This window comes from Zingiber officinale, chromosome 11A (assembly GCF_018446385.1).
Source record: "Zingiber officinale cultivar Zhangliang chromosome 11A, Zo_v1.1, whole genome shotgun sequence".
NCBI classification, from domain to species: domain Eukaryota; kingdom Viridiplantae; phylum Streptophyta; class Magnoliopsida; order Zingiberales; family Zingiberaceae; genus Zingiber; species Zingiber officinale.
In genome coordinates this window covers 15,672,078-15,816,256 of record NC_056006.1, presented here as the reverse complement: position 1 = coordinate 15,816,256, position 144,179 = coordinate 15,672,078, and the positions used below count along the sequence as shown (strand labels likewise).

Sequence of the window (144,179 nt, the reverse complement as noted above, 5' to 3'; positions counted from 1 at the left end):
TAATAATAATAATAATAATAACTGATATATGCTGTGTAAATTTGCCGTAGTTGAAAATCGAATTGCGGGTACAATCATACCAGCACTAATGCGTCGAAAGCCGAGGAATAATAGATCAAAATAGTGAAGGTCTTATGGGGGAATCAGTTGATGGGGGGAGCTACCTAGGAAATTGAACTGGATATGCGCAACCGCTACCTCGAATTAATAGGTACGTCAAATTTTGAGGACGAAATTTTCATAAGGGAGGTAAATTGTAAGGTCTCACTCGCGTTGATTAAGGAATTTATTTATTAAATAAATAAAGGTCTCACTCACTTTTGTGGATCCAGTTTGGTACTGTGTGGCTTTGTTCTTTGATTAGTACGGTTTTGGTGAGGATTTTAAGTTGGAGTGATGATGTTATGCCCTCGTAGTTCCTAATGTTGGTGGAACGTGTTTTGGTTTTATTGTGGATGCACTTGCTTGGTACTCGGGTTAACCGTAGATTTTGGGCAACAGTAGTAATTAAGATGTACTAAGTTTCCAATGCGGTTTTATTCCTTGTGAAGTTTTGGATTTCTTCTGCTACTGTAAGGTGAGTTCTTTCCTTCGGATTCTATTTGTGGCAATGGTTCTTTAACAGGGTCTATGTTTTCCATGCTAGATTTAGTTCTTGTGGTCTGTCCACTATTTCATTATGCATGTTCTTATTCGTTAGTATTCATATATTTAAACATGATTTTGACTGAAGAAGGGTTCTTATGAATTGTTGTGTATACAGAAAGGATAGAATGTGCTATTGATATAGGTATAGGTATATTGTAGACAGATTGTGTTTTCTTATGTAGCTAATTGAATGAGTATGAACATATATGGTGACAATACGGGTTGGGTGACCCGGGATGAACTTCGAGGAGGGCTCTTCCAAACATGACTGAAACTGTAATTTATGACTGATACTGTAATTTATTGTTAGCTTCGGCTATATGACTGCATGTTCTCTAGGAGGTACCTCTAGGTTCATGGGACTGTTGACTGACTCTAATTGTGGTTACCGGATATGTGACATATTCACCTTATTAGCCATGTAGGATCATTGTGCATGGTTTATCTTTCTTTGTTATACCATAATTGGGTTATGTTTTCTTATGATTTGGTCTCTAGTTGTTATTTCTATTACCTCATGGATGTCCTTTTATTCATAATGGATTGTGCTTGCTAGGCCGTAGACTCATGATGTCTACATTACATGTGAGGATGATTCTCAGGATATGACGGAAGGCCATCGGGCAGAGTAGACGAAGAAGCGAGATAGAGGCGCGACACACTGTCTAAGCGGTTAATTTGGAGTGCTGAGTCTTTTATTGTACGAGGAGTTGTATTGGTGTGTCCTCCTTTCATTAATGTTTTGTTAGTAACGATATTGGTTACATTGGATATGATAGTTCTTCGTGATGGATTTTCTATTATGAATATATTGCTCTAAAGGTTTAGAGGAATGCCCTTAGTTGCTTATGGATATATATATATATATAAATAAAAACTTGAGAGTAAACTTGGGATGTTTCAATGGGATTAGCCTAACTTAAAGGTATTGTCAAAAATCAAAAAGTGAGAGATTGTTGATGCAATATTCCCTAGGTCAAGGTTGACCTGTTTGACTAAGATTGAGATGACTCAAGCTTGAGTCTTGATGTTTGGGTTTCGATGTTTGACAATACATGGAGACTTAAAATACATGGAGATTGCAGGTACAATCGTTCATTTGGAGAGATTGTTGGTATAATTCTCCTCTAGTCAAGATTGGCCAGTTAGATGTGAAGAAGAGTCAAGTAGGTCAAGACTGACTGGGTACTTGACTGAGAAGTCTTGATGAGTGAAACTAGACAGTTGGAAAATCCTGATAAGTGAAGCAAGGTGAAAAACCTAGTGGGTGAAGCTAGGCAGAGGAGAAGTCCTGGTGAGTGAAGCCAGTTAGTTGGAAAATCCTGGTGAGTGAAGTCAGGTGAAAGACCTAGTGAGTGAAACTAGGTAGAGGAGAAGTCCTGGTGAGTGAAGCCAGACAGTTGGGAAATCCTGGTGAGTGAAGCCAAGTGAAAGACCTAGTGAGTGAAGATAGGCAGTATGAAAACTCTAGTGAGTGAAGCTAGGTAAAAGTCCTGGTGAGTGAAGCCAGGCAGATGGGAAGTCCTAGTGAGTGAAGCTAGGCAAAAGGGAAGTCCAGGTGAGTGAAGTCAGGCACGTGAAAATCCAGGTGGGTCAAGGTTGACTGGACACTTGGTGAGGAAGTCCTAGCAGGTCGAGGGTGACCGGATGTTAAGCATGATGTCCCAATAGGTCATGGTTGACCATATGTTGAGTTTTAGGGGCTTGGGACTTGATTAGGTCAAATCAAGTTGATTCAATCGATCAATCGATCGATTGGCTCATGCCCAATCGATCAGTTGATCGATTAGGTGTGTCCCGCGATAAACTCTCCTCCCAATCGATCAGTGGATCTATTGGGAAGCCCTCCCAATTGATCACCCGATCGATTGGAAGCCTCCAATCGATCGAGTGATCGATTGAGAGGCAGGAAATCGTGCGAGAACCCTAAATCGATTGGGCAATCGATTCAAGCGATTTCCAGAGAGCACAGAGGCGCTCTGGATCGATCGACCGATCGATCCAAAACCTCCCCAATCGATTGGGAGCAATCCAATCAATTGAGATCCGACCGTTGGCGCTGGATAAAGTCATTGCGAGTGTTTTCTTCAGCACTTCTTCGCCCGATTCATCTCCAACACACACAGCGATTTCTCCACAGCTCACGGTCAGTTCTTGGAGACTCTTAGAAACAAGTGTTGGTGCACTTCCAAGGTTCAAGAGGCAACAACAAGCAAGAAAAAAAGGCAAGCTAGGGTTTCTACCGTGTAAATCTTGCAAGGTTTACTGTTTATCAGCTTATAGTTTGTTCTTCTTGTGTATCTTTGTGTGTGAGTCCTATACAGGCTTCTCCGCCTTCGGTAGTTACCGTAGAAGAGTATTTTCATAGTGGAGAGTGTGTGTGGATCCTTGGATGAGTCACCTCTTCTTGAGGTGGATACCAAGTAAATCCTTGTGTTAGCATTGTAATTGTGTTTCTTGTATTTTTCGCTGCATATCATCACCAAGAAGCAAGCAACGACGAGCTATTCACTCCCCCCCCCCCCCCCCACCCTCTAGCATATTTCAACCCTAATACCATCAACTCCTACCCACTTGGTAAAGTAATTAGCCCACAAGACACTCTAACTTTAATCCCCTTGTCATTCATAAACATGATTTAGATTATTAGTGCAAATTGCACCAACAATTTCTCTCTTTTTGATGCAATGACAATCTGGGTTAAAGTTAGAGGAAAAAATAATATTGAGAGACAATATTAAAAATGTAAGCAAATGATCTAAGTTAGTTTTCTATTTTGTTATTTTTCTACATTAACCCTTTACCCCTCCCCCTTTAACATTCATAAAAAAACTACGGTAAAGTAAATACAAGTATAAGACAGGTAATGTCAGACAGTAAAATAGAACATAGGTGAAAGAAAATACTGTGTATATCTCAAACTTAAGGAGAGGTTTGGACCAAAAGTTCAGAGTCAATATTTTTTTAAAAAAAATTGAAGGAAACTGAAAATATTTGAGTAGACTTTTTCAAAAATGTGTAAGTAAAGTTCTGAGAAAATTTCTAAACATTTCTAAGAAAATTTTTATCAAATATTTTTGAGAAAACTTTTTAAAGAATTTCTAAGTAAAGTTTTCCAAAAATTTTAGTGAACTTTTTCAAAAGTTTCTAAGTAAACTTCAAAAATTCCTAAGTAGACTTTTTCAAAAACTTCTAAGAAAACTTATTCAAAAATTTCTGATTAAATTTCTAAGTAAATCTTTGCAAAGTAATTTCAAAGGAAAAAAAATTCTAGGTAAATATTTTCAAAGGAACATTATAAATATTTTCTAACAATTATCTAGTAAAGATTTTCAAAATAGTGTTAAGAAGAAAGTTTTCTAATTGAGATCTTAAAAAAAACTTGTACAAAAAAATTTCTATGTAAGATTTAAAAAGAAATAAGAAATTTTTAAGAAAAATTTCACAAGTACTTTTATATATATATAATTTGTTTTTTAATTGGATCCTCTTCTGAACCTGATATTGGTATTGAATCCAATGCATACAAACAAACTGAGGTAAATGATAGCAAGTATAATATGATACAAATATAATCAAGTCACACAACTAGCTAAAGTAATAGAAAACATCTAGTAACCAAAATGAAGATCAAATCATCAAGTCAGAAAAATGTAGTAGAAAAATAAACTACTTAAATAAAAATATATAAAGTGAATACCAAATAACATCAGTCTGAAATGGAACTACTGAGAAGACGAGGAAGAGGAGACAGAACCCCAAGATTGTAACATGTCCATCAACTCAGTATGATGAGTCTGGTCCGCCTCTCGAAGATTGAAAATATCCTGTCGAAGACTGGAGACCTCTTGTCGAAGACTCATCATGGATGCCTCAAGCCTAGTAACTCTGTCGTCTAAAGTACGAGGGATTGAAGGTGAGGGCAGTCCAAAGAGCTCAGCCATCATATCAGGTGACTCTGTCTCCTCTCTTGGAGCTGGAACAGGTTGGGGTTATGTTGCAGGGTCAGCCTGGTGCTAGGCCTCTCTCCTCCAAGATAAGATATCATCATCATTTATATGTACACCAGTTAAGGACATGTTCCTAGCACCCACTATATCAAACTCATTTAGGACTCTAACATCACCCATGGTGACATTAATATCCAATGATATTATGTAGGCAGTCAGAATATGACAATAAGGCGTATGAACCCGCCGACTAGTGGTAATACTATCTGAATATATGATGGTATGAAATATATACAAAACTAATTTCTATGTCTAACTTATGACATAATGCATAAAATAGAAATGGATGTATCATCACTACATCGCAGATAGTCAAAGACAAAATGCATGTGACTAAGACCCTATAGAGGGCATAGTCCTGGACCCTAAGGGTGGCTGATCTAAATAGGGTGACAGTCGACACACGTTGATCCCCTAAAAAATATAAATAGATCGTATCGAGCGTGATATACGAGTAGGGATCACCAAATGGTGGATCCCATGGGGGGTAACACTGGAAAGGACATGCAGATGCTCGTAATCCTAAAATGTCTCGAATGATAGTAGGGAATAGCGTAACATCCATACAAGAAACCTTAGTGGAGTAGGTAATATCATCAACTCTAACAAAGTTGTTATACAATTCAGCACACAGATCTATATTTAGTGAACTAGAACAATACACTAACTTCTGTAGCCTATAGTAATTAATAATCTCTACACTAAGAATACATGATCTCATGAAGAAACTTCGATCTAAATACCTAGAAAGCAACGGAACATATATAGTGGAAGAGAATCTAATCCTAAGTTCATCAATAGGAAACCAAAGGTTCGTACTAGCAGTTGAGGAAGTAGCACCAAGATGCTACCTTTTCTGAATTAATAATAAAACATCCTAAAAATGAAATTGTAATTGAAATAAATCAAATAAAGTTTAGGATTAAAATATTATCGACGCAACGTGAATATTTATAATAGAATTGACTGTGTCCAAGCGCCTAGTCTAGGATGTAGGGCAAGGCGCACAGAGCCAGTTGTTAGGGGTGCCCGCCCCTGGTTTGGTTTTTGCTGTGGCACCTTTTTTTTAGTTGAAAAAAATTAATTAAATTTAAAATTTTAATTAAGTTATTAAAAATTTTAATTAAGTTGATAAAAATTAATTTAAGTTAGGAATATTAATTAAGTTAAAAGTTAATTCAAGTTAAAAATTAAGTTGTTTAAAAATCAATTTTAGTTAGGAAATTAATTAAGTTAAAAATTAATTCAAGTTAAAAATCAAGTTGTTGAAAAATTAATGTAAGTTAAAAATTGATTATTGAAGAATGAAGTTAAGTTAAAATTATTTGTGTTAAAAAATAATTTAAGTTTAAGTTGAGAAAGAAATTAATTTAGTTGTTGAAAAACTAATTTAAGTTAAAAATTGATTCTTGAAGAATTAATTTAAGTTAAAATTAATTAATTTGTGTTAAAAATTAATTTAAGTTTAAGTTAAGAAAGAAATTAATTTAGTTGTTGAAAATTTAATTAAATTAAATTAAGGGATTAATTCAAGTTCAAAACTAAGTTATTTTAAAAAAAAAATAGTTAAATTGTTTAAAAATTAATTTAAGTTAAGAACTTAATTTGAGTTAAAAATTAATTAGGTTGAAAGTTAATTAAGTTGTTAAAAAATTAATTTAAATTTTTAACTATGTAAAATTTAATTAAAAATAATTTAATGTACAAAAAAAAACTTAGTTTAAAAGTATTCATCTAAAATTAGTCGTTAAATGTCTAACCTTTAGTTACTAAATGACTATCATAAGATAGTAGTGCTCACCTAGTTAGTCAAGTTACGTATTAATGTCCAGTTAGAATTTGTTGAAAAATGACTGGTTAACTTGATTATTGTACGATTATATTTTTCGCTCAGATTTATGTTGATGCATTAATATAAGCATCTGAAGTCCAGGCAAGAAGCATATGCATCTCACACTATTCTATGTTTTTTAATACACAATCAAGATAAACCTAGTGTGTTTATGAGATACTCGATTCCTAGATCTATAGGATCATGCTTTCTCTGGGTAGATCTAGACTAAGGCCAAAATAATTTTTGCAAAACTAGAGAAATGGTAAGTGTTTAGAAAAAGTAAATAGTTTTACTAGAATTTGAAAATTAACCGTATGAATATCCCCCTCCTTCATCTAAGGTTTAATTTTCATGTGTAAGCAATATCTTTGCAAATAAGTTCAAGGAATTAATTATTAAATTTTATATTAATAATTTAGAATTAATCATAATTTAATTTTACTTTATTTTGATTTAATTTAACCGTATTCATCTCACCCATCTAAATTTTCAGATAAAGGGATCCTATAATTTTGTGAGATGAGTTAAGTTGAATTTCAGGGTTTAGTTGAACTTGTGTTAAATTTAAGTTTAGCTTTGAGTTCAACAAACAAGTATTTTTTGGATAAACTTCTAAGTTATGGTCAGTCACTGGAAATCATTAGAGTAACCACGCCTTTGAAAATTTTCAAATAGTCCTATACACTGAACTTAATAATAAAACATTGGTCTAACTAAATAGGATTGGTAAGGGGTAGCTTCAGTTAGTTCCACTAAGTCAAATGCACTAAGTCGAAGTCATATCTTCCTAGACATGCATAGACATAGTTTCCCTAACCTACTACATACAAAATGTTTTCAGTGTTATTTTTCAAATTAAACTTTTGTCTCCATTTAAGCTAGTCTTAATTACCCTGCCGAGTAAACTATTATTTTGGATGTGCCAACTAATTTAGAGTCTCCCCCTAAATTATTAAATTTTAGGTTTAAGTTTTAGGTTTATGTTGATTATTTTTATAGTTATAATAAACTTGATGGTAATTTGAATTTAAACTATTTTTTTAATTATTTGATTTAAATTTATTTTTTTATTTGAATTTGGTTTGTTTGATTTCATTTTAAATTTTGGGTTTGGGTTAATAGGTTTGGATGGATGTGATTTTAGATAATGAATTTTATTTTTAGGTACATAAAATTGATTGAGTCCTACTTGCGATGTTAGGAATGCTTTTGGAACCCAAACTTTGGTTAGTTTCTTGTTTTGACTTATTAAGGAGATAAAAGTTTTATTTATAGAGTTAGATTTGTACCCGAGTCTCGACTTATTGTACACAGCTCTTTGGGTTTTAAGAATTAGGTCTAAGTTTTTTGATCTAGTGGTGAAAGTTTCTAATAATCCTTTAAGTTTAATAATTTCACCTTTTTTAAAATTGTATTTTCCTCCTCAAGTTTAATATCTTGATTTGGATTTCTACTTTCGATTTGTTCCTTGAGGTGTTGATTTCCTCAAGAAGTGTTTCAGTTTTTTTTTAGATTTAATTAATTTTTTATTCAAATATATAATTATTCTAAAAAATTTAGAGGTTAAGATAGATGATGCCTCGTTAGAACCTTCAGAAATGAGTGCAGACTCATGGCTTGATTCGTCTTTGGATTCGTCATCTTATTCCGTCTCATTTTCGGATTCTGGTCCGGATGCTATCAGCGCAAGGTAGTTGTGATGCTTCTAATCTTAGACATTTGATTATTTTGAAGGCAATTCATCTCATGTCGCCTTGAGTGCCTTCTTTCTTCTAGTTGTTTTGGGTTTGTCGTCTTTCATTTTTTGACACTTGTGTCTATAGTGTCCTTTCTTGTTATACATGTAGTATGTGATCTTTGCCTTTGTGTCATTTGATTTGATCACCTTTTGTAGGTCCTTCAAGAAATTGTTCTTCCTTCTTGTGAACATTTTTATGACCATGTTCACAAGTTGTTCTTCTCCGTCTTCTAAGTTAGATTTAGATTTTGGCTCTAGTTTTTTCTTATTCTTGGCTTCTTTTGAGGAACCTACAAAAAGTGCAATACCTTTCTCGACCTACTTTGAGTTAGTCTATTCGTGGAGTTTAAGGTCACAAAATAGTTCATCTAGTTTTAATTTATTTAAGTTCCTCAAAAATTTATAGGCGTCTACTATAGATGCCCACAATGCATTTCGAAAAAAGGAGTTCAAGGCATACCTGATTACATCTATGTTCTCCAGTTGGTGACCGATTAGGTGTAGCCCATTCAGAATGTCTTTGCTTCTAACGTGTAGCTAAGTAGTTGTTTCTCCATCCTGTGTTTTAATGTTAAGCAGATTATTTAATAACAAGTCACGCTTCGTTACCTTTACATCGCTTGTGCCTTCGTGTAGTTCGATCAGTTTGTCCTAGAGCTCCTTGGCATTCTCGAATAGGTCGATGCAGTTTAATTCTTCCTTAGTAAGATTGCATTGGATTGTATTCATTGCCTTCGAGTTGATTTGGTACTTTTTCTTGTCTTTCGGATTCCATCTTTTTGGTCGACTGGTACTTTTGTTACTTCGTCAATCAACGCCTTGTACCCTCATCGGATAGTGAACCATCAATCGATATTAGTCTTCAGGTACACCTCCATCAGCTTCTTCCAATATGGAAAGTCATCCCCGTTGAAGAGCGGGGGATGAACGGTGTTGCATCCTTCAGATTGGGTCATTTAGAGAAATGAAACCTTGCACACAAGAAGAGGGAGGAGAGAAATCCTAAGACTAGGTCTTGGATTATCAGTGTGGGAGATAAAAAAAAATTAAAACTCGATTGGTGTTGCACCAATTCAAGAGTATTTTGTAACGGAAAAAATAATCCAAAGAGATAACCATACCAATTTGGATTCTATCTAAAAAAACTCAAAACCGAAAACGAAATATTAAAAGCAAATTTTAAAATCACCCCTTGCCTGATTGATGGTTGCACCAATTCAGAGCGACCTCGCTCTGATACCACTTGTAGGATCATAAGTATGCTAGAGGGGAGGGGGTGAATAATGTTTTTTGAAAACTTGAGAATTAAAGCGAATTATGCAGTGGAAATAAAAAAATAGAAACTAGAAGGAAGAAGACAAGCACATGCTAACATAAATAATTTTTTACTTAGTTCAAAAAATTCGACGACTGCTACTCCAAGGCTCGCACTCATCGAGTGCTTTCATTGGGCAATCCACTATTAGTTCGAAAAGATAAAATTGAAGTACAAGAACTATATATGAAAGTTTACTGACTACAAGGAAAATTGAGTAAAACTTGATGTCCAGTTGTCAGTGGAGCGTTACAGCATTGTCGAAGCCTTTTTAAAGTAGCGCGGGAAGGAAAGTCGTAGTAGTTGATGTTCTGAAGCAGTTGGTTGAAGGCCTTTATATAGGCACATTCTGAGTGTCTAGAACCCCTTTGGGTGCCTAGACCTCTGTTGACGTGGCGAGCTCTCATTGAAACTTCATCCATAAAGTTTATCCACTTACGGGCACCTGGACTGTTGACGTGGTTTTGACCAGTCAACGTGCTCCAACTTAGCATCTGGATCACTTTTCTGGTCCGGGCGCCTAGATGCCTAGGTGCCTGCAGCACTCGCTCAGGCAACACTGGTCCGGGTGCCCGGACCAGCTCTGAGCGCCCCAACTCCGAGCGTCCGGATCCTTTCCAAGTTCTTGGACCCTCTTTTTTCAACAATCTCTTCCTTACAAAAAAGAGTTAGTCCAGACAACAAAAAAAATATATTTTTCCTGCAAAACAAAGTTAGTCTAATACAATAAAATAAGAGTAGTAATTAAATCATGTCTCCCGATACCAGGATTTAGTCAAGGTCTCAACTTAGGTTTCCCAAATTGACCTAAGCTAGATCGATGCCTACAGTTCCCTCAACCGAAAATGCGTCCTCACTGGATCTCTCCTCCAGTTGCTTACCTTCACTTATGTCTTGCAGTCGCTTGACTTGTCTTTGACCCACCAGGTCTTCTCGGCAGTTGTCAAGTCCGCAAACCCAACTGGACTTCGGCTATTGTCTAGTCCCGCAGACCCGACTAGACTTCTCGCTAGATATCGAGTCTCATGGACCTATCTGGACTTCACACCAGCTATCGAATCCCGTGGACCTAGCTAAATTTCACACCAACTATCTGGTCCTGTGGACCTAGCTAGATTCTAACCTAGTGTTAGGTCCTTCAAACCTGTCAACTCCTACATGTTGTAAAGCTTTTTGGATGTTAGGCAAAGGGGGAGAAGTAAGGTTTAGTTGGGAAAACCTAAAAATGCCTTTGCGTAGGGGGAGCCTTGGGATAGGTTCTTAAAAAGTCCTATGGGAAAATCCTAGCTCAATGGGGAGCATAGCGATAGGAGGAGCCTTGGGATAGGTTTTTAAAAAGCCCTGTAGAAAAATCCTAGCTCAATGGGGAGCATAGGTGTAGGGGGAGCCTTGGAATAGGTTCTTAAAAAGCCCTGTGAGAAAATCCTAGCTCAATGGGGAGCATAGGTGTAGGGGGAGCTTTGGGATAGGTTCCAATGCTTATCGTAAGTCCATTCGGCGGTGTAAGTCCAAGTGTGTAGCTTTGGCAACGTAAGTCCATTTGTTTTAGCATGTTTATTTGCTATTATGTTTTCCTCAACTTAAACGTATTGCCAAACATCAAAAAAGGGGAGATTGTTGGAGCAATCCCAATGGTCCGCGGGACTATGTGTTTTGGTGTTTGGGCAAAGGGTTTAAGTTAGGTTTCCCCTTGTATTTGATATGTGTACTTGAGTTGTGCAGGACTGCAGGATACACATGTGACTCAGGTTGATGGCTTCGGGTCTGGTGAAGGATGGAGCATCCGAGGGACCATGGACAAGGCAGCGAGGACAAGGGCCGAGGGAAGCGACTTCGAGACATACGCGAAGGATGACATTGGGAACGAGCCACGGGCTTGTATGCATCTGAGGGACGAGAGCCAAAGGAAGTAGGCTTAAAGGCAAAAGGTCAAGGTTGCAAAGAAGTGTCAAGTTAGTCGTAAGGGTGAGGGTCCGAGTGCTGAGAGAATGTACTCGGGTACCAGTCGACTGCTGGTTTCACCAATCGACTGGTGCAGTCGACTGGTAGCGAACAGAATGTTTCTGTTCGCTCGGTCAGTGTGGAGCAATCGACTGCTAGTTTTAACAGTCGACTGGTATCGAGCCGTTGGGATGTAATGGTCGAATTTCCATAGAGGGCAGTCGACTACATGTTTTGGCAGTCGATTGGTAGGCGGTGTTTCCAACCCGCGACCTATATAACTAAGGCTTGGAAGCTTGGTTATCCCTGATGAAATTAATGGTGGTAAACCCTAATTAGTAGTCTACTTGTTCTCAAGTGTTTGTGAGTGTTGTGGTGAGGTTTCTCCACCCACAAGGAGCTACTTGAGATAGTCGGAGTTTGTCGGGGGCTAATCCACCGACGAATCAGGATCGTCCACCTTAAGGGCACACCGTGGAGTAGGAGCCCTAATCTCCGAACCGCGTTAAACAACGTGTTAGCGGTTTGCTTGTTTCTTTCCTTTAGCGTTTAGCTTGTTTGTTTTGTTTGTATTCCGCTATGCAAGCTAACATTGTAGGAAGCTATCGAATTTGGGGGCGCCGTCTATCCAACCCCCCTTCTAGCCGGCCACCGATCACCCTACACTACACACTTGGTAAAATAATTAGCCCACAAAATATTCTAACTTTAATCCCTTTGTCATTCATCAAAATATGAGTTAGATCATTAGTACAAATTACATCAACAATTTTTATTGCAGCTCAAAATCATTGGAGAATCTATCAAATTGATGTAAAATCTACATTTTTGAATGGAGACTCGTAGAAAAAAGTCTATATTGATCAGCCTTTGGGTTATGCAGTGCCTAACAAAGAAAAGAAAGAGCTAAAATTGAAGAAGACTCTCTACGGCTTGAAGCAAGCCCCTCATGCTTGGAATAGTAGAATTGATAAATATTTTCAAGAAAATAGTTTTATCAAGTGTCCATATGAACATGCTCTCTATGTAAGGAATGATAAAAATGGTGATATGTTACTTGTTTGCTTGTATGTGGATGATTTGATTTTTACAGAGAATAATTCAAAGATTTTTGAAAATTTCAAAAGAGCTATGACATAGGAGTTCGAGATAACGGATATTGGCATAATGTCCTATTATCTTGGGATTGAAGTGAAGCAACGAGATGATGGCATATTTATTTCTTAAGAAAGATATGCTAAAGAAATTTTCAAGAAGTTTAATATAAAAAATTGCAAGCCGGTCGGGACACCCGTGGAATGCGGAATCAAGCCACACATGAATCAAGATGGTGAAAAAGTTGATCCAACTTTATTCAAGAGTCTTGTTGGAAGCTTGAGGTATCTAACCTGTACTAGATCGGATATTCTTTTTGGCATTGAACTTGTGAGTCGTTACATGGAAGCTCCTACTATTTCACATTTGAGAATTGTCAAAAGAATTCTTCGCTATATCAAAGGTACAATTAATTATGGTATCTTGTATGCTTTCTCAGATGACTTTAAGCTTATTAACTAATGTGATAGTGATTAGGCTGGTGATATTGATAGTCGAAAAAGTACTATCGGATTTGTTTTCTTTATGGTAAATTCAGCTTTTACTTGGAATTCTAAGAAACAACCTATTGTGACTCTTTCTACTTGTGAGGCGGAGTATCTAGCTGCTACTTGTGTTTGCCATGTTGTTTGGCTAAGGAGTTTGTTGAAGGAATTGAATTTGTCACGAAAAGATCCGATGAAGATTTATGTTGATAATAAATCCATAATTGCATTGATCAAGAATCCGGTGTTCATGAAAGCAGCAAGCGTATTGATACAATGTATCATTTTATTCGAGATTGCATATCGAAGGAAGAAGTGAAGCTTAAGAATATGAAGTCACAATATAAAGTTGTCGATATCTTCACAAAATCATTGAAATTTGATGTTTTCAAGAAACTACATTTTTTACTTGGAGTAATGACCCTAGTTTAAGAGGAGATGTTGAAAATATAAATCAGATTAATTAAGTATTTAATATTGTGTATATGAATATTAGAAAATTCATGAATGACTCTTCGGATGAAGCATATATGACATTTATTATTGGTTCATATATTTATATAGATATATCTTAGATATTCCCTATAAATATCTTATGTATTTAAAATAATACAAATTAGCTTTCTCCTTAGTATTATAGTTTTTTACTGTTTTATTTATATTTTAAAAAAATTTTATTATATTTTATTATTATTAATTAAGTTTAGCTTCTAGAATTATCACCCAAATATCTACCACCAAGGGTTCGATCTAGCACAGGTGTGTGACTGGCGTGGAGGACGACTAACACGAAAAGAAAAAAACAACGTCGTCGACAGCAGGGTTCGAACCTGCGCGGGCAGAGCCCAACAGATTTCAAGTCTGTCTCCTTAACCACTCGGACATATCGACCTTTTGCCTCTATTAGATTTATTTTATTAATATAGTGTTTAAATTTATTATATAATATCTTTTGCTTTTTTAGATCACTCGGTCCTTTAAAGTCCATATTATCTCCATTAGGCAATTGCTACGATGATTTATTCGAAAAATACACCTTTGAGAGGTTCCTAATTTTATAATTGAGATTATTATTAAATTATAGGATATTTTTGTATTTGTCCAGATTAAGGAAGTTCTCTTAGTAATAAGTGGTTTTTTATTTCCTAACAGAAATAAACAAGAATGGTAAAGGTTAAATGCAGAGACAATGATGCATTATGGTGATTCCGCTCATCCAGAGTATCTCTTATCGTCAGTCTCATAGTAGAATGAAGAGAGGTAAATCATATATCAAAACTTTCTAAATAGAAGGATATTTAATTCTTAGGAGAATGAATCTCACGAAAATCCAATGAACTCTGTCACCTGAGTACCAATTCAACTACACAATATGCACAGTATAAAAGTATATTGGAATCATAACATGTGATTTTTTTATTTATTATTAAAAGAACGTCTCTTCTTATCTCAATCTATTTTTATTTAAAAAATACTCTTATTTTCAGTGATATTATAGTAATTATAATCTCATAGTTACTACACGATTATAACAATTATGTTCCCGTAACCATTATAACATAATACTAATTAATATTAATAAGTATTAATCAAAAATTATATATATATATATATATATATATATATATATATATATATCTTACTATTTTATTAAAAATCTCTCTCCTTTACTAACTAATTTTGGTGAAGCCTAAAATGTATTTACGTTAATGTCCTTTTTTCTATTTACATTAAAAATAATTCCAAAGTTTATTAATAATTCCACAAGCGAAACAATCAGTGATCTAGAGTTCGAGACTTAGCTACAGCGTATTATTATGAATATTTCTCATCATTAATTTTTTTTGTTGTTTTATAAAAAAAAAAAAATATAGTTCTCTTTAGTCCCATATCTTAGAATTGACAATACTATGATCAAAGAAGCTTCTATAAATATTTTAGGCCTAAAAAATATACTTTTCTTAGTTTTTTTTTTTACTAAGACAAGTAAAATATTAAATTAAAATAATTTTTTGCATAAGGAAACCGTTACAATAGTTTGTTGCTGGGATTCTCTACCGTCACTATTGTATGGGTTTGACGAATCTTACCCAAATAATTAATTCTTAATTTATAAGGGTGATACTAGAAAATCCAAACAATTCGAATTTTCAAAGACCGAAATAATTTATATATTATTATATTACACACGCAACGCGTGTGCACGATCACACTAGTATATATATATATATATATATATATTTTGTAGCATCTATGATTAGCTACTACAATATAATATGAACAGTAGTTATATAACATAGTGTTATTAACATTAATTATAATTGAAATATCTATGTTTGTTGTAGTAGTGATGATTCCATGTTTTATATACAACATCAAAAAAAGAAGATTTTTTTCAAAGTTAAAAGTATACTAAGATGGGATGGGATGGGTGCGATGTTATTTCCATAATAAATTATGGAAGGCAAAAAAAAAAAAAAAACACGCGATTCTAATAAAAAGGATGTTTTTTTTTTTATTTTTGCCCAAATAGAATTTTGACCCTAACGAACTTGGGCTAGATATTTGATAACTGACTTAAGATAATTCCCCTACGGAACTAACGAAGTTTTATCGTGACAATTAAATCATGATGCCTATAACCATAAGATTTCATATTTCACAAGAAAATAAATCATATAGAGATTAATTATCACTTTAAAAATGTAATCCCATAAAATTTTTCAGTTGGTGACTGAATGCCTAGATTTGAATATATGTAACATAAGTTAAATTTCTATAATAAATTTAGGGCAACTTGAGAGAGAGTACTACAATTATATGTTATGTAACTAATATAAGAGATTATGTTGGATCGGGTGGACGAGTTAGAAAAGATGAATAATCCTGCCATTACAAATTAACACTTTTCTTACTATTAAGTAAGGACACATTTTAATTAATTAAAAATAAATAACATAAATAAACTAAGATGGAATTCCATATTTACTTGGATTACAACTAGATCTGATCACGATTTAGAACTGACAGTTCAACGGTTCAAAATCGTCGGTTCAACGGTTCCAGACAGGTCGACCCTTAACCTTAACCGCTCAAGACGATTATGGTTCACGGTTCGGAACCGCCGGTTCACGGTTCGATTCACGGTTCACCACGGTTCAAGATTATTATGTTAAAAAATTAAAAATTTAAAATTTAAAATTAAATATTACAAATTACAAATTAGAAATTAAAATTTAATGGAAAAAAGGGCTTGCACTTATTTAAGTTGCCTACGTATCCCTTTAGGGGAATCAAAGCCCACGTAGTTCTTTTACATTTTTATCCTTTTACATTTTCACTCACTTCCATTTCCTATTCCTGTTGTATTTGTCCCTTCAGTATCAAAATCTTCAACTTCGTCATCTGAAAGTTGCATCCCTTGGATTCTTTTCTCCGCTCTGGTCCAATCGTCCAATAATGCTTGGGCTTCTAATGAGTCGGGAGATAAAGTTGATCGTCGTTCATCTAATATGTTGCCGTCAGCACTAAACGTCTGCTCCACGACAACAGTTGACACTAGACAAGCTAATATTTCTTTGGCGATCACGGAGAGGACGGGAAAGCTTTGAGCTTTCTGTGACCACCAATTTAAGATATCGAAATTTTCGCTATCTACTTCATTAAAATCAAAAGAAGTTGTAAAATAATTCTCAAGTTCCTGTGTGGAACTTGAGGATCCTCGTGAACTTTTTGTCCGTTCTTTTAATAAGAGTTGTGCTTTTGTATGTTTTAAATTACTACTAGTAGTTTGTTGTATTTCAGAAATATTAGTTTGTGTTCCATATTTTACATAATATTGATTATAAATATATATAAATAAATTATAACATTATATATAATATTAACTGGATCATGGGAAGAAGAATCTTTAATTGGAATTAAAGTGTCATAATATAAAGTTAACATTTTTTGTAAAACTTCTAATTGTAGGAGATCGATGGCCGGCTAGAAGGGGGGTTGGATAGCTAGGTCACCCCCAACTTCTTTTCTTCTCTATAAAAGATTAGTGCACACGCGGAAATACAACTAACTAATGAAAACAATAAAGAAAGAATACCAAATCGCTAACAAGCTCGATGTAACGTGGTTTGGAGATTGCTTGCTCCTACTCCACGGCGTGTCCTTGAGGTGGGCGAGCCCTTGATCCTTCGGTGGATCAATCCCCGGCAATCTCCGGCTAGAGCTTTCTCTTTCTCGGTGGAGCAAACCTCTCACAAAGGATCTCTTCCTCTTTACAATGATGAACTTAGGTTTAGGAGGAAGAGAGTAGGCTTGGAAGCTTTGGGCAATGACAGGGAGTTATTCAATAAGCATGAGTAACCTCCTTCAAGCCCCAAAGCTTCCCTTAAATAAGAGGAGTTGATAATCATATCAACTCATCTCGGCACCAATCAACTGGCAAAACCATCAGTCGACTGGTGTTACCGTTAGAGGTAGCCAACGACTACTTTCCAGCACCAACGGTCATTTACCAATCGACTGCTAAAACTGGCAGTCGACTGGTAGCTATTTGCTGAGCGAACAGAATGCTTCTGTTCGCTGCCAGACGACTGCTAGAACATGTAGTCGACTGGTGCAGTCGACTGCTAAAATATGCAGTTGACTGGTGTAGTTGACTGCTAAAAGTTACAACCGACTGGACTGCACCTTGTTACACACTCACACTCATCCTCTCCGGAGTCACCCTTGAAGTCCTCTTCCTCGGCCTTCGTCCCTCAGATGCACCCGAGCTCGCGGCTCCTCTCCGTGCCATCATTCACGTTGCCTTGAAATCCACTTCCCTCGGCTCTACTCTGTTGCTCCTCATCCGGCGGTCCCTCGGATGCCTTCCACACCATCCTTCACCGACTCAAAGATCCGAGCATTAGGATGAGCTTCCCAAGCTTAGTTACACCAAACTCCTCATGTGTGTTTCACCAAGTCCTGCAAGACTCAAACACACATATCAAACACATATGAAAGCCTAACTTAAACTCTTTGACACACACATCAAAACCATGATCGTACCGATCAAACTTGGGTCGATTGCACCAACAATCTCCTCCATTTTGATGTGTGGCAATATGTTTAAGTTAGGCATTAATAACAACATGAAAATTAAAAGTAATATGTAAACATGAAGCATAATTCCCAAGCTCCCCCTTAACATATGCTCTTCAACCTTAATTTTCAAGTTTTGCACATAATTAAGTTTCTAACTTAAACCTACCCATTTCTCCCCCTTTGACACCATCAAAAATTGTACCAACTGTTGGAACCCCGAGGTGTTTTGATGTGATCAAACAAGTTAAGTTAGGTCCTGCGTTGTTTAACCCTTGTGTCTAAGTGTGCAGGAACTTAGGAACACAGGAAGTCGAGCGGAAGACGCGGCTAGCGAGAAGGACGGCACGGGAGAGAGCCGACGGGCTCGGTGCGTCCGAGGGACGAGGTGTCCGCGGAAGAGTACACCGGTGGACGAGAAGAACGTGCGCGGCGTTCGAGGGACGAGAAACCGGGAAGGAAGGCTGCTCGAGGAGAAGGCCGGAACATGGGTTCGGGTGAGCCCTATTCCGGATGGCCGAGATCACCCAAGCTAGTGGAGCCGGAACAGAAGACCCGGACCGAGACGAGCTGAACCGAAGCGGAGCGACCAGACGGAAAAAGTCAACCAGAGTTGACTTTTGGGGTCCGGCGCGCCGAAACCATCCGGGGCGCCCGGAATGAGGGTTTTGACCAGATCGAGTCAAACTCGATCTGAACGTTGGGGATAAAGTTTTATCCCCGCCTGGAACCCTCAGGGCGCCACCAAGGCTATAAATATAGCCTTGGTCCGAGAAACTCAATTAATCAAGCAGACGAACTTGTAATCAACTTCTGTGTGCTTTACTTTTATTCTTGTACGTTCAACGCTGTAAGAGGCTACTCCGCCCAGAGGAGAATCAGATAGTGCGCTTACATTCCTTGGATTAGCAATCCCCTGATTGCAAACCAAGTAAAACTCCAGTGTCTGTTTTTCTTTACTTAGTCTCTTTTATTTATTTATTACAAGTGTTCATTATATAGTTGAAATCCGAGAAAGGTTCATGTTTTAATTTGTAGGGCAATTCACCCCTCCCCTCTTGCCAGCCTACAAAGGGACCAACAAGTGGTATCAGAGCAAGGAAGCTTCAGGAGGACTAACCGCCGATCGAAGCAACAAGATGGCCGGACCAAGTATCGTCCCACCAAAATTCGAGGGGAACTTCGCAGACTGGAAGCGTCGTATGGAGGTATTCCTAAAAACAGATTTTGAAATTCGGTTTATTATGAAATATGGTTTTATAGCTCCAGTAGATAAAGATGGAAAAGAAAAAGAAGAGAGCGATTGGACAAAGAAGGAGCAGAATGAGTCGGTAGCAAACAGTCGTGCGGAACATCACCTGCTGAGTGTGTTACCGCCTCAAGAGGTCAATCGCATCGGAAACTATGTGTCTGCTAAAGAACTTTGGGAGAAGTTCTTGGAACTCCACGAAGGCACGTCCGAAGCAAAGCTCGCTAGTGTTGGTGCGGGAAGCATCTAACGATCGAACCTGAGTTTTGATAATGGCAAAGGATTCAAAGTTAAGGTGTGTTGTGATCTAACATGTTGAATGAGTGTTTCAGGAAAGTCCTAACTGCGGTTAGGCAGGGAAAAATCCTAAGGGGAGGTAACCTTAGGTCCTAGGGGGTGGTAACCCTAGGTGAAGAAAAATCCTAAGGGGAGGTAACCTTAGATCCTAGGGGGTGGTAACCCTAGGTGAAGGAAAATCCTAAGGGGGGGTAACCTTAGGTCCTAGGGGGCGGTAACCCTAGGTGGAGGAAAACCCTAAGGGGCGGAAACCTTAGGTCCTAGGGGGCGGTAACCCTAGGTGGAGGAAAACCCTAAGGGGCGGAAACCTTAGGTCCTAGGGGGCGGTAACCCTAGGTGGAGGAAAACCCTAAGGGGCGGCAACCTTAGGTCCTAGGGGGTGGAAACCCTAGGTGGAGAAAAACCCTAGGGGGCGGTAACCCTAGGTTCTAGGGGGTGGTAACCCTAGGCGGAAAGTCCAGTCGATCTGGAGGATCGTACTGGCAACAGGTAAATCTCCTGAGTGGAGTAGGTGAGGACGCGTTCCCCGTAGAGGGAACAGTAGGTGTCGGGTCGACCTAGGGTTTCCGATTGGAAACCTGAAGTCAGACTCGGACAGTCCGGAGACTGTTAATACTTCATTTATAATATCTATTGTATTATGTGCTAACTTTGTGCTGCAGGATAGTGTTTGCGACTAACGTATCTTGCAGGGGCAAAGGAGCAACTTAAAGCCTCGGATGAACAGTGTCCAAGGCGCCTCCATGGAGCTTGGAGGCGCCTCGGGTACAAAGGAAGAGCTGGCTGCGAAACAGTGTTCAAGGCGCCTTGAGTGGTGATGGAGGCGCCTTGGACCTGTTGAAGGCGCCTTGAGTGGTGATGGAGGCGCCTTCAACTGTGATAAGCGCAGAATGGTCAGCGCTTATCTGCACGATGGAATCGGAGCGGTGGAGGCGCCTTGGATGACTTTCAAGGCGCCTTGGATGCCCTTTATAAGGGGACTTCGAGCAGCTTCTTGACAGAACAACTTTCATGTGATCTCACTGCTACAAGTTGCTCACGAGACGATTCCGAAGTGCTGTTGCGAGACATCGACGACCCGGAGCTCCGAATTTTCAGATTACGATATTGTCGTCGGTATAATTAATTGTTGTCATTTATTGTACTTCAAATTGTAATCAGTATCGAGCTTATAGTTGTTGCCCACCGGAAGCGATCAAGGATCGCGGGCCTTCGAGTAGGAGTCGATCAAGGCTCCGAACGAAGTAAAATCGACCTGTCTCTGTGTGATTATTTCTTTTATTCCGCTGCGTATTTAGCTCCGATAGTTTTCCGATACGAACGATTTAGCCACGAGCGCTATTCACCCCCCCCCTCTAGCGCGATCTCGATCCAACAATTGGTATCAGAGCGGGGTCGCTTTGAACTGGTGCAACCACCATTCAAGCATTTTTCGTGGCTTTGTCGTTTGTATAGGTTGAAAATATAACCTTACGCCTTTCGTTTTTTTTCCCTCCAAAACTGTTTTCAAAAAATCCATTTTCAAATTTTCACCATTGATTGGAATTAGTGAAATATCGTGTTTTCAAAAATTTGTAGTAATATTTTTTATAATATTTTAATAATATTTTAATAATATTTTATTATTTTCTCTCGAAATTCCTGAATTACTATTTTTATTTCTCTCCCACACTACTAATCCAAGACCAAGTCTTGGAACAAATTTTATTGTGTTTATTTTGCGAGATTCCTTCTAATGGCCTACGAAGATGGGTACAACTCACTGCTGTCTAACGAGAACCTCAGATACTGGAAAGACCAGGTGGAGCATCAATTAAAGACCGAAGCAGAAATATGGACCATAGTCCATATTGGATTCACTCTTCCCACTAAAGAAGGTGTACCCATCACCTGTGACAAGTGGGATGCACAAACAATAAGGACATTCGAGGCAAATGCAAAAGCAACTTACATTCTCCTATGCGGACTAACAAATTCAGATCTTGATCGAGTTGGAAAGTTCAACAATGCTAAGGAGCTTTGGGAGAAAGTGCTCAAGCTTTATGAGATCCCTTCAGAGTTAGAAGATCGAATAGAACCTGAGTCCGAATTTGAAATTGAATCCTCAGAGTCAACCTCCGAACCAGACTCAGAAAAATCAGAGCAAACCGATATCATAGCACTGATGGCCAAAGACGAGATATCTGAATCTGAGTCAGAATTTGAAATGGCAACAGTCAAGGGGGAGGATCCTATCACGGATCTAAAAGGTAAAATTATAAATTCAAATTGTAAATCTCTCATAATCTGTTTTAAGTGTAGGGAGAGAGGGCACTATAGAAACGACTGCCCCACTCGTAAGACTCGACCGACACAATCGGAGGAGAAGGAGAAAATGATCAGGAGAGGGAAGAAATACATCAAATGCTCCAAATGCAAACTAATGGGTCACTGCAAAAGACAATGCCCAGAAAGAAGACCCAAAAATCCAGAGGGAGAAATCAAGGTTAGTACATTTACATTATATGAAAATCCAGTTTTTGCAACACATGATCGCACTAGCTTAACTAATCCTACTTGCTCTAGTATAGATTTCTCTTCAAAATTAGATATACATGCTAATAATGTAATGAATAAAATTAATTCAAATAAAAATAAGAAATTAACTCTTAGAAAAGTAGAAATACAAAATAATATTTTAAAAGATAAAGTTGATAAATTAGAGAAAATTGTTAATAATTTAGTCAAATCACGAAATCTAGACTTGGGTTATAAATCTAAAGTAAAACTTAAACAGTACAAACCAAGTTATAATCAAGTACCTTTTATTTACTTAACTTAATAAAACGTAAATCAATAACATAGGAGGAGGCTCCAGAATAGCTGGCACCTCCGAAATTAATCCACCCGATAAGGGTAAACAAGAGTAGATTACCCGGCAAGGTAATTTAGGTTAGATTAAAATGGATTAGGTTTAACTTAACCAACGGTACTGGTGAAGTCTTTGGATGATAGTACGTTAGGGAAGCTTGGGCATCGCATGTCTAGGAAGATATGGCTTCGACCTGGTGCATTTGGCCAAGTGGAACTGACCGAAGCTACCCTTAAATGGATCCTAACTAGTTAGACCAAGGTTTAGTATTAAGTTCAATGGGTAGGACTATTTGGAAAACCTCGAAGGCATGGTTACTTTAATGAGTTCCTTGTGACTCACCATAGCCCAGAAGTTTATCCAAAGAATGCTTACTTGTTGAACCCAAAGCTAAACCTGAATCTAACACAAAGTTAAACTAAACCTGTAAATTGAACCTCAATTCATCTCACAACAATCGTAGGATTACCTAATTGAAGATTTAGATCGGGTGAGATGACTAAGGAATTTAAAATTCAAATTCAGAATTAAACTCGTAACTATAATTAATTCAAAAATAGATTCATAATTAATATTACTTTTTCAAATAACACTTAATTTCATTATTTGAAAAATCTTTTCAAAATTATTTTCAAAATTATTGAAAAATATTTCAAAATCATTTCAAAATTATTTGAAAAACCTTTCAAAATCAATTTCAAAATTATTTCAAAAATCTCTTGAAAATCAATTTCAAAATTTTTCAAAAATCTTTTGAAAATCAATTTCAAAATTATTTGATTTTCAAAATTATTTAAAAATCATTTCAAAAATCTCTTGAAAATCAATTTCAAAATTATTTAAAAATCATTTCAAAAAACTTTTGAAAATCAATTTCAAAATTATTTAAAAATCATTTAAAAATCTCTTGAAAATCAATTTCAAAATTATTTAAAAATCATTTCAAAAAACTTTTGAAAATCAATTTCAAAATTATTTAAAAATCATTTCAAAAATCTTTTAAAAAACTATTTCAAAAATCTTTCAAAATTATTTCAAAATCAATTTAAAATCTTTCAAAATCAATTTAAAATCTTTCAAAATCAATTTAAAACTTAATTTCAAAAATCTTTGAAAAATCATTTCTAAATCATTTTAAAATTATTTCAAAATCTTTGAAAAATCATTCCAAAATCATTTAAACTTTTTCAAAATATTAATCAATTAATCTCAGAATATTATTCAATTAATTTCAAAATATTAAAAGGGTTTAAAAATCTTTTCTTCTCAAATCATATCATGACTGCAAATGTTAACTCCAATTAATTTTCACTATAGTCTTCAAGTTTAATATTTACTAATTTGAAATTCAAACTTATATTTTCAATAATCTTAATTGACAAAGTTTATTTTATCTGACACTTACTCATACGCCAAACATACCTGAAAACCTAGAATGGGTGAGATGAAAAACTCAACAAAATATAAAAGACCCATTATATTTTTGGACTCTAGGACTCATTATAGGGATTCATGTTTGCATTAGTTAAGGGGGAGTGAACGGAGTCAAACTAATTATCAAGTTTCTATTGAAGAGCTTTTCAAATTTAATTAAATATCTTTTGAAAAAAACTTTTCAAATAGAAATATTTAGATTTAGCATGCTTGTAATTTAGGGCTTTGATACCTAATCAAATCAAATTTAAAATTTAATTAACTTGACTCATACTTGGACTTAACGACAAACTGAATTTAACTTAACTAAACATTTAGCTACTCCCTCTTTGCTAACAAAAGACTTTAAACTAAATATCTTTCAAACTTGAGAATGTTTTTAAGCTAAAATACTTAAAACTTTAGCTACATTTTCTAACTTTTACATCTTTTCAAAATCACCCTTGAAGACTCCTTCAAAAGTCAAGTTTGCAAAAGGCTTAGCTAAGTGATTTCTATAACAATGAAAATTAAAAGCTAAGTCAATGTTTCAAAAGAAAAATTCTTATTTTTTAATTTTTATTTCACTTAGCAAAAAGTTAAACAACGAAAATTAATTATAACAAAGCTAAGTGTTATAAAAGCTATTTCAAATTTTTCTAAGTATTACTAGTGTTTAAAAATTCCAGATTTTTTTTAAAAAAAAAAGGTGATAAATTTTCAAATCTTGTCTACTCTTATCCCTCTTTAAAAAGTTAAGCATCAAACTAACTTGCTCTTCTGAAAAATTCAAACTTCTTTCACACTGGTATATTTTGATATATGGCAAAGGGGGAGAGTAGGAAAATTCAAAAGTAGGAAAATTCAAAAAACAAAAAGGAGGGCTTTTATTAAGGGGGAGTTTAGTATTACAAAGTTAAAAGTTTCCAGCTTAACTATGCTTGCATTTAAAGTTTACTTACTTAAGCTTGGTTAAAACTTAATGCATCTATTTGTTATCGCATGTTTTTTTTCTTAACTTTGAATTTTTTGTTGCCATAATCAAAAAGGGGGAGATTGTTGGTGCGGGAAGCATCTAACGATCGAACCTGAGTTTTGATAATGGCAAAGGATTCAAAGTTAAGGTGTGTTGTGATCTAACATGTTGAATGAGTGTTTCAGGAAAGTCCTAACTGCGGTTAGGCAGGGAAAAATCCTAAGGGGAGGTAACCTTAGGTCCTAGGGGGTGGTAACCCTAGGTGAAGGAAAATCCTAAGGGGAGGTAACCTTAGGTCCTAGGGGGTGGTAACCCTAGGTGAAGGAAAATCCTAAGGGGGGGTAACCTTAGGTCCTAGGGGGCGGTAACCCTAGGTGGAGGAAAACCCTAAGGGGCGGAAACCTTAGGTCCTAGGGGGCGGTAACCCTAGGTGGAGGAAAACCCTAAGGGGCGGAAACCTTAGGTCCTAGGGGGCGGTAACCCTAGGTGGAGGAAAACCCTAAGGGGCGGCAACCTTAGGTCTTAGGGGGTGGAAACCCTAGGTGGAGAAAAACCCTAGGGGGCGGTAACCCTAGGTTCTAGGGGGTGGTAACCCTAGGCGGAAAGTCCAGTCGATCTGGAGGATCGTACTGGCAACAGGTAAATCTCCTGAGTGGAGTAGGTGAGGACGCGTTCCCCGTAGAGGGAACAGTAGGCGTCGGGTCGACCTAGGGTTTCCGGTTGGAAACCTGAAGTCAGACTCGGACAGTCCGGAGACTGTTAATACTTCATTTATAATATCTATTGTATTATGTGCTAACTTTGTGCTGCAGGATAGTGTTTGCGACTAACGTATCTTGCAGGGGCAAAGGAGCAACTTAAAGCCTCGGATGAACAGTGTCCAAGGCGCCTCCATGGAGCTTGGAGGCGCCTCGGGTACAAAGGAAGAGCTGGCTGCGAAACAGTGTTCAAGGCGCCTTGAGTGGTGATGGAGGCGCCTTGGACCTGTTGAAGGCGCCTTGAGTGGTGATGGAGGCGCCTTCAACTGTGATAAGCGCAGAATGGTCAGCGCTTATCTGCACGATGGAATCGGAGCGGTGGAGGCGCCTTGGATGACTTTCAAGGCGCCTTGGATGCCCTTTATAAGGGGACTTCGAGCAGCTTCTTGACAGAACAACTTTCATGTGATCTCACTGCTACAAGTTGCTCACGAGACGATTCCGAAGTGCTGTTGCGAGACATCGACGACCCGGAGCTCCGAATTTTCAGATTACGATATTGTCGTCGGTATAATTAATTGTTGTCATTTATTGTACTTCAAATTGTAATCAGTATCGAGCTTATAGTTGTTGCCCACCGGAAGCGATCAAGGATCGCGGGCCTTCGAGTAGGAGTCGATCAAGGCTCCGAACGAAGTAAAATCGACCTGTCTCTGTGTGATTATTTCTTTTATTCCGCTGCATATTTAGCTCCGATAGTTTTCCGATACGAACGATTTAGCCACGAGCGCTATTCACCCCCCCCTCTAGCGCGATCTCGATCCAACAGCTAGAAGGGACATCCTCCGTAACAAACTGATGAACATCCGTCTGGAAAAAGGTGAGAAAGTAGCCAGTCTACACGCGAAGGTAAAAGAACTAATTACTAGTCTCGAGAACCTCGGAGAAAAGGTATCAAATCGGGATACAATACGCTACGCGCTCAACGCATTTCCTCGAACTCCGGAGTGGACTTCAATCATCGACGCCTACTACATCTCAAAAGATTTGGAGGTAAGTACATTAGAGGAATGTTTTTCTACCCTTGAATTACACGAAACTAGATGTGCAGAGACATCAAAGGACACAACCCAGACTATGGCGCTAAACGCAACCAACAAGGATGAACCCGAGTCAGACTCCGAAGACGACAAAGAAGCATACATGGTAAGAAACTTTAAAAAGTTTTTTAGATCTAATAAATTTAAAATGCAGAATCAAAAGAATCAAAAGAATCAAAAAGGTAGAAGAAAGGTGCGGTGCTACCAGTGTCAGAAGGAGGGACACCTAAGGGAAGACTGCCCAGAACTCAAGAAGGTCAAAATGAAGACACCCAAGAAACACAACCTAAAAGCAACTTGGGACGACACTTCTTCATCCGAATCAGAAGCTCAAGAATATGCTGGGATAGCGCTGATGGCAAGTTACGAAGGGCAAAGCTCGTCAGAACCTAGCATCGATGAAGGGGGAGCGACCTCAGATGAGAGCAGCGAAGCAGGGGGAGATTCAGACTTCAAGTCTGATATGGTAAGTGAGGTATGCCTCTTACCCCCTGATCAACTTTATTCTGGCATTAAGGCAATGACTAAATCCATGTATAAATTAGAAAATGAAAATATCAAATTAAAAAATGAAATTTTGGAAACAAAAAGAATTTTAGCAAAATCATGTCTTATAGAGGATTTTGATAAATTGAAAATTGAAAATGAAAAACTAAAAGAAGAAATAGAAAGATTGAAAAAATATAAAAGTTCAAATATTTCTACTTTTAGAAATTATAGAGGTTTAAATTGGTACTATAGATTTCATCAAAGTCAAATTAGAAATATATCAAAAATCTATGTACCTAGGAAATACTTGGTTAACCCTGTAGGTAGGAACCTCTACTGGGTTCCAAAAACTTGTTTAATTTAGACTTAGCAGTTTCAGCAAGGAAATTAAACGACTAATTTCATTATGAGGCTTTGTCTAAGGAAGTGGTTGTTGCTCCAATAACCAAGAAGGCCTAGTGCCTCGCCACGACCTGGAAGTCAAGTATCGAAATGAAAAGTGTAATTGACTAACTGAAAAAGCATTAATTTAATTTACCTAATGCTTTAAAAGAGTTATTCAATTTGTGTTAGAAAATATTTAAAAAAATAATAATAATAATAATAATAAATTTTTTTTTACTTAGAAAATTTCTGATAATTATTGACTTAGATATTTTTTTTATTAACTTAGAAATTTTTCTATGAATATTGTCTTAGACATTTTTCCTTTGAAAATTGCCTAAGAAATCTTTTATGAAATTAGATAAAAGATATTCTGAATATTGACTTAGAATTTTTTTTCTAAATATTCTCTTTTGAAACATTGCCTTAAAATTAATTTTTAAGTTTAAAATTAATTGCCTTAGAAAGTTTTATGAGAATTCACTTAAATTTTTTTTACCTTAGACTTGTTTAAAGAACCCCTATTTTTAATGTGATCAAAGGGGGAGAAGAATATTAAGTCTAGGGGGAGGTATATAAATTTTTTTATGAAATATCTTTGGACTTAATTACAAATAAATTATTTTTATTGCATCTGTTTTTCCCTAGCTTAACTTGGGTTGCTCACATCAAAAAGGGGGAGATTGTTGGAACCCCGAGGTGTTTTGATGTGATCAAACAAGTTAAGTTAGGTCCTGCGTTGTTTAACCCTTGTGTCTAAGTGTGCAGGAACTTAGGAACACAGGAAGTCGAGCGGAAGACGCGGCTAGCGAGAAGGATGGCACGGGAGAGAGCCGACGGGCTCGGTGCGTTCGAGGGACGAGGTGTCCGCGGAAGAGTACACCGGTGGACGAGAAGAACGTGCGCGGCGTTCGAGGGACGAGAAACCGGGAAGGAAGGCTGCTCGAGGAGAAGGCCGGAACATGGGTTCGGGTGAGCCCTATTCCGGATGGCCGAGATCACCCAAGCTAGTGGAGCCGGAACAGAAGACCCGGACCGAGACGAGCTGAACCGAAGCGGAGCGACCAGACGGAAAAAGTCAACCAGAGTTGACTTTTGGGGTCCGGGGCGCCCGGAACCATCCGGGGCGCCCGGACCCCTCCGGGGCGCCCGGAACCATCCGGGGCGCCCGGAATGAGGTTTTTGACCAGATCGAGTCAAACTCGATCTGAACGTTGGGGGATAAAGTTTTATCCCCCCAGGGCGCCCGGAACCCTTCCAGGCGCCCCGACCAAGGCTATAAATATAGCCTTGGTCCAGAAGCAAATCAATTAATCAGAACGACGAACTTGTAATCAACTTCTGTGTGCTTTACTTTTCTTCTTGTACGTTCAACGCTGTAAGAGGCTACTCCGCCCAGAGGAGAATCAGATAGTGCGCTTACATTCCTTGGATTAGCAATCCCCTGATTGCAAACCAAGTAAAACTCTGGTGTCTGTTTTTCTTTACTTAGTCTCTTTTATTTATTTATTACAAGTGTTCATTATATAGTTGAAATCCGAGAAAGGTTCGTGTTTTAATTTGTAGGGCAATTCACCCCTCCCCTCTTGCCAGCCTACAAAGGGACCAACACCAACCATGTACACATACCAAGGTATCCATGTGGACTTAAAATTTCCCAAAACTAGCCCTTGACAATGCTGAAAAACAGCCACCAGTCGACTGATAACTGTCGCAGTCGACTGGCACAACCCCAACCCGATTTTTAGCATTTTGAAGCCAACTTCAGAAATGCATAGAAAATTCCAAAAAATTCGAAAAATCATGAAATTTTGAACACATATTTCTTATAATGTTCTTTAACAAGGAAAAATATGTTTTCATGAAAATTCATCATATTTTGGATGTTTTGATAAAAATTCAAACACTTTGAAAAATCACTTAAGTTTGTATCAAATTAAACCCTAGTTTTGAATTCATATGTTTCAAAATAACTATCCACTGTAAATAAAACATAGAATTATTTTCAAAACATCCAACTATGATCTATGGGCAAGATGTTCATTAATTAAATATTTATTTTCCTCATAGTTGGCCTATGATCACTAAAATTTGATACATTTCATAACTCATCAAAATGCCATAAGCATAAGTGAATTATTTGTATCATCCTATCATCTCACATTTATGGTTACAAAATAATGAAAATCATTGTGAGATAAAGGTAACCTCTACTTAGCCCTTTTGATCATGAATTTCTATCAAGGCTAAGTGCTCCCCCTTAAGGTCTCAAATCAACCATTTTTCAAGGATTTGAATTATGACTTCCATGGTTGACTTGACCTAAAATCCTCTAACCTTGAGGATTGATTTTGGCACCCAATAGAAATTATTTCTAATTGGGTTAACCAAATATTCCTTGGGGATCGATTTTCTATCTATAGTTTTGGTTTTTGATTTCCCCCTAGCAAGTAGACAATTATATGTCTTTTCATTGTTGGGTTCATTATATCCTAACCCATTTTTCTTAAAACTTGCCCTTTGACTCCCAATAATCATATTTAGAGTTTTAGAGCCAATTTCAAATTTTCTAAAGGCATTGGTAAGATATTCTACCTTTTCCCTTAATTTCCTATTTTCCTCTTCTAAACATGAATCATATGAACTTGAAGAAGATGCATGTATATCATCATCCCTAATAGACATGGATTCTAATTTTTCTTTAAGCATGTAAATGTCATTTTTCAAGGTTTTATTTTTCCTTTTTGCCTTGAACAAATCATCATTTGTACTTTTAATGATCTTTATTAAAACATGAGGAGGAAGATTGTATACCTCACTTACCGAGATGTCCGAATTCGATGTTTGACCTCCCTTTTCACTTGAGCTCCCTTCTTCATCTTCACTTGAGCTCTTTCCCTCTTCATTTTCGGATGAGGTGGAGGCTACATCATCAATTCCCATTAGAGCAAAATTGACTACATGATGCTCTTCTTCCTCCGATGATGATGATGGATCATCCCATGTTGCTTTTAGGTTTTGAGCCTTTTTCCCTTTTTCTTTTGTCTTCTTCTCCTCCTTTTTCTTCCCTTCCTTCTTCTTCAAGAGAGGACAATCATCTCTTATGTGTCCTTCTCCTTGACAATTATAGCAAATGATCTTCCTTGTCCTACTTTTGCTTCTAGAACTTTTCCTAGCATGAGATTTGTTAGAAGAAAAAGATTTAAATGTCTTTCTCATCTTCCTTACCATATATGCCTCTTGATCGCTATCCATTGAGGCACTTGATTCTTCGGAGTCGGAAGATGGTGGTGATGAAGATTTCTTCTTCTTTCCTTTTCCCTTGTTTGCCACAAGGGCTACTCCTCTTGATCTATGAACTTGTCCATCTAATCCTTCAACTCTTGTTTCGTGAAGCTCCATGGTTGAGAAAAGTTCATCTAGAGAGGATTTCTCTAGGTCCTTTGATATGTACTATGAATCTACAATGGAGCTCCAAGTTGTGGTTCTTGGGAAAGCATTTAGGGCTTTCATTATCATGTCTCGATTTGAAAGTGTCTCACCTACACTTGTTAGCCCATTAATAATTTCCTTAATTCTAGAATGTAAAATTGATACCTTTTCTCCTTTCTCAAGCTTGATATTGTTGAGTTGAGTTCGAAGGAGATCTCTTTTTGCCAATTTTGCTTCCGATGTCCCTTCATGAAGCTCCACTAGCTTTTCCCACAAGTCTTTGGCACTTGTATAATTTCCAATTCTTGTTACTTCTTGTTGTGGAAGAACATGTAGTAGGTGATGCATTGCCTTGGAATTTGCTAGATGCTCTTCTTTTTGTCTTTTGGTCCATCTTGTTATGTCGATTGTCTCATTACGTTCATCCTTGGGTTCTTCAAAACCACTTCTCATGATTAGCATAATGTCAAAATCGGTATTGAAAAATACCTCCATTTTCTTCTTCCACCATGAGAAGTCCCCTTCGAATTTCGGTGGATGAATGTTTGAGCCGGCCATTTTGATGAAGTGCTCTTCTCGGCGATTAGTCCGTTGAAGGGTGTCCTCGCTCTGATACCACTTGTAGGAGATCGGTGGCCCGCTAGAAGGGGGGTTGGATAGCTAGGTCACCCCCAACTTCTTTTCTTCCCTATAAAAGATTAGTGCACACACGGAAATACAACTAACTAATGAAAACAATAAAGAAAGAATACCAAATCGCTAACAAGCTCGATGTAACGTGATTTGGAGATTGCTTGCTCCTACTCCACGGCGTGTCCTTGAGGTGGGCGAGCCCTTGATCCTTCGGTGGATCAATCCCCGACAATCTCCGGCTAGAGCTTTCTCCTTCTCGGTGGAGCAAACCTCTCACAAAGGATCTCTTCCTCTTTACAATGATGAACTTAGGTTTAGGAGGAAGAGAGTAGGCTTGGAAGCTTTGGGCAATGACAAGGAGTTATTCAATAAGCATGAGTAACCTCCTTCAAGCCCCAAAGCTTCTCTTAAATAAGAGGAGAGAGTTGATAATCATATCAACTCATCTCGGCACCAGTCAACTGGCAAAACCATCAGTCGATTGGTGTTACCGTTAGAGGTAGCCAACGGCTACTTTCCAGCACCAACAGTCATTTACTAGTCGACTGCTAAAACTAGCAGTCGATTGGTAGTTATTTGCTGAGCGAACAGAATGCTTCTGTTTGCTGTCAGTCGACTGTTAGAACATACAGTCGACTGGTGCAGTCGACTGCTAAAATATGCAGTCGACTAGTGCAGTTGACTGCTAAAAGTTGCAACCGACTGGACTGCACCTTGTTACACACTCACACTCATCCTCTCTGGAGTCACCCTTGAAGTCCTCTTCCTCGACCTTCGTCCCTCATATGCACCCGAGCCCACGGCTCCTCTCCGTACCATCCTTCACGTTGCCTTGAAGTCCACTTCCCTCGGCTCTACTCCGTTGCTCCTCATCCGGCGGTCCCTCAGATGCCTTCCACACCATCCTTCACCGACTCAAGGATCCGAGCACTAGGATGAGCTTACCAAGCTTAGTTACACCAAGCTCCTCATGTGTGTTTCACCAAGTCCTGCAAGACTCAAACACACATATCAAACACATATGAAAGCCTAACTTAAACTCTTTGACACACACATCAAAACCATGATCGTACCGATCAAACTTGGGTCGATTGCACCAACACTAATTTAAATCTAGGATCTAAAGCGAATGCAATTAAATAAATTTCAGGAATTAAATAAAAATATTTTTCCCATTTAGTTTTCATAGCTAATATGCAAGGAGATAAAGATTCATTATTAATATGTTCATTTAAAACTAATACTATATTAGAAAAATTTTCTAAAATTAATTGAGCAGTGGGGTAATAAACACTGGAAAGTTGTTCGGTTGCATCATTAAATACTTTTAAAATTTCATAAATACTACTACAAATATTCCATTGTTGTGAAAATAAATATATATTAGTATTAGTATTTTGTGCAAAAAATGAACATAATAATTTTTTATATTGAAATGAATCTTGTAATAATTGGTATGTTGAATTCCAACGTGTTGGTACATCACCTGGAAATTTTTTAGGTCTCATTCCATTAATTTTACAAAACCTACCTCATTGTTTCATTATAGATGGATGAGACCATAAATAAGAAATTGCAATTCTAATTGGTTTAATATAACTTTCTAAAATTTTTAAACCATCTTGAACACATAAATTTAAAACATGGCATACACAACGAATATGAAAAAATAAACCGCCAATAATAGGTTGACAAACAAACTTTAGATCATCTATACAAGCGGTATAGGAACTAGCATTATCTAATGATATTGAAAATATTTTATGAGTTAAACCATATTCTTCTAAAATTAAATATAATAATTGTGTGATATTATGAGCATTATGTGATTCATCAAAAACTCTATAAGCTAATAATCTTTTTTGGAGGTTCCCAGAGTTATTGATCCAATGGCAAGTCACACTCATATATGAATGTATTTGCTAATGATCACTCCAAATATTGGAACATTAAGAAACTTTATTATCTAATTTACTAAATTCATCAATTAAATTCTTTTTTCCTTGTTTTATTAATTTTTTAATTGTACGAGTAAGTATAGTCCTAGGAACACGTTTAGCACATGGATTAAGAGATTCTTTACAAAAATCTTCAAATGTGCATTTAGATCCAAAACTAAAAGAAAGATGTTCTACGGAAACAAATTTAGCTAATGATTCTCTTAATTTATTATCCGAATATAAAAATAAACCGGAATCGGTACTACCGCTAGTTGAAGAAAATCTTGATAATTGTGTTTGAGAACAGTCGAGTCCATATTCCGTCGGGTGCTTCGTTTCTACATGTCGTTTCAACGACCCATAGCCGTCGCCGGCTTGGAATTTGTAGGAAGCATTGCAGTGCTTACATTTTGCACGCATTTCTCCCGACGGAAGAGTGATCTTCCCAAAATGTTTATTGAAAATAGAAGACTTTAGAGGAGGAAGTTCCCGAACCTTAGAAGTAATTGCATTGGTACTTCCTTGTGTTTCGGGTGTCGGATTCGGAAGATGCTCGATCCCATCATCGGTGGATTGAATATTGAGGTCCTCCTCCTGTGGATTCATTATTTGCTTTCCCTTCCAAGCTCGAGATGATGCGCCTCCATGGCCTCCTTCCATTGTAATTGAAAATTGGAAATGAAAGCGTGTAGAGATTAGAGAATATGAAAATGAGATTAAGAGTAGAGAAGATGTGTGTGAAAAATGATTAAATGAGCTCTCTATTTATAGAGTTTTGATAGTAACGGACACTAAATCATAGTCATTGATCAAAAAACGGTCAAATGATCCTGACCGTTGAAAAAAAATACCCAAAAAATTCTCCCAACGGCTACGAACCACCGGTTAACCGGCGGTTCAAGCCATTTAAGGGGAAAAAAAATTTGCGGTTGAACCGCCGGTTCAACCAGCCGGTTACGGGCCCGGGCCAGACCCGGCCCTGGGTCAGGTCTAATTACAACTGGAGATATTGCTAATTCATGCCAATGAAAGTTCAACTAAGATCTCCTTCGTAAAGACGAAGCATCCTCTTACAAACTTTGAAAGCACAAAATGAAATACAGAATTGAAAGAGCATGTGTGTTATAAACTCCTAACTCTAAGGCATTATTTATAGTGCACTTGTCGAAATAACTGTTTTACTGACATGATAACTCAGAGCATCTCGGTTGGCTGGGGTCAATGCTTATCCACTCTGCAATCATCAGTGGATAACATTTGTCAATGGTCAGCTGATCTAGCTGAATGAAGGCATCTTAATTCATTGGAGGCGCCTCGAATATTGTTGAACTGAATTTCAACACTTATCCACTCTGCAACTGTTCTGCTTAATCGAAGGCGCGCCTCCAATTGAACAGAGGCGCCTCAGCTAGTATTCATCTGAGGCACCTCAGGTTTTTTCTATGACATCTAATTTGCTAGGCATCTGAAGCGCCTCAAGTCAACTGAGACGCCTTAAGTCTTCAAGTCTCAATGGTCAACTTCCAAATTGATGATTTTCAGACTCCGCTCAGTTGGGTGATACTTTGGTCGTCCAAAGTTGAACTCATCAAAACTCCGACATTCTCCTCAAGCAAGCTTCCTCCAATCTTCTCGTCCCTCAAATGTGTCGTGTGCGTCCTTCTCTCTCTTCCAGTGTACTCTTCCGCAGCTCCTCATCCCTCGGATGCATCAAACCCATCGACTGCTTTACCATACCATTCTTCTTGCTCACTACGTCTTCCGTTCAATTTCTTATGTTCTTAGGCTCCTATACACTTAGACACAAGACATCAAACATACACAAGATCTTATAACTTAATTTGATTAATTATATCAAAACTGCCCCAGGGTACTTACACTTCCCCTTTTGATACACATCAACCTCAGTGATAGTTAGGGTAAAACAATCAATGAATTATTTAAAACAATTTTAAAAACAATAAATTTTATAATTCTATACAAAGAAAATTTTGCAATCTCCCTTTTAACTTAACTCTCATAATTTCTCTCCCCTTGATCACATTAAAAATAAGGTAAACAAAATGAGAAAACAAATAGAAAAAATCTGAAAAATACTCTAGGGGTTATACATAGTCTCTGTTTTTCAAAAAAAAAAAAACAATATTTTTTAAATATACTAATTTCTAAGATTTAAAAACAATATTTTCCAAAAAAAAAATTAAAATGATTTTTAACTTTCAAAAAATTCTAAAAATTTTGTCGATATTAATCATTATCAATCCTCACCATCCAAAAAAAATTCACATGAAAATAGATTTTCTCATAGTGGAAAAATATTTTTCTTGCATAAAAAATTAATTTTGAAATTAAATGCTTAAAATTAAATTTTGACTTCAAAAAATCATGCTAATTTTTCCATGCTTTGAAAATATAATGGTTATCTACATAAAAATTAAATTTTTAAAAAATTAATCTTCAAAAAAAAATTAATTTTAAAAATTAGTGCTTTGGTAAATAATTCATAAAAAATTATTTTAAAAATCTGATTTTTTTTCTATTAACCGATAATATATTTATTTATCACAAAAAAATTTAAACCAAATTAAAATCGAACAGATTGTCTATAGAAAAATAATTTTATTAAAAATTCAAGCAAATTAAATTTGTTGCACACAAGTAATGACAATTTAATAGGTTAAACATGATTTTGAAATCCAACATAAATTTCTACCTACTAGATTTATCATAAATTTTCTTGGGATATAATTTCTTAAAACATTTGCAATTGGCCCCTATGATTTCTCACATACCAATTTAGTTTTCCATAACATCTAAGGGGGCGTTTGGTTTAGGGGAATAGGAGTGGGGAATGGGAATGAGAATCATTGATTGTCATTGTTAATGTTTGGATTATAGAAATAGGAATACAAATAAGGGAATGAATCCTTAAAATTGGGTAATGACTTATTCCCATGTACCTCCCCTTTAATGAGTCATTATCCTATTTTTATCAATCAAAATATTTCCTTATTCCAAAAATACCCTTGACCTAAAATTAAAATTTTCTCCCTTAATATCAAATATCAAAATATATTTATTTATTTTTTCTTTCATATCACTTCTCTCTTCTTGTTCTCTCTCATCATTTTATCACACACTTTCCCTCTCCTTAATCTCTCCTATCACACTCTCCTTCCTCTTTTTTTCTCATTACACTTTCTCTCTCATCATACTTTCTCTCTCATCATACTTTCTCTCTTCTCAATCTATCCCATCACACTCTTTTTTTTTCTTTTTTTTTCTCATCACACTTTCGCTCTCATCACACTTTCTCTCTCCTCAATCTCTCTTGTCACACTCTCTCCTTTTTTTCCTCAACATACTTTCTCTTTCATCATACTTTCTCTCTCCTCAATCTCTCCCATCACACTCACTGTTCTCTTTTTTTCTCATCACACTTTCTCTCTCATCATACTTTCTCTCTCACCATACTTTCTCTCTCCTCAATCTCTCTCATCACACACTCTCTTCTCTTTTTTTCTCATTACATTTTCTCTCTCTTCATCCTCTCTCATCATACTTTCTCTCACATCATATTTTCTCTCTCATCTTCTCTCATTATGCTCTCTCCTATCACACTCTCTTTTCTCATTTTCTCTCATCACACTTTTTCTCTCTTCATTCTTTCTCATCACACTTTCTCTCTCATCATACTTTCTCTCTCATCATTCTCTTTCATCATATTTTTCTCTCACATTCATCTTACTCTCACATATAATTTTTTCTCTTATTTTCCTTTAAGGGTAAAAAAGGAAATTTTGATTTATTCCGATAGAAAATATGCAACTAACCAAACATTGCTTTTAAGAATGATATTCATGCTCATACTCATTCCCATTCCACAATACAATGATTCCCATTCCTAGGAAAGAACCAAACGCCCCCTAAAATTATTTTCTAGGACATATGAATTTGAACATATAAAATCTTGTTCTGATTTTAATTTTTGCATAATTTTATATTTTTAGTTTAAATTTTATCAAATTATTCTAATAAACATGCATAGTATTTCTTTGAATTTATATATTTAGTTCTAGTTTTAATAAACTTCTAGACAATATTTTAATAACATCATATAATTGGTCAGAAGGTAAGAGTCGTATCTCACTTACCATGTCGGACTCGTAGGTGGATGCTCTGATATAGGATGCTCTAGGAACACAATCATCTCATATCATCCAACGCGACAATCTTCCCCTTCACTACAACAAAAGCCCTCATAGACGTCGGTTTTCCACCGATGTCTATTACATTTCAACCGATGTCTATGAAGTGATGTAAAAGGTCTGCCATTTTAGACATCGGGTTAAAACCGGTATAGTATCACTTAATGACATCGGGTGTAAAATCGATGTAATATTATATGTTAATAACACCAGTTTTGACAGTGGTATACGACCGATGTAATATTAGTTAAGGACACCGGTTTTGTAGCGGTGGAAAATCGATGTAATATCAGTATTGTTTAACGACACAAATTCGATTTCCGAAATAGTGAAAAACTAATATTATCACAAAGCAAATCATAAAATTAAGTTAATATTATTAATTCACTAAGAAAATCACAAATAAAAATGCACCGATGTATCTAAACACACCAAGTCAATTCCATATAACCAACACATAAATATTCTTCTTACAACATAAAAAGATAATAGATATTGTGCACATCAAGTCAGTATCCACAAATTACACATAACTATTCTTCTTACAACATCAAAAGGTAATAGATAGTACACAAATATTCTTCTTATTGGTGCAAACGTTATCCTTCTTGCTCTGTGCAGAGATTTAACTAAATCTTCCCAGTAGTTTTATTTGTTAATAGACAATTCTCTTTATCTATTACTGGATGGGCACCTTTGCTTGTTTGATGTCCTGAGGGTGACAATTGATTGGTGATTCTTTGTAAAGGAGGCCTCCATCTTAAAGGAGCCACTGGAGGCTTTGGGAACTTTGCAACATCCTTCATGGTTGTCCTCTCACCATTTAATTGATTCTCCAGTTCTCTTACCTAAATAGAATAAAATAGTCAATATGGATATAAAGCAGTTTGTTGCTTATATAAGGGAAATTAAAGATGCTGTAAATTCTACTCAAATAAAGATTGAAAATGAGATAAGTAACCTTTTGCTGGTAATTTTTACTTGTTTACTCAGCTTCTTTGATCTGCACATTTGAAATAATCTGTTATAAGGCAACTTGTAATAGAACAATCTGCCAGCAATGTGTCCTATTCTTCTACGAAACAAAACTGTTATTGTCTTCTCAGAAAATGGAATAATATGAAAGAGTACCAAAGAATTAACAAGAGATTAATAGAAGTGAACTGATAAGAGTTAAGACTACTGATTTACGAAGGAAAACATACTCATACAGAGGATCCAAATGCAGAAAAATAGGAATAAGCATTACAATAGAATTCTTACAAACATAGGAAAATAGGAACAATAATTAAAATTGAATTGTTAATCACATCAAAAGGTCCAAAATTGAAATCAAATTGACTTAATATTATAAAATTTGGATCAAATTGTTAATGCACATTTATAAAATTGCAGAATAGAATCAAATTGTGCAATATATTATCAGGTGAAATTTGATATGACTTAGCAAAAATAGACTTACCTTGAGAGTCCTGAAAAGATCATTTAGGTAATTGACCTCTGAATCAAAATTAGAAATGTAAAGCAGGGCAACAACTCTCTTAAATGCATACGGGATACTAATCACTGACTTCAAGAAGCTTTCATCTATACCAAGCTTCAGAGGTGGTTTCTATTTATATTGTTTCAATTTGATCTCTTCATCTCTGCTTGGAATCATTTCCTTAAGCGCCTCCAAAACATTTTTCCCCAAACTATCAGCTTTACCTTTACAGATATAATGTTAATGAAAACATGATAGCATCTAATAAAGTTGGGTCATACTTGATGGTAGATGTACAAAAAAAAATTGGTTCTCAAAATTTAGAAAATACACTTAAACAATCCAAAAAAACTTAGTTTCGAGTCACAAAATGAACCTTTTGCTATAAAACAGGAGCCCAACATTTAAACAATCAAATTAAGATTAGTATTGAGTCATGGCCTAGCCAAACTCTAAACAAACATGCTAAACAAATCTTTCCAAGAAACAACACTCTGCTATCTTTAATAAAGATGGTTCTTCTCATTAGTTGATACCAAAGAGGTTGCAGTGCTAAGTGAGCGAGAAAACAAGTGTGTTCGGTCAGTGGAAAACCATACCTCCTGACTTGGATGATGCTCTTCTCACAAGATGCACAAGTTCATCTGTAGTATGCAATCCCCCTTGTGCACGAGCTTCAACAATTTGATTCTGAATAAATTGCCAATTGCTTTCTTCTCCATATTCACGTAGTACCTTTCCCACTTCCGCAGCAGGCCAAGAATTCAATATCTCTTCAGCTGTCAAACTTGCCTGCATCAACACTCTTATTAAATGTTTCATTTGCTTGACAGAGCACTAGAAGAAAGATACTTTCTTTGGAGAACAAAATGGCTTAAACTAGAGATGATTAATCACCTTTAATCGCTAATTTAGTTTTCCTACAGGCAAGTAGTAATTAGGCAAGCAACCTACTAAATAAATCACATTCATTCTACTTTACTGCAGGGGTGAAAAATTCACAATGCCTTATATCCTAATTCAATAATCAAAGTAAAATAGTTCATCTAAGAACTCTAACCTGAGGATTCATGCGCATATCTAAAGGTCCATCACCTTGCACACTAAATCCCCTTGTAGAGTCATCCACCTGTTAAATAGCTTACCAACTTATTAGATTCAAAGAAAGTTCTTTTCGGCAATTCATCAAACATGAGAAGTGCAACTGAACAATAACCTGTATGGATGAGATTCCAAGGTCCATCAAGATGTCGTTCACCCCAACATCAAGCAGGTTCTCATCGACGCCGCCAAGCACCGACTTGATGTACTTGAAGTTTCTGACATGAGTGTAAGTTTTCAACTTGCTGCCGCGCGAATCCACGGCCAAGAGCTTCTCTATCCGAGCCCGGGCCTGGTCATGGATTGAAGCATCCATATCCATTCCCACGAACAACTCCAACTCCAGATGGGCATCTACAATTTGCGGCAAAGAAAGGCGCGAAGTGAATCAGGGATGATGGGAGTGCTAAGGAAAAAGGTCAGAACTTGAGCGAAGAGCTTGGGATAGAGAAGGACGAACGGACAGCGACGGAGTGCCCGACGTTCGATTCGATGGAGGATCTCCAACTGTCGAAGCCACCGTCCAATGGTGGCGCGGCCGAGCTAATTGATGTACCGGCCGCACCTTTACCCGGTACCAAGTGGCAGCGTCTCCCTAGCGTGCGCCTTGGGGAGATTGGCGACCAGCCCGCTGCCATTCCCTCAGATCCCCTAATGCAGCGGCCTAAACAGTGGAAGCTTTCAGCTCCCGGATATCACGCCAAGCCCCGTGTTTTCCATCATAGACTACCTTCCAAGACCCGTTAGATTACTGCCAAACTTGACTCTCGCGATGACGATGGGTCGGGCACCCTCCCTCCTCTGCTTCCGACTCTGCCCGACGACGGAGTTCTCCTCTCTGTCGACGATAGCCTCGACTCGCTCGTGTCGGGAGTAATTAAGGTCCGGCGTGATCCGAAGTTGTGGCGGGGTGCAAGGCGGGTTTGATCAAACTGGGTCTTGAAGGCGAATGAAGGCATGGAAGACGCAGATTTCAAAACTGGTGACGGAGAGGATGCTGCAAATGATGGGTTTACGGAAGGGTCTGATAGCCCGTCTCGCAAGAGGACCAGGGGAAGGGTTAGGGTTTCGGATAGTAGGGGCACTAGTCCTGTTGCGGAAGGGGAAGCCCCTTCAGATATGGATGGGGTAGAATGGATTGACCCGAACGGGTTTTGCCGTTCTGAAGAGGATGGCGGAGTGCGGTCATGGCTCAAGGAACTGGGGCTGAGTAGGTATGCCCCTGTTTTTGAGATACATGAAGTGGATGACGAGGTGCTACCATTGCTGACTCTGGACGATCTGAAAGATGAGATCCCCATCTCTCAGATCAGCGGCGGGCTCCTCGTGGATGCGTGTGGCTTCTCTGTGGGAGTGGCCGGGAAGTGAGTGCGAGAAGTGGAAGGACTGCCCCCATCCCCACTCATAGATGTCTGTGACGAGGTTGTAGAAGGTGTCGATGAAGGCAGGGACGTTATTGTCGTCGGACACGGCGGGGGGCAATGCCCTCCTTGGAGCGGAGAAAGAAGAACCAGTACTGCTTGTACTTGTCCTGCACCTTATCTCGCATGATCGATCCCATCTTAAGGTTCACTGCCCGCTTGCCTTTCACTTCCGTCGAGCCCATCACCCACACGAACCAGTAGATCACGACAGCGCCGACGACCGCCGCCGTCCACATCGCCGTCGAGAGATCCATTGCTCGTCTTTCAAATGGTAACTCCTAAAAGGAGGATGCGGAGGATTAGGGTTTCGATTTATGGTGGGCGAGGAGAAGCCCAAAAGAAAGCGCGCTAAGAAAGACCGCCAGAATTTTGGTTCATAAACACCGGGTTTTAAAAACCGCGGTTAAAATCGGTGTCTATTAATGAAAAAAAGCGCTCATAGACATTGGCTAAAAGAAACCAATGTCTATGAGCCAAAATCTGCGCTCATAGACACCGGTTTTTGGAAAAATCGGTATAAAATACTCAAAGACATTGGTTTTTGCTTAAACTGTTGTTGTTCCACCGATGTCTATGAGGGTTTTTCTTGTAATGCTTCGAGCTATGACGAGAAGAAAAGACGCTACTAGCCTCCCTTTTGGATCTTGAAGAAGGACAATCAAGGCTATTGACAAGGAAGATGATTAGTTCATGGCCTCCTGACATGATTGCACTCTATTCGGAGTCTGGACAAGATGGAATTGGCTAACGGGATTGTCAAAACTTAAGATTTGGTCTTTTAACTTTTTCTTTTATTTGTTATAAATTTTTTAGGATTTGTTTTTTTTCCTAAAAGTTAGTTTTGATTTTTTATATTAATTTTTAATGATTAGTTTTCTTTTACTTTTTCTTTTTTTTCCATTGCAACTTTTTCTTATTTTTTAGGTTAGTTAAACAAGAGTTAGGACTTTTATAAAACGAATGTTAAGTTTGATTTTGATTTGAATAAAGTTTATTTTTATCTTTCTCTGCAAACCTCTAATTCGAACATAGCACCCGAAGTTTCTTCCCTTGCGTCAGTTGGTATCGTAGCCTTAGATCCATGAATGATCATGTAGTCAAGGGTGCAGTCGTGAAAGACAAGTTCCGGTTGCAGAAGCCTTGAACCAAGATCAAAGCATATCCTACGAATTCATCGAATATCTACAAAGACAAGTCATGGAGTTATCCCAGCGTCTAGCGGCGCAAGATCTTGAAGATAGTGAGGTGGTCAAGGTCATGATAGACGAGTTTCGACTGAGGAAGTCTCACACTGTGATTTGTAATGCTAAAAAATTCCATGAAGAAGTTGGAACCCCCATGATGGCACTGGCAGTATTCTTACCTAGCATTGTTGAACTTGATGATGTTCTAACCTCTTACCGCAGTTCTCTTGGAGGCATGATTGATGACATGCTTGGCATTCAGCTTGCTACTTGGCATTGTTTTATTCTTGAAGATCCACCAAATGATAGCAAGGACACACCTACCACTATGAGTTCTGTTGTCGAAACTATCAACGAGGAGTCTAACACGAATGAAAGGAAAATGCAAAGCTTAGATGCCACTAACAAATCCAAAGACGAGGATGTAGCTTCTGTTTCCATAGAGAATGAGAAATCCCTTTAGTTGCAAGATACCTCGATAACACAACCTGATGTTAAGGTGCATGAATTTTAAGATGAGATAGATGTTGAAAATTGACAGTGATTCAGATTGCATGAGATGAAGCACCGCTCTTAAAAAAACTCACTCTTGTATTCATAAGATATGTTACAAGGAGAGTATTACAAAGAGGAATAAAAAACTTCTCTCACAAGAAGGGAAGATTGTCCCTCTTGTTTGAGAATAAGAAACGTGGAGAAGGAGAAGCTTAGCCTTTTTTTGTAGAAAATAGAAAATAGAAAAATAGAATTTCTTAATTCATCCAATGAGAGATGCAACTCCCATTTTATAAGGGATGAAATGATTATTTAGCCATTGTCATCCAGCCAAATATTAATTGCATTATAGTCAAAATAATGGCAAGAAATTAATGGTTGATGTGGCACCAATTAATAGCTGATAAACTTGCCAAAAGAAGCTGATTTGACAACCAAACAATAGCTAGGTGGCTGGCCAAATAATGACTTGCATAATGGTGGATTTCCATCTGGTTTATCATTCTTATTTTCAACACTCCCCCTCAAGTTTGGCGAATAGATATCCATGGAGCCCAACTTGATGAGGATGTTCTGCATATGGTTAACTATAGTCCCCTTAGTGAGGATGTTAGCAAGCAGCTCATGACTTCGTATATAAGGAGTGATTATGGTTTTGTCTTCTATCTTTTGATGCACAAAATGACAATCAACTTCGATGTGTTTGGTTCGCTCATGAACGACTGGATTTGAAGCAATATGGATGGTTGATTGGTTGTCGCAATATAGTTTAATAGGAGTGGTGACCATAAATCCCAACTCTTCGACTAAAGCCTTCAACCAGACTATTTCACTAGTTGCAGTTGCCATTGCTCTATATTCTGCCTCTGCGCTTGATCTAGATACAACTGATTGCTTTTTACTTTTCCAAGATATTAGATTTCCTCCAACAAACATGCAATATCCTGTAGTTGATTTTCTGTCTTGAGTGTCTCCAGCCCAGTCTGCATCATAGTAGCACATAATCTCTGAGTTTTTGTTGTTCTTCATGCATATCCCTCTTCCTGGAGATTGTTTAAGATATCTAAGGATCCTTTCAATGGCCTTCCAGTGGCTTATCTTAGGTGCATGCATATGCTGGCTGATTTGGCCAACTGCATATGCAATATCTGGTCTGGTAATAGTCAGGTAGATGAGTTTGCTAACCAACCTTTGGTACCTCTGTATGTCAGCAAAAGGCTCATCCTTATCCTTCTCTTCATTATACGTATTGAATGGACTGTTGGCTGGCTTTGCTCCCAGCTTACCTGTCTCCTGTAAAAGGTCAAGAGCATATTTTCTTTAGAATAGAACTAGCCCTTTAGGGGAATAGGCTAATTCTATACCTAGAAAATACTTTAATTTTCCCAAATCTTTAGTTTCAAATTTAGACATTAAGAAATTTCTAGCTTAATTAATGTAGTTCATACTATTTCCAGTAATAATTATGTCATCTACGTATATAAGTACTATAGTGGTTTCCCTATCATTAGTTTTAATAAAAAGAGAAGAATCACTATAACATTTTCTAAAATTGAGACAAATAAGTGCAGAACTTAATTTTGCATACCAAGCCCGAGGAGATTGTTTTATCCCATAAATAGCCTTTCTTAGTCAACAAACCTTTCCTTCCTCTCTTGAATGAATCCCTTGAGGTAATTGCATATATACTTCTTCTTCTAACTCCCCCTGGAGAACGTCCATTTGATACATTGACCATCTATTGTTGGTGGCCAGTGATAAAAGAACCCTTGTTGTGTTCATTTTAGCCACGGGAGCAAATGTTTCTATATAATCGACACCGTAAGTTTGAGTGTATCATTTGGCCACTAGTCTGGCTTTAAAGCGATCTATTGAATCGTCGCTTTTATGTTTGACTTTGTAGATCCATTTACACCCTACTACCTTTTTGCCCTCGGGTAAGGTTGTAATTTCCCATGTTCTATTTTTTATAAGGGCATCTAGCTCTTCTTGCATTGCCTTTTTCCATTCTGGATTTTCATTGGCTTCATTATAATTCTTGGGTTCCTGTACTTGATCAATGTCACTCAAGAATACTTGATGACTTAGGGAAGTATTATTAGTAGTATAATAATTAGCAATTGGATGAGATATAGCTTTAAGATTGTAATAATCTACCCATTTAGATGAAGGGAACCTTTGCCTTGTGGATCTTCTGAGGGAAGGTATAGTTGAACCAGAAGTTTCATTTTCTAATGGTGTTGAGAAACTTTGAGATTGATCTCTCTCTTGCTCATTTCTTGTTTCAATCTCTAAGGAGTTTGGTTCATCATTTTCTCTTTGTTCAAGAGTGTTGTGTCTTCCTTCCTCAGAGTTCGTAATATTTTCCTCCTCGCTTGATTGTGGAGGAAGAATAGTTGGCTCTTCTGGAGTATATAGGAACATTTGAAAGTCCTCTTTTTCTTGTTCTTGCTCCTTTTCTTGACCTGCAAAGTAAAACTCATTTTCTACAAATATCACATCCTTCGATGTGTATACTTTATTAGTAACAGGATCATGACATATATATCCTTTCTGAAATGAACCATATCCAATAAAAACACAACGTCTACCCTTTTTATCGTGTTTGTTCCTAAGTTGTTCAGGTACATGAACATAACAAACACAACCAAATACTTTCAAGTGTGAGATGTTTGGTTTAATGTTAGTGAGTAGATCCAAAGGAGATTTATCTTTGAGAACTCTGGAGGGTAAATAATTGATAAGATGAGCAGATGTACTAACTGCATCACTCCAATAACTTTTTGAGATGTTTGCATGAAATAGAATAGTTCTAGCTATTTCTAATAGGTGTCGATTCTTTCTTTCTACTACGCCATTTTGTTGTGGGGTATACAGACAAGATGTTTGATGAATAATCCCCCTTTCTTCTAGATAATTTTTAAATTCATGACTCATATATTCTCATCCATTATCATATCTAAGTATTTTGATATCAGCATTATATTGCTTAGAAGTGTATCGAAAGAAATGCTTAAATGCCTCGAATGCTTGTCCTTTAAATGTAAGCATGTATGTCCAAGTGTACCTAGTTACATGATCAATAAAAGATATAAAATATTTAAAACCTCTTCTAGACACAATCGGAGAGGTTCATATATCAGAGTGAATAAGATCAAAGGCATTTTTATATATTGTTTCAGAAATAGGATAGTACGTTCGAGTCTCCTTTCCAAAAATACAAGCTTCACATGATCTTTCTTCATAAATTTTAGATGGGAACAATTTTTCTAAGCCTTGTTTATGTGGGTGACCTAATCTAGCATGTCATAAAGAGTAATTATCTGTTTGACATGTTGTGAGCGCATGACTATGTTGGTCCAAAAAATAAAGATTATTTCTTCTGGATCCATTACCAATTACCTTGTTCGTTTTGAGATCCTGAAAAGTAACAAAGTTAGAATCAAAAACAACCTTACAATTATGATCTTTAGTGATTTTGCTAATGGATAGTAGATCAGAAGTAAATTGAGGAACATATAACACATTAGTATTTTTTCCAAAAAGTTCTATCTCTCCTAGTTCTTTAATTTTTAAATTATGTCTGTTAGCTACTTTTACTGTCATATGGTTGACTAGTGGTTTGAGATTACTAAGTTTATTCTTATCCCTTACCATATGATAATCACAGCCTGAATCAATTAGCCAACTTTGAGAACTAAAAAATTTAGAAGAGTTTGAGTAATTACCTTGATCATTTATAGATGTTTTTACTTGCTCGAGTAGTTTTGAGATGTCATTGATGGTGATTTCCAGAGTTGCAATCTTGGCCGAGTTGTGGGATGATTGATCCTTTTTCTTTAAGTGATCAGGCCTTAGGTGTGGATGAAGTCGCCAACATTTTTCCTTTGTGTGATTCAGCTTCTTGTAGTATCCACACACAACTTTGGATTCTTGGACTTTATTCGTCTTTTGTTCTTCTAGGTCTATATTGAAGCCATGACCCTTTGATTGTGAGGCTTCAAGTCTCATGCTTGCTGCAGCTCTTTGAATCATAGCCCTGACCTCTTGATAGGGAGGAAAACTTTTCATCCTCAGAATCTCTTGACGTAGAGGAGCATAAGTTTCTTCTAGCGACATAAGAAGGTCAAATATCATATCTTCCTCTCTTTGTTGTTGTAAAACTTTGAAGTCGGTTGTAATCGGCCTCAAAGTATTATATTCATTCCATAGATCTTTGTAGTCACCAAATAGTTGGGAAAGAATCTTTTCTTCTTTTTTGATATCTGCAATTTTTCTTTTGATTTCGAAGATCCTTCCCAGATTTGATTCGTGTCCATACAATTTACTCATTTGTTCCCAGATGACCTTCAACATTGGGGTGCAAGTGACCATTGTTCTATGAGTTTTATCCATAGAATTTGATAGAAGAATAAATACTTCATCATCCTTCTCTTTCCAAGCTTCGAAAGAAAGGTCCGACTCTGCAGGAGGATCATTTGTAATATACTTCAAAAGCTTCCTTGAGTTTAAAGATCTCTTAATATCAGTGGCCCAAGAGAAGTAATTAGATGAATTGAGAATCATAGATGAAAAGATATAAGGTTGTGCTGAACTTGCTTGCAAATCTCCCATATTTGTACAACGTATAAAGTTCATCAAGGTTGATCGAACTAGTGCCCAGAATAAGCTTGCAACATCCTATCGGAATCAACCAACTTGCTCTGATACCATGTTGGAAATTGACAGTGATTCAGATTGCATGAGATGAAGCGCCGCTCTTCAAAAACTCACTCTTATATTCATAAGATATGTTACAAGGAGAGTATTACAAAGAGGAATAAAAAACTTCTCTCACAAGAAGGGAAGATTGTCCCTCTTGTTTGAGAATAAGAAACGTGGAGAAAGAGAAGCTTAGCCTTTTTTGTAGAAAATAGAAAATAGAAAAATAGAATTTCTTAATTCATCCAATGAGAGATGCAACATCCATTTTATAAGGGATGAAATGATTATTTAGCCGTTGTCATCCAGCCAAATATTAATTGTATTATAGACAAAATAATAGCAAGCAATTAATGGCTAATGTGGCACCAATTAATAGCTGATAAACTTGCCAAAAGAAGCTAATTTGACAACCAAACAATGGCTAGGTGGCTGGCCAAATAATGACTTGCATAATGGTGGATTTCCATCTGTTTTATCTTCCTTATTTTCAACAATAGATAGATGAGATAGAGTATGATGCATGGTCTATCTTCACCGCCTTCTAAGAACAATAGACATAGATCCTGATTTACCAACAAAAGTATAGCAGTTTTTAGAAATTTTTACCGAGTTGATACTAGTTGATCTTTCTCTTGGACTACCACTTGAAACTATTTTGAACTCTATGAGTTTTTTTTAAGCCGAGTGTCTGATGCAGGAGCATCTAGGAACACAATCATCCTATATCATCCAATGCGGTTATTTTCTCCTTCGAGCTATGACGAGAAGAAAATGAGGTTACCGGCCTTCCTTTTGGGTCTCGCAGAAAACAATCGAGGCTATGGAAGATGATTAGCTCGTAACCTCCTGACATGGTTGCACTCTATTCAAAGTATGGACGAGACAAAATTGCCTAACCAAATCGGTAAAACTCTAGATTTGGATTTTTAACTTTTTATTTTATTTATTATAAACTTTGTTAGGATTAGTTGTCTTTTCTAAAAGTTAGTTTAGATTTTCTATATTTATTTTTAAGGATTAGTTTTCTTTTACTTTTTCTTTTTTTTCATTAGACTGTTTCTTATTTTTTAAGTTATTTAAACAAGGGTTAGGGCTCTTGTAAAAAGAATGTCTAGTTTAGTTTTGATTTGAATAGTGTTTTTTTGTCTTTCTCTACAAACCTCTAATTCGAACGGTGCACCAGCAGTTTGTTCTCTTGCGTCATGCACCCCCCCCCCCCCTTCACGTTGAGGTGTCTTTGTCGTCTAATTCTTGGTGACCAGCCATCAATGCTAGTTCGGCGTATTCTTCTTTCTCGGACTCAAATGATGATGACTCGCTCCACATTGCTTTGAGGTTCTTTTGCTTGAACCTTTTTGACCCTTTGTTCTTCAATCTAGGTTGTTGTCCTTGATATGCACTTTTTCGTCTCAGTTGAAGTACCTCACTTTCTTTCTACCTCATGAAGCTTCTTGGCATGTGTTTCATTAAATTTGTTAGTTTTAAAAAATGTATTGAACTTCCTTATCATGTAAGTTTTTTCATCTTCATCGAGAGATGACTCTAAATCTATTTTGATCTTTTTGGCTTTGAGCACTAAATTCTGTTTCATCTCCTTTTCTTTTCTAAGTCCTACACATCTAAATTGGTAAAGTTCTAAAGTTAAAAACAAACTTTTTAAAATACTTACCTCATGGTCCTTGGAGATATAATAGGAATCTACTATTGGCATTCATTCCAATGTTCTCAAAAAAATCATTTAGAGCATACATTAGTGAATCTCGATTCGTTACCGTTTCTCCAAGGTTGTTGAGTTTGGTTATCAATTCCTTGATCTATACATGCAGTTGAGCCACCTTTCCTCCCTCTTCCATCCGAAGGTTGGTTATATCGATATCAGAGCAGGTTTCATCTTGCTAGTTTTGCCTCCGAGGCCCAGAGCTCTTTAGCGGAGTTGTAGGATCCGATCCGATTGACTTCTCAAGACGGTTGTACATTTAGCAGGTGGAATTCCACTTTACTGTTGCCACGAAGTTTGTTTGTTGCTTTTTGTTCCAAAGGTGATCTTCCTTTTCTTCTCAGTTCTCATTTTTTGGTGCTTCAAAATCATATTTAATTGTTAGAAGAATATCAAAGTCGATTTTAAAGAATATCTCAATTTGACGTTTCTAAAGCACGAACTCCCCCTCGAACTTCGGTGGGCAAATACTTGATCCAACCATTTTCTTGTTGCTTTAATTTGCAATTAGTCCTTCTAAGGCTATTGGGGTCTGATATCACTTGTTGGTTCGGGTGGAGAGGGGATGAATAGCACTGCAATCACAAATTAACACTTCTCTTGTTACTCACTTAGAAAGGACGCACTTTCATTAATTAAAAACAAGTAACATAAATAAAGTAAGAGGGGACTCCGAATTTGCTTGTTTTACAACCGGGAATGTTGCTAATTCAAGACAATAAAAGTTCCACTAAGATCTCCTTCGTGAATGCGAAGTATCCTCTTACAAATTTTGAAAGTACAAAATGAAATATAGAATTGAAAGAAGAGTGTGCTATGAACTCCTAACTCTATGACACTATTTATAGTGCACTGGTTGAAATAACTATTTTACTAACGTGGCAACTCGGGGCGTCTTGGTTGACTAGGGGTGCCTCTATTGGATGAAATTTGCTAACATTCAGCTTATCTAGTTGAATGGAGACGCCTTGGTTCATCAGAGGTGCTTCGGCTGTTGCTAAGCTGGATTTCAACACTTATTCGCTCCTCAACAATTCTACTTCATCGAAGGTGCCTCCAACCAATCAAAGGCGCATCGGCTACTGTTCATCTGAAGCGCCTCCAATCAATTAAGGTGCCTCAAGTCTTTTCCGCGACATCTAATTTGCTGGGCATCCTAGGCACCTCAAGTCAACTGAGGCGCCTCAGGTCTTCAAGTCATCATGTTTAACTTCCGAATGGACCATTTTCAAACTTCGCCCGCTTGGGTGATGTTTCACCGTCCAAAGTTGAATTCACCCGAAGTCAACTTTGGCCTTCTCCTCGATCAGGCTTCCTCCCGGCTTCTCGCCCCTCGGATGTGTCTTACGCGTCCTTCTGGCTCTACAAGGGTACTATTCAATAGCTCCTTGTCGCTCGGATGCACCGAGCCCGTCGACTCCCTTACTATGTGATCTTTCTCGCTCACTGAGTCTTCCGTTCGACTTTTTGTATTCCTAAATTCCTACATACTCAGACACAATGTATCAAATATACAAATGACCTAACTTAACTCAATTAATGATATCAAAATCACCCTTAAGTACTTACAAATTCTTTATTATATTATGTGTCTAATATAAGGGATTATGATTTAATATTTATCACAAGATAAGGTTCAAATCACATGCTTGAAGTCTGCATCATTTATGTAACAATATGAACAATATGTTTATGTAAAAAACCAAGGTGTGTTGTGAGACATGATTGTTTACATTGAAGGCACAACCATCATCAACAATAGATACCAGCTCATGACTGTTCTTGCAAGCATGAATGGCGCAAACATCTACTTTCAGAAGAAACTTCTCAGCATGCACCAGTATCAATGTTCCATTATGGAAAATAAGTTTCTTACACTGCAGAGATAAAGAGTGATTAAGACTGAAACAGATCAAAAATGAAGTAACTTAGATGAGAATAGAGTGCTAGATGATTCTTCACCAATTGTCTGAGAATATTAGGAAGTGTACCTTTTGGACATAGTTTTTCAGCTTGTTGCATCCTTTCAGAAGAATCTCAATCACCTCAAGCTGGAAATTTTCAAAGATTTATTGGATGAGTGCTCCCGAATACTTGCAATTTCGATATTTTATTCGATAAGTGCTTCTGAAACAATTTCGATAAAACAGTGGCAAGGGAATGCTTTTGTCCAGTCTTCAGAATCAAACTCTGAATTTACTCCTGATCATGGCCTTCTATTGTTTTATGACTAACATGATCAATGGACAACAAAGTAAAACTTAAACTGATAACGCGATCAGATAACAGGACTTGTCGAGGTGATTCATTACTACCTCAGTCTCTGGGTCTTCCAGTTTGGTAATTACTTCTGCAACAACATCGCGGCATGAATTATCAGGCTATGACAAAGTCACAATTGCAGCCTCCTTACCGGCATTCGCCTTTCCGCATAACTTAGCACGACTAATTTCGTAAACCTCCAAGAAAAAGATTGGTGCCAAGTAGTCCAGCCAGGGAACACACTGCACAAAAGGAACAAGTTTTGAAGAAACAAAAGAGACAGTTTGTTGTGCAAAAACTGAATACCATTCAGAAACAGATAAATTGCCATGAGAGGAAGTGATTGCACCTGTTCTTCCGAAAATTGTAATTCGGCACAGGCTTTGTGTATGTATTGTGCTTGGAATCTCACTTCGAGTCGCATGTTCACTGAGATAGTGTGTAGCCTGAGAAGTAAACTCCTCACAGAGTTTGCATGACTTTTTATTCCCTGCAGTTTCACTTTCACTCTCAATCTCTTCATCTATTTACCAAATTCCATTTGAAACAAGTCACCGAATTTTGTGAGATTTCGGGCATTTGTAAAAGTTAAGCTGATTAATATGGTGAGGAATAACAAAGCTCAATCTCCAAACCATTGTTGCCTGTAGTTCATTGAAGAAATACATAATTCAGGTCAATGAACAAGCAAAAGATAGCAAAGATAAACTTCACCAAGAATGATGACCTTCTACTTTAGTTTTAGAAGATGAAGATAAAATTGCCCGCAGGTTGTAGCAGACAGTGGGTGCATGGTATCTCTGGCGTAATGACCAGGAGTCGATTCTCAGGAACTGACGACCTACGTCTGACGCTTGTGTACCTGTATGTACTTCCTTCCATATCCGTGGGACAAGTGTCTGACTGGTGTGGAGGAAGACTAAAAGGAGAAAGGAAAACAAAATAATAATGAACAAGCAAAAGATAGCAAAGAAACTTCACCCAGAATGATCACCTTCTACTTTAGTTTTAGAAGATGAAGATAAAATTGCCCGCGGGTTGTAGCATAGACGATGAGCGCATGATATCTCTGGCGTAATGGTCAAAAGTCGATTCTTAGGAACTGATGATCTGGGATTTACCTTACGCACCTAACTTCTGTGTACCTACATGTACTTCCCTCTATATCCATGAGGTCGATAATAAGAGATCGTTAACCTAACGGATCTATATTTAGAAAATGAAAATCACTCTAAAGAAGGCAGAAAATCAATGCTAATTTTGAGTTCTTTAAGCTTTCAAGCATCTAAACAACAACAGTAACAACTAAGTGAGATCGATAGATCTTTATTTATATTTAAAATAAATTTTATCTTATTTTATAATCCCAAATATTTGATCAGGCATAGCACATTATGGCAAAAGGCAAATACGCTCGTCTCCAATGTCCCTGCCAATCCGTCCCAAGGCCAACACGGATAAGATAAATCACGAGCGGCTACTAGCCTTTGGAATAGTGACTAGCACATAAGGAAGGTATTTATCTCGACTTTGTCGAGATTCGAACCTCAGATCTCATTATGATAACACCTCATGCGTTAACTACTAGACCCATAAGGCATAGCACAGGTGGAAGACTAAAAGGAGAAAGAAAACCTAGGCATAGCACAGGTGGAAGACTAAAAGGAGAAAGAACATAAGTGGAAGACTAAAAGGAGAAAGAAAACCCAAATATTAGATCAGGCATAGCATAGGTGGAAGACTAAAAGGAGAAAGAAAATAAGTGTGTGACTGGTGTGGAGGAAGATTAAAAGGAGTAAGAAAACCAAATAATAAGTCGTCGACAGCAGGGTTCGAACCTGCGCGGGCAAAGCCCAACAGATTTCAAGTCTGTCTCCTTAACCACTCGGACATATCGACTTCGATAAGGTTTTAGATTTATTATTTTAATATAGTGTTTCAATTTTATTATATAATAACTTTTGCTATTTTAGACCACTCAGTTCTTTAAAAGTCCATACTTCTCCATTAGGTAATTGCTACATGATTTATTTGAAAATACACCTTTGAAAGGTTCATAATTTTATGATTGAGATTATTATTAAATTCTAGGATATTTGTGTATATGTGCAGATTGAGCAAGTTCTCTTAGCAATAAGTGGTTTTTTATTTCCTAAAATAATGAGAAATAAACAGGATTGGTAAAGGTTAAATGCAGAGACAATGATGCATTAAGGTGATTTTGCTCATCCTGAGTGTCTCTCATCGTCGGTCTCATAGTAAGATAAAGAGAAGTAAATCATGCACCGAGCAACCTCCTGAGTATGAGGATATTTAATTCTCATTGGAATGAACCTTGCGAGAATCCAATGAAACAAGTCTGTCACATGAGTACCAACTCCGCTACACAATATATAGAGTGCAAAAGTATATTGGAATCATAAAATGTGATTTTTATTTATTTATTTATTTATTATTAAAACAACTTCTCATCCTGTCTCAATCTATTTTCATTTGAAAAATACTCTTATTTTTAGTGATATTATAGTAATTATAATCTCATAGTTATTATACGACTGTACCAACTATGATTCCATAGTCATTACAGCATAATACTAATCAATATTAATAAATGTTAATTAAAAATAAAGTATCTATATTATAACATCTAATGATTCCTAGTTATTACAATATAATATTAACTCATATTAATCTGATGTGAAGTACTCATATTATAACAACTATAAATGGTAGTTACTATAACATAGTGTTAGTAGTGTTAATTACAATTGAAATATCTATGTTGTAGTATTGATGATTCCATATTTACCATACAACATTGAAAATAAAAGATTTTTAAAAAGTAAAAATATAGTAAGATGGGATGGGATGGGATGTTATTTCCATAATAAATGGAAGGATAAAAACACAATATTCTAATAAAAAGGATTTTTTTTATTTTTGCCCAAATAGAATTTTTACCCTAAGAACTTGGGTTAAATATTTGATGACTGACTTAAGATAATTCCCCTATGGAACTAATGAAGGTTTATTATGACAATTAAATTATGATGCCTATAACGATAAGATTTCATATTTCACAAGAAAATAAATCATCTAGAGATTAATTATCACTTTAAAAATGTAGTCCCATAAATTATTTAGTTGGTGACTTAATGCCTAGATTTGAATATATGTATAATAAGTTAAATTTATATAATGTGGTAAAACACGATTACCTCCAGTCTCCAATAATTTGTCCCTAGATTAATATAAAAAAACTAAATCATAGATAATTACTAGTCAAATTTCGATACCAAAATTTCATATGACAACACCTCATATCTTCATGGTTGCATCGTCCCAAGGGGACAAGTTAAATTTTTATAATAAACTTAGAACAACTTGAGAGAGAGTCTTACAATTATAAGAGATTATTTATTATATTATGTGTCTAATATAAGGGAATATGATTTAATATTTATCACAAGATAAGGTTCAAATCACATGCCCTATATTAAAGTTGATTAATTAACCACTTAACTCAAATGGTCAAATTATTAGGAAATAATGAACTACCACACTTGTACATGAGACTAAAAGATTGTACCCTCTACTTTCGACATCATTTTTTTTGGTTAAAACAATCTTGTACAACGCTTTGCTTGGCACTTAAATTAAGTTAAAAATAATGAACTTAATTAAGCCCGTAATAATGAACTAACTTTGCTTTAAACCATTTTATAAGTTAAATACGTCTTGCTCACAACAACCTAGAGTCTAGAAGCTACACAGCTTCATTTCCCTAATAATAATTATATACAAAAACGACGTCGTAACTACAATGTTACATATGTTTTTCTCGCCTACTCGAGAAATAGATTGTCCCATCAGAATTTAGCTTGCTTTTGTTCCGAGATGGCATCTTCTTTTGTTCTTTTTGATCTGTTTTGCCCACAGGATCCCGACGAAACCGAGCTTCTTCCTCTTCACGGAAAACTGCTTCTGTGCAGATCCTTCTTTACTCTCCTGGGGAGTTGTTAGAAACTCTTCCCTTCTGGTCAGCATCAGACCCAATGAAACCTTGGGTTTTTCATTTTCCTTCTCCCTGACTCTGCTGTCGTGCTCTTCAGGTGATTCTGGACTGATCAGCTTCATGCTCAGTATCTGCCCGATAGACAATGCTGGTCTTGGACCATAGTTTGTTGCCTCAGTAACCAAGGTTGAGCTGTTCAGGTCAAGCACACATGCATCCTTCCGTTGGTGCGATGCAGAATTCTTAAATTTTGTGGTGTTTTGTACACCAGAGCGCCGCTTCTGACCATTCTCAGATCGCCATCTCCGTAGAGCATCCTCGACAGCAAGCTTCCCTGTGTTGGCAACCTCTACCCGCTTCAGTGCATCTTCAAGTGCCTTCTTATATTTTTTTGCATCGGCAGTTGCATCCTCAACTTTCATCATCGCTTCTGATCTAGATCTGTTTGCCTCCTCTATTTGAACCATGACGGTTTCAATTTTCTGTCTAGAGATTTCATCTGCTTCTCGAGCTTTACCTGTTAGGTTGTGAAATTCCTCAATTGAAATGTTTATGCCATGTGAATTCTCAAGCTCTTTGATTGAATTATTACTGATCATTAAACCTTTTGTGTGGGCAAGAGCTACAGCTTCAGCTGCTTTCGCTGCTTCTTCGATCTTCTTAGCTGCAAGTTGTCGGGCTTCAGTTGTCTTAATGCTAGACTTTGTCTGAGCAATTTCCGATGTCAGATTGGTCAATTCAACTTTAGCAGCTTCTATTGACTGCATTGACTGTTCTATTTCCAAGTTCTTTTGTTTGATCTCCTGCAAAATATTACAGGGTTCTTCAGATCTCATACTTTGCAGATCTTTAGTCTTTTGCAATCTCGCTGCTGTCTGATTAAGTTCCTCCTCTAGTGATGAAACCAATGCAATATTTGAAGCCAGCTTCTCTCGGGTTTTCTCCAGTAAAACCTTTTCCTCTCCTATCCTCATTTTCAGCATTTTGACAGAAGTTTGAATGCCACATAGATCATTGGATGACCCATTCAAGTTTGCCTTGGTCTTCTTCGGGTCTAATGAAATCTGTTTTTCAGATTGGCTCAATCCTATCGTTCCACAAATTTCCAATCCATAATGCACTTCTACATGATCAACGCTCATAGATGACATATTATTGGTTTCTGATGTTTCTTCATGTAGCCTCGATTTTAAGCCAATTACAATATTTTTTGTCGTTTCAAGCTCTTTCAAGACATCGAGTGTTTCCCTTTCTTTCAGGATGAGATCTTTCTCTAGTTCAGCTATCTGTTCCTCCACTTTCATAACCTCAACATCCTCAAAGCAGTGGGGTTTCTGATGGAACGTGTGGAAGAGAGACTCAGGAATAAGCATTCAAAAAGAGTGCTGACATGAACATAGACCAAAAACAAATGAAAATAGCAACCACCCAAAGAACAATTTTATGTGCTTGGAAACAAAGTTTTTAATAGAACATAAATTTCTCAAAACATGCACTTGAATTTATGTTAATCTCAAATTGAGACCTCTAGTTCTATATTCCAGAATCATGCCCTTACCTGAACTTTCTACCTCTTAAACTGATCAATCATCAACCATTAAACAATTTAGAAGAAAAACTTGGCACTTATTTCTACCAAAAATCTGCCTTTCTATTCAAAAACAAAAAGTAATTTATTGTACTAAAATCCCACTTCTGTTTCTAGACCATGCAAAGGCTTGAACTTCTCGCCTTTCTTACCTGTCCCACATAGTTTTCCTATTATACAACAAATACCTATTTGTTTTTATCTCATCAGTATGCAATTCAGCTTTTGTTACATTCTGAGTTTAATATTTTCTTGAGGGTTGTGGGTACTCTAAACCTTTTCGGGATGTCGAATGAGCCTCACCTAGTAGAGAGCCTCAAGAACTTTTTATGTTTACTTCGTTTTCTTATCCCGGCTATGTTCAGGTCTTCCTATAGCATGTTTTCTTTTTGCCTTAGCCTGCACAAGTTTTACAAAATACAGAAATATACAAGTCCGTCTTCTCTCTTAACTAGGTATACTAAGGGAGTGTTTGGGAGAATTTTTGCTTATTTAAAAGTGATTCTTATAGAGATTATTTTAAAATTAGTGAGAAACTAAAGTATAAAGTATTTAGAAATAGAACTCAAATACAAGGTAGAGTTGGAGTGTTAGATGAATAATTACTTCCAAGCTTAATTTTTAATTAAATGACAACAATATCCTTAAATTATATAAATTAATATTTTTTAATTATCTAAATATAATTTTGATACACTATTTGTTTATATAATTATTATTATTATTATTATTACTATTATTATTATATTTAAATATTGTATCAAAATTAATTTTTTTATAATGAAATGTTATAAAAAATAATAAAAATAAAAATAACAAAATAACAAAATTTATATAATGTATAAAAAATTCTGAAAATACAAATTATATAAAAATATAAAATATTATTTAAAAAATAAATATCATAGAAATGAGGTGGCAATTATATAAAATAATAAATTTATTAAAGTCAAAAATGTGGCAGCATGTAAAATAATAAATTTATTAATGTTAACCATAAACAAAAAAGCAAAAGCAGAAAAAAACATCAAATTCTTACTTCCAGCTTTTTAGTAAAAGTTACAGAAGCTGAAGTAGAAGTTGACATTCACAAATACTCAAAAGTGCTTTCATGTAGTTTCTATATTAGAAGCGATTAGTAGAAACTCTACCTCTAAATCCTAAGACAAGAACTGAGGATTTCTTGATGTAGAAAGTAAAAAAGGCAGAACCCTAAAGGCTTAAAGAGATTTATTTACTCAGTCATGCAAACTATATAAACATCATGTACAAAATAGATATAGGAAATCTAGAAGAGAACTTACAAATAGTAGGGACTATACAACTCTTTCATAAGCTCTAGGGAGAGGAGAAAAGTGGGAGAAAACTTCACATCAATCTTGCTTTCTTGCTTGTATGCTTCAGTTGAGAGAAGAGGGGGCTTTTATAGAGAAGAGAAGAGGCTTCTGGACACAGGAGGAAGAATAAGTGGGAATCTGGTTAATGCTCTTGGTCGTCACTGTTGACATTTTTGCAGAAGTAGTGGTGTCTAACATCCTGGCTGACATTTTTGTAGAGGTAGTGGTGTCTAACATCTTGGTTGACGTTTTTATAGAGGTAGTGGTGTCTAACATCATAATTCCATCATGTTGATTAGGCTTGCTTCCTCTACTGAACCCGTAGATGATGGTAGTGTAGAAGTAGATGTTGTTAAGGGGTTTTATTTTTATTTTGTTTTTGGTTTTTTTTTTTTTTGGGTAGAATTGACATAGGTTTGAATGTTGAATGGAGTAAGAAAATAGAATGAATTCTGTTCCAAAGTGTTTTGACCAATAAATTTTTACAGTAAATGTTTCTCATGCTAAAGTATATTCTAAGGGGTCCTAGTAGGGATCCCAAAGCCAAGAACTTCCCTAAATGGATGATCTCCAATGTTTAAGTTGTTCTTCCACTGATTTGGGAGAAGTTCATTCTTTGTCAAGGTGGCAAGGATACTCTTCAAACGGAAGAAATTGAATATTAAGTCGTTGAATATCTATTTTTATTACATGTCTGGCTGGTTCAATGCATAAGTGTATCCATTTTGGAGGAGAGATATCCATAGTACATAGGACAAAAGCTTCTTTTTCATCAAGTATATGTTGTACAATTTTTCCAAGTTTATACGGAAAAGATTGTACTGAGTCTAAGTCATGAATCTAAGTAAAGGGAGTAATAAGACTGCCTCAATAGTTTTTGTGTTCAAAGTTTTTCACAATGGATGTTGGTTTTTCTGAATAAGTAGAGTAACTAACATCTGCATCCTAAATCTAATGTTTCTAGAGTTGCACATTGGGGAAAAGAAATGGTACATTTGATTTTATAAGTATATTCTTCCCCATAAGTAATAGTGATTAAGTTCTAGAAATGGTACATTTTCTGGTGTTGGATGTTGGTGAAACCAATTAAGTTCTAGAAATTGTTGGAAGGTAGAAGTATCATCCAAAGTTTGGATGTGAGTAGTATATCTTCTGGTGAATTTCTTCCAGAAAATAAGTTTCTTTTCTCTCAATTTTGGCTTACAATATTTCAAGTGATTGGTACTCCATAGGTTTTGGTATCCTGGTTGGTACCGAAAGTAAGTCACTTTCAAGTATTGTAGAAGTGCCATGAGTAGGGAGTGTTGTACTATGTTTTATTTTCTAGGATCTTTCCACCTGTTCTGAGTAATGGGCTGGTGATAAAGTTTGTATACCCAATTTGATTCTAAGTAAATCATAAGCCTCATCAACTGAATAAAAACCTTTGTATGAAGGTTTGTTTTCTTCTTGAAGTAGAACTTTGACTTCGTTCCAGTTAGCATATAATCTTGCATATGGTCCTTACAGAATAGCATAATAGCAAGAAAACTTTTTTCTCATTGGTTTTTGTAAGATTGGTAAGAAGTAATTAGATAGAGCATTAATAATAGTTATCTTATGATTAGTTATTCCAGGAGAGGTTGGAATATTCCAAATATTGTCCTTCAGACAATGTTGTACTGGATCCAGTTGTGCTCTTAAGTGAAACTGAAAAGTATCCTCTTTTCTTGAATATTATTGAAGTTTTCTATTACCAAATTTCATGGTCTTATGGCTATAAGTTCGGACTTTCTTTTGTTTGTCCATTTTCTTGAAATAAGAGAAGTTAGTAATCATGATAAAATATCAGTTAGAGAAATATTAGTTCCTTTTACATGTTCCCAATTTATTTTTGATCTTCTATTGATGATTGTCTGTAACTTTGATCCATCGCTTTGAACCAAGTCCTTTCCTTGTTCCTTTAGTTTCTTGGCTATATTTAATGATGCATAATTTGTTCTAAGCGTAATTGCAAATAAAAAGAATGAAGGAGTCTGAGAAATAAATAACTGCTAGTATTTCATAACCTAAGGAAGTAAAATGACTCTTTTCTTCGTATTTTCCTGAGGCATATCTGTAAGGGTGTAAATGAACCAAGCCGCTCGTGAACTATTCAAAGCTCGATTCGATAAAAGCTCGTTTAAGCTCGTTTAATGAGGCTCGTTAAGAAAACAAATCAAGCTCAAGCTTCACAATATTCGGCTCGTTAGCTCGTGAACACATTCGTTAAACTCATGAATCAACTTTTAAAAAAAAATAAAATAATTTTGATATTGAATTTATAAATTTTACATTCTACTTATGAAAAATATAGACAAATATATTAAATTTATTTATTAGAATAAAATTATAAATTTTAATAAAAATATTATAATTTTCTCTAAATATATAATTTAATTCTTAATGAATATTTAAATTTATAATTTATAATTTATATTTATTAAGCTCGTTTAGGCTCAATAAAAGCTTGAATAAGCTCGTGAGCCATGAATATATTCGTTAAATAAAGCTCGAACTCGGCTCGATTATAAACGAGTCAAGTTCAAACATTCAAGAGTTCGACTCGGCTCGATTACACCCTTACATATCTGCATAGAGATTCTGAAATTTTTAGGTCGTATTTTGAAGTTTTTCTAAATAAAGCTCCTCCCCATCCAATTTCACATCCATCGGTTTCGATGACTAAGTAATTTGAATCTAAAAGGAGAGTTAGCATTGCCAACGGTTAAAGTATCTTCGTCCTGAGATATTTTATTATACAAAGGACCACTTATTTTTCCAATATCTTTCAGATAGGGTCTAGCATAGTTAAGTAAACCCAAAAAAATCCAAGGGTTTTGATATCCTTCATTTTGTCAAGGAAATTTAATAATTTAGTGGAGATGTGGATTTGGAGTGATATTTTTCCTTGACCAATTATGCTGCCTAGGAATTCAATGTGATAATGCTAAATTTATTTTCTTCCGAGAGACAATTAACCCATGTTTATCAAATACGTTAAAAATCATGTGAAGATGAGCATAATGCTCTTTTGATTTGGAGAAGATTAGTATGTCATCTATATAGACAGAAGTAAAGGAATCAACTCCACTAAAAATATCATCCATTTTTCGTTGGAAGATAATACAGTCTAGGGATAGAGTCTGGGTGTATTTTAACTTGCCAATAACCAAATTTCATATCAAATTTTAAATACCATTTTGAATTCTCGATTTTATTAAGTAACTGATCTTTGTCTAGTACCTTCTAACTGTCTTCATGGCAATTATCATTGAAATGCTTATAATTAAATACCATTTTGGACTCACCTCTCTTTTGCTATGGTCCTTTGTTTACCATGAAAGCAGGGCTCTTATGTCTTGAATCGAACCTTTGTATAGCCTTAAGTTTAAGTAATTAAGAAATATGATTTTTGCATTCTTCTCTTTCCCAATTTATGCATCTTAAATCTTGTACCTTAATAGTTAAGTCAAGATTGATGATGCTTAGTTTGCAGTGTATTTTGTCTCGTTTCCCATATTTGGTAAATTTTCTCCTATGATTGCTAATTTTTCAAGTCTAGAAAATACTGTATCTAAGCTTTCTTGTGTTTTTAATAAAGTGCATAAATATGCAGAATCTACACAATCCTAACAATAAGTATCTATCTATGTCTTGATTATGGAAATAACAGGTTACTAAGTCTGCTACTTCCATATTTGGGCTTTCAGCCAAATAAAGTTAGTTTTCCTAAAGGGGAACCTCCTTTTTACCTTTATAGGTATTTTTAATAGGGCAAGGACAGCTTGAGGTCTGATTGAAAGATTCAGGAGGACGAGGAGGGCTATCACCACGCTTACAAGCGCTGACCTTTGATGGATAAGTAGAAAGAATGGAAAAAATAACAGGAGTAAAAAGAAAAAACCGCATAATATTTAGTGAGCAAGAGGGGCACGATCAAGCAAAATGAGAAAATCAGGCCTAAAATTAGAGGGATATTTTTGTGAGTCATAGGGCGAATCCATAATTGAGGAAGTAAAAGAGGAGAATTAAAAATGCCACAATTGGTGTAAAAACACAGATATATGTTTTTAACAAATTTGTAGTAGCTGAGTTGCTGGCTATCAAATTGGGTGCTGACAAGAGGTGTATTGGTAGATTGGATCAGCGAAGGAGGTAAGAATGAGGAAAGTAAATGTTCATCAATAGCAGAAGTGGTAGCTCTGCTATCCAAAAAGACATGGAGAGTGAGTTCATGGCCTTCCAACCTTGCATCTTCCGACCTATATGGACTTCTTGCTAAGAATTTGGCTCTCAACCCTCTCATATTTTTTTTATCTTGTACACTCATAACTCAAGTGAGAGCTAACGTATTAACCTAAACATAAACAATTGGCATATCAGACACATCCGAGGTATAATTGTACCAACAATCTCTCATTTTGATATTTGAGCTCATTTTAAACATATCATAATATACTATTAAACAACAAGAAGATAACAATACAATAAGCATAAAAATTGCAAAATCATGTCATAATATCAATAAAACAAGCATGAACTTAAATACGTTATTTCTCATGCTTTGTCAAATAACAAAATGAAGCTAACAGGAAAGAATGAATGTGTTATTCATAAACACAAATACATAACAAGGATGAGACACTCCCTCTTAACTAATGCAATGATAGAATACACCCCTAGACGTCACAACAGCAAACAAATAATCAACAATGGGGCACTCCCCCTTAACTACACATCATAAAAGCAACCAAATAATTAATGACGGAGCACTCCCTCGCTAAAACTACAGTGTTTAACAAATAAAAACTAGAGACATCATATAAAATCAAAATCAAACATACAAGATGTGCCTCCAACATATCAACTGTCATGATTAAATCCACAAAGTCAAAATATAACGATAAACACACAATGTCCCACTCCTACTTGAGATCCAAAGTGTGTGATACTTATCATCATCCGCTGGAGGAGGTGGCTGAGGAGGTCCACTAGTCCATGAGAATCAAATTATGCAAGGAAGCAACACACGTCTAGATATCAATTTGGTGTCGCTCCATACCCTCAAGATAAGTACGTAATTGAGCTATCTCAAATCGTGTATTCATAGTTTCCTCAAGCTCGGCATCATCCCTAGTGATGATAGCATCTGGTGTCGATCCCTAATCCCTGAGTCACGATCTCGATTCCTCAAACCATTGGGCTCCATTTTTTTTGTCCCCTCGGGACGAGCTAGTGGCTAGCAGATAAGGTGTTGTCATCATGAGGTCTGGGGTTCAAATCTCGACAAAGTCAAGATAAATACCTCCCTTATGTACTAGTAGCCGCCCTAGATAGCCAATCAACCCTAGGAATCTGTTAACCTTAGATTATCCTAGAACCCTAGATGGTTAGTAAATCCTAGGACATGGTTAAACCTAGTATCCGTCAACACTAGGAATTGGTTAACTCTAGGGATTGACTAACCCTAGATTTTTCGTCAACCCTAGATGGGCTTTGGCCTTTGGGGTAAATGGACTTTGGCTTTAGGGGTATATGGGCTTTGGGCTAAATGGCCTAAATGAACTTTGGGCTAAATGGGTCTAGGCCTAAATGGGCTTAGGCTTAAATGGGCTTTGGCTTTAGGGGTAAATGGGCTTTGACTTTAGGGGTAAATGAACTTTGGGCTAAATGGCCTAAATGAGCTTTGGGCTAAATGGGTCTAGGCCTAAATGGGCTTAGGGCTAAATGTGCTTAGGACTAAATGGGCTTTCGTCTAAATGGGCTTTGGGGTAAATGGGCTTTGGCTTTAGGGGTAAATGAGCTTTGGCTTTAGGGCTAAATGGGCTTTGGGCTAAATGACCTAAATGAGCTTTGGGCTAAATGGGTCTAGGCCTAAATGGGCTTAGGGCTAAATGTGCTTAGGACTAAATGGACTTTCGTCTAAATGGGCTTTGGGGTAAATGGGCTTTGGCTTTAGGGGTAAATGAGCTTTGGCTTTAGGGCTAAATGGGCTTTGGGTTAAATGACCTAAATGAGCTTTGGGCTAAATGGGTCTAGGCCTAAATGGGCTTAGGGCTAAATGAGCTTTCGTCTAAATGGGCTTTGGCTTTAGGGGTAAATGGGCTTTGGGCTAAATGGCCTAAATGAGCTTTGGGCAAAATGAGTCTAGGCCTAAATGTGCTTAGGGCTAAATGGGTTTTCGTCTAAATGGACTTGGGCTTTAGGGGTAAATGGGCTTTGGGTTAAATGGCCTAAATGAGTTTTGGGCTAAATGGGTCTAGGCCTAATGGGCTTAGGGCTAAATGGGCTTTTGTCTTAATGGCTTTGGGGTAAATGGGTTTGGGGCTAAATTGGCTTTGGGCTTAATAGGATTAGGGCGAAAAGGCCTTTCATCTAAATGGGCTTAGGGTCAAATAGGCTTTCGTCTAAATGGGCTTTGGCCTAAATGGGTTGAATGGGCTTAAAAACCTCCTCGCCCTTGTGTAAACAATTAGGGTGGTCAACCGCATTTATTGTACCACATAATATCATCTAATATCACGATTGAAATAGGTCAAATCCTCTTAATCACTGCAAATGAAAAGACTTAACTTTCATAATTTCGCATAAATAGCATAGCATATCGCTTAACACGAGTTACCTTAAACACTTAGCATAAAATGTTAGAGAACTTGACATAACATAACAACATAACAACCCTAACTTTCCTTGCGCCTAAATCATTACGCTCGCTCGATTTAGGGCTAATCATATACACGCGATGCTTGTTCAATGCACTCCAGGATGTGCATAGTTTGGACGTTCGGACCGCGTTCGACGATAATAGAACTAGTGGTAAGCTGCAATGCCCTATCTAGACTTAGTGTGATCTTCCCTCAGACTCGGACAAGCTTCCCCAAGTCAACTAATGTGGCCTGCCTGCGAGCGATCTCTGTCGCTACACCGAGGTCGTCACCTTGTTCGAGCTGTGATTGGAGGAAAAGGGTGCAGGGAATGCAGCCGCTACCATCGTAGACAAGGATGGTCAGAGTCTCGTGGATACGCGTTACACTCACCACGACCCCCACAGTCTCAACTCGCGCCACCGGCCTACCTTTTAGGGTGAACGACGGAGGTGAGTTAGGGTGGGTGTGGATGGAAAGGGACAAGAAATCAAATGCCCTGAGTTTGAAATATGCAGTTGGATCGACGGTTGTCATGTTGATAGCTAGTAGTGGTGGGGGTGGGACGAGCGTGACGAAGGAGAAGGAGAAGGAGAAGGAGAAGGAAAAGAGAATGGAGGCATAGAGTTTAGGGTTTAGGGTTTAGGGAAGAAGAAGCAGAAGAGCGAAGGCCGAAGAGAGTGACAGTTGAAGCCGAAGAATAGCTTAGGGTGAAGGTGGCAACGGTGGTGAAGGGAATGAAGCGATCTATATAATCGTGAATGTTGGAAGTGGGAATCAAGCGCAACAAAAAAAAAAAAAAAGAGTTAATCCTCACTCAATGCTACGCTGCATCATCCAATAGCCTGCACTGTAGCAGACGTGACACGAAAGCAAGCACGCGAGGGGACATGAGGGGACACGACGTGACACGATTGGGCAGGAGCTGACAGGTGACGTGACGGCACTGCACACGAGGGGACAACGATTGTTGACTGACAAATCACGCCACTGCACACGAGGGGACATAACGATTGCTGACTGACAAAAATGTGACGTGACGGCACTGCACGCGCGGGGACACGGGACAGCAGCTGACAGTTGACGCGACGACACCGCACGCGGGGGACACGAGAGGAACGGAAAGGACAGGAGCGAAGACGCAGACGTGACATAACAGCAGGACACGACGGGACGTTTACGTAATCAGGGCTGATAAAATAATTAATGAATTCATTAACAAATAAAAAAAATTTAAATAAAGATTAATTATTAAAAAAATTAAAAATAAAATAAAAAAAGGTGAGTGGGAGAGAAAACAAAACTCGTGGCATTGGATTTTTGGGCTTTTGGACTTTTGAACTAAGAGCTTTTGGGCTTAGGGATGTTGGGGATGTTGGGGCTTTTGGCCTTTTAGACTTTTGGTCTTTTGGATTGTTGTGCTTTTGGGCTTTTGCTTTTCGGCTTTTGGGCTTTTGAGCTTAGGGCTTTTGTGCTTTTGGACTTTTGATCTTTTGCGCTTTTGGACATTTGGGCTAAAAGATCATTGGGCTAAAAAGACTTTTGCAATTGGGCTAAATGTGCATTTAGCTATATGGGCTTTTGGCCTTAGTGTTTTTTGACTTAGGGCTTTGGTCTTTTGGGTTAAAAGATCATTTGCTAAATGTGCATTCGGCTAAATGTGCATAGGGCTTTGGTCTTTTGGGTTAAAAGATCATTTGCTAAATGTGCATTGGGCTAAATGTGCATTGGGCTAAATGGGCTTTTGGATTTATGGGCTTTTGTTTATATGGGATTAGGCCTAAATGTGCATTGGGCTAATTGGGCTTTTGGCTATATAGGTTTTGTCCTAAATGTGCTTTGGCCTTAATGGCCTCTTTTGGCCTGAATGGCTAATTTGGCTTTTGCTAAATGAACTTTTATCCCCTATCGCATACATCTATTAGCAAAAATGATTAGAGAAGATTAGATTAGATTATTTTGTGCACTGCAGCATGAATTCAAAGGAAAGAGTAAGAAAAATATTGATGTGGTTTAAGAAGGAGTATTGTATCTGAATATGCACTTATTGCGTAATTACCTTCCGATTATCTCTGTGTTGTATGCTAGCAAAAAAAACGCAAATTCATCATGATTCTCATAAACCCAATTGATACCATAACACCCTTCAACAAACATACCATAACAGTACATCACGTAGATTAGCATACAATACTATTAGACAGACGGCTTAATTGCATAACATAACACAGTACAATACTTAGGATCATAGAAGCTAGCATCAACGATTAGATGGAAGAGTGACAATCAACGTTTAGGGATGTGACAACCCGGCAGCTTGTGGCAACCCGGCATCAACGATTAGATGGACCCGGCTTATCATATACTTCCCTGGCCAATCTGATGCAATCGAGGGAGTGGAGGGTCTCTATGTTGGGATCGTTTCCACCAACACGTCCCTCACCTTCAACTGAATCGACCCGCGATACAAGGTGATCGTCCCTCTGAGCCGAACCAATTTCTCTAAGTCGACAACGACGGCCTCCATGCGAGCCCTCTCGGTCGCCACACCGAAGTCCCGGTCATGTTTGCGCTGGTGGAGGCTAAGGAAGCAAAGGATACATCCACTCCCATCATCGACCAAGAAGGTGATGTAGTCATCTCCGCGGTCGAGACTGACCACCACCCCAACCGTCTCAGCATGTGTAACATGCTTACCCTTCCGACTGAAGAAGAGTGCGGGGAGTCATGAACTATCAAGGAGAGGAGATCGACGGCAAGCAGTTTCACGTGTACATGGGAGGTGGTCAGGCTACAAGGGAGGTGTCCATTTTAATTGATGCAGCCGATCAGGCAACCTGAGGAAGAAAAAGAAGAGGAAGCAGAAGAGAGTGACTAGGGTGAAAGTCGCAAAGTCAATGAAGCGATCTTTATAATCGCGAATGATAGCAGTGAGTACATAGAAACGAGATTGACTCAAGTGAAAAAAAAATAATTAAATAAATAAATAACCCTCCTCACAATCAATGCAACACTGCAATAAGATCAAATTTCGGGTTTACTCTGCTGCAGCAGACGTGACACAACGGGAGAAGCACGCAAGGGGACACGACGCGACGTAACTGAGCAAGCGCTGAAAGGTGACGTGACGGCACAAGCACAAAGGGGACACGACGCGACGCGACCGATCAGCGGCCGACAGGTGACGTGACGGCACGAGCACTCGAGGGATCACGACGCGACACAACCGGTCAGCGATCGATAGGTGACATGACGACATGAGTACGCGAGGGGTCGCGACACGACGAGACGTGGGTCAGTAGCCGACAGGTGACGTGATGGCACTACACGCGAGAGGACACGACCGCTATTGTCCCCTCGCGTGCAGTGTCGTCACGTCACCTGTCGGCTACTAACCCACGTCTCGTCGCGTCGCGGCCCCTCGCGTGCTCATGCCGTCACGTCACCTGTCGGTCGCTGACCGATCGCGTCGCGTGACCCCTCGCGTACTCGTGCCGTCACGTCATCAGTCGGTCGCTGATCGGTCGTGTCGCGTCATGTCCCCGCGTGCTTGTGCCGTCACGTCACATTTCAGCCCATGCCCAGTCGCGTCGCGTCGTGTCCCCTCACATGCTTCTCCCATCGTGTTACGTCTGTTGCAGCAGAGTAAACCCGAAATTTGATCTCATTGCATTGTAGCATTAATTGTAAGGGTTATTTATTTATTTAATTTTTTTTTTTGCTTGAGTCAGTCTCACTCTATGCACTCACTGTTATCATTCACGATTATAAAGATCGCTTTATTCACTTTGCGACCTTCACCTTAGTCACTCTCTTCTGCTTTCTCTTCTTCTTCTTCCTCAGGTTGCCTGATCAGCTGCATCGCTTAAAATGGACACATCCCTCGTAGTCGTACACGTGAAACTGCTCGCCGTCGATCTCCTCTCCTTGACATTTCATGACTCCCCGCACTCCTCTTCCGTCACCTTCAGTCGGGAAGGGTAAGCGTGTTGCACATACTGAGACGGTTGGAGTGGTGGTCAGTCTCGACCGCGGAGACAACTACATCACCTTCCTGGTCGATGATGGGAGTGGATGCATCCCCTTGCTTCCTTAGCCTCCTCCACCAGCGCGAACATGGTCGAGACTTCGATGTGGTGGTCGAGAGGGCTCGCATGGAAGTCGCCGCTGTCGAGTTAGAGAAATTGGTTCGGCTCAGAAGGACGATCACCTTGTATCGCGGGTCGATTCAATTGAAGGTGAGGGACGTGTTGGTGGAAAACGATCCCGACATGGAGACCCTCCACTCCCTCGACTGCATCAGATTGCCCAGGGAAGTATATGATAAGCCGGGTCCATCTAATCGTTGATGTGGGGTTGCCACAAGCTGCCGGCTTGCCACATCCCTAAACGCCGACTGTCACTCTTTCATCAAATCATTGATGCTAGCTTCTATGATCCTAAGTACTGTACTGTGTTATATTATTCTATGTGATGCGATACTATGTCTTGTATTGTCGTCTTAATTAAGTTGTCTGTCTAATGGTATTGTATGGTATTGTATGCTAATTTACGTGATGTAATGTTATGGTATATTTGTTAAAGGGTGTTATGGTATCAATCGAGTTTATGAGAATCATGATGAATTTATACCATTAAGTGTTTTTTTGCTAGCATACAGCACAGAGATAATCGGAAGGTAATTACGCAATAAGTGTAGATTCAAATACAATACTCCCCCTTAAACCACATCGATATTTTTCTCTTACTCTTTCCTTCGAATTCATGCTGCAGTGCACAAAATAATCTAATCTAATCTAATCTTCTCTAATCATCTTTCCTAATAGATGTATGCGATAGAGGGTAAAAGCTCATTAAGCAAAAACAAAATTAGCCAAAAGGTCGTATAGCCCAAAGGTCATTCAGGGCAAAAGAGGTCATTGAGGCCAAAAGAGGCCATTGAGGCCAAAGCACATTTAGGACAAAGCCCATATAGCCAAAAGCCCATTTAACCCAATGCACACTTAGGTCGAATCCCATATAGCCAAAAGCCCATAAATCTAAAAGCCCATTTATCCCAATGCACATTTATTCCATATAGCCAAAAGCCCATAAATCCAAAAACTCATTTAGCCCAATGCACATTTTAGGTCAAATGATCTTTTAGCCCAAAAGCCCTAAGCCCAAAAGGCCAAAAGGCCAAAGTCAAAAAAAACACAAAGGCCAAAAGCCCTAAGCCCATATAGCCAAAATTCCATATAGTTAAATGCACATTTAGCCCAATTGCAAAAGCTTTTTAGCCCAATGATCTTTTAGCCCAAATGCCCAAAAGCTTTTGGATCAAAAGTCCAAAAGCACAAAAGCCCTAAGCTCAAAAGCCCAAAAGCACAACAGCACAAAAGCTCAAAAGCCCAAAAGTCCAAAAACACAACATCCCTAAACCCAAAAGTCCTAAGTTCAAAAATCCAAAAGCCCAAGGCCACGAGTTCTGTTCTCTCTCCCACTCACCTTTTTTTATTCTATTTTTAATTTTTTTAATAATTAATCTTTATTTAAATTTTTTTATTTGTTAATGAATTCATTAATTATTTTATCAACTCTGATTACGTAAACATCCCGTCGTGTCCTGCTATCCTGTCACGTCCGCTCGTCTCCGCTCCTGTCCTTTCCAATCCTCTCGTGTCTCCAGCGTGCGGTGTCGTCACGTCAACTGTCAGCTGCTGTCCCATCTTTTCCCCACGCGGGCAGTGTCGTCACCTCACATTTTTGTCAGTCAACAATCGTTATGTCCCCTCGCGTGCAGTGTCGTCACGTCACCTGTCAGCTCCTACCCAATCGTGTCCCCTCGCATGCATTGTCGTCACATCACATGTCAGCTACTGACCCGTCGCGTCACGTCGTGTCCCCTCGCGTACTTGCTTTCGAGTCACGTTTGCGACAGTGTAGGCTATTGGATGATGCAGCGTAGCATTGAGTGAGGGTTAACTCTTTTTTTTGTTGCGCTTGATTCCCACTTCCAGCATTCACAATTATATAGATCGCTTCATTCCCTTCACCACCGTTGTCACCTTCACCCTAAGCTATTCTTCGGCTTCAACCGTCACTCTCTTCGGCCTTCGCTCTTCTGCTTCTTCTTCTTCTTCCCTAAACCACCCTCTATGCCTCCATTCTCTTTTCCTTCTCCTTCTCCTTCTCCTTCTCCTTCGTCACGCTCGTCCCACCCCCACCACTACTAGCTATCAACATGACCACCGTCGATCCAACCGTATATTTCAAACTTAGGGCATCCGATTTCCTGTCCCTTTCTATCCACACCCACCCTAACTCACCTCCGTCGTTCACCCTAAAAAGTAGGTCGGTGGCGCGGGTTGAGACTGTGGGGGTCGTGGTGAGTGTAATGCGTATCCACGAGACTCTGACCCATCCTTGTCTACGATGACAACGGCCGCATTCACCCTTTTCCTCCGACCACAGCCCGAACAAGGTGATGACCTTGGTGTGGCGGCAAAGATCACTCGTGGGCAGGTCGCATCAGTTGACTTGGGGAAGCTTGTCCGAGTCCGAGGGAAGATTGTCTGAGTCCAGATGGGGCACTGCAGCTTACCACTAGTTCTATTATCGTCGAACACGATCCAAACGTCAAACCTCTGCACATCCTGGAGTGCATCGAACAGGCATCGCGTGTATATAATCAACCCTAAATCGAGCGAGCGTAATGATTTAGGCGCAAGGAAAGTTAGGATTGTTATGTTGTTAAGTTGTGGTGTGCTGTGCTATGTCATGTTCTCTTATGTTATGTTATGTTATGTCATCTATCTTATCTTATCTTAAGGTATGCTAAGCCATGTTGTGTTATGCTCTGGCATTTTATGTGCTAGTCACTATTCCAAAGGCTAGTAGCTGCCCGTGATTTACCTCCTCCGTGTTGGCCTTGAGACAGGTTGACGGGGGCGCTGGGGGCGAGCGTATTCGTCTTTTTTTTTTGTCATCATTGGGCTCCATTTTGACCAAAGAGAATGATCGTACTAAAATTCTGAAATACTTGAACGTCATCTACTACAACTTGCCACAGGAAACGTTGATACCCAAAGACGTCAACCATTCCGTGATAAGGTGTCCAAATAGCATATGAATTGTACCATATACCAGCTTGACTAAATGCATGTAGCATGAACAGATGTGGAGGTCGAATAGTTAATCCATGAGTCACAATAGAAAAAATGCAATTGACAACTTCAAAAAAAAAACATTATCCCGAGCAGATATCTCAAGAGCAAAGAATGTGGAGATAGAAGATATATAGAGATGTGTTCAGGAACAATGAGTAGAAAACAAAGTCATTAAAAGAGGGAAAACACCCTAAAAACTCTTGTAAGATTTCAAGAGTAAAATCTAGATTTCATTAATCTACATGGATCTGGTATCGCAAACCATCCTCGGATGCATGCAAATTGTTGTAAAATTCAGACACTAGCCCTTCATTGATGTTAGGTTCACAAAAAAAACCATGGACTCTTAACTTATAATGTTGAATGATTTTGATGACATCAAAGCAATGATAACGAAAGAACTTCTGATTAATCAACAGAGCTGGAATAAGTTTGAATTCATGTGTTAAATGCATTCTGAAAGGATGCATTTGAGAAGCGAGAATCAGTTGGCGGCTGAAAGGATGCATTTGAGAAGCGAGAATCAGTTGGCGGTTAAGGTCGGGATGAACCCTCACCGGATTCAATTTACTTTTGCTTCTTTCTTGGGGTAATGAATGGTAATACACCAAGAATGCATGAACAACAATAATAACGCGATGTATAATGCATGAATGGAATGCATCAAATAGCCATTAGTTGTTAAGTTGTCACAAGTTTGCCGAAGAAGGAACCGTCGTTGGAAACGATCCTTCGCCAAATACCCTAGCTCTGTGGATTGACATGTCAAGTAAGCAACGAGGTAAGGAAAAATGACGAGAACCCTAAAGTAGATACCAATTTTAGGACTTACTGGAGTGAGGAGATCGATGGAGAAGACGTGGAAGGGAACATCGGAGACAGAGAGGGGGGTGACACAATCAGTGAGTCGAAAAATTAGGGCTCGGGAAAGAGTCAGGTGTGTGAATCGATTAGTTAGGGCACGGGATATAAAAATCGCGTCTATCAATCAATTGGTGTGCCTTAATCGATCCGCACAATCGATTCAGCGTGGTTCTGTTCCCGGGGAAATTCATCACCAATTGATTGGTTTACCTTAATCGATTAGTGTGGTCCGACTTAGCTTGGCTTTGTGCCCGTGAAATATATTGTCAATTGATTTATCAAAATGATCAATCAATTTGCACCATCTAAATACCTTGACCCTTACGAAATCAATTGCCCAGATCGATTCAGACCACAGACTCACCAATCGATTGCTTTAATTAATTTAGAGACATTCTATGTTAAATCCATTGGTGTGGCTCAACCGCACGATCGATTCAGCGTGATTCTGTGGCTAAAACAGAATTCTAATGGATGTAACTGTCACCAATCGATTGCTATTACTGATAAAACCTAATAAACCCTGTTTTGTCCCATTTCGCGCCATCTTTCATAGTTAACAATTTCATATATGTCCATAAGGTGTAGCTAAGAGAAATATGTGCATTCAAGTGTGCTAGGATAGTTGATTAAGGTTACCAATCGCTAAGTCAATCAATTGGTAGTAAACTTCTCGAGCGCACAGAACCTCGTTGAATTGATGATTGATTGGGTTACCAATCGATTTGTGATGAATTTCCCCAGGCGCAGAACCGTACTGAATCGATTATGCAGATCGATTAAGCCACACCAATCAATTGGTAAGATGTGATTTTATATCCCTTGCCACTCAATCGATTGGGTTCCAGTCATTTTTCCTGTCTTCGTTGCTTACTTGGCATGTCAATGTCAACCCACAGAGCTAGGATTTTTAGCAAAGGATCGTTCCAGCAAACTTGTAATGAGTTCCTGACCATCCTCAACTTGGTAAGAAACTAATGGCACAAATTGAATCAGGCCCGACCTCAACCACCAACCGATTCTCGCTCCATGAATGTATCCCTTCAGAATGCATTCAACACGCATAAATTCAATCAAACTCATTCCAGCTTGGTCGATGGACACCAAAAGTTCTTTCGTGATCATTGTTTTGATGTCATCAAAATAAGGAGCAAGTGTCTAAATTTTACAACAATTATAAATTGGAATCAATTATTTTTTGTGAACATAACAACCATCAATGAGGAGCAAGTGTCTAAATTTTACAACAATTTGCATGCATCTGGGGATGATTTGTGATTGTGGACTTGTGTCGCAAATGAATCTAGACTTTACTCTTGAAATCTTCTAGTGACTTTGTTTTCTACCCGGTGTTGCCTAGTTATCGCCCCCACCTTATGAGCACATCTTCGTATCTTTCATGTATAAGCATTTTTATCAAAGACCTCCTCACCTTATGAGCACATCTTCGTATCTTTCATGTATAAGCATTTTTATCAAAGACCTCGTCCAGATCGATCTCGCTTCTATCTCCACATTCTCTACTCTTGAGATATTTGCTTGGGACAATGCTCTTTTTAAACATATTGTGATTACATTCTTCCTATTATGACTCGTGCATTAGCTAACTATTCGACTTCCACATCTTTTCATACTATATGCATTTCGTCAAGTTCTTGACATCAATGTGACATTGAACATGTTTCAATGCATCATTCATTTCATCAAACCAGTACATGGTACAGTTCATATGTCATTTAAACACCTAATCACGGAATGGTTGGCATCTTTGGGTATGGATGTTTCCTGCAGCAAGTTGCAGTCGATGATGTCCAAGTATTCTAGAATTATAGTAGTCATTCTCTTTGGCCAGAATGGAGCCTAATTTACACCATGAGGTGGATAGATGCTATCATTGCTAGGGATGAGGGACCGGTACCAGATGCTATCATTGCTAGGGATCCTACAGCTGATCCAGAAGATGAGGCTGAGCCTGATTCTTCTAATCGATTTGTTGCGCCTGGATCATAATCTTCAAATGTGTGAGATAGCTCAATTATGTACTTATCTTGTGCGTATGGAGCGACGTTAGATTGATATCTAGACAAGCGTTGCTTCCTTGCATGACCTGATGTGCTCATGGACTAGCAGACCTCCTCTATAGCATCTCCTCTAGCGAAGACGTTCCTCCGACAGATGATATAGTACCATGCATTTTGGATCTCGAGGAGTTGGCCATTGAATGTTTATCGTTATATATTGACTTTGTGGATTTTATCATGCCAGTTGATATGATGTACTTGACTACTCTTGTATGTTTGATTTTGGTTTTATATGATGTATCTAGTTATTTGTGAAACATTGTAGTTGTTGTCTTTGTAAGTCTATGTTTGGGGGAGTGCCCAATCATTGAATAAGTTAGGCGAAAAGTGCCCCATTGCTAATTATTTGTTTGCTTTTTGTGACATGTGGGGTGTATCCTATTATTGTACGAGTTAAGGGGGAGTGTCTCATCCTTGATTATGTATTTGTATTTATGAATTATACGAGTGTGCCCTAAATATGAAGAATGCATATGTTAAGGAGTGTCCCGTCATTATCATGTTATGTATTATCCCTTCGTATTAGTTTTATTTTGATATTTAGAAAAGGAGGGAAATAACTTATCTAAGTTCATGCTTGTTTTGTTGATATTATTAACATGATCTATTTTTATCTTGTTGTTTAATAGTTGATACTATGACATGTTGAAAATTAACCTAAACTTAAATAAATTGTCAAAACATCAAAAAGGGAGAAATTGTTAATACAATATGTCCAGGATAAAAGAAGTCCGAAGATCGAGGGTTGGATTCTTGGTAAGAAGTCGGAAGAGACCAAGAAGGTCAAGGATTGACAAAAGGTGAAAACCCGCACATATCATAAGATTGGATTCAAGGGTAGATGAAGACCCGAAGATGAGGAAGCTTCAGGCACAAAGTTCAGGGATTGGAGGATACATGAGGTAATTGAGATTGATTGGTACATGGAAAGGACTTTTGTATTTGAGGGTTTAGCGATGAAAAACCTTTTAGGGTTCACCAAATGATAGGTCAAGCTACCTAAAATCCAAATTCCAGATTTTGCAACACCAATAGATTGCCACAATCGACAAATCGATTGAGTTTAGGGTTTACTCAATTATTGTATTGATTGAAGACAGAAGTTGCTCAGATTGATTTGTCTATTCGACTAAGGGTTTTTCTTGATTGAACAAAGACTTGCCAAATTGATTGGCAGATCAATTGGATCAATCGATTGGCAAAGCTTTCTCGAGCGAACAAAAATCTACCAAATCGATCAGCCATGAGGCACCAAATCGATCAGCCATGAGGCCCAATTATTGTATTGATTGAAGACAGAAGTTGCTCAGATTGATTTGTCTATTCGACTAAGGGTTTTTCTTGATTGAACAAAGACTTGCCAAATTGATTAGCAGATCAATTGGATCAATCGATTGGCAAAGCTTTCTCGAGCGAACAGAAATCTACCAAATCGATCAGCCATGAGGCACTATTAATTGATTGGGATCCAAAATTAGGAAAACCTCAGTCGTTGATCTAGAATAAGTGACTATTCAATGGATAGTCAACAATTAACAATCGATTGGTGTGTTATGCTAATTGATTAGTGACAACCAAAAAGTGGAGAAATCGCCCAATTCTGGAGTTGTTTACAAGGGGGCTTAGGGCACAAGAAGGAATCACTGCTCCATTGTGATTCTCCTCAACATCAGTTTCAAACTCATCTACAACATCTTCCAAGCAATAAGGAGAACTAAGCCAAACTTGTAATCTATTCTTTTCTTCTCTCTTGTTGCTCTTTTAATTGCTAAAATTTGTAAGCCGGTGTAATACTGTTGTAAGAAGGTTTCTCTCCACCTTTGAATTTGGTCCGAGAAGGAGAAGGTTTAGTAGAAGTTAGCTAGGAGTGGATCCTTGGATTAGTCGCCTTAAGTAAAATCATCATCTGACTTAGCATTGTGCATATGTTGAGCTTGTGTCGCTTCAAGGTTTCCATCCCTTCTCAATGACGAAGTGATTTGAATTATTCAACCCCTTCTACCTCGCAAGGCCCTAACAAATCTAACTTTTTAGCGGCACAGACACCTTGATGCTCCTTGGAACATTTTGAGTTAGTATGTCTTTATTTTCAAACTTTAAGCATTTCTGGATTCATATAGTAGTTTTGTTAATAGTGCAACATAGGCCTATATTGGTTTAATTTCACAAGCAAACACACCTTCATGCTCTTGAAATTTGTTGAGTTGTTAGACGCCTTTATTTTTCAATTTTGAGCAAGTATATTCAAATATTGTTCCTAGATAATAAGTGTTATTTTTGTCCAATATATTTCAGAATCTCACCCATTTTTATTTTAATGTTAATCATATATTGAAAGTCTTGAGTGTGATATTTTTTATTGACGCAGTTATGGACCCAAGCCAGATTTGGTCCAGTGGATAGCCCTCCTTCAAAATATCAAATTACTATTCAACCCCACCCCTCCACCAACTATCATGGATCGACTACGCCGCTGCTTCCGCGGAGTACGCCTCCGATGTCACCAGCCCTGCCGCTATGACATAAATCAGATATTCCGCCACTTCGTCATCTTTTCTCATGAAGATGCCTAGATCTTCTATTTTTGGACAGAACTATATCTTCCGTATTAGAATTTAGGATCTTGACAATCTTTGGACAGAAATATAGATTTATGCTCCTGAAAACTTTGTTCTTTTGATAAATGATTTCAATTTTCACATGTTAATTGAAGATAATTTTTTTTTTTTTTTGAAATGTTTGATATGATGGTATCACATCTACAGAAATTTTCCTCAGAGAACCATCAACGATACGATGGAGGATGTCTTTGAAGGCATCTCATTTGTGTGAAAATAACTATATAATATCTTATCTAAAAATTGAAATCTAATATTTATCAAAAGAACAAAGCTTTCAGAGCATAAATCTATATTATGTCCAAAGATTTTATTTATAAAAGAATCGTTCATAGAAGGAATACAAAAATACGGAAGGTATAGTTCTATCCAAAAATAGTCAAAACCCTAAATCCTAATAAATCCTAATACGGAAAAAATAAAAAATCTAGCAGTGGGAGTCGGGGGAGCGGCGGGGCTGGCGACGTCGGCGGCGTACTCCACGGAGGCAATGGCGGAGGAGCGGTGTTGTCGATCCATGAGTTGGTGGACAGTCAGGGGAGAGGATATTAATTTGATTTTTTGAAGGAGGAGCTATCGACCAGACTCGGCTCGAAACTATTCAACCCCTGCCCCTTTGCAGCCGCAGCCTACAGCGCTGCCTCCGCAGAGTACGCAGCCGACGTCGCCGGCCCGCCACTCCCCCGACTCCCTCCGCTATGACATAAATCAAATATCTCACCGCTTCGTCGTCTTTTCTCAGGAAGACGCCTAGATCTTCTATTTTTGAACAGAACTATACCTTACGTATTAGGATTTAGGATCTTGACTATTTTTTGGACAGAACTACTACCTTCCGTATTTTTGTATTTCTTCTATGAACGATTTTTCTATAAACAAAATCTTTGGACAGAATTAGATTTATGCTCCTGAAAACTTTGTTCTTGTGATAAATGTTAGATTTCAATTTTCAATTTTCAAATGAACAATTACATAATCATTTTCACATGTTCATTAAATGTTTATCACATCTATCTCCAGAAATTTTCCTCAAAGAACCATCAAAGAGACATGGTGGAGGATGTCTCTAAAGGCATCTCATTTGTGTGCAAAATGTTGAGTGTTATGGATCCAAACTTCTCAAGGAACCATAACACTAAGCATTTTTGTACACAAATACACTCAGCATTTTTTATCCAAACAGCCAAAATGCTAAGTGTTATGGATTCAAGCATTTTTGAATCACAACTAATACACTCAGCATTTTTGCATACAAATGAGATACCTTTGAAGACATCCTCCATCATATCGCTAATGGTTCCCTAAGAATAGATGTGATACCATCATATCAAACATTTCAAAAAAAAACAAGGGCATTATCTTCAATGAACATGTAAAAATGACTATGTAATAACTTATTTGAAAATTGAAATCTAACATTTACAAACCTTTCAAGAACAGAAATCTATATTCACATTTTATTTATAGAAGAAACATTCATAGAAGGAATACAAAAATACGGAAGGTATAATTCTGTCCAAAAATAGTCAAGACCCTAAAACCCTAATATGAAAGATATAGTTCTGTCCAAAAATTAACCTTTCAAGAACATAAATCTATATTCAGATTTGATTTATAGAAGAATCATTCATAGAAGGAATACAAAAATACGGAAGGTATAATTCTGTCCAAAAATTAGGCATCTTACTGAGAAAAGACAACAAAGCGACGAGATATCTGATTTATGTCATAGCGGCAGGAGACAAGGGAGCGGCGGGCCCAACGACATCAGCGAAGGAGCGACCGGGCCAGTGGGGGAGCAACGAGGTCGGCGACATCAATGGCGTACTGCGCGGAGGCAGCGGCGTAGGCGTAGGTTGTGGCTGTAGTTGCGAGGGCGGCGGAGGTGCGGTGTCGTTGATCTATGATACTTGTGGACAACGGCGGTGGACCAGACGAGGCTCCACCGCGCCTCCGCCGCCCTCGCGGCAAGCGCAGCCTACGTCGCTACCTCCACGGAGTACGCCGCCGACGTCATCAGCCCCACCGCTGCACCGGCTCCCGCCGATATGACAAATCAAATGTCCTAAAGACACCTAGATCTTCTATTTTTAGACAGAACTATACATTCTGTATTTCTGTATTTCTTATAAATAAAATATTTAGACAAATATAGATTTCTGCTCCTGGAAGTTTTGTTCTTGTAATAAATGTTAGATTTCAAATTTCAGATAAGATCATAGTCATTTTAACATGTTCATTGAAAATAATATCCTTATTTTTTTTAAATGTTTGATATGATGCTATCACATTTGTCTTATGAAATTTTCCTCAGGAACCGTTAGCGAGATATGTAGGATGGCTCTGAAGGCATCACATCAGTCATAGCACTCAACATTTTGACTGTTTGGATCACAACTATACACTCAGCATTTTTGCACACAAATGAGATGCCTTCGGAGACATCATATCGTTGATGGTCCCTGAGGAAAATTTATGTAGACAGATGTGAAACCATCATATCAAACATTTCAAAAAAAAACAAGGATATATGAACATTTGAAAATGGTCATGTAATATCTTATCTGAAATTGAAATCTAACATTTACAAGCCTTTCAAGAACAGAAATCTATATTCACATTTTATTTATAGAAGAAACATTCATAGAAGGAATACAAAAATACGGAAGGTATAATTCTGTCCAAAAATAGTCAAGACCCTAAAACCCTAATACGAAAGATATAGTTCTGTCCAAAAATTAACCTTTCAAGAACAGAAATCTATATTCAGATTTTATTTATAGAAGAATCATTCATAGAAGGAATACAAAAATACGGAAGATATAGTTCTGTCCAAAAATTAGGTGTCTTCCTGAGAAAAGACGACAAAGCGACGAGATATCTGATTTATGTCATAGCGGCAGGAGACAAGGGAGCGGCAGGCCCAACGACATCAACGAAGAAGCAACCGGGCCAGTGGGGGAGCAACGAGGCCGGCGACATCAGTGGCGTACTCCGTGGAGGCAGCGGCGTAGGCGTAGGTTGTGGCTGTAGTTGCGAGGGTGGCGGAGGTGCGGTGTCGTTGATCTATGATACTTGTGGACAACGGGGGTGGAGTTGAATAGTTAAATAGTAATTTGATTTCTTGTAGAAGGGGCTATCCAGCATCCAATGGACCAGACGAGGCCTCCGCAGAGTATGCCGCCGACGTCGTCAGCCCCACCGCCCCACCGCTGCCCCGGCTCCCGCCGATATGACAAATCAAATGTCCTGAAGACACCTAGATCTTCTATTTTTAGACAGAACTGTACATTCCGTATTTCTGTATTTCTTATGAATAAAATATTTGGACAAATATAGATTTCTGCTCCTGGAAGTTTTGTTCTTGTAATAAATGTTAGATTTTAAATTTCAGATAAGATCATAGTCATTTTAACATGTTCATTGATGGTAATAAATGTGATATGATGGTATCACATTTGTCTTATGAAATTTTCCTCAGGAAACCGTTAGCGAGATATGTAGGATGGCTCTAAAGGCATCACATCAGTCATAACACTCAACATTTTGGTTGTTTGGATCACAACTATACACTCAGTATTTTTGCACACAAATGAGATGCCTTCGGAGACATCATATCGTTGATGGTCCCTGAGGAAAATTTACATAGACAGATGTGATATCATCATATCAAACATTTCAAAAAAAACAAGGGTATAATTATCTTCAATGAACATATGAAAATGGTCATGTAATATCTTATCTGAAAATTGAAATCTAACATTTATCACAAGAACAAAAAACAAAGTTTTCAAAAGCAGAAATCTATATATTCTGTCCAAATATTTTATTTATATAAGAATCGTTCATAGAAGAAATATAGAAATACGGAAGGTATTTGTTCTGTCCAAAAATAGTCAAGACCTAAACCCTAATACGGAAGGTATAGTTCTGTCCAAAAATATAAGATCTAGGCATCTTCCTGAGAAAAGACAACGAAGCGGTGGGATATCTGATTTGTATCAGGGGGAGCGGCGGGGATGACGACGTCGACAGCGTACTCCGTGGAAGCAATGGCGTAGGTCGCGGCTGCAGCTGCTAGGGCGGCGGAGGCACAGTGTCGTCGATCCATAATAGTTGGTGGACAGAGGAGAGGTTGATAGTTAAATAGAAATTTGATTTCTTGAAGGAGGGGTTATCCAGTTGACATGGTTACGGGCCCGAACCAAGTTTGGTCCAATGGATAGCCCCTCCTTCAAGAAATCAAATTACTATTTAACTATTCAACCCCACCCCCTCTGTCTACCAACTATCATAGATCGACGACACCTCGCCTTCGCAGCCCTAGCTTCTGCAGCAACGTCCTACGCCGCTACCTCCACGGAGTACACCACTGATGTCGTCGCCCCACCGCTCCCGCCACTATGACATAAATCAGATATATCGCCGCTTCGTCGTCTAGATCTTCTATTTTTGGATAGAACAATACCTTCTGTATTAGGGTTTAGGGTCCTATTTTTAGACAAAGCTATACCTTTCGTATTTCTGTATTCCTTCTATGAACAATTATTCTATAAATAAAATCTTCGGATAGAATATAGATTTATGCTCCTGAAAGCTTTGTTCTTGTGATAAATGTTATATTTCAATTTTCAAATAAGATATTACATAGTCATTTTCAAATGTTCATTGAAGATAATATCCTTGTTTTTTTAAAAATGGTTAATATGATGGTATCACATCTGTTCTCAAGGAATCATCAATGATATGGTGGAGGATGTCTCCAAAGGCATCTCATTTGTGCAAAAATGTTGAGTATTATGATTGTGATCCAAACAATTTGTGTGCAAAAATGCTAAGTGTTATGGTTGTCCAAACAATATATTTCAAAATCTCACCAATTTTTATTTTAATGTTAATCATATATTGATAGTCTTGAGTGTGATATTTTTTGTTTTTCATCTTCTATGTAAGTCATAACCAAAGAAATAGTTAGTCAGCTATAACCACAACATTAATCAAATTGTGGATATGATACAACTCTACAATTTGACCTTAATAATAATGCATATAGGGACAAAAAGGAAAAGCCATATGACTTCATGGAGGAGGATGAGTACGAAAATGAGACTGAGGTTAAGGAAACATTTAGGCAACAACGGAGGAGGATGAAGAGATGGTCTATGTGGATTTGGACGAGTTCTCAAACACAGTGGATTACCATGCATTTGATGTAGATGGAGAAAGTCATGACTTGACTTGATGTTCAATGAGATAACAAACCAAACAAATACACATGAGGATAGTTTTATATTAGATACATTGAATGAGAAGGTTGAAGCTGAGGATAACATCGTGAAAGAGACATTGTTAAAGTATCAACCATTATCATTTATAACACAGTGTTCCACCCACTACAAAACCCAGATGCAATGCTCTTCCACAAACAACTTAGACTATTATACCAATTATTGACAATTAATATTCTTTGAACAAAACTTGTTGACATTGAAACAACGAAAAACTCATTCATTGAATCAAACCTAGCTAATAGGAAAGATACTTAAGTTTGTTTTCTAGTTACCATCCTCTCTAGCTTTCTCATGTCTAGCGTTCCTAGTTGCTCATTCCGTAAAATTTCCTTTTGATAAGAAAGAACTCTCCCTCTCCAAACACTTGTATACATGAGGGCACACCCACTATAAAACCTAGATGCACCACTCTTACACAGACAACCTACATTTTGATACCGCTTATTACCAGTTAAGATTTAAGTTTGTTGTCTAGTACCATCCCCTATAGATTTCTCATCAAGTGCTCCTTGCTGCTCATAGATCAAAAATTCTTTTCCATAAGAAAGAACTCCCCCTCTCTGAACTCTGAACTTCCACGGTAGTATACTCCAAGGCATTGTGACCACTAGGACTCTCCTTGGAATCAAAAACTCACAGAACAACTCCCAACCGTTGATACTTCCAAAAAAGTACAAAAATCCCCACAAAAGAAAACCCTTGAAAGGGATTACTAGGCCGTCCTGGGCCAACAAACAATGTTGACTGTGGACCAGGAGCGAACCAAACCAACAGTAAAATAGCAAATCCCATCTCTTTTCCACCAGTTCTTCACTGGAACTTTTCTTAACAAGGCCAACAAGTGAGCAGTAAAGAGGAAAAAAAATTTAACAAGAAGAAGACAAAATCATCAAATTAAATAGTGTGTACTGCGCACAAAGGAAGGGGGGAAAAAGCTTAAACTTACCCCTGGGAAAAAGATCTCCTTGAGCTGCAACTTCCAGTCGGCGCTCCCACCGAAACGATCCACCACCTCCTTCACCGACTCGAACGGCGCCGAAGTATCGATCTCCGGACTCCCACACGCGGCAGCCGCCGCCGGATCTTCATTCATCCCACTAGAATCTGTCGCCACAGCCCCTCCCATCTGCATTTCTTCTTCTCTTCTCCCACGCACCGGCGAAGTTCTTAGGGTTTTACGGTGATTCGAAGCCGCTTCGTGCGAGCCAGCGAAGAGCGCACCTGAAAGTGGAAGTGGGAGTGAGTTTACCCATGAGCCCTTAAAAAGCAGCCGAGAGCGGTGATACGATCACGCCACCCTCCGGTTATCTACGCCCATTCTAGTCTGTCCACTTCAGCTCGAATAGCACGGTGTAGCAGAGGGGCGTGTGTTTATCACACTGCACGTTTGATTTAGATTCGTTCATCAACTTTTCGCGAATCTCGAGGTAAAGAAGACCGTTGCGGTGAATGTCAGATATTATGGCTTCGCGGTCGGATGCTTTCAACGGTAGGTTCAAAGGAAAATTCGTGAAAAGCCCTTGCTATTTTCTGAATTTAACAAAAAAAAACGTCTTTATTTCTAAAATTTATCCACCTTCTTATTATTAGAGTTGATACGGATATATGAGGAGGGCTCGAAGTGTGATAATAGGGAAGAAAAAGGGCATTATTGTCATCTCACTTGCTAAGGGTTTTAAGTATAAGGGGAGCACGGTTCACGAAGAGGGGGGGAGGGGGGGCCGTTGTGCACAGGAGGGAGCTCCTTTGGTGCGTGTCCACCATCGCCAGGGAGGAATAGGAGAGGGGTTTTTCCGCCGCCATGATCGCGTGAAAGCCACGACCAGCACCCCTCCTCCACGCCGTCACCACCCTCCTCCTCCACCTCATTGCGACAGTACGGCTGGGCACGCCGCCGTCGGGTGGCAAGGTCGGCTGCGGGTCTCTGACCACTGCTCTTCTCCTCCTCACCTCTTCCTGTGGTCGGCATAGCCTCTGTTCTCCTCGAGATGTTGGCGTCGGAGCCGCCTCAGTTCGCCGGAGCCACCGCAGGCCGCCCCTCTCACTACTTTCTCTCTTTTCCTCGCTGCACCGCCGTCGGCGGACCACTGCCGCCTTCTCCCGCAATCGTTGCCACCTCCCGCAGGTGTTGCCACCGGTAGCCACAGCCGCCGGCAGCCGCCGCTGCCCCTTCTGACGGCCCCACAGCTAGCTCCGGCGTCCTGACAATCCGTATTGACGGCTGTACATTTGTTGTCTCCACTGCTTTTGGTGTAGATCCAGCCCTCCGCGGTGTTTCTAGACATCCATTGTGTTTTCCGGCCATCGAGCCATGATGTTCTGCTCTTTGTATTACTGCTATGATGGTGAGACATTTTACCAGCCGGCCTAGGAGCCGTTAGTGTGTGTCGTAGCCCGGCCTGTGAGCCGAGGATTATTCTGACTTACATGCCGCCTGGCCTGCGACGACTTGATCAGTAGCTCGACCAGCTCATCCATCCATCCGAGGGCGCCCCCCTGGCCCAGGGTGAGTTCTCGTACTCGGTATCTGTTCATTTTATTGCTATACTATTATGCGGTTACTTATACGTCTGTGGGATTCGCCTCGAGCACCGAGGTACCAGAGACCGGAGGTACAGTTGACTGGAGGAGGACTTCTGACGATCTGGTCAACGTAGAGGACAGCTCACCACCGGGTCAAGAGGATGCGGTCAACCCTCCAGACACGTCATACCGGCAGGTTCGTCTTCTCAGCTTCCAGACAGGAACAAATTGGCGCCGTCTGTGGGAACGCGCCTGATCTGGAACGTGAAAATGGACGACGCCGAATAGTTCTGCCATTCTCATGACCTAGGTCAATTTTTCCGTTATCTGTTCTCGGTTATTTATATGATCTGTATTAGTCTCACGATGACGAAGACCCCCAAGTCGATCGGCCGGGAGGATTATATCCGAGCTGCAGGCTCGATGGCGAAGACCCCCGAGCCGATCGGCCGGGAGGATTATATCCGAGCTGCAGGCTCGATGGCGAAGACCCCCGAGCCGATCGGCCGGGAGGATTATATCCGAGCTGCAGGCTCGATGGCGAAGACCCCCGAGGATTATATCCGAGCTGCAGGCTCGATGACGAAGACCCCCGAGCCGATCGGCCGGGAGGATTATATCCGAGCTGCAGGCTCGCTGACGAAGACCCCCGAGCCGATCGGCCGGGAGGATTATATACGAGCTGCAGGCTCGATGTCGAGGACCCCCGAGCCGATCGGCCGGGCGGGTTATATACGAGCCACACGCTCGATGGAGAAGACCCCCGAGCCGATCGGCCGGGCGGATTATATACGAGCCACACGCTCGATGGAGAAGACCCCCCGAGCCGATCGGCCGGGCGGATTATATACGAGCCACACGCTCGATGGAGAAGACCCCCGAGCCGATCGGCCGGGCGAGACCCCCGAGCCAATCGGCCGGGCGGATTATATACGAGCCACACGCTCGATGGAGAAGACCCCCGAGCCGATCGGCCGGGAGGATTATATCCGAGCTGCAGGCTCGATGGTGAGGACCCCCGAGCCGATCGGCCGGGCGGGTTATATACGAGCCACACGCTCGATGGAGAAGACCCCCGAGCCGATCGGCCGGGCGGATTATATACGAGCCACACGCTCGATGGAGAAGACCCCCGAGCCGATCGGCCGGGCGGATTATATACGAGCCACACGCTCGATGGAGAAGACCCCCGAGCCGATCGGCCGGGCGGATTATATACGAGCCACACGCTCGATGGAGAAGACCCCCGAGCCGATCGGCCGGGCGAGACCCCCGAGCCAATCGGCCGGGCGGATTATATACGAGCCCGTGGCTGCCACGGGCTCGATGGTGAAGACCCCCGAGCCGATCGGCCGGGCGGATTATATACGAGCCACACGCTCGATGGTGAAGACCCCCGAGTCGATCGGCCAAAAGGATTATATACAAGCCCGTGGCTGCCACGGGCTCGATGGCGAAGACCCCCTAGCCGATCGGCCGGGTTTGAATTAGCCCTCAGGGCCGTCTAGCCCAGATGTTAAACCGTAGAGTCGAACCGGCGACTATAAAAACCCCGGCTTGAAGACCGTCTAGCCCGGACGTTAAACCGTAGAGTCGAACCGGCGACTATAAAAACCCCGGCTTGAAGACCGTCTAGCCCGGACGTTAAACCGTAGAGTCGAACCGGCGACTATAAAAACCCCGGCTTGAAGACCGTCTAGCCCAGACGTTAAACCGTAGAGTCGAACCGGCGACTATAAAACCCCGGCTTGAAGACCGCTACATGGACTAGTTTATCAGATATTCTATCTCCCCCGTTCGGGGTTGAGCGCATCAGTTATTTCATCTCCCCCGTTCGAGGTCGAGGACCAGCTTCAGATATTCTATCTCCCCCGTTCGAGGTCGAGGACCAGCTTCAGATATTCTATCTCCCCCGTTCGGGGTCGAGCGGTCGGCACTGGTCTCGGACCAGCTTCAAATATTCTATCTCCCCCGTTCGGGGTCGAGCGATTATCACTGGCCTCGAGCCAGCTTATGAGCATATCGTATTTCTTATCTCCCCCGATCGGGGTCGAGCTATCTCCGATGGTCGCGAACAAGGAGTATCTCCACTGGTTTCAAACCAGAATATAGGTTATGCGCCCGTTCGGCTCGTGACTTTCGCCTCCACGAGCCTTCGATTCACGGGCTACACTTCCGATCGACTCACGAGTGATGCGGTCACTCGGCATCATTCCATTTAGTTTACTCGATTGCTGGGTGGCACCTTACGATCGCCCGTTGACTATTATTGAGGCTGCGCAGTCAGCACTTTCATAGTCGTCCGATCGACATCATTCCGATCGCCCGCTCGGCATCATTTCGATCGCTCGCACAACAGCGTCCGTCGATCATCTATTCGTCCGATCGGCATCATTTCGATCGCTCGCACGACAGCGTCCGTCGATCATCTATTCGTCCGATCGGCATCATTTCGATCGCTCGCACGACAGCGTCCGTCGATCATCTATTCATCCGATCGGCATCATTTCGATCGCTCGCACGACAGCGTCCGTCCACCATCTATCCGTCCGATCGACATCAGTTCGATCGCCCGTTCAGCATCTTCGTGGTCGTGAGCTAGGCATCGCTCGTCCGCTCGGTCTACTCGGTGTCCAGCATGTCGCTTAGTCTACTATCCTTGCACTCTTAGCTCACCTGCTGTTTTGCCGCTCGTTTGATGTTTTGTCGTTCACTCGACATCGGGCCGGTTATCGACTTAATCCACTCGGCACTGTTGCTATCTCATGCGACACCATTATTATAGCGACCGCTCACGTGACCTTGTACATTGGGTTCATCGATTTGACTTTGGCATCGAGAGCGGTTGAGCCTTGGTGATGGACTGTCTAGTCAGTCGGACTCGCACCTCCTTCGACTAGACTTGAAGGGAAGGCTTGTGATACGGATATATGAGGAGGGCTCGAAGTGTGATAATAGGGAAGAAAAAGGGCATTATTGTCATCTCACTTGCTAAGGGTTTTAAGTATAAGGGGAGCACGGTTCACGAAGAGGGGGGGAGGGGGGCCGCTGTGCACAGGAGGGAGCTCCTTTGGTGCGTGTTCGCCATCGCCGGGGAGGAATAGGAGAGGGGTTTTTCCGCCGCCATGATCGCGTGAAAGCCACGACCAGCACCCCTCCTCCACGCCATCACCACCCTCCTCCTCCACCTCATTGCGACAGTACGGTTGGACACGCCGCCGCCGGGTGGCAAGGCCGGCTGCGGGTCTCCGACCACTGCTCTTCTCCTCCTCACCTCTTCCTGTGGTCGGCATAGCCTCTGCTCTCCTCGAGATGCTGCCGTCGGAGACGCCTCAGTTCGCCGGAGCCGCCGCAGGCCTCCCCTCTCACTACTTTCTCTCTTTTCCTCGCTGCACCGCCGTCGGCGGACCACTGCCGCCTTCTCCCGCAATCGCTGCCACCTCCCGCAGGTGTTGCCACCGGTAGCCACAGCCGCCGGCAGCCGCCGCTGCCCCTTCCGACGGCCCCACAGCTAGCTCCGGCGTCCTGACAGTCCGTATTGACGGCTGTACATTTGTTGTCTCCACTGCTTTTGGTGTAGATCCAGCCCTCCGTGGTGTTTCTAGACATCCATTGTGTTTTCCGGCCATCAAGCCATGATGTTCTGCTCTTTGTATTACTGTTATGATGGTGAGACATTTTACCAGCCGGCCTAGGAGCCGTTAGTGTGTGTCGTAGCCCGGCCTGTGAGCCGAGGATATATTCTGACTTACATGCCGCCTGGCCTGCGACGACTTGATCAGTAGCTCGACCAGCTCATCCATCCATCCGAGGGCGCGCCCCTGGCCCAGGGTGAGTTCTCGTACTCGGTATCTGTTCATTTTATTGCTATACTATTATGCGGTTACTTATACGTCTGTGGGATTCGCCTCGAGCACCGAGGTACCAGAGACCGGGGGAACCCGGTCGCTGGATACAGGTACAGTTGACCGGAGGAGGACTTCTGACGATCTGGTCAACGTAGAGGACAGCTCACCACCGGGTCAAGAGGATGCGGTCAACCCTCCAGACACGTCATACCGACAGGTTCGTCTTCTCAGCTTCCAGACATGAACAAGAGTAATAAAATAAAAATATTTTCTCATTTTTCTCTTTTTATTTCACAAATAAAAAAACTATTTATTTTAACTAAAGTTTATGTTACGTTATAAATGGTAGCATGGCAATTTCTGACCAATATGAAAATATGATTCAAACCCAAGATAAAAAAAAAAAAAAAAAATCAAGTTAGCATTAGAACTTATTAAGTTCGGGTTGACTTGATTGGCACGATTAATAAATAGATCAAATTTGAGTTGACCTAAAATGATCGGATTATAACTCGTAAATCTGTTTATAAATATTTTTGATTCGGGTTCGGGTCAGATTCTGATCGAGTTCGGATTAAAATAAGTATACTTTTATAAAATGGATCTTTTCGGATCAGATTCAGGTTCAGTTCAAATTAAGATGAACATATTTTTATTTTTATAGATCATTTTGGGTTGGATTCAAGTCAAATACAGATAAACAAGTTGAGTTTGAGTCGAGCAATTTGACTCAAAATATTGATCAGGTCGAGTTCAGATTTTGATATTCCAATCAAGGACGGATCCAGGAATGAGAGATGGGCTGGGCTGATCTCGCATTGGGCGAGTCTGTTAACATGTCCGAGGTCACTTTGTATGAGCACATGTATATTACCATTTCTCTTTTATCTATATTTCACCTATTTTAAATTTTTATTGAATAATTTTTCTATTATTTATGAAATTATTAAATTAATTTATGGATAATGATATATAATTCGTAGACATTGAAAATTTGAAGGTGGTGAAAGGTTTGGCCACTGATGTAGTGTTAGAGAATGTGTCGTTAATGGTGTGGTAGAGATATATAGTTAGTTAGCGAGAGTGGCGCGAGACCGTGCTCGAGTGTCTCGCATAGGACCTCCATCCATAATTGTTTGGCTCCGGCATAACTCATAAGGGCCAGTGTGGATGACACGTCTACTACATCATGGCAGCCGAGGGTGGCCATGTTGACGACTATGCCTCAAGAGAGGGCCTAGCTACGGAGGGAGTTGTCGTGGCCACGAGTGAAGGCTTACGTGTGAGACAATGGGAGCGAGGCTGCATACGAGGAAGAGAATAAATTTTTTTTTTTAAAAAAAAAGAGAGAGAATGGATTTTCTTAGAAATTCCCTAATTCATTTTAAATCGATCGAATCAATTTAATCAAATTAAATTTGATTCAGTGGGAACTTTATCAAATCAAATCCAAATCAATTTTGATTTCAACCAACATGTGGCAAAAAGGCGATTCACTCACCCCCAGCGCCCCCCGCCAACCCGTCCCTAGGCCAACACGGAGGAGGTAAATCACGGGTGGCTACTAGCCATTAGTGCAAATGGCCAAGACATGAGGGAGGTAAATCAACCAACATGCTCCTTATCTTCGCACATACTCGATGTATTTTGTTTGCCCCAAATTTAATTTTAAATCAAAAAATGATTAACCAGATTAGGTAACGTCAAATCTGGGGCAACCAACCCGACCCCATAAAAGTTTTCCACCGAGTGCCACGGTAAATCGAGAAGGGCTAGTGATGAGCGGTCAAGAAGTCTACCATCCCTTGATTGCACATCTCATTTGGAGTAAAAAATTTCTACAAATATGTTGTAAATAAGAATTGAACTGTGGATGCATAATCCAAGACAAATTCAATTTTAATTAAATTAGTATCTTGATTTTGTCTTCCATCATTTATTTAATTAATTAATTTATTTATTTATTTATATATAAACTACAGTTAATAAGCTAAGAATAATATAATTAAGAAAATTTTTAAAAAATAATTTTAACAAAGATATATCATATAATTTAATCATTATGATTATATTAAATTTCTAATAATTTTTAATGCAAATAAAGCCACATGAGGGCTGGGCTATAGCCCAGTATAGCCCTCACGTGACTTCGTCTCTGATTCCAATCCATCAATCTGTCAATCCAAACTCAACCGAATTGTCACCCCTAATAAAATAAATATATCTTATTATTTAATTAATTTGTAAATTATAATTAACTGTAGTTTTAATTAAATACCACTTGTAAATTAAGTTAATAAAAATACTTAATTTTCATGTGTTTATATTGAATTATTTAAACATATAGAGATGTGATCAATTATTATCTTTTGGTATTAAAGGTGTAGCATATCAATTGTTAGTATTATAATAAGAGAGATAGATTCCGAGAATATCCCATCGCTATACAGGGTTAAATGTATAGATATAGGATAAATAATATAAAAAAACATAGAAATATTAAAGATAAAATAGAGATTAAGAAAAAATTTAAAGTCTGCATTTAAGATGGACAAATACACTAAAAAAAATAAACACTTTAGAACCGATTTTTGGGACCGTCTGAAGCGTATTGAAGCAATTCCATTACTGACTCAATTTTTATCCGCTCTTAGCGTCTATTGTACCACAAGAACAGCCGGTGGTGAAACAAGAATAACCGCTCCTAAAAACATTATTCGAAAGGGTTATAAACAGCTCCAACAGGTAGTTACAGAAACGGTTGTTTAACTGCTGGTGTTTCTAGTCTTTGGAAGTGGTTGATAACCGGACCTATAAACATGCATCACATTCAGTTTTCTAGCGTTGTGGTTGGTCTCTTCTTGAGGTGGTTAACTAACGCTTCAAATTAATATATAGGAGCGGTTATTCAGAATGCCTATACAAATTTCTCAAGCTGTTGTAAACCGTTTGTACAGCCATGGCACTGTCATACATTTTCCCTTCTAAGAGTGGTTGTTAACTGCTTCGGAAGTCATTTAAAAAATATTTTAGATTTTTCTATTCCATTCCTAGTGCACAAGCAACTCCGCAATGGAAAAAACATAGTACATCTAAGAGAAATAACTGAAAAATAACAAAAATGAATTGTCATTTACTGGGATATAAACCAAACAAAATCCAACAATCCACAAGAAACTTGAAATTCTAAAAACAAAACCATACTAATGACTACAAATGCAAAAACTAAAATATATTTTCCCTTCTATATCTAATTATCAGATGAATCTTCTTGGGAGGTATTATTTTCTTTTGGATTTGATGTGGCATGCATGTGTTTCTAGATGATGTTTGTCATTACAATTGTCATCTGTAAAAATAAATCAAAATTAAAGTCATAGATTTGAACAAGTAACCAACTTGTTAATTTGATATTATATAATATGTAAATATCTATGTTGTAACAATTCAGGTCCATTAGAACCTCCAGCGGTTTCATATATCATGTGTAAAACTTTCATTTGCTCCATTTCTGTTTGAAATTGTGCTTTTTGCGCCTCTATTTCTGCTCGCAATTGTGATCCACGCATCTCCATATCTTTGTGCATTTGTTCTTTCATTGCTTTGAATTTATCTATCATATCCGTAGTGGAGTGATAGTTTTGCCTATTGTAGAATGAGCTACATTTACATTGTTCAAGGAAGACTTGGCTAGTTAGTGCTCCTGCTCGTAGATATCGAACTTGACCAGAATGCTTAGTTCTGAATACCTCACTGCATAAAATTTATAATTAATACATATACATTTTTTAATAGCCTTAACAAAAATGATATCAAATTTTAAAGAAAAGATAACCGAAATGCATCCTCATACACTTCTATTACTTGTGTTCCCTTAGGCATGCCTTGTAGGTGAATTTGCACAGCCTCATCCAACAAATGCTAACAAACAAAATGTCAAATAAATGGAAAATTTATTCAAAAGCCATTTTAAAAAAATTGTAACAAATCAATACCTCATAGCGTATGACTTCAGCATCAACTGAAGCACTCCTTTCTTTTTACTTCTTCAACTCAAATGCATTATTTTGAAGTGAGTTGGCTTCTTGCCATTTTCTTTCAACTAATAGAAGAACAATAACACATGTACAACAAATGTGATAGGTGAAATTTTGGAAACAACAATACTTATACTCTTAATTCTCACATTCACAAACTACAAAATAAATGAAAAGAAAAAGTAGAATCAATCGTTAACAACATATCTTTAAAGTTTAACTACATTCTATATCATTGTTAATTTATATTTACAACACCATATAAGCATATATATATATAACACCAGTTATTTATAACATCAAAGTTTAAACAACAAATAGGTAATATGAAACTTGTTGCAAAGGAAAAATATGATTTGATACTTACAAATTTGTCTTCTAGAGAAGCAATACTTATTCATCCCTATGCATGAGTTCCTTTTTTATTTTTTCCATTTTCTCAATTTATTTTTGAATTTTTATGAAAACAAAAGTTTAAGTTTTACTAGGAATATCCATAACTATATATAAAAAAAAATTATCGATACTCATGATTACCTCAGTAACCTTCTAGTGCTCACATAATCTTTCCTAAACTTCTGTAGCCAGACCATGAGGAATCGGACAAATGGACACAAGCTCCTGTAATGGGATATTCAAGTCATAAGATGTAGCTTTAACTTGGGTCCTCCATCGCCTCCATGCAACTCCCTTCATTTGCATCACAAAATCTCGGTGTTGATTGGAGATTATGAATCGCGCCTATAAACATAAAATTAAATATGTTAATGTTTCAAACTCATGTGTGATATTAAGTACTTCTCAACTTACAATAACAAATTTCCATGCCTCCTCCGACCGATGCTTTGGAATTTTTCACCCGTCTAAAAATCAAGGGGCAACAAAACTCCATTCCACCTAGACAAACATCCCAAACCTGGAAAATCACTAATTGTGCAAAGCAATACAGCTCGCATTTGAAACATTTCTTTATTGCAAGCATCATAAATGGTAGTCTCATTTTCCCATAAGTCCTTCAATTCAGCCAACAAGGGACGTAAATATACATCAATATCATTTCCAGGTGCTTTGTGTCCTGGAATTAAGGTGGATAAAATAATTGAATGATGCTTCATAGATTCCCAAGATGGCAAATTGTAAGGCATTAGAATAATAGGCCATGTATTGTGTGACGTACTTTGATTTTTAAATGGATTAAACCCATCAGTGCTCGAGTACTAAACGTACATTTCTAGGATCTACTCCAAATTCAGCATGTCGCTCATCAAACTCCTTCCATGCTAGCGAATCAGCCGGATGCCTTAAAATTCCATCTGAAACTCATTTCTTAGAATGTCATTGTATATTTTTAGATGTCTGAGATGACATGAATAATCGTTGTAATCTCAATATCAATGGAAAATTCCAAAAAACCTTGGCTGGAGTTTTCATCTGAAGGATTTTTTTTCCACCTTTGCGTGACTTCTTTGGTTATTTCTGCATGTTTTTCCATCTTGAAAGATTACATACTCTACAAGCTTGTTCATTCACATCCTCACCCCAATAAATCATGCAATCATTCGGACAAGCATATATTTTTTTCATAGTGAAGTCCCAAATTAGAAATTAGTTTCTTCGCTTCATAAAAAAAAAATTGGTACTTGTGCTTCAGGTGGAAGTACTCGTCGAAGAAAATTTAATAATGTTGTGAAGGACTTATCACTCCATTTTCCACTCACTTTCAACTGAAATAACTCAACAAGAAATGTCAATTTAGAAAACTTAGTACATCCAGCATATAATGGTTGCTTTCCTTCTTCTACCAATCTATAGAAATCTTCCACATTAGACTCCATCAACATATGACTAGTTGATGCACCAGTGTAATTTTCATTCCTCATAGGTGATCCTTCAGATATCCGAAATACTTCATGTAACGTTTCTTGGACCATTGATTCATGGTTAATTGTCTCATAAACTTTTGGTAAGGCATGAAGCTCATCTCTCATGGTATCACGAGATTGTACAATTAACTTTCTCCATGGAAATTTCAAATATAATAATCTTGTAAAATATCGTTTATCATCGAATGTTCATATACTGTCTTCTCACGGCCATATGATTCAATGAGTTGATGCATTTACGATAAGAACACGGATTCGTGACTTCATTAATCATGTTAGCAAATGCATAACATAAAACATTTTGAATTCCAATTTGATACTTTAGGCTACCACGGGGAGAATCCATCCATGCCTCATTGTTTGAACCTGTTCAATTATTTACAAAATTTAAGAATTTATTTGAGTAGAAAGAATTCATGAAGAAATTAATATAATAAATAACTTTGTTAATTTTTAAAGGAAATGCATATGTTATGGATGCCCTATTCATAATTTCAATCACCATATATCCTGTACAGTTGCTCTATTTCTTACCTCTAATTAAATATTCTATCATATCCTTGTAATTTGTTGTACATTATTACCATTTACAATATCCAAACACCATGATTTATACATAATTATTTTAATTAGCAACTGTTTAAAGCAGAAGACACTGCCTTAATATAAAGCATGTACATCTTTATTTAAACATTCGAACTCACTCTAGTATACAATCACTTTGGAAGATGTTTATACGACTAAGCATGAGTCTATCAACTCATTCAAGTTTCATACACATTCACCATTTAAAGTGTAATATAAATCATTCACAATCAATTTCACTATTGTATAGTCCTAAAACACTAAAACGGTACAACATAGGTATGTGAAAAAATAAAAATTTCAAACACTTCTAGTCATTTAAACAAACATATTAGATACAAATGTTTATATTTGTTTTGAACATGTACAGAAATCATTTATATAAAAAATTTAATAATCTAAAGCATCAACAATTACAATATGAGCCAAAACTCTAAAGATATCTAGCAACCTCACTCCCAATTAATCTAACAATAGAACACAATAAAATCCAAAAAATTGGTAAATGAAGGGAAATTGATTTGAATATCATCTTGAGTTTTTTGAAATAAAATAGTTGATCTAAAAATAAGTTGAGAAATTATCTAAAAATTAGAAAAACAATTTCTTCTAACAGTGGACTTGGTGGTCGGCCGATTGAAGCAATGAAATAGGTGAGTTGTTAATGTCTAAATGAGCGTGAACTCTTGCTATTTATATTTGCTTAAAATAAAACCTATTACTTTTAAGAGTGGTTTCAACTACTTCAAAAGGATTCTTTTAGAAGTAGAATGTAAAACATCTAAATTTGCTAAATAGAAGTAGTATATTATAACCGCTTCTACGAAAGATCTATTGCAGCGGAAAGTACGTAACCACTTCTAAACCTTTACTCATTCGATGCAGTTATTCAAACGCTTCAAAAAGATCGATTCAAAAAACCTATTTTTTGTAGTGATATATAGTTAAGTATCCAATAAATAGCATAATTATGTAAGCTAATATTATATTAATAGGAAAAAAAGAGATCAAGGAAAATTTGATTAAAAATGATAAAATAAAATAATATATATTTAAATTTAGATGTTGATATAGTAAGACATCGAATTCAATATCATGAAAGGATTTATATATCCAATCTCATTTAGTGAGATAAAAATTTAGTTATATATATATATATATATATATATATATATATATATATATATATATATATATATAAAAGGGTTTAAACCTATTTAGTGATATTAAATTATGTTAATGTTCTTTTTTCTTTTCCTACTGAAAATAATTTTAAGATTTATTAGTAAATTTCTCTAGTTATTTTTAATATAAAAAAAATATGCAATGTCATATTCTTTTTAATCACATATCTTAAGATTGAAAACACCACACATGAAAAGTTTCTATAAATACCTTGGATTGACACGTTAGAAAACATATATTTCTCAGCCTTTTGGATAAGATCAAGTGTAGTATATGTTCTTATTAGTTTAATATCACTACAAAAAAACAAGAATTTAGGGACGAATTTTCCAAAAAATTTCGTCGCAAAATTATTTGCGACAAATTTTATGACAAAAATATATTCGTCGCAAATCAGTCGTTGCTAAATTTTGCAATGAAAAAAAATTATTCGTCCCAAATTTTGCGATGAACTATAGTTTTCGTCACAAAATTTGTTGCAAATATACACTGCAAAGTGTCTTCAAATTTGGGATGAAATTAGATTTTCGTCCTAAATTAGGGACAAATTCTGGTTTGTCCCGAATTTGGGGCGAATTTTGGTTCGTCCCAAAATGGGAGTTTAGCTGCATTCTCAAGGTTTATCCCAAATTCGGGACGAACCAAAATTCGTCTTGAATTCGGGACGAACCAAAATTCGTTCCTAATTTCTGGAAATTCAAGGTCTCAAATTTTGGGACGAACCCAAATTCGTTCTAAAGTTCGTCCCTAATTAGGGACAAATTTTGGATTCGTCCTAAATATGGGACGAACTCGAATTCGTCCCAAATTTGGGACGAACCCAAAATTTGTCCTTAATTTGGGATGAACCCTAGTTCGTCCGAAATGTTGTCCCAAAATATAATAAACCAGATCATTTTTATTTTCTTTATACTATTTTACATATCAAATACATTCAAATTTAAAATATATTAACCAAACTTCAACACACATCATATTTATACACATCCAAATAAACAAAATTACACATCCAAAAAACTACACATCTCATATCTTACATTCAAATATGTCAATTCAACAAATATCATATTTACTCATGAAAACAAGAACTAGTTTGGTTCAACAACTCATAATCCAAATAACAGATACTTCAAAACATCTAAAGCATAAAACAAAATACTAATCGTCATACTTCGGGAGCTTCATGCACCTTCTTCCATTCTTCGTTCTCCTTTTCCTACATTAAATTACAAATGAATAATAACTAACATTTATAACTCTAGAATCTGAGTTATCAAAAAATTAATAAATCAATTGCATGAATATTTGAATTCATCGTGCATTATGATGGCAATGGCTATGATATATGTAGCAAACTTTTACAATTATGTACGAAGATTAATCAATCCATATAAATTTACAATCACAAATAAACAAATGGTAATTGATAAGTAGATACATAAGAATATGAAAACACATACATTATCAGAAACAAAATGCTAACAAATATACTAATGTATAAAAACTCTTAAATAGACGTCATTATTTCAAAAATAATGTTAAAAGGATCCAAGGCTGGCTATATGATCTGCCCATTAGACTATGAAGTGTAATCCTCCCCCATTAATTATTAGAACTCCATATGTTTGCAGCACAAAGAGTGTACCTTCAACTAGCATTCTTATATTAACAAAATTCTGATAGGGAGAATGGATCAACATCACCTCTATAATCAAAGAAGAAACTAAATTTGGGTTGGCTAGACAATTAATAAGAAAACAAATAAACAAAAGTGGTTGCCACATCAGAACAAAAGCTTCGCGATGGATCAACTTAGTTTCAATTCTTTGGAATTTGGCAGATTGCAAAAGGATATAATAGAATGACGAAGAAACTATGAAACTCACAATCATATCTTGGGGACAATGTTAGAATACATTTTCTTATGAGTGAGTAAAGAAAATTGGTAAAATAAGTGAGACTAATAGAAACAATACATTCACCATTCTATCCATGCCATAAGAAAGCCTAAGGTTTTTATCAGCTTCATCATTACTATAGTCAACAAAAAACATTAGCATACATATGCATCAAACGAAATAGAATCACAAAATCAGAAATATTCCAAATTATCATAGAGCATGAATATTATGTTAGATTTCAACCATGAATACCATTCAATTCTTTGTATTTAAGAGGTGAATTCTTTGTAGTTTAGTAGATGAACGGAACTGAACCAATGGATGATAGTAAAGAGGACTAGTTATAGCCTAGGGTAATATATTTGGAATTTATAGATCATGTAATCAAAAATACATGTATTTATGACATAATAAAAGTATTGAAACGTATATAACTAAATTTGCATAGATTAGTAATAGATAAATCAAAAATATAAAACATGGCATAAAATGCAAAGTATCAAGTAAACTAAAAATTTAAAAGGAACTATAACAATAAATGCAAAAAAAATCTAATACAAAACTTACTATAAATTAACTAAAATTCACCACCATCGCCATCATCATGATCACCATTGTCACCATCATCGGAAAGACTCTGACTTGGAGCAGAAATTAATTTAAAATGTTGCAAAACCAATTCTTGATTTAGGCGTATTTGTCTCATTTCTTCATCCCTTTCATTTAAAATCTCCTTCAACTGTGAAACCTCTTCAGTCAAATGGCTCATCTGTTGGGTTTGTGAGGAGGAAGAAGAAAGACGACCAACTCTATGAGTTATGCTCAAAGAACTCATTCCAAATATCTTTCCTCCTTTTTTTGACCCTCCACTCTCCTGTAGCCATAAATTTAAATCAGTACCAACAGATGGCTCAGACCCCTCCATATCTGCACTAACAGAACCTAAACATTTATGTGCTGTCTTTAGTTCATCATATTTCTCCTGTATTGTAATAAAAAATAAATTATAATTATAATATCATTAACTTATTATAGTGGGTACATTAATAATAGAATCTAAGGTATAAATTTAGATCAAAAATTCATTTAAACCTTGATTGCTCTAGCTCTGTCCCCGCTCCAAGTCTTATCTTTTTTCTGAAAGGTGTGGGTAAAAGTTTCAATAAATGTAGGCTCCTTTCCTAGTTCTTTGGACTAAAAAAAGATGAATAAAGATAATTAAATAATGTCCAATAGATTAAGAAAATAATGGGAGTGTTAAAAAATTATCAATCTACATCTATGCTCATCAATATTGATAGATCCTCTCGCATATGTAGCAGACATATTTACAGAATTAAAAGATTGAGGGGGCGTTTGGTTTAGGGAATAGGAGTGGGCAATGGGAATGAGAATCATTGATTACCATTGTTAATGTTTGGATTATAGGAATATGAATAGGAATAAAGGAATGAATCCTTGAAATTGGGTAATAACTCATTCCCATGTACCTCCTCTTCAATGAGCCATTACCCTATTTTCATCAATCAAAATATCCTCTTATTCCAAAAATACCCTTGATCTAAAATTAAAATTTTCTCCCTTAATATCAAATATCAAAATTTATTTATTTATTTTTTCTTCATATCACTTCTCTCTCCTTGTTCTCTCTCATCATATTTTCTCTCTCATCATATTATCACATACTTTCTCTCTCCTATCACACTCTTTTTCCTCTTTTTTCTCATTACACTTTTCTCTCATCATACTTTCTCTCTCCTCAATCTCTTCCATCACATTCTCTTCCTCCTTTTTTTCATCATACTTTCTCTCTCCTCAATCTCTCACATCACACTCTCTTTTCTCTTTTTTCTCATCACACTTTCTCTCTCCTCAATCTCTCTTGTCACACTCGCTCCTTTTTTTCCTCAACACACTTTCTCTCTCATCATCTCTCCCATCACACTCACTATTTTTTTTTCTTATCACACTTTCTCTCTCCTCAATCTCTCTCATCACACACTCTCTCTCCCCTCATTTTTTCTCATTACATTTTCTATCTCTTCATCCTCTCCCATCATAATTTCTCTCACATCATATTTTATCTCCCATCATGCTCTCTTCTATCACACTCTCTTTTCTCATTTTCTCTCATCACACTTTCTCTCTCTTCATTCTTTCTCATCACATTTTATCTCTCATCATACGTTCTCTCTCATCATTCTCTTTCATCATATTTTTCTCTCACATTCTTCTTTCTCTCACATCTAATTTTTTTCTCTTATTTTTCTTTAAGGGTAAAAAAGGAAATATTGATTTATTCCGATAGAAAGTATGCAACTAACCAAACATTGCTTTTAAGAGTGATATCCATGCTCATACTCATTCCCATTGCACAATACAATGATTCCCATTCCGATTCCCATTCTCATGTTCATACCAAACGTCCCCTGATTTGTTTTATTCTGATGACTTATTGTTTTAAACTCCTCAGTTTCCCAATAATTGGTAATCATTATCCAGTTTTCCTCAGTAATGAATGGTGATTTTTTCCCCTTTGACTTCGCATGATTGAGTACATGGCGAATGTGATTGCCACATTTTTTCATGAAAATCCTTCTTATTTCCATCTCATCACTCATGTCCCAAGTGAATTATCGTTGTAATAGAAAAATCTTATTTCCTTCCACTTGGATAAATCCATGTTTGTGACAAAAATGTTTTTTTGTTGCAAACCTCGTAAAATTTCCAACGAATTTCGTATTTCGTCCCAAATTTGCAACAAAATATGCGACGAAATATTGTTTGTTTCTATTTTACGACAATTATTTTTTCGTTGTTGTTTTCGTTGCTAATTAGCGACGATTTATCCATTCGTTGCTAAATTCGTGGTAAATTTGCGACGAAAAGTTTTTATTGCAAATTTTCATCCCTAAATAACTGATTTTTTGTAGATATATCTCATATATAAAATTTAAGTTATTATTTTTTATGAAGAAGAGCTTGTTATAACTTGCTATTAGGTTTCTCGAGCATTGCACTACTGCATGTGCCTATCTTACTCTTACCAAATTTAATTTATAAGGATAGGGTACTAATTTCAACACATGTGTGTGATAAATTAATTCCCTAAAATCTTATTTAAAAAGGATATTAATGGAATCATTAATGATACGAAGATTTTGGATGATTATTTTAAAAAAGAGATAATTAATGGAATATATATATATATATATATATATATATATATAATTTTGTCTTAACATAATGGATATTATCATTCACCTACCATTCATTTTGTTCAGTATAAATTATTAGAAACTAATTAATGACTATATTATTTCTTATAATTAAATAATTACTATATTATTGCTTATAATTAATTATAATATGATAAAAAGCATAATCCAATGTAGAATAATATGGTAAAAAAATAGGAGTTTAATCAATGCAATCTTCACAAACTTTAGTTGTCCTCTAAATGAAACAAAGTTCAACGATCACATCCTTTTACTTGTAAACTAATTCAGACCGTTGTAGTTACTGATCTGATCTAAGTTATCGATCTGTCAAATTGCCTGAGCGCCAGAGTACCTTAGGATCTGAAAGCACTCAAGAACCGAATCTAAGTGCTTCGTCTCTCAGCCACCCAGAAGCTGAAGACTCGGGAGCTTGAGCCCAAGTACGTGAGGCTCTTTAGTCTAAGTGCCCCTCTATCGACCACCCTAAAACTAAGGACCCGAAAGCTCAACCCTAAATATATGTGAAGTTTTATGCGGGCTAAGACTTATGATAAGTTACAAAGGGGATGCGCCCTTTGATAATTGGGAAAAACACCATCCCTTGCACCTCTTCTCTATGTATATAAGGGAGGTGATATTATTCTCTGCTAGATCATGTATTTTACGCTATTTTTCTTTGAATCTCACTTACGCATTTGAGGGGTCTCGTCCGATAACTCTCGATGAGCCCTTTGACAGGTGTTATTGTTCACAAAGTCGACTCCATAAAGAGGAGAAAGATGCAATATAATGCCATCACTCGGTGGTGCATGATAGATTTCTACTGCCCCACGGGGTTATCTGGAGCGGTTAACGCGTAGAAGCTTGCCACTTGAGAGCGTGGGTTCGAATCGTGGGGTAGTCAGGGCGTAATTCCCTGATCCCTGTGCACCTCTTCCCACTGCGCACTAACTTCTCCAGCTACCGTGATTTACCTCCCTCGTGAAGACCTTGGGCGTGGTGTGACGGGGGCGCTGGAGGTGAGTGATATCGCCCTTTTTGCCACACATGATAGAGTTCTACTGCATTATTATGCAAAATAAAAGATCAAATAAAAAATACATATGATGTCATGCTGATTGATATCTAGAGTAGAGGCCCAAATGGAGGAATGACCCATCAATATCACACAACTACCTGAAGAACCAAGTTGGTAAAACATTACTTCTCAAGATCTTTAATTATAAAATCACACAACTTGCAAGATATGAGCATTCATGGGTGCACCAACAATCTTAGAAGGCAGTAAGAATAATTTTGAGACCTATGTGGCAAAACACAATGCCTTATTTGAAGATCTCTTGGCAAGTTAAATCACTGTACAAAGAGCTGTCATTCCCAACCCTCTCACACATGCAACAGAATCAATCATACATTTTTTATATATATAAGAACTGATCCCAACAAATATGATAAACTTGCTAGCTAGCTTTGTCCTTGCAATTCCTTCTTAAATGTTTTTCTTTTTGGAAAACAGCACACCTCTCTTTCACTTCATTTTTTATTTATAAAATTATCTCTTTTTACTCGCTAGTCTCAATGTATAGAAACTCTACCATATGTAGACCTATTATAGCAATTATAATTTATAGCTACTATGACTAAGAGTTCAAATGAATGAACGCTAGCTTGTTAGTGAGTTTTTCAAGCTAGCTCAGAAAATATTTGATTCGTATTTAAAATTATCAGATTTGAGCTGAATTCGAACATATTCAATAAATTTTTTTAGTTGAGTTTGAACGCATAATATTTTATTCAATTGTTCACGAACAGCTCGTGAGCCAAACTTTATTTATTTTTTCACATAATTTTAATATAAATATACTCAAATTAAGATTCGAATAACTTCAATCAAACTCGAATCTAAATAATTTCAAGTTATATGCCAATTCTGCTTGAATTAAAGTTTGAACAACTTGAGTTTGAATTTTATTTCGAATCAAGCTCAAGTCATAATCATTTAATTTTTGAGCTTTGAATCAAATTTGAATATCACATATTATTTTTTTCGAAATTTGAATTCCAATACCAGTATTTTTATATTATTCAACTATCCATTCGTTTCAATTCATTTACACCCGTAACCATACATTATATGATCAATGTTGACCAACACCTTTACACATATTAAATTGAATAGGATCTCACTTGTACATATATTGTGGCAATTATGAATTATAGTTACTACATATTGTAACAACTATGATTCATATCTATCATGTTCCTTGAGCTACGCTGTAACGGTAAGGTGTTTAAGTAGTTTTTCAAATATCTATGATTCAACACAACCGGATATTATTAAAAAATGATGAGTCGAGTAATATAAGATGACCAATCTTATCCTACAAAAGTTGCACATTATATATATATTCACACTGAAAATAATTCTAAGGTTTATTAGTAATTTTCACAAACACATCAATCAATGATCTAGAGTTCGAGACTCAGCTACGGTATATTATTGCGAATGTTTCTCACTAACACTGCGCGATGTTAGAGAGCATATTTTTCTTAGATTTTTTGCTAAGATCAAGTATGATATTAAATTATTTTTTTATAAGGGGAAGTCCGTTACGAATTCTTGAGCGTCACCCTAACATTGCACTATTGCATGGGTCTGACACACCCTTACCCAATTTATGGACAATTTTTTGACTAAGATTAAGTGTAGTATTTATTCTTATCAGTTTAATATATGATATAAAGAATTAAAAGTAAAACACAATTCTCAAAAATTAAAATTACTGTTTATAGATCAATTCTTCTTCCCTCATATCTCTTCCTGTATTGCCCCATCTGGTATAAGGGGCCTAACCAACATAACGTAGGTGCATAATCGCTAGTATATATATATATATATATATATATATATATAAAGTGTTCTTTTGGTTATTTGTTCCCCTTTGTTTTTGTATTTATTATTTATGATTTGAACCTATCATGTCCACTTTCTCCTAATTACTTGCCTTTTAAGCACTCCTTTGCCTTCTAAGCACTCCTTTCTCCCTTCATATTCCACCCCTTTTCTTCTTCTTTTCTTCTTCTCTCCAATCTCGACCCTCTTCTTTGTTGCAGGTCACGAGCATGCCTGAAAATGTCCACACCACGGTAAGCAAATCGAAACCCTAAACCATCTCATGCTCGATCTCTGCACCCAAAAACCTAACCCTAGTTAGGAATATGATTAAAACGTGCAGTGAAAGGCTGGTCGATGAGGTAGGCAAGAAGATCAAGAGGGAAGCCGATGTCGCCGCCGACAGCATGGCTCGCCGGCAGCAGCAGCTGCTCGGCCCCGCCGGAGCCCTGAACCGGATAACGCCCTGCTCCGCCTGCAAGCTCTTGCGGCGGCGGTGCGCGCAGGAGTGCCCCTTCTCGCCCTACTTCTCCCCTCACGAGCCGCAGAAGTTCGCGTCCGTCCACAAGGTCTTCGGCGCCAGCAACGTCTCCAAGATGTTGATGGTGAGGAGCCGCCGTCGTTGCATGCATGCGTCGTCCTAACTAGCTGATGGTTGATTTTTTCTTTCTTTCTTTCTTTCCGGCGATTGTCTGCAGGAGGTGCCGGAGAGCCAGAGAGCCGACGCGACAAACAGCCTCGTCTACGAGGCGAACATCCGGCTGAGGGATCCGGTCTACGGCTGCATGGGGATCATCTCCTCCCTGCAGCAGCAGGTGCAAGCCCTAGAAGCCGAGCTGACGGCGGTGCGAGGGGAGATCCTCAAGTGCAAGTACAGACAAGCCGGCGCCGCCGCCGCCGCCGGAGCAGCAGCAGCAATCCTCCCCCCACCTCCCTCCTCCTCCTCCGGCCAGATGATGATCTCGGTCGCCGCACTCCCGCCGCCGTGGCCGGCCAGAGCTCCAGCCTCCTCCTCCTCCTCCTCCATGGATTACAGCTCGATCACAAACGAAAACATATCGTTCTTCGGGTAAATTAATTATCTTTATGGATTAATTAAGCTACCAACGAAAAGATCATGCATGAAGAACATCCACGCATGTTGCATGATGCTTCTTCTTCTTCTTCTTCAATTTTTTTTTTTTTAAAATTTTTGTTATTGTTCTCGATGAATTGTACTATTTCAAGTGGTGAAAATGATTGAAAACCACAAATTTGGTGGAGATATAGATGAACATACGATCCATTTCGAGTGCTTGGGAAAGAGGGAGAAAGAGTATGGGGATGGTGAATTGAATTCTTCAACCCTGATTGAGATTGCCTGTGCACGTGATCATTATGGCGTTGACCAAAGTGCATCACATGCTCTTCTGTAGATCTCGAGCTAAGTGGCATTAAAAGAAAGGGAGGGGGACAATAGGTGTGTAGTTTGACCCTCCTATGTCACGTAGTATGATAAGATAATCAGAATTTAAAATAAATTCAAATTTATTTATCTTCATGAGCTCAAGTCTGATCCATGTTATATTTGATTGTTTGTAACTTGTATATATATTTTTTTTATGCTTGTTTGATTAGTTAATAAATTTGTTATTATAAGTATATTTACTTGTTTTAAAAGTTTTTTTTTTGTTAAATAAGTTTGATAAGAGTTTTATTAATAAATATATTGAGTTTATTTGATTGTTTACATTTTTTTTATTTTTAAACTAATTTGATTAGTTAATGAGTTTGATATTATAAGTTTGTTTGTCTATTTTGAAGTTTATTTGTCTATTTATAAGTTTAATAAGAGTTTTGTCAATAAATATGATTTATAAATTTTGTTCATAAATATTATTTACAAATAGTTTACAATATTTATTCATGAATATTAAGGAGCTAATCACATATGTGTTCAACTTTATTATATTGAATTAAAGAATATAATGTTTGAATCTCAGTTGCGACGCATTGTAAGTGATTTTTTCTTTAGTGAAAAGTGGGTTTAAAAATGTTGGCCATCTTAATAAACCTCTATTAGCGTTTCTCGATTCATCTTGGTGGCCGGTGGAAAATTTCTATGAACCAAACCGAGCACCCTTTTTATAATAAAAAATTTCTCATATTGAATGAATATAAATAAATTTTTATCAAATTAAACACTAAATTTGTTCATGAAAATTTAATTTATTTATAACCCTAATAACTCCATCTGCATATTGTTAACAATGAGTTTGTTTTTGTTTTGTTTTGTTTGATCGAAAGTCTTGTGTGGATGGAGTGTGGCTACCATGAAAGTGATTGTTTCAGTTATGCAGTCTTCCATGAAAGTGATGCATAGATGGATGGGATAGCAAGAGGGTTCTTAGAAGGTACACAAACAATGATAAAGCTGAAATAAGGGATTCATCAGGATTTAGGGTTTTTTTACTAGAAGAAATTATAAAGAGGATGATTAACATTGGGCTTCATTGACAAGAAATTGCTTTGGTGAGTAAGTGGCAAAAGGCTAACCTCTTACCCTCGTCAGTCCGTCTCAGGATCAACACGGATGAAGTAAATCACGATAACTAAGGAGGTAAGTGGATTGGAAAGGGGGGGGGGATGAGTTATACGAGATGCAGAGATTTACGTACACCTTACCGGCTTCAAAGTTCAACCCCTCAATTTCAAGTGACAAACCTCTATCCACTTACCACCTCAGCTATGCTCGTAGTGGCTGCTTTGGTGAGTAAGGCTTCCATGTGTAGAAGTTCTCCACCTGACTCAACCGTCCATAAGTTGAGATCAAGTTGTCATGCCCCTCCTTCCAGCAACACCTAAACGTGTCAACGGGATTGATAATCAAAAAGTCGATTCTAGGCATTGCCTTCTACCAAATATCATCATACCACACATGCTCAAGCATGCTCTATCACACAACTATGTAAGTTTTTAAGCAGGATTTTAAGCAGGACTATTCAATCCATTTTTTTATTAACTATGTAAGTTTTTTTACTTAGTCCACTAAAATCCATCCCTCCCACATTCAAAGTCCAGCCCACCTTTTTAATTCTCTACATTCAAACCCACCACAACTCTCATTCCTAAATTTGCCCTCCTCCTTATTGGCATTGATATGTGGCCAATTTCAAGAGAAGCAACTTAACATTTGACATCTAATATTCAAATGTGGAATGAAGTAAAAATTTTGATAAAATAAAATTTGTGTTCTCTAATGTGGGTTTTAATATGAAGTCATTCTATCTTATCTTACGACTTGAGCAATAGAAATATATGTTTCATGACTTCAAGGATAAGCTCCAAACGGATAAAAAATATCTCATTTGATGTCTTAACCTCTCTCATATGTTGGACGTTGCATTAGTTGCAACGTTAAAAAGATGGAGTGTCTTTTTATCTTCATCTTCTCCCATTGAGTGCCATCAAAGCATCGGTTTATAATTGATGCTTGCTTCCTATATAAATTGACGTCCAAGAACAATCAAAAGAGGTGTGTAAGACGGTGATTAGTGTGTGCGCAGTGGAGCGACGGTGGACAAAGGGAACATCTATGGAGAGGGATTTGACTCGTGAAACTTGAAGGGTTTTCCAATTTCATCCGTGATCGCGCTTCCGATAACAGTAGCATCATCGCTTGTGGCTTCTTTGATTTCTTCTTGGGAGATCACTGTGAGATGTTACATGTTTCATTTCCTGTTTGTATCATGCTATTAGGAACAACAATGGCATTAGAGCATTAGTTCTAAGTGCATGAAAAATTCCCGGAATTTCCTATGCTCTGCCCGCGATTTTGTTGACAAAATCGTAATCTGCCATCGCTGAACGAATTATGATATGCGATTAACGTTGGTAGGCTACCGGCTTCCGTGGCCGGCGAACGCAGATGACCGTGTTTCAAAAGGCCGGCGATCGGCTGGCCACCGTATTTGTTACAGGAAAAGGAGCACGGGAAAAACGGGGAAGATGAACAGTACTTTTTGATGTCACAGTAAATTTTTCATGTTTTAATCAATTACTCAATCGATTCATTCATTTGAATCAATCGAAAAGAAAATTTGAATCGATTAATTTCACGGTACAATGATTTATGTTCTTAATCGATTCATCAATCGATCTAAATTTTTTTATATCATATTTTAATCAATTAATCAATGGATTCGTTTAATTGAATCGATTGAGCAATCAATTCACAAAAGAAAAAGATGAACAGAAGTTCTAACGAAGCTGAGCTTTGAGAAAACTTTTGGTTTTATTAAATAAAAAAGGGAAAGAAATAAACTTTTAATAACACGATTAATAAAAATACACTATGAACAGTGCCTTTCCTGCTTTAAATTTAATTAAATATATTTATTTATTAATTAAATGCATATAGAAATATATTATTAATTAATAAATATATCTTTAATTAATTTAGGGTTCAATTAATTAAAAATTAAACTAGACCAACTTATTCAATCAAACTCAGGTCTAGTTTAAATCATTAGTTGATTTAAGTAGACCAGTTTGATTCAATAATAGCTAGATTTGGTTCAAATCATTTGTTAGTTTAACCAGATCAGTTTATTATTGAATTAGTTAGGATGATTTTGATTAGATAAATTGAGCTGATCAAATATCACTAAATTAGTTCTATTGTTAGATTTGATAAAAAAAAATAGATTTGTTCTAATGTATCAGACTTAATGCAATGAACATTGAATTGATCAAACAGACCTACGCCTGATCAATAAGTCTGAGATTGAATTAAATGAGCTTAAACAATAACATAACATAGGTCAGAAATCTCTGTCCAAATTAGATTGGCTCTAACAAGGACAATGGACTATTGATCAACGTTAAGTTATAAAAATACTTTAATAAACAAAATTAAATCTACATAAAAGAAAGTACGAGATAAAAAAGATTTACTTGATTCGTAACCTGAGAGATTGCTAATTCAAGGTAAATAAAGCTCTACTAGTAGACTACTTCTACAACACAAATCAAAGATGGAGAAACCTCGTACAAGACGTTGACAACTCAAACAATGAAGAATAGAGTAGAAAATTCAAGTATAGAGAAATTGTTGTCCTGAACTAGGTGAATCAATATTTTATTTGTAGTTCTTTGGTCAACAGTATCCGTTGTTAATGTGGCGGACTCCAGGCACCTAGATTGGACTCGGGCGCCTACAGCATGGCAAGTTCTATCTCCACACAATGGCTTCGTAACGGTGCTAGAATAAGGTTTTATCCATATTTGGGGGCTTGGACCGTTGTTGACATAGACCTGAAAGTAATCGACAACAATGGGTTGTTGATGAGGCGCTTATTCGGTGCCTTGGTGGTCTAGGCACCTAGATCAGTCAGCCAAGTGTTGACTGCCCGACGCCTTCTCTAATCGCTGCTTCTTCTATGGTTGCTTGGGTGATGCTTCAGCCTTCCAGAGTTGAGCTCACTCGAACCCAACTCCAGCCTTCTCTCCTTAAGAAGTCTTCCGCTCCAACTTCTCGTCCCTTGAAAGCGTCACACGCGTCCTTCTCACTCCACCGGCATACTCTTCCGTAGTTTCTTGTCCCTCGGATGCACTAAGCCTGCCAACTCGATTTTCTTGCCATCCTTCTCATCCACCGCATCTTTTACTCGACTTCTTGCATTTCTAAATCTCTGCACACTCAAACGCAAAACATCAAATATGCAGAGCATAACTTAACTTGCTTGATCACATCTAAACCCCGAGGTACTTACACTAATTTATTTGATAAGATAATCGAGTTAAACCCAATTTAATTTAAAATTAACCAAGTTGTTGAAACGATTATTCAAACTTGACTTAATTTTTTTTTTCTACGAGTTTGACTTGAGCTTAGTAATTTGTTTATATGTTATCGAGCTCTCAATTCAAGTTTATATGATTGTTTGAAACTCTTATAGTTAGTTTTAAACTTGTTTAATGGGTTATCAAGCTTCATAATATAAATTTATTTATTTATTTTAAAAATTTTATTTATTTATTTATTATATTGATAAAAAATTTATTGATGAATATAATTCACAAATTTTATTTGTGAGCATTGTTTACAAATAGTTCACAATATTTATTTATGAATATTAACAAATTGAAGATATATATTTTTAAATTTGTTTATCTAATTTAATGATTTATATAAGTTTGTTCATGCCATTGACTGTATGTGTATCAAAAGAATATGAATAATTTTTTTTCAAACCGAATACTAAACTTACTCACAAATATGTGCATTTGAAACTAACAATTATTTGAGTGTTTATGATTGCAAGAAAAATAAGATGTCCATCAGTGTTTTTTTTTTTTTAATTCATGTGTCTAGATTTAGCTCGTTTAATTCTAATTCGCTGATCTTTAGCTTTACTTAGCATAATTTGGTCTAAATATGAAATAAAGGATTCAAATATAAATAATCATGAGTGTGGGAGACAATAAACTCAAAAGGAATAAATAGTTAGTAAATTCGATGGAGGAAAACCTCAAAACAAATTTTTTTTTGCCACGAGGACTATTTCGCAAGTCGACCTTTAAAAGCTCCTAAGTTTTTTGGATCCAAATGGAGAAAATAATCCATTAAGCGTCTTCTTACCCAAATAACAAATTGCTTTTGAAGATGGACACCCTGAGGAAGATCTAAGTACAATCGAATCACCAATTGAACAAACCTATACGAATCGCCTTATATATGGACTCTCCAAAGTCAAACCTATACGAATCGCCCTATATATAGACTCTTCAAAGTCACTTAACCCACTTACATATTTGATACGGTACATAATGGTAGGGTCAAAAGTCAAGGGACGGGGCAGTCAGAAGTCAAGGGACGGGACAATCAAAAGTTAAGAGACGTGGTAGACGGAAGTCAAGATAGTGAGACAGTAGGGGACCACTTGGGGACATCCTGTGTCTAAAGGCAGAAAGGAATCTCCCGGTCAGGAAACCATGATCGTGGCAGGAAGAGCGGTCAGGACCAAACCCGACCTGGCTTTACCGATCAGGGATGGTTAGGCTGACCCACGTGAGCAAACTTATCCCTCTTAGTGGGGTTGGAATTATAAAAGCCGGCAGGAGGAGCCTGACCAGTCTGTTCATCAACACTCAATAAACCGACCCGGGTTGTTTCAATCATACCCGGGCAGGATAGAAGGTACTACGCGACAATAGGTCAGGGAATCGTAACTACTTGTCAGAGAATATCTGTTGTATGCCAGGGAATATTCCAGTGATTGAGATCATCTGTCAATAGAACCTTCCTCCAGTTCGTAGGAGAAAGTCACGTGTCCTCCACCACTCAACAAATCCTGACATCCGACATCCTCTGACAAGGGTTGGTATTCAGAAGGTACGTATTGTCATATAAAAAGGGGCGTCCTCTCCCTTGCGCAGGTACGCTCACTCACACACTTGTCTACTTTTCTTCTTCTTTAGTACTCTGTTCTTCTGGGAAAAAAGTACTTGACTTGAGTATGGACTGCGCCGAGGACTCTTTCCTTGATTCTTGATCTCTAACGTTCTGTGTGCTTGTCTAAGTGTGCGTAGAGATCTAACATCGACGACACAGACCTAGCAGTTCTTTCAGGTCACGCGAGGGTCCATTCTCCAGGGCTCGTGCAATCACAACATCGTAGTCTTCTCTTCGTCAACGCTAGCGACACTTCATCCAGCCTCCGTCTGACTCAATTTCCGGACAGAATCAATATTAATCAAATATCAAAATTTAACTAAAGTAACTCAAACTTAATAAACTTGGTCAACCTTAGATTAGAAATCAATTGCACCAACATGACGATCTAACATGCCTACAGGAAGCACAAAGACAAAGCAACCTAGACAGACTCTTTGAATCCATAATGACGAATGATAAACAAGCTCCATTGTCTATTATTACTCAGGGTGAAGCATCACCTAACAAAAGGGAAATCGAAGAAGTCTTATTTCGACAATCAACCTCATAGAAAACTAGAAACAACTTACTTTTCAAAGAAATTGTAAGCCTGGCAACAAAGTGAAGTTTCATAAAGAAGTGTCTCTTCAAGAATACGAACACAACATATATCCTTAGTTCTCATCCTTGGACGATCTCACAAAGATCGTTGCAGAACGACATGATTAGTTATTTAACTGTAAAAGCCAATGTAAGCAACTGCTTATATACATTCCCGTTTCTCCTATAAGGTTTAGTTGAGCAAACAGCACTCGAAATGCAATCCAATAAGAACAGCGGAATGGATCTCACTAATACGAACCTAATCGAGCTTGCACGGGACCTTCCCAGTTCGATAAATAAAAGAGTAATGTTTGTTTATTTTCCCTCACTGATCATGCCTTGCCCTGGTGTGCCAGATAAGCCAGTAGTTGGGGTGCTTGTCTTTCGACCTGTGCTGGCGTTTCTCAAGTCTAGTTCATCGAACAATCTGTTTGTATAAACATAAGGCCTAGCAGTGGACGGCCCCATCTGACCACTGTGGCTTGTATTTCCCCATGCCGTTGTCGATGGAACAGTATCAATTCCAGAGCCATAAGAATGCTGCAGTCCAGGCTTTGGAACCTGGATTGAAGGATAAGTAGCAGCACTACTATTGGCAGGTGCAGCATACTGAAAGGTCGTTGATTCAAATGGATTGGCATTGGCATCAGCATTGCTATCGACTGCAGCAGTAGCCCATGGCGGTGGTGGGTAGCTGGACGAGTACGAGAACTGCTCACGTATTTGTGTTTGGGCCCATGGAGCAATCAAATTGTTTTCAGGATATGCTTGGTTCATAGCATTGGACAGTGGACTCGCGGGGTTGACTTGCGGAGCTGGGGGAATCGGAAGCGAAGATACATTTTGGTCAGATGCTATGGGAGGTGTTAAAGGAGTGTGGGGCGGTGATGAGCTTGGCAAGGTAATGCTCAACAGATTGATAATGTCGTCTTCTTTGGTGAAAGTGTTAACTGGAGCATGAGGATCAGGAAGTGCTAGTGTGGTACTTGCTGAAGAGGGTGGTGATGATGCCTCCATGCTTCCTGCTATGCCGGAATTTGTAACATCAGTTCGGTTTGGAGAGCCTGAATGATTGCTAGTTGCTACAAAGTTGCCGTCAGAACTTGGTGGCTTGACTTTGTAATTCCTGTTCAAGAACAAATTAGCTTTTAACGACAGATCCTTTTTTCTATAATATGGAAGGTTAGCTGTCAGGAACTTTACCTGCGAGCTAACTGAGCAAAATCATCATCCTCATCTTCTTCATCATCATTGTACTGACTCAAAGGCTGAGGCGCAATTTGAGTCCTTGGACTTGGAAGAGATTCAGAGAGTTCAGTTTCTGTAGGTTGAGGTGCAGTGGAGTGGTCCTGTGTGATCAGCTCAGATGTATCAGCTGGCAGAGGTGAACCAGAGGCTATAGCATCATTCTTTGCGAGTACATTTTGCAAGTTGTCGTTTAATTCAAGGCCTTGACCTAACAGCTCCTCATCCCTGTCACCACGGCCCAGCTCAGTTTAGTTAGTTTACTTTGGAAGAGAGTGTAATCAGCAAAAGCAAGTCAACACATCAACATATAAAAAGCTCCCACCAAAACAGGTCCATAAAAAGGTCTATTGCAAAGATGGATCATAGTAGTTTATGACCTACAACTTGGCACCAAGAAGAATTGATGTGTTCTTTCTTTCTCTTTGTTCATTTTGTTTTGGGACTTAGCCCACCCTTCCACACTCAGAGCCCAATCCACCTCTAAATCCTGAATCCAGGTCTATTGTACGCAGTCTTATCTTGTTGCATAAGAGGTTTCTGTAACTCGAATTCATGATATCTTGTTTCTGTAACTCGAATTCGTGATATCCAGATCACACGACAACAACTTCACCATTGCACCAAGGCTCCCCTTCAAATCAACACACATCAACATTTACATGGCACAGACAATGAGGATTAACAATGCCAAGAAGTCACCGAATAAGGAAGAATCATCAAAATCATTCAGTTATCCAGAGAGGCTGACTACATGGCTAGAGGTCATTGCTCGCAAGTTCATTAATGGAACCCCACTTTAATGTGGCTATTGAATCCCTCATGTTATGGAGCATCATTGTGTGTTCAAATCTAGCTCGAACCAACCTTCAAATCTATCACTAACTTATGAATTGGGCAATTTCCTTCGTTCTGGCTTTTTCATGGTGATTGTTATTAAATTCGAAAGGTCAGCAAGCTCAAGAAGTTGCCGAAGAAGATTAAACCAAATGATGCTTCACAGAATTAGGGCCTAGAAAAGGTTAGCATTGACTAACATATGTTCACTTAATACAATTGCAAAGTTAGATTGGCAAACAATATAAATTACCTGATCAAATTAAGTGATTCCATTAGCTTCTTTTGGTTGGAACGGCACTGGTCAACAAGGTCCACAATCACTTCATCTTTAACAGCCTATATAATGCACAGATAAGAATCATCAACAATATCTAAGCATTCAAGATAAATAACCTTATCGGTAATGTAATCTACAAGATAATATGCAAGGACAAAAAGGGAAGCAAAATCCATACAGAACGATCGCTTGGGTTCACAGCTTTCAGCATCTCACTTAACAGATCCATCACACTACGCATACTGGCCAAATCTGATAAGCTGATTCAAGATAAATAAGGGCATAAATTAAATAACTTTTATAAAAAAATATAAAAAAAGAGGGAAAAAACGACAGATAACTTTTTGATGAACTTTAGAACTTATTCCAGAGCTAAAAAAGAGCACATACAAATAACCAAAGGATGCAAGGGAAAATTTTAAAAATTGACATGTAAACCTCCAAACTTATACTTTTTTTTTAAACTCTTTAAGGTTCATTTGCTTTATGGAAAATAATTTACATGAGTAAAATATTTTCCAAGGAAATCTTTAATTGAGAAAATTATTATTTTCCTTTGTTCGGTTGGATATAGAGAAAAATAATTTCCTTTCTTTGCTTTCCACAAGAACAACCGATAGGCTGATCAATGGTTTTCTGTGTGCTACATCATCAAATCAGGAAGTAAAATACTACAAGAAGCATCATTGCATTGCAAGAAAGTGATACCTCAGATTTGCCATCTCAGATGCCATAGCTTCCTCAAGTCTTAAAACAGAATTACTGGGCATACCATAACCTACTGGAGGCTGTCTGATTCCAGATGTCGAATGCACAGGAGTAAATATTAAAGTTGAATCAGGAGAGCGTTCCGGAAACAGCACTCCAGATCTCTGTGGAGGTTAATTCAACATGATTAAACATACTGCTTTGATTTAGTACAATTATGAATTACCAGACAAGAAAAGAAAATGCAACAGAAAATTAATACAAACACCAGTTTATTTATGTTCTTCATCGTTCTATGTATTGCATCCAAGGAAAAACAATAAACTACTGTATATGCTGCTTCATCACTGATATGTTCTATGTATTCCAAGCCACATAGGCAAACAGTGCAGTTTAAGAATAGCGATGCAAAATTTCTAGGTACGTTGTAGAAGAAAAATAAATGAAACCAACATTATTGGGCAAAGAGAGTAACAAGGAAGCGTACCTTTAAGTCAGTATAGGCCCAGTAAAATTGAGGATACTTTCCACCAGCCCCCCCAAATGCCTCTTGCCATGAATCCAACAGTACCAAAATTTTGTCCCTCACTTGCATATCAGTCTGATGGTTAAACAAAAGGATGATCAGAAATGACTGAGCATGATAAGGAATTGTGTGACAGTAAAATCTCCATAGACTAAGCCATGTTTAGTTCTAATAATAGGTTTCACATGCCTCAATACCAATATCTCACAGAAAATATCCCTATAGCAATATTTGTTATGTCCTGATACTGAAGAGCAATTAGGTGTAACTTATTAAATGATATAATAATAAAAAGAATAGTCTAAGATACTATAAACATGTTCAAGAATGACAGATAAAATATATAGTTAAGACTAATTGGATCAATTATAACAGGATGTGAGAGTACAAGGAAACTAACAAAATTGTATTTATTATAACTAAAGTGGTTTATAAGAAACACTACTAATGAAAATATGAAATAACCTTGCATAGAGATGTGCTACAAAATACATATTGCTAACTCATACCTCAAATACATGCAATGTGATAGTGAAAATATGATCCCTTAGCTTATAAGCTCTGATAGTCAGACTCTTTATCTACCCTTGTGTACTTGTGTTGGTTTTCGAACACTTGACCATGTGCAAAAGATGAACTAAACATCTAGGTCCGTGTAATTTATGATGACGATGACGTGTCGAACATTTAGATTTGTTGGATAATTATATCCGAGTCCAACAGAGCAAATAAGGATACACAATTAGCAACTTCTAGAAGGATGAGTGTATCTTTGGGTGTGAAATTGTTATTTTATCTACAATTAGTACCAAGATGTAATATTGTTCTTTACAAATAACCAACCTATATGACATAATACATAAAAATGCTTATGTAGGATAATATAAAACATACTAATAAAATACTTCTTATACATACATATACAATTCTCTTTAGAAATATCAGCATCATAAAGTCATGTAGTCTCAACCATTTTGGATCAACTACCATGGATCTTAGTGTAAAGAAGCATTAACTAACCTTCTTCCTAACAATTTTGACCATCTCTTGAGGAATTTCACGTTCAACAACCTGAAAATGTACATAGTCACCACAATTCTTTATCATCGTCTCTAATAGCTGCAAAGAAAAAAAAAATCCGCATTAAATACTTTAGGCAAGTTAAAATCATATATTACCCATGATTATTCCAAAAGAAATTTCAGCCACATAAAATATACTTCAAGGTTCCAAAATATGTTATATCTGGAGTAACCAAATCACCTGCATCAGATAGGTTAACTAATGGTGTACATCAAAGATTTTCCTTTAAAAGTTAAGAATAAAATTTATTTTTCATTGACCATCAAACAGAAAATAAATAAATAATGACATGGAAATCTGAATAATGGAAACAACATGTTTCATCTTCTCAATTAAGAAACTCATTAGCATTCAAACTTGCACTTACTGTCAAGGATAAAAATTGAATTTGCGGATTTTTGTGTTGCAGGCGCTTCTTCAAAGCTTTGACTACATCTTTCGCCTGCCTGTTTCACAACTTGGTATTAACTTTTGCAAGCATATTTTAAGGAAAAAAAAAAAAAAATCAAAAAGCAGAACGTTGGCACGTCTATGATATGCCAAGAAGAAATTCATAGGTTCGAAATGTCCTTAATAAAACAAAAAAATTGCTGACCTATTAATAGGAGACAAAAAAATCAAAAGATTCTTGATACATAATTCAATCAAGAAGCTTGAATTTCTAACATGAAAATGTGTACATTGAAGTTTTAAGAAAAAAATATCATCATTAAGCTTGAGCATGAGAGAAAGGAGCAGAAAATACAAGCAAAATATTTCATAAATATCAAATTACTTCCTGAAGTCCCCTGCATTCTAACTTTTTTCTCAAAGGAAGATTTGTTGTCAAACAAATAGATCATCTTCTTCAATAATTGCCCTAGCCACTCCCACCCACTCCCAGATATATAAACCTTATTGTATGCTCTTTACATAGCAGAAAAAAATAACTTCATATATTATTATTCTTCTACCTCTGGTTCACATCATTTTCTAGACAACTCCATTATTTCTCTTGGCACGAACTGTTCTTCACTGTATCAGCTTTTTCATTTACTTGAGGACAAAAGGAAAACTCATATCAAGAATTTGTGATGGCTAGGATATCTGAGATAAGTTAACTATCTAAAAGCAAGACCAAAGCTCACTCACTGACGTGCATTTTTTGCTTTTGGTTTGACACTGATTCACACCCCAAAATAACTGCAACATAACTTTTCTTGGAAAGCTAAACAACAGAAACATTTTTTTTACAGAATCAAATATTTGAAAGATCTCTAGGTGTGAGAATTCAATTAGACCTTTTTAAATACAAGAAGATGCTCAATATAATTTTCTGTTCAAGCTAGAATTCATACATTTCCAGATATCAACTTATTCAGTAGCGTTCAATTACACAACAGCACCTTGGATTTAGTTGTGATTATATGGTAGCAAAAGGTGTAGTTGGCCACCCCACACATCAGCCCCACAACCATCCGTGAGGAGGTAAATCGGGAAGTTGTAGTTGGCCAATACGGGGAGAGGCTTGCCCTTGTGGGTGCATGAACAGTAAGTTTTAATGTGTTGACAATTATTTAAGTTTAGGTCAATTTCCAATATATCATAATAATAACAATATAAACAGTAATATCAAAATTAGCAAATCATCAAGTGAGCATGAACTTCATATCAAATAAGCTTAAACTTATACCTCCCCCTTTGCCAAATATCAAAAAATATTTACAAGAGTGCTCCCCCTCAATATGTGGATTAATCAATCATGCTATACAACAAAGTAGGGCCACTCCCCCTAAGCCAAAGGATGATAGGTACACCCCTACTATCATGCAAACAAACACTATGATAACAAATCTAAATACACTGTCGTCGCAAACAAACAGAAATCCATAAAAGTGACATATCATATATATCACACAAAATAGTGTCTGAAGTGCACATCATAAAATACAAGTCAAACAAACATATTCATACAAGAAGTGAGAATTACAAGTCATAACGAGACATAAAAATCAACTGTGCGCAGCAGTACTCATGAGAACATCTATAATAGGTGGGACATTACTCGGTGGCGGGGGAGGTTGAGAAGAGTGGTCAGACATCCAGGATCTCACTAGATCAGTCAGAGTCAATGCTCATCAGCATATCAATCTGTCAGCGCCCAATGATGACAATTTCAGCAATATCCATGCGCAACTCCTCAAAGCGAGTGTCCATTGTCTCCTCGAGTGTAAGTAACTGAAACTGAGCAACTCTAATGTGACCAAGAGAAACAGGTGCCTCAACACCCTCCTCTGGATCAACTGCCATGGGAACTAGCACCTGTGCTGCCCACCGAGGTCGATCCCTCAACAAAGGCACGTCGGTCGATCCATCGTACACCATCCGAATCAACCTCTATCATGATTTTTGTGAAGGACCACACAGATATTCTGAATACGCGGCGGTCATAGGCTCTAGCTTCCCCCGGGAGACATCAATGTGCATGGACTCTAGCCAGTCTGTAATGATGAGGCCAAAAAACATATGGACTGTTGGATGCACAAGTTGAATGAAATGACTGATGCAATGAAAGATGTTCAAAGTAATGTTGACATCAAGGCAACATCGCATGGCGTACAACAAGAACATGTGAGAGGGGCTGACGATAGCTAGGGCACGGGAGGCAATAGGTAAAAGACAATTAATGACTACTTTGAATAATGCATTGTCTCTAACTGATAATTCAAGTGAGGAGAATGTATTAAAATGTGCATTTGGACCAGGAATTTAAGTTTATAATGTTCAATTATGGAATAGACATCAAAACGGGAATCGTGATAAAATTACCTATTAATGGACTTAGGAGTGATAAGCTTGAAGGTATTCCTGTTAAACGCTTGCTGAAGAGTAGCATTGGGGAAATGTTGGTCAGTAGGGGTAGGGGTAGAAGTCAAGATGACCTCTCATCGGACTCACTAACCTTCTTCTTTTTTCTAAACATGATTAATGAAATGCAATGCAAACATCATCAATACAATGAACGCAGTGCATGAATGATATGCCATGTCGGAGCACGGGTAACAGGATTAGAAACCTAAAACACTACTAGGAGCATAAAATCTGGAAGAAAAGTAGAATTAAGGTTTAGGGTTTACTTAGAGTTCGGATTCTTCATCCAGAACGTAGGAAGGGGTGGTCGTCGAGCTAAGCTTGGGTTGTGTGACGACGAGACGAGAGTAGTAGTAATCCTTCCTACGTTCTGGATGAAGAATCCGAACTCTAAGTAAATCCTAAGCCTTAACTCTACTTTTCTTCCAGCTTTTATGCTCCTAGTAGTGTTTTAGGTTTCTAATCCTGTTTCGTCATGACATATCATTCATGCACTGCATTCATTGCATTTTGATGATGTTTGCATTGCATTTCATTAATTATGTTTAGAAAAAAGCAGAAGGTTAGTGAGTCCGGTGAGGGGTCATATCGACTTCTACCCAGACCCCTACCCCCCACTGACCAACATTTCCCCAATGCTGCTCTTCCGCAAGCGTTTAACAAAAATACCTTCAAGCTTATCACTCCTAGGTCCATTGATAGGTAATTTTATCATGATTCCTGTTTTGATGTCTATTCCATAATCGAACATTATAAACTTAAATTCCTGTCTATTGTGAGAGGAGTGTAAACGAAGGGCTTGTATCTGAGTTCTACAATGACATGCATATATATGATGGGGTTGTTTACCGAACTCATGTAGCCAAGCGAAGTTTGGAATTTTCTTGTGAGATCCTTCAGACCTTTTTGGGGTGTTGTCAATCGACAAATGAGTTTATATTTTAAACCACATTACCTGATCTTTTGCCTCCACCGTTTGAGCATATCACCATCGACTCTATGCATCAGAGTCTCTTTCACCGTCCTCATCCGGATGGTCCAAATGCACATCTTAATACATTCTCCTCACTTGAATTATTAGTTAGAGACAATGCATTATTCAAAGTAATCATTAATTGTCTTTTACCTATTGTCTCCCATGCCCTAGCTATCGTCAAACCCTCTCACATGTTCTTGTTGTACGCCATGCGACATTCCCTTGATGTCAACATTATTTTGAACATTTTTCATTACATCATTCATTTCATTCAACCAGTACATCAAACAGTCCATATATCTTTTGGCCACATCATTACAGACTGGCTGGAATCCATGCACATTAATGTCTTCCGGGGGAAGCTGGAGCCTATGACCGCCACGTATTCCAGAATATCTGTGTGGTCCTTCACAAAAATCGTGATAGAGGCTGATTCAGATGGTGTACGATGGATCGACTGAAGTGCACTTAGTGAAGGGCCGAGGGATTGACCTCGGTGGGCAGCGCAAGTGCTAGCTCCCGTGGCAACAGAGGAGGGTGTTGAGGCACCTGTTTCTCTTGGTCACATTGGAGTTGCTCAGTTTCAGCTACTTACACTCGAGGAGACCATAGACACTCGCTTTGAGGAGCTACGCATGGATATTACTTAGGTGCGCAGAGGTTGCCATCATTGGGCACTGACAGATTGATATGCAGACGAGAATTGACTCTCTGACTGATCTAGCGAGATCTTGGATATCGGACCACTCTTCTCAGCCTCCCCTGCTAGCGAGTGATGTCCCACCTGTTATAGATGTTCTCATGAGTACTGCTCTTGCTGAGGGCCACACGGTTGATTTTTATGTCTCGTTATGACATGTAGTTCTCACTTCTTGTATGAATATGTTTGTTTGACTTGTATTTTATGATGTAGGCACTATTTGTGTGATATATATGACATGTCACTTTTATGGATTTATGTTTGTGGCGGTGGTGTTTTTAATTTTATTATCATAGTGTTTGTTTGCATAATGCGTATGGGTGTACCCTATCATTCTTTGGCTTAGGGGGAGTGCCCCTACTTTGTTGTATATCATGATTGATTAATCCATACATTGAGGAGGAGCTCTTGTAAATATTTTTTGATATTTGGCAAAAGGGGAGATATAAGTTTAAGTTTATGCTTATTTGAGATGAAGTTCATGCTCACTTGATAACTTGATGATTTGCTAATTTTGATATTACTGTTTATCATTTTGTTTTTATTATGATATGTTAGAAATTAGCCTAAACTTAAATAGATTGTCAAACATTAAAAAGAGGGAAATTGTTGGTGCAATCATGCCCTGAAAGTTTCAATGTGTTGACAATTATTTAAATTTAGGTTAATACGTTGGATCTAACATGAGTTGCGAGTTTGCAGGAGAATCCCTTGCAGATCGAAAGACCGGATGCAAGGCAAGAGAAGTCTAAGGAGGTCGAGGACCAGATTCTTGGAAAGAGAAAACCTTACAAGGTGGAAGACCGGATGCAAGGCAAGAGAAGTCCAAGGAGATCGAGGACCAGATTTTTGGCAAATGAAGTCCCTGCAGGTCGGAAGACCGGGTGCAATTAAGAGAAATCTAAGGAGGTCGAGGACCAGATTCTTGGCATGAAGACCCGGAGATGAGGAAGCTCCAGGTACAAAGTCCAGGGAACAGGAGGTTCATCTGGCATGAGGTACTTGAAATGATTTGGGTTTAGGTGTAAATTGAATTGTGGGCTGAAATGTGTATCAATCAACAATCGATTGGTTAATCGATTGAGAAGCATCTTCGCGAGAATAGAGTGCTCCTGGATCGATCATTTGATCGATTGGGAGTAACCAATATCAGTCGATCGATTGATAAGGCTTTTACGCGAAAGCATAGTGTGCTCCTGGATCGATCAACTGATCGATTAGGAGTAACCGATTGATCAGTCAATCGATTGACCAGGCTTTTACGCGAAAGCACAGTGTGCTCTTGGATCGATCAATTAGGGGTAACCAATCGATCAACCTATCGATTGACCAGGTTTTTTTTCTTCCTTGTTGTCAACAATTGAGAGAGAGAGAGAGAGAGAGAGAGAGAGAGAGAACTGTAAATCTTGTAAGATTTCTCCACCTTCGACGTAGTTCCGAGAAGGAGAGGTCCATAGTGGAAGGGTGACTGTAGTGTGGATCATTGGACTAGTCACCTCCTCAAGGAGGTGGATACTAAGTAAATTCAAGGAGTTAGCGTTGCTTCAAAGTTTCCGTTGTGCAAACCAAGAAGATTAAGAAATTGAAGTGAATTGTTCACCCCCCTCTAGCTCGACCGGTCCCAACAACCCTATGGTAGTAACTCTGCCCCATACTAGCCAACTCAACCCTGCCCCGGGTTGTGATTATATGATCATACTAAACAAGCATCCGTTACAATTTTCTTCAATGTTTTTAGTCATATGTTCCTGAATGTTCGACCTTCGCACTTTTTATCGCTCAAACTTAATGCCTTTTATCATTCAACAAAAGTCAGTATATTGGTAGGTGTGTCATGTGATCATGTGTCATGGTAGTGCATATTGGTAGGTGCATCATGCCATCATGTGTCATGTTACACTACCAGTAGTCAATCGTTTGCTCAAGCAAAGAAATGTAAATTCTTCTCAGCTTATTTTATTCATTATTCTCTTATCATTTTAACACAGGGCCTAGCAAATTCTTACAAAATGAGTTATGTCATCGAACTCAGAGATTTTCTTGCTTTTAGTTCTATCTTTTCATGCCTTGATTGCCTAGATGAAACCAGACCAAGGAACGGATATTGGAATCAGAGTGAGTAATTCTTTTAAGGTGAAAAATGGTGGCAAACCTTTTAAACACCGTATTTTGATCACAATAAACATAAAAAATTGACCAGAGAGAATATGTTTTTCTTAAAGGAAGATAACCTACAATCTTCTAGATTTCTTACAGCTTGATGTGAGCTTTCATTAGAGAAAATAAGAACATATAAAGACAAAGTCAAAGGTTTCGGCATGATTTAAAAAACCAGTCATTTCAATCTGGATGTGTCAGAAATTTCTACAAAGAACTTTGACATGCCTCCCCAACCTCAGTGTGTTAGGACATAAAATAAGCTAACCAAAAGTGAAAAGCAATTAGATTCTTCTGCGACAAAAAGTTATACCAACAAGAACAGTACGAAGAAATAGAAACCTTATAACAAAAGAATATGATGAAGAACAATAAATGAGAAGGATAACCTAACAAAAAAGATAATATTGATTCAATGGATCAGATCAACAATAATCTACAGCCAGATAACATCTGCTTACCACAATCAATCTCTGAAACATGAAGGCTAGAACTTTTGGAAATTTGGGAGGGGGGACACATGCTTGACGCTAAAAAATAATAATTGTTGTCAAGTCACAATCAAGATAGCAGTCTGTTCCTAGTTTAACTTCACACATGGAGGGACTAGCACTTTCCATCCTTATCAAGCGATTTCAGCAGCTTCAAGTAATGGTTAACAAGATAATTGGAGATAAATCAAAGGTGGGCAACTATAATTATTGCAGTACTTTATCAGATAGTAGCGTCAGAAAACATCTACGGCAGGATCACCAATTCAAAAGCAGTCAACGTATTGATGAACGTTAGCTTTTAAATTGTCAATAAATATTGTAATTTTCGCCACCAAACTCATAGGCATCAATTTCAAGAGTAAAATCATCTCCTAGGTACACTTAAATCTTTGAGACATATCTGCTTCTATCAGTCCCTCTCAACAAAGGCAACAATATTGCAAAGATTACCGGCTATCTAACAATAAAGCTCACGGTGCAGCTCCACGCAGATATAACAGAAACACGTACAATTTTCTTGGTCTACTTTGATAAGACAACGCTACTAACACGAGCTAACCAACAATCATTGTAAAACAGAACTAGAACAAAAAAAAAAGGAACCACAGCGGACCACCTGGGAAACCCTAGCCATCCAATAAATCGATACCAAAACACGCTTCCATGAGAGCAACAATTAAAAGCATCAACACCAAAGATCAAGTCTAAAAAAGACTTGCACGAGCCCCAATCCCCAAAATTCAGTCCCAAATCAGAATCGATGCAACCAAATGACACTCGGGAGGGGAAAAAAAATCAACCTTGCGGGGATGGATGTAGCAAATTTCCATCTCCACACGCAGTTAAAAAAAAAAAAAAAAAAAAAAAAAAAAAAAGAAGCTCTAACGAGCATCGAAACTTGTACAATCACACTCACCAGTGGTCGGAATTGACGGAATCACAAATATCCATGTTCAAAGTCCAGTCAGGCCCCATAAGAAGGTCGCTTGTCGCCTTCTCCACTCGGACCGTCGCCGAAGCCGAAGACGACGACGACATCACTCCAAATCCCTCTCGAAACAAACAAGAAGCCAAACAAAACAAACTCCAGCAGCAGAAAAGCTCGAACCTTTCTCCTCGTGCCAATTCTAATCGATGAACTCCAGTGGATTCCGCCTCTTGATTTCTGCCATTAACGCAAAGGAAATCGAGACGGAAGCGCAAAAGCAGGAATTTATAAAGGGATTACACCAACAAATGAGATTCCCTGGAGGGACGGATCCTCTCCAAGAATTGCAAAATTTTAATTACGATCGAACCATCCATTCAAGAACAAGAGTCAAGACAGCGGCATCGGAATCATCCCACATCGAATAAGTCCAAACAAAATGGCTTCGTTAAACTATCCCTGCAGAAGATCCGATATTCCTACTTTGTTCTGTTTTCTATTTATGGGTTTTGTGTCGACCCATATTTCACTTACCCGAATTTTAGTTACTCATTTTCCTTACACGTTTTTTGATTGTTGGGGATTGAGGGACCGGTGTAGTTTCTGTAATGTAAGTGGAGGGTGGATCGTCCTGGTACATTTTCAGGTAGAATTGGAAGAAGGATAAAATGGGGAAAGGAAAAGGTGTGGAGCGGCGGACAGGTGTAGGGGGCGGGGCCGACCACGCAACGGGAGAATCCATCGTGACCGTTGGTCTAACACGCCTGGCAACGTGTCGACGGAAGAGATGACGCACTGGTCGTCTGAAAACGGATAATTTTGGTGAATTTAAATATATTCTGGAGTAATTTATTTATTTATTTATGTTTCATTCTTATCCACCTCGATAAAATTAGAGAATGAGAAAACTCAAGCAACATCAAACAAACTATTTAAGGACAAAAACAACTAAAATAAAAACTTCTTTGGTTTTTTTTTCCCGTCAGTCGATTTTAAATTTAAATCTTAAATGGGTCCTCAACATTTATAGTGCAATAGTTACCTCATATATGATATATGTTATCATGTAAACTTATCTTTTTAAGGTGATGTAATAGTTAAAACATAAAATATTATAAATGAGATCTTAAATCAAAATTTGATATGTCTTTTTTTTATATTTTATCATCTGTACTAATAATTAGTAGTTATTTATAATTTATTTTTCTTATATTGATCTAAAAATAATTAACGATAATGCTGAATGAATGAATATTTTTTGTCACATGTTATAATGTAAAATTAATTTATTCAATAATATTTCTATTATAGTTATTACAGACTTATCTATTTATTTAATATTTATATGGTAATAATTGATATCGTACCTGCTACAAGAGACAAAATAATAGCTATAAATATTATTTCATGTTACAATATAGTAAGAATTTGACCAATTTAAAAATAAATTTGAAGGATTTAATAAACACATGTCATCTTAAAAATATAATTAATTAATAATATAGAGAAATAATTTTTTTAAAAACTAAAAATATAAAATAAGATAATTGATTTATAAAATATGATATTATTTAGAAATCCTTAACCATACCCTAAAAATTAGGAAAAAAGTTAATTTTAACCGGTTAAAGCTAATTCATTTAGCACTGTCCATTATTTATATACCATACAAAGCGAGAAAAAATTGTGTTTTTTTATATTAGTTTTTTTTTTTTTTTAATTTGTTCATTTGCGGGAGTGGTGGCAAACGCGGCATCCACTGAGATCCCATTGGAGTCGGTTAAAAGGGTGCAAGTTGCAACTCGACACCAATATCATGGTTCGTCCAATCCTGTCCCTACCAATACTGTCCCTCTTACTTTTTAACTGTCCATTGTTAACTTTTTAAAATTTAAAATTTAGAGTGTAGAATTGAAAATTTATTTTTAAAAATATAAATTATCAATTTAAACCTTAAATTTTAATATATACTAGTGTGATCGTTCACACACGTTGCGTGTGTAATATAATAATATATAAATTATTTAGATTTTTGAAAATCTGAATTGTTTGGATTTTCTAGTGTCACCCTTATAAACTAAGAATTAAGATTTGTCACACCATACAATAGTGACGTTAGAAAATCCTAACAACAAACTACTGTAACGAGCTTCCCTATGCAAAAAAATTATTTTATTTTAATATTATACTTGTCTTAGTAAAAAAAATTAAGAAAAGTATATTTTTTAACATCGTCGACCTAAAATATTTATAGAAGATTCTTTGATCATAGTATTATCAATTCTAAGATGTGGGACTAAAGAGAATTATATATTTTTTTTATATAAAACAATCAGAGAAAATTAATAAAGAGGAAAAATTCATAATAATATGTTTCGCTTGTGAAATTATTAATAAACCTTGGAATTATTTTTAGTGTAAATAAAAAAAAGGACATTAACGTAAATACATTTTAGATATATATATATATATATATAGTATTGATATTGTGCGCGATGCGCATAGTGCACGACTGTGCGCGTCGCGCACAATATCAGTGTTTTTTTTTTTTTTTTATTTTTTTTTAGTTTTTTGAATTTAAAAAATTCAACATTTCCTTTTTAAAATTTAATATATAGATATATCCCCTAAACACATTACAATACTCAATAAATACTTAAATTAATTTTATTTTATTTTTTTTTTAAACCAAACACTATAACTTAATTAGAAAGCCTAAACCCTATAAGTAAAATCTAAAAAAAAAAATAACTTTAACACTATACCCAAAGCCTGAACCCTATAAATAAAATCGTAAAGAAATTTTTTAATTATTTTTTAATTTAAAAATAAAAAAAAAACACTGATATTGTACGCGACGCGCACAGTCACGCACTGTGCGTGTCATGCACAGTATCAATACTATATATATATATATATATATATATATATATATTAAAAGTTGATAATTAATATTAAAAATATAAATTTTAAATCCTAAATCTAAATTTAATAATTGACTATTTCGAACCAGAGTTCAGATCCTTTATCTGTAATTCCTGTTCTTTTCATGGTCTTTTTTATAATTTACACGTTAGATTAAAATCTGACAAAAAATAATTACTCTTTTATTGATTTATATTTCATTTTACTATTTTTTTAAAAATCTTTCCCCTTTACTAACTAATTTTGGTGAAGCCTAAAATATATTTATGTGAATATCCTTTTTTCTATTCACACTAAAAATAATTCCAAAGTTTATTAGTAATTCTACAAGCGAAACAATCAGTGATCTAGAGTTCAAGACTCAGCTACAACGTATTATTATGAATTTTTCTCATCATTAATTTTTTCTGGTTGTTTTATATAAAAAAAATATAATTTTCTTTAGTCCCATATCTTAGAATTGCCAACACTATTGATCCTGTCCGAACCAGGTTCAATGGACGCTGGGGATGTGGCGCTCCCTGCTGGATCTTCGAGCGCTCCGGCGAACCTGCAACAAAACCGAGCCGGGGGGTGTCCCGGCGACGGCCCTCCGACGCTCAAGTTAGGCGAAGGAATAAGAAAGTGGCTGAGAAAATGGAGACTTGTGTACCTCCGGTTGAAGAAATGGAGGCCTTATATAGACCTCTCGAAGGAGCCTGGGCACACCAATCGAAGCGATCACCTACTTTCGACCATGCCTAGGTGTGGGCCTGTCAGAAGGGCATCCATAAGACCATACTGCTACTGTATCAACCTTTCCGTGACGTGAAGGTGGGGCCTTTAATAGTGTCATCTTGCGTGCAGTCTAATCATCATGCCTTTGCTGACATATCATATCCCGAGCCGAGCGAATAGGCCACTCGGCTAACCACTGTTCCCTCGCCACGATTCCGGCCGAGCGGACACCTCCGCTCGGCCGAGCGGACACCTCCGCTCGGCCACTCGGCGCTGGGACCCTTCAGGAAGTGGGTCCCCCATTCTTACCGCCGGATCACTTGCCTCCCCTTCAAGTCTAGTCGAAGGAGGCAGTGAGTCCGACTGACTGGACTGTGTATCCGAGCGGGCGGTCGTCGCTTTATCGCTGCTGCTGATATCCCTTGAGCCGTTCGGCCCTCATGCCAAATTTAGCCGCTCGGCTCTTCACTTTGTATGCCTTGGCGCCCAACGTGGATGTTTGCTTGTCTAAATCCTCTCGAAAATCGCGCAAGTCTTTTTCATTAAGCCGAAGCATGCGCGGTATGGGCGCATTAATTGCGCTTGGTGACAGGGCGCCACGTGGCTTGTCTCTAGTGGCGGTGATGCTCCGTACGATGGGACGCCCTTTGTTTTGAAATGAACGGCTAGATGATGATCTCGTCTCTTGTGCCCTTCATCCGACGGACGAGGCTGAGCGGTCTCGTTTGTATAAAACCCTTGTTCTGACCTTCACGCCGCATTCTCTGTCGAAGCTGCCTGCCGCTAGCTTACTCCGGCGACTCCCAGTGCTTGCTTTCCGGTGGTTTTCGAGTTCCTGGGCTTCTTTCCTTTGATCTTCCCTCAGTAAGCTTCTTCTCTTCTCTCGTCCCCTTGTTTCCGAGTATTGCTAGGCTTCCTTCCCTTCTTTAGTCATGGCGAGCACTTCTGCACCCGCTACCGAGGTTCACGGTCCGTGGTTTATGAGTATGGAGAGTAGGTTAGATGAGGAGCACGCCCGGCGCGTTGTTAGGACCTACGGGATCCCGCACGGCCATGAAATAGTTGTAGCCGGCCCGACCGACCGGCCCCATAACCCGCCAACCGATACTATTTGTTTTTTTCTGGACCAGGGCGGCCTTAGATTTCCTACTCATCCATTTATTTTGGAAGTTTGTAATTATTTCCGCATCCCGCTCGGCCAACTTGTGCCGAATTCCTTTAGGCTACTGAGCGGGGTTGTCGTCCTCTTTAGGCCGCACAGTATCCCACTTGACCCCAAAATATTCCACTACTTCTTCTATCCCAAACAATCCGAGTTGGGTACTTTTATTTTCCAAAGTAGAATAGGCTTCAAATTTTTTGAGAACATGCCGACCTCCAACAAGCACTGGAGGGAGTTCTTCTTCTATCAGAACTAAATGGCAGACCGCTGTGCCGACCCAGCCGGAGCTCGGCAAATTCAAAAGCAATCCGGCCTACCTTCATGCGGCAAATTGCTTGTCCGGTCAGAATCGACCAGTTGCTTCTCAAGGGTGTTGTACATTTTGGATTATCTCCGTTCGGGCCAATCTCCCCTACCGCAGGGTAAGGACTCTTTACTCCCTTCGTCTTTTTGTCTAATCGATTTTAATTTCTTCCACCGCAGCTGAAGTCATGTGGCGCTCCAATCATCTGAAATTGAAGGCCGTGGAAATTGAGGCGGCTACGAAAGAACTCGCCAGCGGGGTCTTATCCCCACCGCCCGGCAGATCAGGAGAGGGGGGACGCAGTCCGCCCCTGAAACAGAAGTTACCCAATCCGCTTCTACGGAGAGGAGTCCCCCGGGGATTCACCACAGGAAGTTCGGAAAGCCTAAGAGAGTCCACCTTACCGACCCGGAGGGCGAACCGCGCCGATCGAGATCGCTTCTCCAGATCGCACGCCTTCGCAGATCAGGACCCCGTGGCCTCGCCCATCGCACAGACCTCTGGATTGGGCGAAACTTCAACCATAGGGGAGTCCTCGGGCCAGGCGACTGCGGCTGAGGAAGTGCCGGCCGGCCACCCGACCATCAAGACTACCCTTCGATTTCCGTCGGAGGAATATTTATTGTCTGCCGATCGGCCATCAAGCCCCGTTCATGAAATAACCTTGACGGGTCCGCTCGCCAAACTTTTCGAGGACGCCCAGATTCGGGTGGCCCTCATGACGCCCAAGCAGCTCGGCGATAACCACATGCAGCAGGCCACTCAGGTAGGTTCATTTTTCTTCCTGTGCCATGTTCGGTTCCTGATTTTATTATTTCCTTTACAGCATTGGGCCGAGCAAATCGCCACTAGCCATCGGCTGGCCGAGCTGGAGGATCTTATGGAAAAGCTCCAAGTCTCGGGGGGTCCATCGGCCGAGCGGGAGAAACAAGCCCGCGAGGCCGAACAGAAGAAGGCCGCCGACCTGGCTACAGAGGTGGCTCGACTTGAAGGCTTGGTGAAGAAGCGCGACGAAGACGTGAAACGCGCCAGTAGCCGGAAGAAGCGGGCGATCGCTGATCTGGACAAGATGAAAGTTGAAGTCCGAGCCCTAGATCAGCGATCTAAGGAGCTGGAAGCCCAACTAACCACCGAACGGGATGGGCGCTCAGCTGAACGCACTAAAGCGGAGGTGGACCAGAAAGTTCTCCCGGGCGGCGCTAAGAAAGTACAAGGAAGAGGAGCCGAGTCGTCTGGCTGCTGCACGTCAAGATTACCTCCGCTCGGAGAGGTTCGGCACGAAATTTGGCGGCAGCGTCTCTTCAACCTTTGCCGAGGCCGTTAAGGTCACTATGGCCTACTTGAAGAAGGGTGGCCACCTTCCTGCGGGAATGCACATTCCCGCCTCCGATCTGGCGGCCATGACAGACGACATTCCGGACAGTTTCTTCAACTTCGAAGACCCCGAGTGAAGAGTGTTCCTCGTCTCTATCTTGTTTTTGCGTTTCTTACGCCCAGCGCAACTTTTTGTACTTGCCGTCTGGCATGTTTTCCCTTTAATGCAATTATGTCTTTGCTTACGTCTTCCTGATCATTATCCATAATATTCTTCTGTTTGCTTGACGTTTATTGATCCTGTCCGAACCAGGGGTCAACGAACGCTGGGGATGTGGCGCTCCCTGCTGGATCCTTGAGTGCTCCGACCAACCTGCAACAAAACCGAGCCGGGGGGAGGGGGGTGTCCCGGCGACGACCCTCCGACGATCAAGTCAGGCGAGTGAATAGATGAAGAAAGTGGCTGCAGGATGAAGACTCTCGTACCTCCGGTGAAGAAATGGAGACCTTATATAGACCTCTCGAGGGAGCATGGGCGCGCCAATCAAAGCAATCACCTGCTTTCGACCATGCCCAGGTATGAGTCTGTCAGAAGGGCATCCATAAGGCCATACCGCTACTGTATCAACCTCTCCATGATGTGACGGCAAGATCCTTTATCGTGAAATCTTGTGTACGGCATAATCATCAGACTTGCCTTTGCTGACATCCCATATCCTGAGCCGAACGAATAGGCCGCTCGGCTAACCTTTGTATCCTCGCCCTTATCCGGCGAGCGGACCACCCGCTCGGCCCGGCGACCACCGCTCGGCCATTCGGTCCTCCCCTTGGCGTCGGAAACCCAAGCCTATGGTTGGGTTATCTCTGGCTCCGCTCTCAACCGCTTGACGCGGCCATTACCCGCTTAGTCAACCCTCCATCCGTCCTCGGTGGGACCCTTGAAGTGGGTCCCCATTCCCGTATCACTTGCCTCCCTTCAAGTCTAGTCGAAGGAGGCGGTGAGTCCGACTGACTATGTGTCCGAGCGGGCGGTCGTCGCCTTACCGTCGCTTATAATATCCCTTGAGCCGTTCGGCCTTTATGCCAAATTCAGCCGCTCGGCTCTTCGTTTTGGATGTCTTGGCGCTCAACGTGGATGTTTGCTTGTCTAAATCTTCTCGAAAATCACGCAAATCCTTTTCATTAAGTCGAAGCATGCGCGGTATGGGCGCATTAATTGCGCCTGGTGACAGAGCGCCACGTGGCTCTTCTCGCGTGGCGGTGATGATCCGTACGATGGGACGCCGATTGTTTTGAAATGGACGGTTAGATGATGACCTCGTCTCTCGTGACCTGCATCCGACGGACGAGGCTGACCAGCCTCGTTCGCATAAAGCCTTCGTCTTCGCCCTTACGCTGCATTCTCTGTTTAATTGCGCGTCCTCCGTCGAAGGTGCCCACGGCTGCGTCGTTCCGGCTGTCCTAGTTCTTGCCTCTTGGTGGTTTTCGGCTTTCTGGTGATCCTCTCCGTTCATCTTCCCTCAGTAAGCTTCTCCCTTCCTTTCGTTCGGCCTTTCCCTTTCGCGGGGAACTCCTTTCGTCCCCTTGCTTGCGAACTTTTATCTGTCCTCCGTTTCCGAGTTTCTTTCGGCTTCCTTCTTTCTTTTTCTTGGTACTTTAGTCATGGCGAGCACTTCCGTACCCGCTGTTGATGTTCATGGTCCCTGGTATATGACCATGGAGAGTAAATTTGACGAGGAGGGCGCTCGGCGTCTTGTTCGGACGTACGGGATCCCGGACGACCATGAAATAGTTGTAGCCGACCCGACCGACCGGCCCCATAACCCGCCGATCGGTACTATTTGTTTTTTTCTGGACCAATTTCAGGGCGGCCTTAGATTTCCTACCCATCCATTTATTTTGGAAGTTTGTAATTATTTCCGCATCCCGCTCGGCCAACTTGTGCCGAATTCCTTTAGGCTGCTGAGCGGGGTGGTCGTCCTCTTTAGGCTGCACAGTATTCCACTTGACCCCAAAATATTCCACTTCTTCTTCTACCCCAAACAATCCGAGTTGGGCACTTTTATTTTCCAAAGTAGAATAGGCTTCAAATTTTGTGATAATATGTCGACCTCCAACAAGCAATGTAAGGAGTTTTCTTCTATATACGAAGCAATCCAGCCTACCTTCATGCGGCAAACTGGTTGTCCGGTCAGCGGTACAAAATCGACCAGTTGCTTCTCAAGGGGGTGTTGTACATTTTTGGATTATCTCCCGTTCGGGCCAATCTTCCCTACCGCATGGGTAAGGACTCTTTACTCACTTCGCCTTTTTTGTCTAACTGATTTTAATTTTTTCTACTGCAGCTGAAGTCATGTGGCGCTCCAAGGCTACTGATCATCTGAAATTGAAAGCCGTGGAAATTGAGGCGGCTACTAAAAAGAACTCGCCGAGCGGGGTCTAATCCCCACCGCTCGGCAGTACAGGAGAGGGGGGACGCAGTCAAACAGAGTTACCCAATCCGCTTCAGCGGAGGTTGAGGCGGATCCTGCTTCCTCTGCTCCAGCCGAGTTGGGAGTCCCCAGGCCGAGGATTCACCATTGGAAGTTCGTGGAAACGTCGAAGAGACCCAGCCTTCCACCGACCCAAGAGGGCGAACCACAGCGCCGATCGAGGTCGCTTCGCCAGATCGCACCGTCGCAGATCGGGACCTCGGTGGCCTCACCCACCGCATGGCCCTCTGGCTCTCCTCCTCGGACTCGTCGTCGCTTACGACGGTTGGGCGAAACATCAACCATAGGGGAGTCCTCGGGCCAGGCGACGCGGCCGAGAAAGTGCCGACCGGCCACCCGACCGTCAAGACTACCCTCGATTCCCATCGGAGGAATATTTATTGTCTGCCGATTGGCCATCAAGCCCGTTCATGAAATAACCTTAACGGGTCCGCTCGCCAAACTTTTCGAGGACGCTTAAGCAATAACCACATGCGAGCCACTGTAAGTTCATTTTCTTCTTGTGCCTCTTTGTTTGGTTCTGATTTTATTGTTTCCTTATAGCATTGGGCGAGCAAATCGCCACTAGCCATCGGCTAGCCTGGAGGATCTCATGGAAAAACTCCAAGTCTCGGGGTCCGAACGGGAGAAACAAGCCCTCGAGGCCGAACAGAAGTGGCCGCAGAGGTGGCCCGACTTGAAGACTTGGTGAAGAAGCGAGACGTGAAGCGCGCCAGTAGCCGGAAGAAGCGGGCGATTGCTGATCTGGACAAGATGAAAGTTGAAGTGCGAGCCCTAGATCAGCAATCTAAGAAGCTAGACGCCCAACTAGCTGCCGAACGGGATGAGCGCTCCGCTGAACGCACTAAAGAAGAGGTGGACCAAAAAGTTCTCCAAGATTCACTAATTGCCTCCCGAGCGGCGCTCAGAAAGTACAAGGAGGGGGAGCCGAGTCGCCTAGCAGCAACGGAGCGGTTCGGCGAAAAGTTCGGTGGCAACGTCTCCTCAACTTTCGCCGAGGCGGTCAAGGTCACCATGGCGTACTTGAAGAAGGGTGGCCACCTCCCAGCGGAAATGCACATTCCCGCCTCCGATCTGGCGACCATGATAGACGACATCCCGGACGGTTTCTTTAACTTTGAAGACCCGGAGTGAGGCGAGTTCTTCCAAGTACTTTCTGTATTTCATTCGCTTTGCGGATGTAAAATTTTTGTACGCGCCGTTCGGCATAGTTGTGTTCCTTTACTTGTATTTTTGTTTGCCCTTCATTGCCCTTCTTTTGTCTGTTTGGTGCTTATCCGTAGAGTCAGTTAAGTTCCACGTGTTCCCCACTAGACGACCGATCAGGTTAATCAGTTGACTTGTTTTCCTCGAAATCGTTTAGCGCTTGGCTATGCTGTTTGCATTCAGTGAATGCGAAGTATTGGCAAACTGATGGCCGATCGGACTTAATCAATTTAGTACTTGCGAACGCTCGTTATTTGGCGTCCTTAGTTTCGTCCAGTAAGCTCACAGTCGCGGGTTCAGCGTGGATATTTATAGCCGATCGGCGCGGCTCTCGATCTTTAACGACGGAGCTCGTCGGCGCGGATATTTATAGCCGGTCGGCGCGGCTCTCGATCTTTAACGACGGAGCTCGTCGGCACGGATATTTATAGCCGGTCGGCGCGGCTCTCGATCTTTAACGACGGAGCTCGTCGGCGCGGATATTTATAGCCGGTCGGCGCGGCTCTCGATTTTTAACGACGGAGCTCGTCGGCGCGGATATTTATAGCCGGTCGGCGCGGCTCTCGATCTTTAACGACGGAGCTCGTCGGCGCGGATATTTATAGCCGGTCGGCGCGGCTCTCGATCTTTAACGACGGAGCTCGTCGGCGCGGATATTTATAGCCGGTCGGCGCGGCTCTCGATCTTTAACGACGGAGCTCGTCGGCGCGGATATTTATAGTCGGTTGGCGCGGCTCTCGATTTTTAACGACAGAGCTCGTCGGTCGTCGGTCTTCTGCTCGGGGATTTATAGACGCTGGCTCGTCTCTACGGTTTAACGTCTGGGCTAGACGGTCTTCCGCTCGGATAGTTTATAGACGCCGGCTCGTCTCTACGGTTTAACGTCTGGGCTAGACGGTCTTCCGCTCGGAGAGTTTATAGACGCCGGCTCGTCTCTACGGTTTAACGTCTGGGCTAGACGGTCTTCCGCTCGGAGAGTTTATAGACGCCGGCTCGTCTCTACGGTTTAACGTCTGGGCTAGACGGCGCGGATATTTATAGCCGGTCGGCGCAGCTCTCGATCTTTAACGACGGGACTCGTCGGCCTTTCAAGGCTAACTCCTTACCAGGTTGAGCGACCTTGGCCTTCGTTTCATATCCCGCGCTAGAACAATATTTATGCCCGGCCGAACAGCATGGGTCATTCGCTTACGAGTAAATATATACACCTCCTGGCCGATCGGCTCGAGGGCCTTCGCTTTTTTGAGCATTTTGCATGAATAATTTACTTCCGGCCGAGCGGCTCGGGGCCTTCGTTGGTCGAGCGCTTGGCTCGGTTATTATACCTCCGGCCGAACGGCTCGGGGCCTTCATTGGTCGAGCGCTTGGCTCGGTTATTATACCTCCGGCCGAACGGCTCGGGGCCTTCATTTTTTCGTTGACGATGCCTTATATTTGTTCTCTTGATTTTTCATTTCTGTATTTCAAGTATTCAGTCGAAAAAAGTACACAGGATGATTTACATTGGCACACCTTTCACCCCGTCCGGATGGTTCGCGCTCCACGGCCTATCTAGCTGACGTCCTCATCCTCCAAATAATCTGCGCCGTGAGCTTTCGATGATTTTGAAGGGCACGCTTACAGAGCTTCAAGCTTGCCGGCCGGCTTGACTCTTCGAGACAAGATCGCCGACCTGGAATGATCACGGGCCGGTTGTAGTTTTGCTTCATCCGTTGATGATGCGCCATCGCCGAACGGATGCCTTGGCCGCTCTCATCAACCAAATCCTCTATGTTCCTCCTCGGCGTTGCCTTCATCGTAACATTGGACCCGGACGGACTCGACGCCGACTTCAACCGGAATGACCGCCGCGCCGTACACTAGATGAAAAGGTGTGACGCCCGTTCCTTAGTTCGGATGGCCCATAAAACGCCCGACACTTCATCCGGCCAACTTCCTCCCAAGTGGTCGAGCCGAGCGCGCAGAATACGGAGAATTTCCCGATTGGCTACTTCGGCTTGACCGTTGCTTTGGGGGTAAGCCACGGACGTGAAGTGTTGCTCGATGCCGTAGCTTTTGCACCAATCTTCTAGCACCTTCCCTGTGAATTGCCGCCTGTTGTCGGAAACCAATCGACGAGGGATGCCGAACCGACAGATGATGTGTTGCTAGATGAATTTTTTGACCATCTGCTCGGTGATCTTCGCCAGCGGTTCGGCTTCCACCCACTTGGAAAAATAGTCGACGGCCACTAGCAAAAATTTCCTCTGCCCGGTCGCCATTGGAAATGGACCGACAATATCCATTCCCCATTGATCGAACGGGCATGAAATGGTGGATGCCTTCATTTCTTCGGCCGGTCGGTGAGAGACGTTGTGATATTTCTGGCACGAAAGGCATGTAGATACTGTTCGAGCGGCGTCTGCTTGCAAAGTTGGCAAAAAATACCCGGCCAGGAGGATCTTCTTGGCAAAAAATACCGAACTCCCTGTGTCAACAAATATGCGGTGAATAGTGTAATTTGCTATTACCGCTTTAATGAGCAGAGCGTCGTCGTGGGGCACTTCAACTCCTTCTAAGTCCTCGGGCCCGAAAGTGATTTCCGGTCCACTTGCCCGCTCTTGGCTGCAACCGACTGCGTGGATCTGGAGCTGCCGGACGCCCGCCTTTCTGGCTCGGTTGGAGTCTCCTCCGGTCGGCCCACCAGCAATAACGTTGATCTCGCCCCGGGAAGTATTGCTCCTGTTTTCCTCTTCCCGAGTGGACGGTTGGGACCGTTCTCTAGACGCCCGACGATTCTCCTGTCTTGGAGATCGGTGCCGATCGGGCGTCTGTTGATGTCGCCTCTCGGCGCGGGTCCGGTCGGCTTCATGGGTCCTTTGTCTCCTGTCGATGGGAGGAGACCGTCGTTCGGCATTCCTGGGAACGGGATTAGCCACGAAGGGAAGATTTCGACAATCCCTCGTGTTGTGCGTATCCGTCCGGTGGAAGGAGCAGAACATAGGGGTCCATCTCTTCTTTAGCTTGGGCCGAGCGGTAGCCACCTCTTGTACGTGTGATCTGGCGTGGGGGGATCGGATTGCTTCGGCCCTCGGTCCTCTGGGTGGCTGATGAGCGGCGTGCTGTTTCCGTTCGGCATGAATAGGTGCCCGCTCGGTTGGAGTTTCCTTTTTCCGGGCGGCTTGCGCTTCTTCCACATTTATGTATTCGTTGGTCCGTTGTAGCATGTGATCATAATCTTGGGGCGGCTTTCGGATGAGCGACCGGAAGAAGTCCCCATCCACTAGGCCTTGTGTGAAGGCATTCATCATGGTCTCCGATGTGGCTGTTGGAATATCCATCGCCACTTGGTTGAATCGCTGGATATAAGCTCGGAGCGATTCACGGGCTTCTTGCTTGATAACGAACAGACTAACGCTAGTTTCATCTGCTGCTTGCAAAGTGGTGGAGGAAAGTCGTTCGGAAGTCTTTGAGCGGTGATAGATCCGTCCGGCAACCTCCGAAACCACCGTTGAGCCAGAGAGTGGTAAGAAAAACTCGACATTTTACTCCATCTGTATTGATAGAGCGTGGTGTGTTATCAAACTTACCCAGATGATCATCCGGGTCTGTTGTTCCATTGTACTCGCCGATCGTCGGAGGCGCATAGGGAGAGGGTCTCGTAGAATAGCCTCCGAAAATTGACGATTGATCCGCTCGGAGATGAATCCGCCGGGGCCTTTTCCCTTCCTATCATCGCCTAGGCATCTTGTCCGAAGAAGATCCTCTATCTCTTCGAGCTGCGGGGGTGCGAAATAAGGCTCGATGGAATGCGACGGTGGCTGGAGGTGCAGACGTTGCTTGTTGCTCGGTCGTTCGGCTGCTGCTTTATGTTTTTGCTCCACAAGTTTGGCGGCCTTTATCTCGACCAGCCTTCTTCGAAAGCGTCACCGTGTGTTGTCGTCTAGCCTCGTCCATTGTTCCGTTCGGATGCGGGAGCGTTCCCACAGACGGCGCCAAATTGATCCGGGATGTGGCACTCCCTGCTGGATCCTCGAGTGCTCCGGCCAACCTGCAACAAAACCGAGCCGGGGGGGGGTGTCCCGGCGACGACCCTCCGACGATTAAGTCAGGCGAGGGAATAGATGAAGAAAGTGGCTGCAGGATGAAGACTCTCGTACCTCCGGTGAAGAAATGGAGACCTTATATAGACCTCTCGAGGGAGCCTGGGCGCGCCAATCAAAGCAATCACCTGCTTTCGACCATGCCCAGGTATGGGTCTGTCAGAAGGGCATCCATAAGGCCATACCGCTACTGTATCAACCTCTCCATGATGTGACGGCAAGATCCTTTATCGTGAAATCTTGTGTACGGCATAATCATCAGACTTGCCTTTGCTGACATCCCATATCCTGAGCCGAACGAATAGGCCGCTCGGCTAACCTTTGTATCCTCGCCCTTATCCTGGCCGAACGGACCACCCGCTCGGCCCTTCGGTTCCAGCCGGGCAGACACCCGCTCGGCCATTCAGTCCTCCCGCCTTGGCGTCGGAAACCCAAGCCTATGGCTGGGTTATCTCTGGCTCCGCTCGGACCTGCTCAACTGCTTGACGCGGCCATTACCCGCTTAGTCAGCCCTCCATCCGTCCTCAGGCTGGGACCCTTCAGGAAGTGGGTCCCCCATTCTTACCGCCGGATCATTTATGTTTAGAGTCAGTCATGCTCTTAGTGTTCTCCGTCACACGGCCGATCAGCTTAACCCATTAAACAAAGTCCGAGCGGGAGGGCCTACTCGCTCTGCACGTATCTAGCCTGTGTGAAGTCAACAAACGCCAAGTATCGAAGGATCAACGCCCGAGCGGGCCTAAATGTTTTAATACTTGTGGTTTCCACGGTTTCTTATTCTTTGATATTTGTTCGTCCGCCCGGGGTATTTATAGTCGCCGGACCGACTCTCGATTTTTAACGATGGTGCTCGTCAGTTTTCCGCTCGGTTTTTATAGACGCCGGCTCGTCTCTCGATCTTTAACGACGGAGCTCGTCGGTCTTCCGCTCGGGGATTTATAGACGCCGGCTCGTCTCTCGATCTTTAACGACGGAGCTCGTCGATGCGGTTATTTATAGCCGGTCGGCGCGACTCTCGATCTTTAACGTCGGAGCTTGACGGCGTGGATATTTATAGCCGGTCGACGCGGCTCTCGATCTTTAACGACGGAGCTCGTCGGCGCGGATATTTATAGCCGGTCGGCGCGGCTCTCGATCTTTAACGACGAAGCTCGTCGGCGCGGATATTTATAGCGATCGGCGCGGCTCTCGATTTTAACGATGGTCTTCAGGCCGGATATTTATAGCCGTCGGTCGACTCTGATCTTTATAGTCGCCGGCGCGTCTCGATTTTTAACGACGGCTCGTCGGGCGGATATTTATAGCGGTCGGCGCGACTCTTTAACGACGGAGCTCGTCGGCGCGGATATTTATAGGCGGTCGCGCGTCTCGATTTTAACGGCGGGCTCGTCGGCCGGATATTTATAGCGGTCGGTAGCGGCCTCGATCTTCGACGGGCTCGTCGGTAGCGGATATTTATAGGCGGTCGGCGTCTCGATCTTTAACGAGCGGGCTCGTCGGCCTCCTCGAGGATTTATAGGCGGCTCGTCTCTCGATCTTTAACGACGGAGCTCGTCGGTCTTCCTTCGAGGATTTATAGGCGGCTCGTCTTTCGATCTTTAACGACGGAGCTCGTCGATGCGGTTATTTATAGTCGGTCGGCGCGGTTCTTAACGTCGGGCTTCGGGCGCGGATATTTATAGGCGGTCGGCCTCGATCTTTAACGGAGCTCGTCGGCGCGGATATTTATAGCCGGTCGGCGTGGCTCTCGATCTTTAACGACGAAGCTCGTCGGCGCGGATTTATAGCCCGGCTCGTCTCGATTTTAACGTCGGGGCTCGGCGCGCGGATATTTATAGCGGTCGGTAGCGGCTCGATATTTAACGGAGCTCGTCGGTAGCGGATATTTATAGCGGTCGGTAGCGACTCGATCTTAACGACGGAGCTCGTCGGTAGCGGATATTTATAGACGGTCGGCGCGTCTCTCGATATTTAACGTCGGTGCTCGACGGCGCGGTTATTTATAGCCGGTCGGCGCGGCTCTCGATTTTTAACGACGGGGCTCGTCGGGCTTTTAAGCCTAATTTGGACAACGTTTACCTGGCCGAACGGCACAGGGTCTTCGGAATTGAGCCTTTGGCTCGTACAATATACCTCCGGCTGAGCAGCTCGGGGCCTTCGTCGTCGAGCGCTTGGCTCCGATAATTTACCTTCGGCCGAGTGGCACGGGGCCTTCGGATAACCAACCGTTCGGCTATGAACACAGAATGCCTTGGGAATAATTTGTTTCCTGCGATAAAAGGAGTACAGCTATTTTGAATTTACACAAAATAGAACAAAAGTGCACCTATCACCCAGCTCTATAGGGCTGAAGGTGATTTGCACTCCATGGCCGATCCAGCATTCGACCTTCCGCATCCTTGAGGTAATAAGCGCCCGAACGGAGCTTCTCGACCACTTCAAAGGGCCCTGCCCAGGGAGCTTCCAACTTGCCGACCTCTCCGACCGGCTTGACTTTCTTCCAAACTAGGTCGCCTACTTGAAAGACTCTCGGGATCACGCGCCGGTTGTAGTTCTGTTTCATACGTTGCCGGTACGCCAACAGCCGGACGGATGCTTTAGCTCTTTCCTCTTCGACCAAGTCCAGCTCCATGCTCCTCTGTTCGGCATTATCTTCATCATAATTTTGTACCCGAACGGACTCCACCCCAACTTCAATCGGGATGCCTGCCTCGCCTCCATATACCAAGTGAAATGGAGTGACGCCCGTTCCCTCCTTTGGTGTCGTGCGGAGAGCCCATAGGACGCCCGGCAGCTCGTCTCCTTCATGGTCGAGCCGAGCCCGTAAAATTCTGAGAATCTCTCGGTTGGTTACCTCGGCTTGACCGTTACTCTCGGGGTATGCCACCGATGTGAAGTGCTGCTCGATGCCATAACTTTCGCACCACTTCCCGAGTAGCTTCCCAGTGAATTGACGTTCGTTGTCGGAGACGAGTCGTCTTGGGATGCCAAAGCGGCAGATGATATTTTGCCATATGAACTTTTTAACCATCTGCTCGGATATTTTTGCAAGTGGCTCAGCTTCTACCCATTTTGAGAAGTAGTCGACCGCCACCAATAAGAACTTCCGCTGCCCGGTAGCCATGGGGAAGGGTCCCACGATGTCCATCCCCCATTGGTCGAACGGGCAGGCGACAGTTGATGCTTTCATCTCATCTGCCGGTCGGTGGGACATGCTGTGATACTTCTGACAGGATAGACAATTTGCAACGGTCCGGGCGGCATCCTTTTGAAGTGTTGGCCAAAAATACCCAGCTAGCAAA

The 144,179-nt window shown here is 39.2% G+C and overlaps 5 protein-coding genes, 2 non-coding genes and 1 pseudogene across 9 annotated transcripts; 2 read left to right on the top strand and 6 right to left on the bottom strand.

The window, feature by feature from the left end:
- Nucleotides 1-13,875: 13,875 nt before the first annotated feature.
- On the bottom strand, nt 13,876-13,957 carry TRNAS-UGA. Its single transcript has one exon. It is a non-coding gene; the product is annotated as a tRNA-Ser (tRNA).
- A 25,473-nt stretch (nt 13,958-39,430) lies between these two features.
- LOC122031253 (ribosomal RNA small subunit methyltransferase H-like) lies at nt 39,431-40,724 on the bottom strand. Its single transcript, XM_042590388.1, has 4 exons — nt 40,518-40,724; nt 40,362-40,430; nt 39,901-40,093; nt 39,431-39,525 (listed from the first exon to the last, which is right to left on the bottom strand). Exons 1-4 carry the CDS (start codon nt 40,722-40,724, stop codon nt 39,431-39,433), a joined length of 564 nt encoding a protein of 187 aa, XP_042446322.1.
- Nucleotides 40,725-51,567: 10,843 nt separating this feature from the next.
- On the bottom strand, nt 51,568-53,359 carry LOC122031252. Its single transcript, XM_042590387.1, has 8 exons — nt 53,344-53,359; nt 53,051-53,107; nt 52,824-52,832; nt 52,386-52,711; nt 52,242-52,307; nt 51,918-51,977; nt 51,660-51,803; nt 51,568-51,582 (listed from the first exon to the last, which is right to left on the bottom strand). Exons 1-8 carry the CDS (start codon nt 53,357-53,359, stop codon nt 51,568-51,570), a joined length of 693 nt encoding a protein of 230 aa, XP_042446321.1.
- Nucleotides 53,360-54,005: 646 nt separating this feature from the next.
- On the bottom strand, nt 54,006-54,087 carry TRNAS-UGA. Its single transcript has one exon. It is a non-coding gene; the product is annotated as a tRNA-Ser (tRNA).
- Nucleotides 54,088-55,880: 1,793 nt separating this feature from the next.
- LOC122031824 (WEB family protein At2g38370-like) lies at nt 55,881-85,042 on the bottom strand. Of its 2 annotated transcripts, none has more exons than XM_042590997.1 (2): nt 84,742-85,042; nt 55,881-57,588 (listed from the first exon to the last, which is right to left on the bottom strand). In XM_042590997.1, exon 2 carries the CDS (start codon nt 57,574-57,576, stop codon nt 56,065-56,067), a length of 1,512 nt encoding a protein of 503 aa, XP_042446931.1. In that variant the 5' UTR covers nt 57,577-57,588; nt 84,742-85,042; the 3' UTR covers nt 55,881-56,064. The 2 variants fall into 2 exon arrangements, with proteins under 2 accessions (XP_042446931.1, XP_042446930.1); XM_042590996.1 differs by having other exon boundaries at nt 55,881-57,537; nt 84,742-85,035.
- Nucleotides 85,043-98,089: 13,047 nt separating this feature from the next.
- Nucleotides 98,090-98,186, top strand: LOC122033054 (annotated as a pseudogene).
- Nucleotides 98,187-106,042: 7,856 nt separating this feature from the next.
- LOC122032675 (LOB domain-containing protein 15-like) lies at nt 106,043-107,009 on the top strand. Its single transcript, XM_042591991.1, has 3 exons — nt 106,043-106,125; nt 106,215-106,476; nt 106,570-107,009. Exons 1-3 carry the CDS (start codon nt 106,112-106,114, stop codon nt 106,942-106,944), a joined length of 651 nt encoding a protein of 216 aa, XP_042447925.1. The 5' UTR covers nt 106,043-106,111; the 3' UTR covers nt 106,945-107,009.
- Nucleotides 107,010-113,915: 6,906 nt separating this feature from the next.
- LOC122031043 (TOM1-like protein 6) lies at nt 113,916-126,964 on the bottom strand. 2 transcript variants are annotated; one of them, XM_042590094.1, is made up of 9 exons: nt 126,664-126,964; nt 118,938-119,016; nt 118,508-118,606; nt 117,449-117,562; nt 116,962-117,125; nt 116,432-116,513; nt 116,227-116,312; nt 115,095-115,364; nt 113,916-115,017 (listed from the first exon to the last, which is right to left on the bottom strand). In XM_042590094.1, exons 1-9 carry the CDS (start codon nt 126,783-126,785, stop codon nt 114,207-114,209), a joined length of 1,827 nt encoding a protein of 608 aa, XP_042446028.1. In that variant the 5' UTR covers nt 126,786-126,964; the 3' UTR covers nt 113,916-114,206. The 2 variants fall into 2 exon arrangements, with proteins under 2 accessions (XP_042446028.1, XP_042446029.1); XM_042590095.1 differs by lacking the exon at nt 126,664-126,964 and adding an exon at nt 125,715-125,737.
- Between the last annotated feature and the right edge of the window lie 17,215 nt (nt 126,965-144,179).

Excerpts from the sequence above, each read along its gene's own strand:
- LOC122031824 (XM_042590996.1), bottom strand. The coding sequence starts at position 84,927 with ATGCAGATGGGAGGGGCTGTGGCGACAGATTCTAGTGGGATGAATGAA. Across the intron at positions 57,538-84,741 it reads AGGAGATCTTTTTCCCAGGG|AAACCCCACTGCTTTGAGGA; the intron begins GTAAGTTTAAGC and ends ACGTTCCATCAG.
- LOC122031043 (XM_042590094.1), bottom strand. The coding sequence starts at position 126,785 with ATGTCGTCGTCGTCTTCGGCTTCGGCGACGGTCCGAGTGGAGAAGGCG. Across the intron at positions 119,017-126,663 it reads TCCGTCAATTCCGACCACTG|GCAGGCGAAAGATGTAGTCA; the intron begins GTGAGTGTGATT and ends GTTGTGAAACAG. Across the intron at positions 117,563-118,507 it reads TCAAAATTGTTAGGAAGAAG|ACTGATATGCAAGTGAGGGA; the intron begins GTTAGTTAATGC and ends TTTAACCATCAG.
- LOC122031253 (XM_042590388.1), bottom strand. The coding sequence starts at position 40,724 with ATGGATATGGATGCTTCAATCCATGACCAGGCCCGGGCTCGGATAGAG. Across the intron at positions 40,094-40,361 it reads ATATGCGCATGAATCCTCAG|GCAAGTTTGACAGCTGAAGA; the intron begins GTTAGAGTTCTT and ends GTGTTGATGCAG. Across the intron at positions 39,526-39,900 it reads AGCATCATCCAAGTCAGGAG|GTAAAGCTGATAGTTTGGGG; the intron begins GTATGGTTTTCC and ends ATATCTGTAAAG.
- LOC122032675 (XM_042591991.1), top strand. Across the intron at positions 106,477-106,569 it reads ACGTCTCCAAGATGTTGATG|GAGGTGCCGGAGAGCCAGAG; the intron begins GTGAGGAGCCGC and ends GATTGTCTGCAG.
- LOC122031252 (XM_042590387.1), bottom strand. Across the intron at positions 52,308-52,385 it reads CACCAATCTTTTTCTTGGAG|CCTGATAATTCATGCCGCGA; the intron begins GTTTACGAAATT and ends ACTTTGTCATAG. Across the intron at positions 51,978-52,241 it reads TGGAAGACCCAGAGACTGAG|CTTGAGGTGATTGAGATTCT; the intron begins GTAGTAATGAAT and ends GAAAATTTCCAG.